Source organism: Zingiber officinale, chromosome 11A (genome assembly GCF_018446385.1).
Source record: "Zingiber officinale cultivar Zhangliang chromosome 11A, Zo_v1.1, whole genome shotgun sequence".
NCBI classification, from domain to species: domain Eukaryota; kingdom Viridiplantae; phylum Streptophyta; class Magnoliopsida; order Zingiberales; family Zingiberaceae; genus Zingiber; species Zingiber officinale.
This window is the reverse complement of record NC_056006.1, coordinates 87,139,197-87,283,375: the sequence shown is the minus strand read 5'-3', so window position 1 is coordinate 87,283,375 and position 144,179 is coordinate 87,139,197. Positions and strand designations below refer to the sequence as shown.

The 144,179-nt window shown below is 39.8% G+C and overlaps 5 protein-coding genes and 1 long non-coding RNA gene across 8 annotated transcripts; 3 read left to right on the top strand and 3 right to left on the bottom strand.

Annotated features, from left to right (window-relative positions):
- Positions 1-81,808: 81,808 nt before the first annotated feature.
- Positions 81,809-86,440, top strand: LOC122032326. 2 transcript variants are annotated; one of them, XM_042591606.1, is made up of 5 exons: positions 81,809-82,331; positions 82,419-82,757; positions 82,872-83,072; positions 85,660-85,875; positions 86,060-86,440. In XM_042591606.1, the coding sequence occupies exons 1-5, from the start codon at positions 81,990-81,992 to the stop codon at positions 86,381-86,383; spliced, it is 1,422 nt and encodes a 473-aa protein (XP_042447540.1). In that variant the 5' UTR covers positions 81,809-81,989; the 3' UTR covers positions 86,384-86,440. The 2 variants fall into 2 exon arrangements, with proteins under 2 accessions (XP_042447540.1, XP_042447539.1); XM_042591605.1 differs by having other exon boundaries at positions 82,857-83,072.
- On the bottom strand, positions 85,966-86,432 carry LOC122032327. Its single transcript, XR_006126041.1, has 2 exons — positions 86,310-86,432; positions 85,966-86,221 (listed from the first exon to the last, which is right to left on the bottom strand). It is a non-coding gene; the product is annotated as an uncharacterized LOC122032327 (long non-coding RNA).
- Positions 86,441-103,268: 16,828 nt separating the features above from the next.
- On the top strand, positions 103,269-108,114 carry LOC122031034 (F-box protein At1g55000-like). The gene is made up of 2 exons (XM_042590083.1): positions 103,269-103,700; positions 107,725-108,114. Exons 1-2 carry the CDS (start codon positions 103,269-103,271, stop codon positions 108,112-108,114), a joined length of 822 nt encoding a protein of 273 aa, XP_042446017.1.
- A 115-nt stretch (positions 108,115-108,229) lies between these two features.
- LOC122031035 (uncharacterized protein C24B11.05-like) lies at positions 108,230-109,794 on the bottom strand. The gene is made up of 8 exons (XM_042590084.1): positions 109,709-109,794; positions 109,570-109,635; positions 109,399-109,496; positions 109,267-109,304; positions 109,113-109,200; positions 108,821-109,033; positions 108,647-108,712; positions 108,230-108,573 (listed from the first exon to the last, which is right to left on the bottom strand). The coding sequence occupies exons 1-8, from the start codon at positions 109,749-109,751 to the stop codon at positions 108,409-108,411; spliced, it is 777 nt and encodes a 258-aa protein (XP_042446018.1). The 5' UTR covers positions 109,752-109,794; the 3' UTR covers positions 108,230-108,408.
- A 352-nt stretch (positions 109,795-110,146) lies between these two features.
- On the top strand, positions 110,147-121,284 carry LOC122031033 (F-box protein At4g02760-like). Its single transcript, XM_042590082.1, has 12 exons — positions 110,147-110,701; positions 111,253-111,428; positions 113,817-114,008; positions 114,089-114,199; positions 119,491-119,576; positions 119,650-119,771; positions 119,997-120,061; positions 120,188-120,260; positions 120,370-120,432; positions 120,541-120,605; positions 120,706-120,780; positions 120,880-121,284. Exons 1-12 carry the CDS (start codon positions 110,162-110,164, stop codon positions 121,046-121,048), a joined length of 1,737 nt encoding a protein of 578 aa, XP_042446016.1. The 5' UTR covers positions 110,147-110,161; the 3' UTR covers positions 121,049-121,284.
- Positions 121,285-124,346: 3,062 nt separating this feature from the next.
- LOC122032701 (SEC14 cytosolic factor-like) lies at positions 124,347-126,824 on the bottom strand. 2 transcript variants are annotated; one of them, XM_042592017.1, is made up of 7 exons: positions 126,583-126,824; positions 126,377-126,494; positions 126,199-126,287; positions 126,072-126,118; positions 125,913-126,001; positions 125,373-125,509; positions 124,347-125,300 (listed from the first exon to the last, which is right to left on the bottom strand). In XM_042592017.1, exons 1-7 carry the CDS (start codon positions 126,667-126,669, stop codon positions 124,542-124,544), a joined length of 1,326 nt encoding a protein of 441 aa, XP_042447951.1. In that variant the 5' UTR covers positions 126,670-126,824; the 3' UTR covers positions 124,347-124,541. The 2 variants fall into 2 exon arrangements, with proteins under 2 accessions (XP_042447951.1, XP_042447952.1); XM_042592018.1 differs by having other exon boundaries at positions 125,373-125,506.
- Positions 126,825-144,179: the final 17,355 nt, after the last annotated feature.

Below are 144,179 nucleotides of genomic sequence, written 5' to 3'. Positions count from 1 at the left end.
AGGTGCTTCCCAATTGTCTAGCTTCACTCACTAGGTCTTTCCTCCTGCCTAGCTTCACTCACTAGGTGCTTCCCAATTGCCTAGCTTCACTCACTAGGTCTTTCACCTGGCTTCACTCACCAGGATTTTCCTCCTGCCTAGCTTCACTCACTAGGACTTCCCAGTCAAGTATCCGGTCATCCTTGACCTACTTGACTCTTCTTCAATCAACCTTGCATTGTCAAACATTGAAACCCAAACCAAGACTCAAGCTTGGTCAACCAGGTCAACCTTGACCTGAGGGATGTTGCACCAACAATCTCTCCCTTTTTGATGTTTGACAATACCAACACTATCACTTACAATACCACATGTAAGTTAGGCTAATCCCATAGCCTAAACCTTTTTCATGCCACTAGGTAATGAATACATAAGTTAAGCCCTTCATTCTCCCCCTAAGAGGGCAAAGTCCCTCTAGGTAATGAAAGCCTAACTTACTCCCATTCACAGGTCCTTTCATTCTCCCCCTATTGGCACACATCAACCCATCTTTGGGCACACATCAACCCATGCCCCAATTTTGGGTACACATCAACAAATCCATTTATTGACGACTCTCCCCCTGAAGAGTTGCTCATCGTTGTTCACAACATCACTCGTTGTGATCAACACGATAATGAAGGTCCCATACCCTTCATTTATCCTTAACTTCTCCCTCAATGTAGACAAATACCCAACCTTGAGCATTTTCTAACCACTTGAGTTCCCACTTGAAATAATGAGGATATCCACTCCCCATTTCAAGTTCAAAAGCTCATACATGAGCATTTTCTTTAAAGAAGGTTAACCACCTTCCAAGGTTCATGAAAAATAATTTTTCATGTCTTTAAAGAGTCCCTCCCCCTAAAGACATGGTAGTAACTTCTGTCATTGCACCAACAATGACTTGGAATCCCTAAACCTTTAGGAAACCCAAATTTAGAAGTTTTGAGGTTCAAATACTCAAAATTTGAAACAAACCTCAACCTAAACTTCAATGAAGCCTTCCTTAACCAATCCATCCTTGTTTTCACATGAAAACACCCTTTGTATATATACAAATGTATTTTAAGGGTTTGGAATGGTTACCTAGACTCAAAGAGGTTCAAAGATGCTGCAATCAGGCCTTCCCAGCCAAAATCAGCAACTTGGATCGATTGGAGTTGGGTTCCAATCGATTGAACCTTTCTGAATCGATCCACTGATCGATTCAGACTACCTGGATCGATCGGCTGATCGATCCAGCGAGCTTCTGCTCGCGGGAGACTTGCCTTCTGAATCGATCCATGGATCGATTCAGGCACTCCAATCGATCCATGGATCGATCGGAGCTCTGATAGTTGCTGAAATTCCATTTCAGTCAACTTCAGAAACCCCTAGAAAATTCTACAAAAATCCAAAAATCATGAAATTTCGTGTAGACATTATTTAGGGCATACTTAATCATGGAAAAATAGTTTTCTATGAAAATACATCATATTTTCAAAGATTGACACAAGCTTGAAAACTTGCTAAAACTTTAGCGCTTTCTTCAGGTTTGTGTCTAACTATTCAATGGTGATTACTATCAAAAGATAGCCTTCACCATGGTTTTCCAAACGTATTTTTAAAAACATTTTCAAAACCAATATCCCATCATGTTCCTTGGGCATAATGCACATGACTTGTACATTAGCTTTCCCAATGATGGGAAAACACATAACTATGTGTTTTGATGAACCTAAAAACTCAAAAGAATGCACTAAATCAACATCTTGAGCTTTGTTCATCATTCTAACATCTCACTTGTATCTAATGTGCACTAAAACACATACAAGTCACCTTATAGTCTTTGTGAGATGTAGATTTTGGTTTTGCCCTAATCTAGGGATCATGCATATCTATCTAGGCATTTTAGAGATATTAGACATCCACCTAGGATGTCACTTGTTAATAAGTGTTGTTAAATGCCATTCGTCCTTAATTACAAGGAATTAAACTAATGCATGATAATGTTATGGCATACATCAAAATAAAATAACTTTCAAAAGAAAGATTCCTATAACTACATGATGTATGAATGTCATGACATGTGATGGGCAAACAATCATGGCAAGATTTAGCATAAATAAAATATACCTAGATTAACTATCTAAGTATCCTTAAAATCTTAGCTAAACTTACAACTTAAACCTAGATTGCCCTAAAGTGCTTCAAGAAAATGCCAAAACCTAAATTGGCATTTCTAATTCCCTTAATTAATGTATGCCAATTGAAAATAAGCATATCCTCAAATGTTGGCATATTTCATTTTTCCACAAGAGTAGCACCTTTAAATTAAGGCCCGGATCGCCTTAAATTTCCTAAGAACATATCAAAATCCCAACTTGGTAGTTCTTATGAATTTCCCAATATGTGCCATTTAAGATTAAAATCAATTCTTCCACCATTAGGCACATTTTACTCTTTCAAGGAGTAAATAATAATTCCATTTCATTTTCAAAGGTTAACAAAACCTTGAAAATGCTCCTTGAGTGTCAATTTCCTCAAAGTTGGGTTAACTACCCTTCTAATTGGAGTTGACACTCTCTAACCCATCTATGGGGTAGAGAAGATGCTCCTAGGAACCCAACACCTATTGGTGCTCCTTGGATGCTCTAGGTATTCACTAGGGATAACTTCCCTAGATACCTTCCTAGTGACCTTGTTTGGCTTCTTGGAAGCCTTGGTCACACTTTCTAGGTCAACTCTAGGGATAGCCTCCCTTGTGACCTTGTTTGTGACTTTCTTAAACTTCTTAGAAGTCTTAGTCACATTTGTTGCAAAAATACTCTTAGGGATAACTTCCCTTGTATTTTTGGCTTGACCACTAGACCTAGGGTTGGTTCCATAACTATATGGAACCCTATGGTAAGAGATTACATCCTTCTTAGCCTTTGGTTTGTATCCCAAACCCCTATGGCCATTAGATGACCTTTGTGCTCCTAGACCTAGGCTATGCTCATTTTGCCCTTTTAGGATATTTTTCATCCTTTTTAGGGTCTTTTCCATTTTATCAAGCCCTGACCTCAAGACTTGATTTTCTATCACTAAGTCCTTAGTTTTTGGTTTTCCATTAAATTTATGAGCATTTTTATTCTTGGGCTTGTATCTATTTTCCTTAGTGTTCTTGCCCAAATGTCTATCTACCTTCCTAACCTTAGGTTGAGTAGTCTTGGCATGTAGGGCCACATGCTTTTCCTTAATGCCCTCATGCTTTCTATTCTTATGGTAAATTGCATTAAAATGATAAAGATTTGAACTATCATGCTTTTTACCATAACGTAAAGGGGTAGGCTCAATAAATGTTACCTTCTTCTTTACCTTGGAGGCTCCCCCTTGACTAGTGCCTCCTTGAGCCTTGACCATCATCTTCCCCTTGGGGCATTGACTTCGGTAATGCCCTTTTTGTTGACACAAGAAGCACACAATGTGCTCCTTGCTCTTCTTTGTCCCGGGGGTGGTCTCCTTGAGCTTCTCCTTGTCCTTTTGTGTCACTTGACCCTTCTTCTTGGCCAAGTTGGGACACTTGCTCTTGTAGTGCCCACTTTCCCTACACTCAAAACATATTATATGATTTTTATTTTTAATTGAGGCATTCATACCTTCTTGTGTAGGGATGGCATTTGCTCCTCCATTTGATATTTCTTGAATTTTGGAGGTGGCACCATCTTCTTCTTCTTCACTTGACCTGGATGTGGAGGCCTCTTCTTGCTCCGGGTTCATTGATCTAAACTCCCCCTCAATCCTAGAGGTGGAGGCTTCATCATCTTGTACATGGAACAAGGAGTATGCTCCCTCCTTGTTCTCTTCATTGCACTCCCTTGAAGATGAAGCTTCTTCTTGGACTTCTTCTTCGGAGGTTGAGCATCTCTCAACCTTGGAGTCCTCCTCTTGGTCTTGCTCCAAAGAGTCACCCTCTCTGGATTCTTCTTGCTCTTGTACAGTGGAGGGGATCTCTTCATGAAGCTTGGCCAATTTACTCCATAATTCCTTTGCATCTTCAAATTCTCCAATTTTGCAAAGGATGGTGCTTGGCAATAAATTGACCAAAAGCTTGGTCACTTTGTCATTGGCCTCGCACCTTTGGACTTGCTCTTGACTCCACTTGCTCCTCTTGAGAACTTTGCCCTTTGAGTTTGTTGGAGTCTTGAAGCCTTCCATAAGAGCAAACCATTGCTCTATCTCCATCATAAGAAAATTTTCGATTCTTGATTTCCAAGAATCAAAGCTCGTGGAAGTGTATGGTGGAGCCACCCTCGTGTCGAATCCGAGCCCATCTCGGAATTCCATTGTAGAAGTTGAGCTTTTGAATTTCTTTGACTTTGACAATTTTGCTTCAACTTCTTCACCCTCTAGCTCTTCTTGTTATGCTTGACCCTTCCGGCGATGATTCCGGTGAAGAGCGGCCTCGCTCTGATACCACTTGTTAGGACCGAAAAGTAGAGGGGGGTGAATAGCTCTTCGCTTCGCTCGTTGCTCGGCGTTACTTGTTTCTTCAAGGATGCACAGCGGAAATACAAAGAAACAAATACAAATACGCTAACACTTGGATTTTACTTGGTATCCACCTCCAAGGGAGGTGACTAATCCAAGGATCCACACAACGCACGCACCCTCCACTAATGAAACTCTCCTTTATGGTAACTACCAAGGGCGGAGAAGCCCTACAAGACTCAATACAAGAAGAAGAAAGGCTAGTAAAGAAATACAAGCTTACAAGCTTACAATCTTACAATGAGTGCACAAACCCTAACCCTAGTTTCTTCTTCTTGCTTTGATCCGCCTCTTGACTTGGAAGAGCCTCCAAGAACCTTCAAGAACTGGCGATCTTGAGCTTGAGAAGAGTTGTGGAGGAGCTGGTGAAGATCTGAAATGAATCGGTGAAGAGATGCCGAAGGAATCGCACGCCAACAGCTATAAACGACGCCAACGGTCGAATCCCAATCTATTGGATTGCTCCCAATCGATCGGGGAGGCTTTGGATCGATCCACGGATCGATCCAGAGCGCCTCTGTGCTCTGGAAACATGCTTGGATCGATCCACGGATCGATCCAGCGCTTATCGCGCGAAGCAGCAGCGTCCCAATCGATCCACTGATCGATTGGGACCTCTAGATCGATCCACGGATCGATCCAGAGGGGTTCTGTTCGCGGGGACTCACCGGATCGATCGGCGGATCGATCCAAATCTTCTGGATCGATCCACTGATCGATCCAGATCACCGGATCGATCCACGGATCAATCCAAACTTGCCGGATCAATCCACGGATCAATCCAAATCCGGATCAATCCACGGATCAATCCAAACCTGGATCAATCCACGGATCAATCCAAACCGGATCGATCAACGGATCAATCCAAACCTTGGTTTTTGCCCAAAACCAAGTCCAAAGCCCCCTAAACCAACATCTAGTCAACCATGACTTGTTGGTACATAAGACCTAGCATCCGGTCACCCTTGACCAGCTAGGACTCTCTCACCAAGTGTCTGGTCAATCCCTTTGACCCACTTGGACTTTTCTCTTCTTGCCAAGTATCCGGTCAGTCCCTCTGACCTACTTGGACTTTTCTTTCTCGTGCCAAGTATCCGGTCAATCCCTTTGACCTACTTGGACTCTCACCAGATGTCTGATCAACCTTGACCCATCTGGATTTCTCTTGCCTGGCTTCACTCACCAGGACTTTTCCAATTGCCTAGCTTCACTCACTAGGTCTTTCACCTGACTTCACTCACCAGGATTTTCCTCCTGCCTAGCTTCACTCACTAGGTGCTTCCCAATTGCCTAGCTTCACTCACTAGGTCTTTCCTCCTGCCTAGCTTCACTCACTAGGTGCTTCCCAATTGCCTAGCTTCACTCACTAGGTCTTTCACCTGGCTTCACTCACCAGGATTTTCCTCCTGCCTAGCTTCACTCACTAGGACTTCCCAGTCAAGTATCCGGTCATCCTTGACCTACTTGACTCTTCTTCAATCAACCTTACATTGTCAAACATCGAAACCCAAACCAAGACTCAAGCTTGGTCAACCAGGTCAACCTTGACCTGAGGGATGTTGCACCAACAAAGTGCAGTGTGTTGCACTTGGCCTAATTTTTCTTGTACTCGATTCTCTCTTCCGGGAGTGCTGGTGTATTGTTGGTTGCTACTCGGAATATCGTACTGGTTCCACTGTACAAAAATTTTGTACAAGTCCTGATCCTTCCCTAACAACCTATTGTGTTATTTAGAAATTCAATTTGGAATCGCAAACGAAACTTAACATTATTGATTCTAAATTCAACTTATCTGTTCTTAGAGGTTTAGACTTGGATCACAAATGATTCTTAACATTATTAATCCAAATCCACCCATGTTACAATTTTGATTAAATATTCATTTCAGAGATCAACTTCCAGGTTAAAGATGGTGAGGCACTAGGCCTTCTTGGTTATGGGAGCATCCACCATTTCCTAGACAAAGTCTTTCAACGAAATTCAATATTTAATCTCCTTATAGTAACCCTAGGTTTAATCACTAAGAACAATCGAATCACAAGATCGAAAAAACAAAAGAAACACAAAATCAAATTATAAATTCGAAACCTAGAATCGTTAGTCTCTTGTGTTTGGTATTTCAAAATCCATATAAAGGAAACTAGTATGATGTGAAATAAGACAACTAGTTATACCTTTCTTTGTAGCTTATAGATATCACGATCTTCTAGTGTATTCATTTTCTTATCTTGGACGTCGAGTGTGCGACGATCTACCAAGACGAGACTCCACCAAAACCTTCTTCTTCCTACCAAGTTTCGGCCACTAATAATATCCTAAAGATGAAGAACTTCGGCCACCAACCAAGCTCCAAGGGATACTTAGAAACAATGCCTCATATCTCTCCTTCTTCCTCTAACAAGATCCGGCCACCTTGAACTCCTTGAGATGAGATGCTGCCGGCCACCAAGGAAGAAGAATAGGAGGAAGAAGAGGGTCAGCCACCATCAAGGAAGAGAGGAGAGGAATAATAGATGTGTTGTCTCATGAGGCACCTCTACCCTCTCTTTTATATTCCTTGATCTTAGCAAATAAGAAAAGTTTTAATCATAATTAAAACTTCCTTATATTCCTTGCCAATGTCTAAGAAGGAAAATTTAATTAAAAAACTTCCTTATAAACCTTTAATGGTCGACCCCTACCTAGTCCTCTAAACAAGGAAAGTTTTGTTGGTTGCTACTCAGAAAACCTAGTGGTTCCACTGTACAAAAATTTTGTACAAAAGTCTGAACCTTTTCCTAGCTACCATGTGTTCTTTTAAATTAAATTTTGGATCGCTTGTAGAACTTAACACGTTTGATCCAAAACTTAATCTATTTATTCTTTTAGGTTTTGACTTGGATCTCCTGCGGAACTTAACACGTTTGATCCAAATCACCTAAGTTATTAATTCCATTAAATATTAATTTCCAAAATTGGTTCCCAGTACTGACGTGGCGAGACACATGGCCTTCTTGGATATGAGAGCAACCACCACCGACTAGACAAAACCTTTTAAGGAAAGCTAATATTTAATTTCCTAAAATAACTTTAGGTCAACCGAAAAGAACAATCAAATCACAAGGAAAAGAAAAAAAAAGAACACTATATCGAAAACAAATTCGAAACACTAGAATCGTATGCCTCTTGTATTTAGTATTATTTCCAAAAATAACTAGTATGATGCGGAAAGAAAAATTACTAGTTATACCTTTTAGAAAGACCTCTTGATCTTCTACCGTATTCCTCTTCTAACCTCGGACGTTGTGTGGGCAACGATCTTCCGAGATGAGAACCACCTAGGCACCTTCTTCATTCTTCCTTCAAGTTTCGGCCAAGCACAAGAACTTCCAAAGGATGAAGAATTTTCCACCAACCAAGCTCCAAGGGATGCATGCTTTCTCTCCTTCTTCTCCTTCCTTGATCCGGCCACATCCTCCAAGCTCCAAGAGATGATAGATTTCGGCCACAACAAGAGGAGAGAAGAGAAAGGGAAGGGCCGGCCACCACACCAAGGAAAAGAGGGAGAAAAATAGAATAGAGTCCTTAGCCTTGAAGCCTCCTCTACCCCCTCTTTTATAATCCTTGGTCTTGACAAATAAGAAAAATTTAATAAAAACTTCCTTAAATCTTTTGTCATTGAAAAGAAAAATTTATTTAATTAAAACAATTTTCTCTTTTCAAATTTCAATGGCCGGCCATAACAAATAATATCTCCAAGCAAATAAAATTTTAAACACTAATTAAAACTTCATTATTTGCTTCCGGAAAATTATAAAAATTTCTCCAATAATTTTTATCCCTTCATGATTGATTTATAAAAAGGAAATTTAATAAATTAAAATCTTTCTTTTAAACATGTGGATAAAAAGAAAGTTATCTCTATAAATTAAAATCTCTTTTAATCTACAAATAAGGAAAAATATCAAATCTTTTCTTAATCTTTTGTAGAAACTTATAAAAGAGAATATTTAATTTTAAACTCTCTTTTAAATCATGAACATGATTAAAAAGGAAAGTTTTCTTAAAATTTAAAATCCTCCTTTAATCAACAAATAAGGAAAGATTTCAAATTTTAAACTCTCTTTTAAACATGTAGATGATTTAAAAATAAGGAAAGTTTTTACCAAAAATTAAAACCATCCTTTTAAACTACAAATAAGGAAAGAGATTAATCTCTTCTCTTAATCTTTTGTAGAAAGTTATAAAAGGAAATTTTTAATTTTTAAACTCTCTTTTAAAATCATGATATCTACATAAGAAATAATTTTAATAAAAATCTTTTTTAATATTCTAGTGGCCGGCCACCTAAGCTTGGGACCCAAGCTTTGGCCGGCCACCTACATGGCTCATCCACTTGGTCTTGGCCGGCCCTAGCTTGGGTTCCAAGCTAGCTTGGCCGACCCCATTGGATGGGTAAGAAGGTGGGTATAAATCTCTATATACTAGAGGCTACGATAGGGATAGAGAGAAGGAATTGGTTTTGGTCTCCCGATAAAATTAAGCATCCCGTGCTCGCCCCGAACACACAACTTAATTTTATCAATAATAATTCATTCCACTAGAGAACTATTATTGAACTACCGCACCAATCCCAAATTACATTTTGGGCTCCTTCTTACATGAGTGTGTTAGTCTCCCTGTGTTTAAGATAACAAATGCCCACTAATTAAGTAAGTTACTGACAACTCACTTAATTAATATCTAGCTCCAAGAGTAGTACCACTCAACTTCATCGTCATGTCAGACTAAGTCCACCTGCAGGGTTTAACATGACAATCCTTATGAGCTCCTCTTGGGGACATTCTCAACCTAGATTACTAGGATACAGTTTCCTTCTATAATCAACAACACACACTATAAGTGATATCATTTCCCAACTTATCGGGCTTATTGATTCATCGAACTAAATCTCACCCATTGATAAATTAAAGAAATAAATATCAAATATATGTGCTTGCTATTATATTAGGATTAAGAGCACACACTTATATAATAACTGAGGTCTTTGTTCCTTTATAAAGTCAGTATAAAAGAAACGACCTCTAATGGTCCTACTCAATACACTCTTAGTATACTAGTGTAATTATATAGTTAAGATAAACTAACAACTAATTACACTACGACCTTCCAATGGTTTGTTCCTTTCCATCATGGTCGTGAGCTACTGTTTATAATTTATAAGGTACTGATAACATGATCTTCTGTGTGTGACACCACACACCATGTTATCTACAATATAAATTAATTGAACAACTACATTTATCATAAATGTAGACATTTGACCAATGTAATTCTTATTTCTAGATAAATGTTTTATACCAAAAAGCTAGGCTTTTAGTATACATTCTAATAATCTCCCACTTATACTAAAAGACTAAGCTGCCATATCTGCTGCCATACATCTGATTCCCATGCCTTTTAAAAAGCTCTTGCCTTAAGGACCTTAGGTTATCATCTGATGCAATCTAGGTGGCAACAACTTCTCCTCATTTATACGATTTCTCGTATTGGGTGGTACTTGCGCTCTATTGTGTTTACTTGCCTTATAGACTTATGGTTTTTTCGAGTTTGCTACTGCACCAACATTATTACAATAAATTGTAATAATCTTTGGACAAACCAGAAATCATATCTAAGTCTATCTTGAGGTTATTGAGTCATTCAGCTTTTATGGCTACCTCAGAGGCTTGCCATATACTAAGCTTCTATGGTGGAGTCCAGAAAAACACCTATGCTTATCACTCTTCCATAGTTATGACTTTACCTCCTAAAGTAAACACAAAACCCCGAGGTTGACTTATTATTGTCCCTATCCGATTGGAAGTCAAAATCCATGCAACCCACAGGAACCAAATTAATTGCCTTGTAAGGTAGCATATAATTTCTAGTGTCTCTAAGGTACTTTTAATATATGCTTTACTGCAGTCCAATGTCCTTGTCTAGGGTTACTTTGATATCTGCTAACTATGCTCTTGGCAAAACAAATTTCTGATCTCGTGCATAGCATACATTAGGTTGTCTAACTGCCGAAGCATAAATAACTACCTACATGTCCTCAATCTCCTTTGATGTCATCGGAGACATCTCTTTAGATAAAGACACTCCATGCTTAAAAGGTAAGAAACCTTTCTAGGAGTTTTGCATGCTAAAAACGAGCAAGGATTTTTTCGATGTATTAAGCTTGGGATAAGTAATATATATATATATATATATTTTGCGATCCCTTATTACTTTGATCTCAAAAATATATACATTCTCCCAAGTCCTTTATATCGAATTATTTGGACAACCATACCCTTACTTCTGACAACATTTTAATAGTGTTTCCAACTACCAAAAATGTTATCTACGTATAGTACAAGAAACACCACCACGTTTCCATTACACCTTTTGTATACACAAGACTTATCCATTTACTCAATAAATCCATAGGTCTGGATTACTTTGATAAACTGGATGTTCTAAGACCTTGTAGCTTTGCCTCAGTCCATAGACTGATTGAGCTTGCACACAAGATGCTCTTAGCCATTTACAATGAACCCTTCTGGTTGCTTTATATGGATGTTTTCTTCAAGACTTCCATTAAGGAATGCTGTCTTAACATCCACTTGCCAAATAGATAAAAGAATCCGGATAGACTTAAGTATGACTACCAGTGAAAAAGTTTTCTTTTTCATCTAGCCTTGCTTTTGAAAGTTTCTACCTTCCTGTCTATCCCTCTTTTCCTATTATAGACCTTTTTACACCCAAAGGGTTTTACACCATTTGGTGTTTCTACAAGCTTCCAGATTTTATTAGAATACATATATTCTAATTCTGTTATTCATTACTCTTTGCCAAGATGTTGCATCTTTATCTTGGAGTGCTTCGTCATATGTCCGGAGATCAGGTTCATGTCCTCCAGGGATCGAGTCCAAAAACTCTCCCAAAACATGAATCCTTTTAGGTTGCCTAACAACCCTCCCACTACGACAAGGCACTTTCTGCAATTGTGTATCATTTGTGATACGTGTTGCAGTTTCCTTGTGGTATCTCATCTTGTACAGTTGGTACTAGATTAGACATGTCTTTTATTATTTCCTTAAGAATAAATTTTTCTTATGGGCACGAGGTTTATTACATAGTCATTTTCTAAAAATCGATCATTGATGCTAACAATGACCTTCTGATTTTAAAGACTATAAACCTACTTTCATTTCTCTAGGATAACCCACAAACAAGTGAATTCCTATCCAACTTATCATTGTCTCTCTTCAGCATATGTGCTGGACTACCCGAATCCGAATATGCTTCGAAATAGGCTTACGCCTATTCAGCAATTCTATATGAGTAGAGAGTTCTGTCTTTGGAAGGTACTATATTCACTTCCGTTTCCAGAGTATATCCTTAAAATGATTTTGGTAATATTCTAAATAACTCATCAATCTACTTATTTCCATAAGAGTCCTATACCTTCCTTTTTCTACATCATTCTGTTGGGGTGTACCAGGTGCAGTTAGTTGGGATTGAATTCCTACTTCTGATAAGTGACTATTAAATTCTCCCAAGAGGTACTTGCCACTACGATCTTACCATAGTGACTTTTACTTTAACATTTCTCCGCATCAGCCTTGTACTCTTTGAACTAATCAAAGTACTTAGTCTTGTGGTACATTAAGTAAATTTATTTGTATCTTAAATAGTTGTCTATAAAATAGACGAAATATTCAATACTACCTCTTGTCTGGATAGTCATAGGATCACACAAATCAGAATGAACCAATTTCAACATATCTTTGACTCATACCCCTTAGACTTAAAAGCTTCTTGGTTATTTTTCCTTCCAAGTAAGACTCGCAGGTTGGAAAGATTTCCACTACTAATGAACCCAAAAGTTCATCAGCTACCAATGAATCCTACTCAAGTTAATATAACCTAGCCTTAGATGCCAAAGATATAATTGGTTCGTTTCCGAAGGTTACTTTCTCTTAAAGTTAGAAGATGTGTTACTAATTTCCATTTGTTGCATCATGAGAGTTATTGGATTTATAAATTGCCAACCAACGTACCAGAACAGATAACTTCTCTCTTTTTCTTAATAACAACTTTGTTATTAAAAGAGACAGAATATCAAGTTCTTTGAATAGTTTAGAAACTGAAAACTAGTTCTTTCTAAACTTGGTGCGTAAAGACAATTACTCAAAAATTCATGTTTTATTCTTATCAAAAGATAAACATCTCCCACTGCAACAGCTACCATTTTTACAGTAGTACCCATGTGGACGGTGTTTTAATTTTCATTTAGTTGTCGGGTTTCCTGGAACCCTGCAATGAATTGCTGTAATACCCAAAAAATTCTCAAAATTATATTAGAAATATTCTATGATTTTTCTGGAATTTTAGGATATTTTTACAGAATTTTTAGAGTAGCAGAAGTAGCAAAAATAAATAGAATCGTAAAATAGCCTACGTGGGAATTGAACCCGAGACCTATTGGGTCCTACGACTTAAGGTGAACTCTAGTAACCAGGAGAACCCAACAGGGCCGTGCTGAAAGAAAGGGGAATCAATTATATTTATATTTAAGTTAGGTGAATTACCCACTTAATATAAATAGGGCAATTAAGAGAGGAGTTATTTATTTTTATTCGTAACTTTTCCTCTCCCAAAACCCTTGCACGCCGCCCCTTCTCCTTTCTCTTATTCTTCACGGCGCACCAAGCCCCAAGGGCTAGGTTTCCGTCCCGAAGGCTACAAGGACACCTTCCGGCGATAATTCCGGCACGAGGGCGTTCCTCTCCGCGAGAAGAACACATAGACGCAAGAGGATCGTCGAGGGAATCGTCTCCACCGGGAAATTAGTGACTAGATTCGTAAGAAAACTAGCGCAGGAGGTAAGAAACCCCTCACCTGCAGTATAAGTAGTTTCTTATCCGTTTTTATGCTTCGTTTGTTAGTATACAGACTTTAGGCACATAGGGTGTGCATTAGCACACACCAAATGCTTGATAGTATGTTCAGCACATTTAAAATGCAACTTAGGCATTTTAATGGCTTAGCTAAATGCAATAGAAGCATTTATTCAGTATATTTAGTTTTAGTACAGCTTATATAGGACTACGATACATGGGTGGGCTCCCATAGTCGCCTTTAGGTTCAGATAACCTAGCTCTAGGTTCAGATAACCTAGAAATAGCAATATAAGTAAAAATTCAGCTATAATCAGTATTTTATTTTAGCAATGGCACTGTACTGGATTAGATATCCATTGGGTTGGGCTCCCACAGTCGCCCCTAGGTTTAGATAACCTAGTAAACCCTACTAAATTCGGGACTTGCAAACCCGGGTCTAGTTGGGGATGCGCGCATAGTAAGTACAGTTGTCGGGCCCATCAGCAGCATGATTATGTATTTTTATCTAGTATGATAATAGTTTTCAAATTCACGATCAGTTAGGTGATTATATTTTAAATCAGTTCTAGCTCAGCTATAGTTTAGCTCATTATGTTTCAGTTTAGTCCTTTCTTATTGACATTTCAGTTATAGCCATGATTAGCTTTTGGTTTCTATGTTTTGCATGATAGTATGCCATGTTTTACTATGTTCAGCACAGATTTCAAATAGCATGTTTTAAAAGCATAAATTACATCGTATGTATGTTTTGTGAGGTAGATGGTTTCTTACTAAGCGTAAAGCTTACAGATACTTCTTTTCCTTATACTGCAGATAAAAGGTAAAGGAAAGATGGACTAGCGGAGGCTGGAGGACAATGCAACGACGATGTGTGTGTGGAAAAGGAGTTTGGAATGAAGATCTTAGGGATTTAGCAAGTCTAACTATTAGAACCTTGTTACTTTTCGTTTTCGCATTTTAGTTGCTTGAAAGTCATGAACTAGTGAAATATGCACCATGCCATGTTTAGAATGCTAGTTAATTGTTGTTAGAATGCATTTCAGTTAGTTTAGAGTTGGTATGTGAGATTTCTGCCCGAACCAGGGCTGAAATCAGGTTCTGTTATGAAATCAGAAATCCCGATCGATCAGCCGATCGATTGGAGGCTTCTCGATCGATCAGCTGATCGATTGGGCAGTTCGTACCGCGAACAGTAAGCTCCTGGATCGATCAGCCGATCGATCCGGATGCCTTCTGTCACAAACAAAAAGCCCTGGGATCGATTGGCCAGTCTGGATCGATCAGCCGATCGATCCAGAATATTGCCCCGAGCACAGTAGCGTGCTGAATCGATCACTGGATCGATCCAACCTAAGTTTCGTATACAGTAGCCGCCTGGATCGATCAATGGATCGATCAAGCCACCCCAATCGATTCGTGGATCGATTGGGAGGCCTGATATTAGCTAGAAACCCTTAGTTAAGTTCCTTGACCATAAGGAGAGGTAATAATGACATGAATAGTTTAGATTACACCTCTTAGCACAGGTAGAATAGAGAAAAGATAATAGTTTAGCCAAGTTTTAATTGGTTCAGCTTCCGCATCTAGATTTAACAATGGTCAAGGATATAGCTTAGCACAGCATATTGTGACGCCCGGCCTCACGGCCTAGTTAGTAGGAGGCGGGTCGTTACAGAGTGGTATCAGAGCAGTTTCCATACTTCCTTCACACACATCAGCATTGAACCTGCAACTTCCAAGTAAGAATATCTCTCACTTTGTATGTTATTGCTTCCATGTTTGTAGATAACCAAAGTATGCTTATTTGTGATAGTAACTAACATGATAGTGTTAGCTATGTGAACGTGATAATAATAGAGTGGTATCAGAGCAGTTTCCATACTTCCTTCACACACATCAGCATTGAACCTGCAGCTTCCAAGTAAGAATACCTCTCACTTTGTATGTTATTGCTTCCATGTTTGTAGATAACCAAAGTATGCTTATCTGTGATAGTAACTAACATGATAGTGTTAGCTATGTGAACGCGTTAATTTAGTTATGTATGACCTTTGTTCCTTTAGAAATGGCACGAGGACGCCCAGTTAGAAGGACACCAGCTACTGAGCCCCAGCACGAGGCAGGCAGTTCAGTGCCTCCCCCAGGCTAGCTGAACAGCAACAGGAGATAGCCACCTTAAAGGCTAATCAACAGAATACTCCCACAGTCACCCCGGAACCAAACTTAGCAACGCCAATAGTCTTAGAGCTTCCACCAGTCCAGCCTACAGCACCAGTAGCCCCAGCAACAGAGGCAAGAAGAGAAGCCAATCTGATCCAATGGCAGAGAGTCAAGCTAGGGAATTTCTCAGGCACCAGTGAACCATGGGATGCTCAAGCCTGGTTCAAAACACTGGAGAGTACGATGGAGCTTCTGGACTGGCCAGAACATGAGAAGGTGAAGTGCGCCTCCTTCTTCTTGACAGGAGATGCACGCATGTGGTGGGAGAGAATTAGAGCGAAGCGCCTAGTAAACTAGATAACATGGGCTGACTTCGAGAAAGAATTCTTCGAGGAGTTCTTTCACATGAGGGTCACAAACCGCCACTACGATGAGTTCACTGAGTTTCGCCAGGGCAACCTTTCAGTGGAGGAAGCCGTGAAGAAATTCAACAGATTGGCTCGTCTATGCCCTGAACTAGTCAGCACAGAAAAAGAATGAATCCGGTTGATGCTCAAGATGCTGAGGCCGGAAATATCAATGAACGTGGCTGGCGGTGTTCATAGGTCGCAAACCACCGAAGAACTAGTCAGCAGTGCTCTGACCACCGAGCACTACCAGAATAATATCAAGTAGCAGAAGCAAGTCCTCTCAGAGTCCAAAGGGCAAGGAGGCTCAGGTACTCAGAAACAACAGGGCCACAGCCCTAACTGGAAAGGGAACTCCAGCAACAAGCGCAAACTAGGGAGTTACCCAAAGGGAGGACCAGCCAGCAAACAGCCTAGTTATCCCAAATGTGCTACTTGTGGAAAATTTTACCCAGGAGTTTGTCGCAAGGGCGCACGAGGATGCTTTGAATGTGGACAAGAAGGGCATATGACTAAGCAATGCCCGAACAAGACAAGTCTTCCTCAACCACAGCCGATACAGTATGGAGGCCAGCCAGCATAGCTACATCAGATGCAGGCCGTTTTAGATGGTCCACACATCAGCCAGGGCAGACTAAAAGCCCCTCCAGCTACGACCAATGAGAGGATCTACTCACTCACCAGAGAGGACGTAGCAAATGCCTCGACAGTTGTTTCAGGTCAGATTAGTATTTTACAGCAAAGTACAACTGTCTTATTCGATACCGGGGCAACCCATTCTTACATATCCAGGGCATTTGCCGAGAAATTAGCGATACCTCCAGAGGTACTTAGTAGTCAGTTTCTGACGACGTTACCTTCAGGAGAAATTATGGCATCCACGCACTGGCTCAGAGTAGTGCCAGTCATTATAGCAGACAGAGAAATCTTTTGTGATCTGATAGTGCTAGATATGACTGATTATGAAGTCATCTTTGGAATGGACTTCCTGATTAGATACGGTGCCTCTATAGAGTACCGTAAACAGAAAGTCGTTTTCCAACCTGAAGCAGAAGCGCAGTTCGAGTTCATCGGAGAACCCAAGAGAAAGGCCAAGAAGTTTCTCTCAGCTATGAAGGCACAGAGATTAATGGATTCAGGATGTATGGGATTTTTAGCACACGTAGTCAGTACCAGTCAGGACAAGGACCAACAATTAGCAGAGGTCCGAATCGTATGTGACTACCCAGCAGTCTTCCCTGAAGAGTTACCAGGCTTAGCACCAGACAGGGAGATTGAATTCGAGGTAGAGCTCATTCCCGGTACCAATCCTATTTCCAAAGCACCCTACCGCATGGCTCCAGCAGAACTAAAGGAACTTCATGAGAAATTACAGGAACTGCTTGACAAAGGCTTCATACGCCCTAGTCACTCACCATGGGGAGCACCTGTATTGTTCGTGAAGAAGAAGGACGGGAGCATGCGCCTGTGTATAGATTACCGGGCACTGAATCAAGTCACAATCAAGAACAGGTATCCTCTTCCCAGAATAGATGACCTGTTCGACCAGCTAAAGGGAGCAGCAGTGTTCTCTAAAATAGACCTCAGATCAGGTTATCATAAGGTGAAAGTTAAAGAGGGGGATATACCCAAGACAGCATTCAGGACCAGATACGGACATTACGAGTTCGTAGTCATGCCCTTTGGCGTGACAAATGCTCCAGCTACTTTCATGGACCTCATGAACAGGGTGTTCAGGGAATACTTAGATAAGTTCGTCATCGTATTCATCGATGACATCCTTATCTATTCAGGAACTCAGGAAGAACACGCAAAGCACCTGAAAATAGTATTGCAGACCCTTCAGCAGAACCAGCTGTATGCCAAGTTCATGAAATGTGAAGTTTGGTTAGATCAGGTGTCCTTTCTGGGTCACATCATCTCAAAGGATGGTATCATGGTAGATCCCAGTAAGATAGAAGCTATGAGTAACTGGAAAAGACCCAAGAATGCTAGTGAGATCAGAAGCTTTCTGGGATTAGCAGGTTATTACAGAAAATTCGTAGAGGACTTCTCCAGGATAGCCTCCCCACCGACAGCTCTCACCAGGAAGAACAGAAAATTTCAGTGGACAGAGGACTGCGAGAACAGCTTCAGCGAGTTGAAAAGAAGACTGACCAGTGCACCCATTCTTGCTCTACCAGAGAACACAGACAGCTTTGACATTTATAGTGATGCCTCTAAATTGGGACTAGGAGCAGTACTGATGCAAGATGGCAAGGTAATCGCCTACGCCTCCAGACAACTCAAGGATTATGAGAGGAATTACCCCACTCACAACCTTGAGCTTGCAGCAGTGATGTTCGCTCTCAAAATTTGGAGACACTACTTGTATGGAGCTCAGTGCAGAGTGTATACAGATCATCAGAGTCTGAAGTATTTCTTCACCCAGAAGGATCTGAATATGCGACAGCGCAGATGGCTAGAGCTGGTCAAAGACTACGATATAGACATCCTCTACCACCCAGGGAAAGCCAATAGTGTAGCAGACGCACTTAGCAGAAAGTCCAGTGCTACCTTACTATCCCTAGCAGCCATGTCACCGCCCCTACAGAAGGAGATCACAGATCTCGGTCTCGAACTCATAGTTGGGCAGCTCTCTACTATGACATTAGAGTCTACCTTGCTTGGGGACATTCAGACAGCTCAGGAACAGGATCCTGAAATTCAAAAAATCAAGCAAGGGATAGCAGAATCAAAAAGTAGAGAATTCAGAGTGTCCGATAGTGGGGTATTGTACTTTGGTGACAGATTATGTGTTCCAGATCAGGAGGAACTACGGAGAAAGATTTTAGATGAGGCTCACAAAACTCCCTATGCGATGCATCCTGACTCCACCAAGATGTACCAGGACTTGAAGAAACATTTTTGGTGGTCTGGGATGAAGAGAGACATCGCTAGATATGTCAGCACCTGTCTAACCTGTCAGAGGGTCAAGGCAGAACACCAGAGACCAGGAGGAGTTTTGCAGCCTATTCAGATTCCATAATGGAAGTGGGAAGACATTTCTATGGATTTCATAGTGGGATTACCCAGAACCACGAATGGTTTTGATATCATCTGGGTAATAGTCGACAGGTTGACTAAATCAGCCCACTTCTTAGCTATCAGGATATCCTACTCCATGGAGCAGCTAACACAGTTGTATCTCAAGGAGGTCGTTAGATTACATGGAGTCCCACGAACCATTATTTCAGACAGGGACAGTAGGTTCACATCACACTTCTGGGAGTGTGTACAGTCAACTTTGGGCACTAAGTTAAAGTTTAGCACAGCCTTCCATCCTCAGACAGATGGTCAGACAGAGCGAGTAAATCAGGTACTCGAAGATATGCTCCGAGCATGTGCCCTAGATTTCAAAGGAAGTTGGTGCAAATATTTGAGTTTAGCAGAATTTGCATACAACAACAACTATCAGGCCACTATCGGCATGACACCTTACGAGGCTCTCTACGGGCGGAGGTGTAGATCTCCAATCTGCTGGTATGAGAGTGGTGAACAGAAAGAACTAGAACTTCAGACAGATCTAGTAGCAGACACCACAACAGCTATACAGTAGATCCGCCAGAGGATAGAGACAGCTCAGAGCCGCCAGAAAAGCTATGCTGATACACGGCGTAGACCGTTAGAGTTCTCAGTTGGGGATTCAGTGTTCCTCATAGTAGCTCCCATGAAGGGAGTAATGCGTTTTGGGAAGAAGGGCAAACTAAGTCCCAGATATGTGGGACCACACCCTATCACTAGAAGAGTTGGTAAGGTAGCATATGAGCTAGAGCTACCACAGGAGATGTCAGCCATCCATAATGTATTTCATGTCTCTATGCTGAAGAAGCATATCCCAGATGCCACCCAGGTGATTGAGCCCCAGTCTGTACCGGTCCGCGAAGACCTCAGCTATGATAGTCGGCCTATTCAGATAATAGACCAAGCAGTTAAGAAATTACGGAACAAGGAAGTACCATTAGTGAAAGTCATTTGGCAAAATCACATAACAGAAGAGGCAACATGGGAGACAAAAGCTAGTATGAGAAAGAAGTACCCAGAGTTGTTCTAAGTTCGAGGACGAACTTTTTATAAGGTATGGGGGATTGTAACGCCCGAAAAATTCTCAAAATTATATTAGAAATATTCTATGATTTTTTTGGAATTTTAGGATATTTTTACAGAATTTTTAGAGTAGCAGAAGTAGCAAAAATAAATAGAATCGTAAAATAGCCTACGCGGGAATTGAACCCGAGACCTATTGGGTCCTACGACTTAAGGTGAACTCTAGTAACCAGGAGAACCCAGCAGGGCCGTGCTGAAAGAAAGGGGAATCAATTATATTTATATTTAAGTTGGGCGAATTACCCACTTAATATAAATAGGGCAATTAAGAGAGGAGTTATTTATTTTTATTCGTAACTTTTCCTCTCCCAAAACCCTTGCACGCCGCCCCTTCTCCTTTCTCTTCTTCTTCACGGCGCACCAAGCCCCAAGGGCTAGTTTTCCATCCCGAAGGCTACAAGGACACCTTTCGGCGACAATTCTGGCATGAGGGAGTTCCTTTCCGCAAGAAGAACACATAGACGCAAGAGGATCATCGAGGGAATCGTCTCCACCGGGAAATTAGCGACTAGATTCGTAAGAAAACTAGCGCAGGAGGTAAGAAACCCCTCACCTGCAATATAAGTAGCTTTTTATCCGTTTTTATGCTTCGTTTGTTAGTATACAGACTTTAGGCACATAGGGTGTGCATTAGCACACACCAAATGCTTGATAGTATGTTCAGCACATTTAAAATGCAACTTAGGCATTTTAATGGCTTAGCTAAATGCAATAGAAGCATTTATTCAGTATATTTAGTTTTAGTACAGCTTATATGGGACTACGATACATGGGTGGGCTCCCATAGTCGCCTTTAGGTTCAGATAACCTAGCTCTAGGTTCAGATAACCTAGAAATAGCAATATAAGTAAAAATTCAGCTATAATCAGTATTTTATTTTAGCAATGGCACTGTACTGGATTAGATATCCATTGGGTTGGGCTCCCACAGTCGCCCCTAGGTTTAGATAACCTAGTAAACCCTACTAAATTCGGGACTTGCAAACCCGGGTCTAGTTGGGGATGCGCGCATAGTAAGTACAGTTGTCGGGCCCATCAGCAGCATGATTATGTATTTTTATCTAGTATGATAATAGTTTTCAAATTCACGATCAGTTAGGTGATTATATTTTAAATCAGTTCTAGCTCAGCTATAGTTTAGCTCATTATGTTTCAGTTTAGTCCTTTCTTATTGACATTTCAGTTATAGCCATGATTAGCTTTTGGTTTCTATGTTTTGCATGATAGTATGCCATGTTTTACTATGTTCAGCACAGATTTCAAATAGCATGTTTTAAAAGCATAAATTGCATCGTATGTATGTTTTGTGAGGTAGATGGTTTCTTACTAAGCGTAAAGCTTACAGATACTTCTTTTCCTTATACTGCAGATAAAAGGTAAAGGAAAGATGGACTAGCGGAGGCTGGAGGACAATGCAACGACGATGTGTGTGTGGAAAAGGAGTTTGGAATGAAGATCTTAGGGATTTAGCAAGTCTAACTATTAGAACCTTGTTACTTTTCGTTTTCGCATTTTAGTTGCTTGAAAGTCATGAACTAGTGAAATATGCACCATGCCATGTTTAGAATGCTAGTTAATTGTTGTTAGAATGCATTTCAGTTAGTTTAGAGTTGGTATGTGAGATTTCTGCCCGAACCAGGGCTGAAATCAGGTTCTGTTATGAAATCAGAAATCCCGATCGATCAGCCGATCGATTGGAGGCTTCTCGATCGATCAGCTGATCGATTGGGCAGTTCGTACCGCGAACAGTAAGCTCCTGGATCGATCAGCCGATCGATCCGGATGCCTTCTGTCGCGAACAGAAAGCCCTGGGATCGATCACTGGATCGATTGGCCAGTCTGGATCGATCAGCCGATCGATCCAGAATATTGCCCCGAGCACAGTAGCGTGCTGAATCGATCACTGGATCGATCCAACCTAAGTTCCATATATAGTAGCTGCCTGGATCGATCAATGGATCGATCAAGCCACCCCAATCCCCAATCAATCCGTGGATCGATTGGGAGGCCTGATATTAGCTAGAAACCCTTAGTTAAGTTCCTTGACCATAAGGGGAGGTAATAATGACATAAATAGTTTAGATTACACCCCTTAGCACAGGTAGAATAGAGAAAAGATAATAGTTTAGACAAGTTTTAATTAGTTCAGCTTCCGCATCTAGATTTAACAATAGTCAAGGATATAGCTTAGCACAGCATATTGTGACGGCCGGCCTCACAGCCTAGTCAGTATGAGGCGGGTCGTTACAATTGCGGACATGATTAATGGCATCTGTATCTATACTCCAGGTTCTGGTAGATAACACCACTAAACATGTTTCAACTAATGAATTAAATACACCTATATTGTTCTTAATTCTAAGAAGACAGTCTACCTTAATGTCCAAGTCCTATTTCTAATCATTACAATTGGGACTACTAAATCTTTTCTATAGTATGACTACTAGGGGATTGACAAACATTTTAAATCCTAAGAATCACAAAAATATTTGGTCAAGATCAACTCCTTAAAATCCCCATGAATTTTGTATGCCACGATAGTGTGAACGTATACAAAATCAAAGAGGAGATTTTATTCATTAATTTTATTATCTCGTCAATTTTACTTTATGATGAATAAAATTAATAATTGATCTGTCTTTAATCAAATATTTGGTTAAAACTTTTTGAATTTAAAATAACATTGATTCCTCAAACAATATTATTTAAATTCACCAACACCTCAAACACCGTGAATTTTGCATGCCACGATAGTGTGGACGTATACAAAATTAAACATTTATAAGAAGAGGGGTTTACCCATTAATTACCTTGTCAATAAATCTTTATGACAAATAAAATTACCTCAAACACCGTGAATTTTGTATGTCACGATAGTGTGGACGTATACAAAATCAAACATTCGTAAGAGGGGTTTTTAATTTTATTATCTTGTCAACCTATTTATTTGACAAATTAATAGTTGGTTTTCTTCGATCACACAAATAATAGCAGTGACTCCGATGGGGAGGATACTATTAGACGTGCCTAAGTGTATACCATTACTTGACACTAAGTCCATTAATAAGATTATGCCCCTTCCGATGGGAAAGATTACACGCTCTTAATTAACTTCCTATAGTCTTCCAAAATGGAAGTTTAATCTAGTGATCTGCAAACAAGCTCATCCGATATGGAAGAAGGCACTCAGAGCCAACGCGCAAACTTGTTACATCACTTATAAACCAGTAATGGAGACCGTGGAATTTATTTAAAATAAATCTCTCTCCCACTTAGTTATTTAAAGTGAGGAATTTTGACTATGCTAGTCTACCTAACATGTATACTAACAAGCACACACAACACAGCATAAAAAGCAATAAATAGAAAAACTAATTTTCAACTATTATGGCTTTTATCTATTGCTGTCCTCCGTGTGTCGCCAACCCTAGCTGCTGCCATCTTTGGCCACCGCCACCGGGTCTAGTTGTCGCATCCATCTTGCTCCTTGTTCTGCTGCGCCTCTGGTCCTCAAAAAAGGTTCCACGCCTTGCAAGATTCGATCCGCAACATAAATAGAATTTTATATTTTTCGATCCTATATTCCTCGAAGGAATGTACATGTAAACTAGGTCAAAAAATAAAATCCTAATAAAACTAAATACAGCTCCTACTGTATTTTGTAATACAATCATGCACACACAATAAATGCCCTTGACATATCCAAGGGTCCAATCACACACATAATAACTATAAGCCATAATATTTGGATCCTGCATCCACAAAGTTAGCACATCCTACTATTATCCTGCCTAAATTATGTATGACATGTGCATAATTAAACTAATACCAAATACACAGAGGCAAAACCCTAGCTCTGATACCAATTGTTGGTTGCTACTCGGAAAACCTAGTGGTTCCACTGTACAAAAATTTTGTACAAAGGTCTGAACCTTTTCCTCGCTACCATATGTTCTTTTAAATTAAATTTTGGATCGCCTGTGGAACTTAACACGTTTGATCCAAAACTTAATCTATTTGTTCTTTTAGGTTTTGACTTGGATCTCCTGCGGAACTTAACACGTTTGATCCAAATCACCTAAGTTATTAATTCCATTAAATATTAATTTCCAAAATTGGTTCCCAGTATTGACGTGGCGAGACACATGACCTTCTTGGATATGGGAGCAACCACCACCGACTAGACAAAACCTTTTAAGGAAAGCTAATATTTAATTTCCTAACATAACTTTAGGTCAACCGAAAAGAACAATCAAATCACAAGGAAAAGAAAAAAAAAGAACACTATATCGAAAACAAATTCGAAACACTAGAATCGTATGCCTCTTGTATTTAGTATTATTTTCAAAAATAACTAGTATGATGCGGAAAGAAAAAATTACTAGTTATACCTTTTAGAAAGACCTCTTGATCTTCTACCGTATCTCTCTTCTAACCTCGGACGTTGTGTGGGCAACGATCTTCCGAGATGAGAACCACCTAGGCACCTTCTTCCTTCTTCCTTCAAGTTTCGGCCAAGCACAAGAACTTCCAAAGGATGAAGAATTTTCCACCAACCAAGCTCCAAGGGATGCATGCTTTTTTCTCTCCTTCTTCTCCTTCCTTGATCCGGCCACATCCTCCAAGCTCCAAGAGATGATAGATTTCGGCCACAACAAGAGGAGAGAAGAGAAAGGGAAGGGCCAGCCACCACACCAAGGAAAAGAGGGAGAAAAATAGAATAGAGTCCTTAGCCTTGAAGCCTCCTCTACTCCCTCTTTATAATCCTTGGTCTTGGCAAATAAGGAAAATTTAATAAAAACTTCCTTAATTCTTTTGTCATTGAAAAGGAAAATTTATTTAATTAAAACAATTTTCTCTTTTCAAATTTCAATGGCCGGCCATAACAAATAATATCTCCAAGCAAATAAAATTTTAAACACTAATTAAAACTTCCTTATTTGCTTCCGGAAAATTATAAAAATTTCTCCAATAATTTTTATCCCTTCATGATTGGTTTATAAAAAGGAAATTTAATAAATTAAAATCTTTCTTTTAAACATGTGGATAAAAAGAAAGTTATCTCTATAAATTAAAATCTCTTTTAATCTATAAATAAGGAAAAATATCAAATCTTTTCTTAATCTTTTGTAGAAACTTATAAAAGAGAATATTTAATTTTAAACTCTCTTTTAAATCATGAACATGATTAAAAAGGAAAGTTTTCTTAAAATTTAAAATCCTCCTTTAATCAACAAATAAGGAAAGATTTCAAATTTTAAACTCTCTTTTAAACATGTAGATGATTTACAAATAAGGAAAGTTTTTACCAAAAATTAAAGTCATCCTTTTAAACTACAAATAAGGAAAGAGATTAATCTTTTCTCTTAATCTTTTGTAGAAAGTTATAAAAGGAAATTTTTAATTTTTAAACTCTCTTTTAAAATCATGATATCCACATAAGAAATAATTTTAATAAAAATCCTTTTTAATATTCTAGTGGCCGGCCACCTAAGCTTGGGACCCAAGCTTTGGCCGGCCACCTATATGGCTCATCCACTTGGTCTTGGCCGGCCCTAGCTTGGGTTCCAAGCTAGCTTGGCCAGCCCCATTGGATGGGTAAGAGGTGGGTATGCGGTGGGTATAAATCTCTATATACTAGAGGCTACGATAGGGACCGAGAGAAGAAATTGGTTTTGGTCTCCCAATAAAATTAAGCATCCCGTGCTCGCCCCGAACACACAACTTAATTTTATCAATAATAATTCATTCCACTAGAGAACTATTATTGAACTACCGCACCAATCCTAAATTACATTTTGGGCTCCTTCTTATCATGAGTGTGTTAGTCTCCCTGTGTTTAAGATAACAAATGTCCACTAATTAAGTAAGTTACTGACAACTCACTTAATTAATATCTAGCTCCAAGAGTAGTACCACTCAACTTCATCGTCATGTCGGACTAAGTCCACCTGCAGGGTTTAACATGACAATCCTTAAGAGCTCCTCTTGGGGACATTCTCAACCTAGATTACTAGGACACAGTTTCCTTCTATAATCAACAACACACACTATAAGTGATATCATTTCCCAACTTATCGGGCTTATTGATTCATCGAACTAAATCTCACCCATTGATAAATTAAAAAAATAAATATCAAATATATGTGCTTGTTATTATATTAGGATTAAGAGCACACACTTCCATAATAACTGAGGTCTTTGTTCCTTTATAAAGTCAGTATAAAAGAAACAACCTCTAATGGTCCTACTCAATACACTCTTAGTGTACTAGTGTAATTATATAGTTAAGATAAACTAACACCTAATTACACTACGACCTTCCAATGGTTTGTTCCTTTCCATCATGGTCGTGAGCTACTGTTTATAATTTATAAGGTACTGATAACATGATCTTCTGTGTGTGACACCACACACCATGTTATGTACAATATAAATTAATTGAACAACTACATTTATCACAAATGTAGACATTTGACCAATGTAATTCTTATTTCTAGATAAATGTTTTATACCAAAAAGCTAGGCTTTTAGTATACATTCTAACAAGTTTTAAACAAAAATTAAAACTTCCGTAATTGTTTCCGGTAAGAAATTTTAATTAAAAAATTCCTTTCTTTAAATCCCTTCATGGTTGGTTATAAAAGGAAAGTTTTATAAATTAAAATCTCTCTTTTAAAACATGTGGATGGTTAAAAAATGACAGTTTTATCAAAAATTAAAATCTTTCTTTAAACCACAAATAACGAAAGATATCAAACCTTTCTCTTAATCCTTTGTAGAAAGCTACAAAAGAAAGATTTATAATTTTAAACTCTCTTTTAAAACCATGGCTTCCACATAAGGAAAGATTTAAAATTTATCAAAAAATTAAAATCTTCCTTTTAACTATAAATAAGGAAAGATATCAAACCTTTTTCTTAATCCTTTGTAGAAAGCTATAAAAGGAAAGATTTAAAACTCTCTTTCAATGTGAATGTGGCCAGCCACCCTTGCTTGGGCTCCAAGCTAGGGTCGGCCACAACTTAAACCCATCTAACTTTGGTTTGGCCAGCCTTAGCTTGGGCTCCAAGCTTGGCTTGGCCGGCCACCTTAAGGTGGGTAAGAAGTTGGGTTTGACGAATATAAGAATTTATAAATAAGAGGCTACAATAGGGACCGAGAGGAGGAATTGGTTTTGGTCTCCCGATGAGCTTGAGCTTCCCATGTTCGCCCCGAACACCCAACTCAAGTTCATCAATAATATCTCATTCCACTAAAGAGTTATTATTATACTACTGCACCAATCTCATATTACTATATGAGCTCCTTCTTATCATGAGTGTGATCATGTCACAATGCTAAAGACAAACATTAATTGGTCACAAAGACCGATTAAGTCATATAGACTATTTGACGATCAAGTCACGAAGACCAGAGCAAAATTAATTAGTCAGAAAGATCAAATAAGTCACATAGACTTTATGATGATCAAGTCACGAAGACCAAAGCATAAATTAATTAGTCACAAAGATCATATAAGAATATCGATTCCATACATTAGAGAAAATGGTTCATGCGACAGCAAGCATACTGAGCATTTATTGCTAAGAAGATTGTTATACCTTACATAACTGCTCTTTAAAACAAATCAGAGACATCAATGACTTGCCTTTACCCTAGATTAAATTATTTACATCAATAAGAACATTTCTAATCCCTCATAATGACTATTATGTCAAGAGCATGTTCAACATCTCCAATCAAACAAATTATTCACAATTACATTTTATGTACTAAACTAAAAATGTAATTGGCACTAGTGAATAAATGTCATAGATGTAAATCAATCTTAATCTTCCTTTTTACCTAGAATCTATTCATTCTAATCAGTTGTTTTCCTAGTTATGCTCCATAGACCGAAACATCCATAGCCAATAGGAAGTATACTAAAGTAGCAGACACTAATTAGAACTTCAAGTAGATAGCTAAATAGTCACTTAGGATAAGATTGAGATTAACTTATAATCTCAAGGGTCTCACATAGCAGAGAAGCAGAGATCCATTCTCCTACTACCCTTCTTGTCGCTATAGCACATGTGGTATGAATCACATGCTACGATGTTATTCTCTTTACTTGCATGTTTTTCCCCAAATTTAACATCATACAGATCTCGATCTAGACATACCTAATGTCTAATCCTAAATTCAACACATGAATTCCAATCTGGCCTTAAGCAGATTCAGTAAATGGTGGGTGCATTTACTCTGATCATTACATAAATGATCTCATCTTGACACAATTATCAAGGCGACCTTAACTTATGGGTATATCTCTATTTATAGCTACATAAACTATCCCATAAGCAATGGTCTTACCTCTATTCGTACTTAACAAATAGAGATGATTGTCCATGTGAGTGGACCAATCTCAATCTACCAACATGCTTATCGAGACTTTTATTTGAATGTAACAAAGACATATACACTGAATATATCATGACATTTTTCATTTATCAAAATGTACTTTATAATAAGTTACATTCTTCGAAGTCCCAAAGACTTCACATGTTCATGAAATGACTCTTTAGTCAATGACTTAGTAAAATGATCAGCAAGCATATTTCGTGTAGAGATGCACTCAAGAATTATCTTTTTCTTGTCAACAATATTCCTTACAAAATTATACTTAATTTTAATATGCTTGTCTTTGCTGTGATATTTAAGATCTTTGGAAAAAGCTATTGTAGCTTGACTGTCACAGTACACTGTAATAGGACTCCCACTTTCCTCAGCAATCTTCATATGCTTCAGGAACCTTCTTAGCCAGACAACCTCTTGCATAGTCGCTGCACAAGCCACATACTCAGCTTCCATTGTTGACAAGGCTACACAAGCCTGCTTTTTTCTATTCCATGAGATGACACCACATTCAGCAAGATATAGCCAGATGTGAATTTTCTATCATTTAGGTCCCCTGCCCAATCTGCATTTGTGTAGCCACTTAGGCTCATATCTAATCCTTGGAAACAGAGGTAATAATCTGTTGTTCCTTTGAGATATTTGAATATCCTCTTCACCTCTTTCTAGTGTCTCAATCCTGGGTTTGACTAGAAATGACTAACTAAGCCAAAAACATAGCTTATATTAGGGTGAGTACACAACATAGTGTACATTAAACTACCAATAGCACTGGCATATGATTTTTTCTTCATTTCGGCTATTTTCTCAAGAGTCTTGGGATACATACTTTTGCTCAAGACAGTACCTCTCGTTATAGATGTCTGTTCAACGTTGTAATCTAACATATTGAAGTGTTGTAGCATCTTAGTGATATAAGCTTCTTGAGACAAACCCAAAAGCCTTTTTGATCGATCTCTAATGATCTTCACTCCTAAGATGTACTCTACTTCTCCCATATCCATTATGTCAAATTGTGATGAAAGCCAAGATTTGACTTCTATCACACACTTTATGTCACTTTCAGCTATTAGCATATCATCAACATATAATGATAAAATGACAAACTTTCCTTTTTCTTTTCTTAGGTAAACACAATGATCCTCATTGATCATTTCAAAACCATAAGACAAAATAACTTCATTAAATCTTATATTCCATTGTCTTGATTCTTGCTTTAACCCATATATAGACTTCTTAAATCTACATAATCTATTCTCTTGACCTTCAACGACAGAACCTTCTGGTTGTACCATATAGATTTCTTCGTCAAGATTACAATTAAGAAAAGTCATTTTTACATCCATCTGATGTAATTCCATGTCAAATTATGCTACTATAGCTAGGATGACACGTATTGACACAAACTTTACAACTGGGGAGAATGTCTCTTCAAAGTCAATATCCTCTATTTGGGTATATCCTTTTGCAACTAATCGAGCTTGTATCTGTTGGAACCCCAAGGTGTTTTGATGTGATCAAACAAGTTAAGTTAGGTCATGCGTTGTCTAACCCTTGTGTCTAAGTGTGCAGGAGCTTAGGAACACAGGAAGTCAAGCGGAAGATGCGTCTAACGAGAAGGACGACACGGGGAGAGAGCCGACGGGCTCGGTGTGTCCGAGGGACGAGGTGACCGCGGAATAGTACACCGGTGGACTAGAAGAACGTGCGCGACGTTCGAGGGACGAGAAACCGGGAAGGAAGGCTGCTCGAGGAAAAAGCCGGAACTTGGGTTCGGGTGAGCCCTATTCCGGATAGCCGAGATCACCCAAGCTAGCGGAGCCGGAGTGAACAAGACCCGGACCAAGACGAGCTGAACCAGAGACGAAAAAGTCAACGCTGTTGACTTTGGGCTCTGGGGCGCCCGGAGCCCTCTGGGGCGCCCGGAACCCTTTCGGGCACCCGGGCCTGGATTTTGACCAAGATCACGTCAAACGCGATCTGATCGTTGGGGGATAAAATTTTATCACCCCCAGGGCGCCCGGAACCCATTCGGGGCGCCCCGACCAGTGCTATAAATATAGCACTAGTTTGCACAGATCATTCATCTCACTTGTAATTCATTTTTCTCTATGCTTTATTTTCTTTTGTACTGTCAACGCTGTAAGAGGCTACTCCTCCCAGAGGAGAATCAGATAGAGCGTCATCTTTGCCTTGGATTAGCAATCCTCTGATTGCAAACCAAGTAAACCCTCTGCGTCTGTTTTAGATTCTGTTTATTTAGTCTCTATTTCTTTTTAATTACAAGTTTCTTAAATTAGTTGAATATCCAAGAAAAGTTTTGTATTTATTCTTGTAGGGCAATTCACCCGTCCCCTCTTGCCGGCCTCCAAAGGGACCTACAAGTGGTATCAGAGCAAGGCGCTTCAGGAGGACTAATCGCCGATCGAAGCAACAAGATGGCCGGACCAAGCAACGTTTCACCAAAATTCGAGGGGGACTTCGCAGACTAGAAGCGACATATGGAGGTATTCCTAAGAACTGATTTCAAAATTTGGTTTATTATGAAATATGATTTTGTAGCTCCGATGAATCAAGATGGAGAAGAAAAAGAAGAGAGCCATTGGACAAAGAAGGAGCAAAATGAGTCTGTAGCAAACAGTCGTGCGGAATACCACCTGCTGAGCGTGTTGCCACCTCAAGAGGTCAACCGCATTGGAAGCTATTCATCTGCCAAAGAACTCTGGGAGAAATTCCTAGAACTCCATGAAGGCACGTCCGAAGCGAAGCTCGCTAGAAGAGACATCCTCCGGAACAAGCTAATGAACATCCGATTGGAAAAAGGTGAGAAGGTAGCTAGTCTACACGCAAAGGTAAAAGAACTGATTACTGGTCTCGAGAACCTCGGAGAAACGGTAACAAATCGGGAAACAATACGCTACGCGCTCAACACGTTTCCCAGAACTTCAGAATTGACATCAATCGTCGACGCCTACTACATTTCGAAAGACCTGGAGGTAAGTAGTTTGGAAGAACTATTCTCCACTCTTGAATTGCATGAAACTAGGTGTGCAGGAACAAAGGAATCAAGCCAGATGATTGTGCTAAATGCAACCAAAAGGGATGAACCCGAGTCAGACTCAGAGGATAATCAGGAAGCATAGATGGTAAGAAACTTTAAAAAGTTTTTTAGAGCTAATAAATTTAAAGAAATGCAGAATAAAAAGAATCCAAGAAATAGAAGAAGGATGCGTTGCTAGAAGACTGCCCAGAACTAAAGAAGGACAAAATGAAGACACCCAAGAAACACAAGAACCTAAAAGCCACCTGGGACGACACTTCATCATCTGAGTCCGAGATTCAAGAATATGCCTGGATAGCATTGATGGCAAGCTACAAAGGACAAAGTACATCAGAACCCAGCATCGATGAAGGGGGAGCGACCTCAGATGGAAGTAGCGAAGCAGGGGGAGATTCAGGCTTCAAGTCTGATATGGTAAGTGAGGTACGCCTCTTACCCCCTGATGAACTTTACTTTGGTATTAAGGCAATGGCTAAATCCATGTATAAATTAGAAAATAAAAATACCAAATTAAAAAATGAAATTCTATAAACAAAAAGAATTTTGGCAAAATCATGTCTTATAGAGGATTTTGAAAATTTGAAAATTGAAAATGAAAAACTAAAAGAAGAAATAAAAAGATTGAAAAAATCTAATGGTTCAAATATTTCTACTTTTAAAAATTATAGAGGTTTAAATTGGTATTATAGATTTCATCAAAGTCAAATTAGAAATATATCAAAAGTTTATGTACCTAGGAAATACTTGGTTAATCCTGTAGGTAGGAACCTCTATTGGGTTCCAAAAACCTGTTTAATTTAAAATTAAAATTAGACTTAGCATTTTCAACAAGGAAATTAAACAACCAATTTCATTATGAGGCTTTGTCTAAGGAAGTGGTTGTTGCTCCAATAACCAAGAAGGCCTAGTGCCTTGCTACGGCCTGGAATCCAAGTATCGAAATGAAAAGTTTAATTGACTAACTGAAAAAGTATTAATTTAAATTACTTAATGCTTTAAAAGAGTTATTCAATTTGTGTTAGAAAATATTTAAATTTTTTTTTAACTTGACTTAGAAATTTTTTTAAAATTACCTTAGAAATTGTTTATGAAAGTTAACTTAGAATATATTTTTTTTGCCTTAAGATTTTTTTAAAAAAAAAATTGACTAAGAAATTTTTATGATAATATTGCCTTAGAAATATTTTACTTAAATTTTTTCTTCGAAAGAAAAATTCTGAAGAGTGTCTTTACTTAGACATTTTAAAAATATTTTACACTTAATTTTTTTTTAAATTTACCTTAGACTTGTTTATAACCCCAATTTTTATGTGATCAAAGGGGGAGAAGTATGTTAAGTCTAGAGGGAGGTAATATAATTTTTTAATTGAAAAATATTTAGACTTATTTGCAACTTAATTACAAATTAACTATTTTTATTACATCTGTTTTACCCTAACTTAACTTGGGTTGCTCACATCAAAAAGGGGGAGATTGTTGAAACCCCAAGGTGTTTTGATGTGATCGAACAAGTTAAGTTAGGTCCTGCGTTGTCTAACCCTTGTGTCTAAGTGTGCAGAAGCTTAGGAACACAGGAAGTCGAGCGGAAGACGCGGCTAACGAGAAGGAAAGCACGGGGAGAGAGCCGACGGGCTCGGTGCATCCGAGGGACGAGGTGATGCGGAAGAGTACACCGGTGGACGAGAAGAATGTGCACGACGTTCGAGGGACGAGAAACCGGGAAGGAAGGCTGCTCGAGGAAAAGGCCGGAACTTGGGTTCGGGTGAGCCCTATTCCGGATGGCCGAGATCACCCAAGCTAGCGGAGCCGGAGCGAACAAGACTCGGACCGAGACGAGCTGAACCAGAGACGAAAAAGTCAACGTTGTTGACTTTGGGCTCCGGGGCGCCCGGAGCAGTCCGGGGCGTCCGGAGCCCTCTGGGGCGCCCGGAACCCTTCCGGGCGCCCGGACCTGGATTTTGACCAAGATCGCGTCAAACGTGATCTGGTCGTTGGGGGATAAAATTTTATCACCCCCAGGGCGCCCGGAACTCATTCAGGGCGCCCGGAACTCATACGGGGCGCCCTGACCAGTGTTATAAATATAGCACTGGTTTGTACAGATCATTCATCTCACTTGTAATTCATTTTTCTCTGTGCTTTATTTTCTTTTGTACTGTCAACGTTGTAAGAGGCTACTCCGCCCAGAGGAGAATCAGATAGAGCACCATCTTTGCCTTGGATTAGCAATCCTCTGATTGCAAACCAAGTAAACCCTCTGCGTCTATTTTAGATTCTGTTTATTTAGTCTCTATTTCTTTTTAATTACAAGTTTCTTAAATTAGTTGAATATCCGAGAAAGGTTTTGTGTTTATTCTTGTAGGGTAATTTACCCCTCCCCTCTTGTCGACCTCCAAAGGGACCTACAGTATCTATTAATCGATCCATCTTCTTTCCTCTTTATTTTGATAATATACCTATTCCCAATAGCCCTTCGACCCAGAGGAAGATCGACTAAATCCCAAACTTAATTATTTCTCATTGACTCCATTTCTTCATCCATTGTAACTTTCCATTCTTTTCTAACTCAATTATTCGAGGTTCCTCATTATCAACTAGGAGAATCATCAATGCCTCATTCTCAATATCAAACCTTCTCTGAGGAAAAATCTGACAACTACTTCTTCATAGGTTAGACTGTTGAGAAATTGACTCATTCAAGGGTAAATTACTCCCACTAGGTTGACTAGATTCAGGCATCTCCTGATTTGTTGATAAAGGAACATAGTCCTCCTCCTCTATCTCATATAGAGGAATTATCTTATCAACTTCATCTCATGTTGGGAACTCAGTTTCAAGAAAAGCAGCATCTCTTGACTCTATTTTAGAGATGATTCCATCTTGTCGCTCACCAATAAAAATATAACCCTTAAAAGTCTCAGAATACCTTATAAAGATACATTTCTTACCTTTGGTCCTAATTTTTCATGTTCATGAGTCTTATCATGAATGTAGGCAGCTGACCCCCAAGGTCTCAAATTACTTAAATCCAGCTTTCTGTCTGTCCAACGTTCATATGGAGTAGATGGAACTAACTTTGAAGGTACTTTGTTAAGTATATAGGCTGCAACTAATAATGCATCTCCCCAATAAGAGATTGGCAAATTAGCCTGCATCATTATAGACCTAACCATTTCAAGAAGAGACATATTTCTTCTTTCAGCAATCCTATTTTGTTGTGGAGTTCCAGGGATAGTTAGTTGTCTAATAATCCCTTTCTCATTACACATTGTCTTGAAATGATCAAACAAATATTCACCTCCATGGTTAGTGCACAAGGTTTTAACCTTACATTCTAATTGATTCTCAACTTCGTTCAAGTAACGAATGAAGCAATCTAATGCTTAAGATTTGTGAGAAATCAAATACATATGATCAAAACGTGTGAAGTCATCAATAAATGTAATGAAATAAGAACTCTCATTTCTAACCTTCATATTCATTGGACCACAAATATCTGAATGAATTAATTGTAATGATGATTTAACCCTAATAGCCTTACCAAATGGTTTCCTAGTCGTCTTTCCAGCAAGACAATGCTCACATATAGACAAGTTAATCTTAGCATGAGTGCCTTAAAGGCTCTCCTTAGCTAATCTATTCATTCGTTCTTGTCCCATATTCCCTAATCTAGCATGCCAAATTTCATCATTAACATCAGCATTACTAGTAAGAGTAATGTTTGAAAAACAACCATCATTATTATTTGGTTCTATATCAAGAACCATAAAACTATTTGTTACATAACCATGCCCAATTAATATAGAGTTAATTCAAAGTTCCACACAACGGCTATAAAAATTTACACAATAACCTAAATCAAGAAGACAAATGATGAAAATCATATTTCGTCGAATCTCAGGAGCATACAGGACATCATGTAAAAATAAGGTACGCCCACCACGTAGGTTGAGCTTGCAAGTGCCAATTCCTTTGACTTTAATTCTTACATTGTTTCCTAAATATATCCATTTGTTATTAGCTAGTACCTGACGATACCCTACATATGTAGCTCAATCATGTGCTACGTGGTTTGTTGCTCCTAAATCTACAATTCACAAAAGATAAGAATTAGCTAACAACACTGTACTTGCAACATAATGCTCATGGAAAGAAGATAAAAATGGATATACCTTTTTAGGCTCGATACAATCTCGAGCAAAATGGCCCTTCTTGCCATAGTTATAGCAAGTCAACTTGCTCTTAGGTCTTTGTCTATATTTCATTCCTTTCTTCTTGATTTGGTTTTAACAACAACAACACTAGCCTCCTTTCCTTTTCCCTTTCCTTTCTTAAACTATTTTTTCTTATTCTTGGAACCAGAATCTTCAGCTATAAAAGCTTGACCAGAAATCTTTGCGGATTCAATCCTCTCCGCCTCAAGTTCTACATGGCGTGAGACATCAATGAAAGTCTTGATACTCTCACTGTGGATCAGATTCTGTTTCATCATTTCTCAAGAATTAGGAAGGGAACGGATAACTGGCTGAACTTGTTGTTCATCGGTCAACGCATGACCAATAGTATTAAGCTCTCGAATCATGTTATCCATCTCCCTGAGATGTTGAGCCATGGTAACATTCGAGCATTTTTTACAGCTATCAAACTTGATAGTTAGCTGACGATGTTTACTCAGACTTACTCCACTGTACTTCTCTCTAAGGGCTACCCAAACAGCATGAGCCGATGGTAATGACTCATACTCAAATACCAAGTCATCCACCACTGAACTAATCAATATTCCCTTAGCAATGGAGTCCTTTCTTTTCCATGCCTTAAAGGCATCAAGGTCACGTTTGTGTTGTGTTGTAGAACCATCAATCGGTTCCTCCATGAATTGATTTATAACCTCTTGAACTTCTTGTTCCTCAAGAACATATTGTATCTTGAGGTGTCAGATTTTATAGTTATCCCCATATAATTTCTCTCCCTTATTGAGTTCAACTATGATATTTTTAGTTGTCATAATCTACATAAATAAACACATTATTTATTATTTCAATATAATTCATATGTATGCAATTAATTATTGACTCAGTGTCAATTAGAATTAGTTTATAAAATCAAGTTATAACTTTGTTTCCACTTATCATTTGTATGTTCTAATCTAATCAACATTGATCAATTATATAACACACATCCTATCTAATGAACGAATCATTTAATATGAACAAATTTTATATATATATATATATATATATATATATATATATATATATGAGCTAATCATATTATTGAATATGAATAAATCATGAAATGAACTAATCATTTTCATATGAACTAATCATATATGTACGAACTAATCATTTTATTGAACATGAATGAATCATGAAATGAAATAATCATTTTCACATGAACTAATCATGGGCAAATTAGTTAACACATAACATAACTATTTTTATACCATAATTCTATTCGTACTTAATGACAGAAATTATTACATGACTCAAAAACTAAATGGGCTAATATTGTTTGTACATAATGATAGTAAACAGAACACTAATAAATTAGATAGGCCAATACCGCTCCCACTAGGACAAAACTAGTGCAGTGACCAACATTACCTCTATTAACCTGGACTCATTTGGGATAATTTCTGATGGGGTAGCTTCAGGATTCTCCATCAGATCCATTTCTGGCATCGAACATTTCCTGGTCCTCTTTAGACTCTTCAGGCTCTTCTTCACCCATATAGTGAAGTAGTTCCTCAAACAGTTCTGAATATGTGACGCACCCTTCATGACGTCCCCATACATAGTCTGCTATTACCCTAGGATCCTCTGGCAATGAATGCATCAATGCCCAGATCCTATAACTGTCCAAGATTGGAAACTCTTCTTGCTCAAGTTTCCAAAATAGTCTATCAAGCCTTCTAACATGTCTGTCGACTCCATAAGCAGACTTATACTCTATCTCCTGAATCTCCTCCCGGAGTTGGTTTCACCACATTTCACGATGAGTCAATGTGGTAATCATCCGTGCCATTTGAAAAATTGAATTTAAATAAGTCAGTATAAAACCGACTAACCAATATGAAACCAGTTTAATTCAATTTATACAGATATAGAACCATAATTATAAATCAAGAAAAATAAATCTTCTCGATTTTTAGGAGTTTAAGTCGACTGACTGATTGGATCGATCGATCAGGAATCCGAATCCTAAGCTTAGTCTATTGTCCTCATTAGAACTAATCTAATTGGACAAAGATTTCTGACATATGTTCTGTTATTATTTTAATCTAAGCCCATTTAAGTCAATTCAGACTTATTGATCAAACTTAGGTCTATTTGTTCAATCCAATGCCCATTGGATTAAGTCTAATCCATTAGAACAAATCTAATCTTTTTGATCAAATATGATACAATAGAACTAATCTAGTTATATTCGATCATCCCAACTTATGTAATCAAAATCACCCCAATTAATTCAATAATAAATCGAACTGGTTAAACCAATAAATGATTTGATCCAAATCTATGTATCATTGAATAAAACTGGTCTACTTAAATCAACTAATGATTTAAACCAGACTTGGGTTTGATTGAACAAGTTGGTCTAGTTCAATTTTCAAATTGAACCATAAATTAATTAAATATATATTTATTAATTAATAATATATTTCTATATGTATTTAATTAATTAATAAATATATTTAATTAAATTTTAAACAAGCATTGCATGTAAAACCTTTGTTTTTTTACTATGCTTCGCCAACAACACTTCATTGTTCATCTCGTTTTTTTTTCTTTTGAATCGATTAAGATTCAATTGAATCGATTAAGATTCAATTGAATCGATTGATTAATCGATTAAAATGAATTTAGTCGATTGATAAATCGATTGAGTACATGAATTACTGTGCTGTGAATTTAATCGATTCAATTTTCTTATCAATCGATTCAACTAAATGAATCAATTGAGTAATCGATTAAAACAGGGAAAAAAACTATGCCATCAAATAGCACTGTTCATCTTCTATCTCGCGACAAATGCAAGGCTTCCCTCGGTCGACTTTCACCGGTATTTAAACACGGTCACTGATGCTCCTCTACCGCGACTCTATGCCACCAAGGACTACACAATTTCCTTGTAGTCGAGTGGAAATCACGACTTTGAGATGCTGATTCTTGCATAGATCGAGTGAAATCACAACATCGCGATTTCTCAGTTCCGCGCATTGAAATTCATGCTTTCAAAAATGCTTTGATACCATTGTTGTCTTTTTGATAGCATGAATCAAACACAAAATAAAAACGGTAACAACTCACAGTGATCTCCCAAGAAGAAATCGAAGAAGATGCTGTTGGATGTCGAGTTTCACGAGGTAAATCTCTTTCCTCTCGGATGTTCTCCTGTGCTCACCGTTGCTTCTGCTGTGCACACTGATCACCATCGCACACACATTTTTCCCGATTGCTCTTGGACGCCAATATTAATAGGAAGCAAGCATCGGTTACAAATCGATGCTTTGATGGCTTCCAATGGAGGAAGATGAAGGTGAATGGACACCCCTTCATCTTCTTAACGTTGCAACTGATGCAACGTCCAACACAAAGGGCAACAGTTGTTGAGTCATGTCTCATAAAATCTCCAAGTAGAATGGTATGTGTCCACCAATTGTCTATTCAAGGGGCGGATAGGGAACCAAGGGCGTCAGTAGTTGAAAGCATCTTCACGTAAGATGACTTGTGTTTGCCAATTATCCATCTGAGGGCAGTTAGGGAACTAAAGAGCGACAGCTATTGAGTTATGTTTGTGAGAATCTATACATAGTATGTCATTGATCCTGTCCCGAATCTGAGTCAGATGAAGGTTGGATGAGATGTTGCTGGTGTTGACGGAAGGGTGACTAGGACACCGTTCTCGTATGCGCCTACAAGAATGGACCCCCACGTGGTGCTGATGAATGACGATGACTGCACCGGTGGTACTTGAACTCTGCGCACACTCAAACAAGCACACGAGATGTTAGAGGCCAGAAATCAGGGAAAAAGTCTCCGGAGCAAGCCCTTCGACGCTCAAGTCAAGTACTTTTTCCCCAGAAGAATAGTGTACGAAGGAGAAAGAAAAGTAGAAGGCAAGTGTGAATGCACGAGAGATATATAGAGAGAGAGAGACTGAGAGAGAGAAGAGGAAGAGCAGAGGTGGCGCTGAATGGTGGGCAGCGTATAAGGAAGGCGACATGAGGAGGAGGAGGGGAGTCGTGACCGCTTGTGTGTGCTACGGAGAAGATGATGCTGACGCATGAGATGGCGTCAGTGTGAGGGCAAGGGGCTGCCGGCATCGGACTTGGCCGATGTTGGAGGCAACGAAGGCAACCACCCTGTGCATCTTCCTCCTAGCAGCGGAAGCAACCTGCAACCCCCCCCCCCCCTAACGTGATGAATAGTGGCCTATAAAACCCAAAACCTTCCACATGTGAAAAGACCAAATTGCCCTTCTCTTTTCCCTAAATTCTTATAAGCCCTCTAGATATATCCACATCACAAGCCTCCCCTTCAAGTCTAGTCGTGCGTATGCCGAGCAAGCGATCAATTGAATGTCATTCAGGATACCAAGTGATATCGAGAAGACGGTCGGATGGGGCTGAGCAAGCGGCTGAGCAAATGCAAACCGGGTGATTATAAGAATGTTGAGCGAGCGGCTAAGCGGTACAAGCGAGCAACCGAGCTGACGTTGATCGAGCAATAGTAAATCGCAACCTGACAATAGAGAGAATAATAGACAAGCAGAGTCAGGAGCGTGGTCGAGAAAAATGTCGATTGAGTGACAGTAAATCATGACCCGCCAATGGAGAGAATGCTGGATGAGTGAAATGATGACAAGCGAGCAAAGACATGAACGTGACCGAGAAAAATACCGACCGAGCAATAGAGAGAATAATAGACGAGCAGAGCCAGGAGCACGACCAAGAAAAATGTCGATCGAGTGACAGTAAATCGCAACCGGGCAATAGAGAGAATGCTAGACGAGTGAAACAATGACAAGCAAGCAAAGCCATGAGCGTGACGGAGAAAAATACCGACCGAGCGATAGGAAATCACAACTGGGTGATCGGAAAAATGCAAACCGGGCAATAAGGAGAATGCCGAGTGGGTGGAACGACGATGAGCAAGTGATGTCGAGGGCGCGACCAAGAAAATGTCGATCGAGCGACAAGAAATCGCGACCGGGTGACCGGAAAAAAGCCAACTAGGCAATAAGGAGAATGCCGAGCGGGTGGAACGATGACGAGCAAACGATGTTGAGGGCGCGACCAAGAAAATGTCGATCGAGCAATAGGAAATCACGACTGAGAAAATGTTGGATCGAAAGCGCTAGAGGGGGGGGTGAATAGCGCTCGTGGCTTTTACAATCAATTTCGTAAAAATATCGAGTTATAACGCAGCGGAAATAGTAAAATGCACAAACACATAGAAGACTCGAGAAGTTACTTCGTTCGTAGCCTATCTCGACTCCTACTCGAAGGCCCGCGGTCGCTGACCGCTTTCGGTGGGCAACAACTATGGTTCGTAAAAACTATTACAAACTAAGTACAATTCAAAGCAGTAAATAAAAATTATACTGACAACAAAAGACTAAATCTGAAGCTCCGGGTTGTCGACGTCGAGTTGAGGCTTTGTCAGAACATCTTGTTGGCAACAGTTTGCAGAAAGATTGCTTGTGTGAAGTTGTTGAGAGCTGCTGTTCGAGGTCCCCTTATAAACAGTGTTGGAGGCGCCTCCAAGCCTGTCCGAGGTGCCTCCAGGCCGCTGAGTCGTACGGGTGGATCAGCACAAACCTGGTCACATCTCATCCCTCTGAAGGCGCCTCCAAGCTGCTCCAAGGCGCCTCCAACGCCTGGTCCAAGGCGCCTCCAGCTTCCTCCGAGGCGCCTCTAACTCTTCTGGACAGCTGGCTTTGGCTAACACCCGAGGCGCCTCCAAGCCCCATGGAGGCGCCTCGGACACTGTTCATCCGAGGTTAAAGATGCTCCTTTGTTCCTGCAAATTGTGTTAGTCCCAAACATAAACCCTGCAAAACAAAGTTAGCACATGGATAATATTATAAATAAACTTGACAGTTGTCGGACTGGCTGGGTCTGACTGGCTGGGTCTGACTTCGGATTTCCAACCGGAAACCCTAGGTCGACCCGACGCCTACTATTCCCTCTACGGGGAGCGCGCCCTCACCTACTCCACTCAGGAGATTTACTTGTTTCCAGTGCGGTCCTCCAGACCGACTGGACTTTTGCTCAGCGTTCGGAGCTTCCGGACTTTCTGCTGGACTTCCGCTTCCCGGCTGGTCCAGTCTTTCACCTAGTTCGCGACATCAGGACTTTCCACCTAGGGTTACCCCCCCTAAGACTTTTTGCCTGAAGCTCTCGACCTGCCAAGACTTTCCGCATAGGGTTACCACCCCCTAGGGTTTTCACCTGCCTAACAGCAGCTAGGACTTTCCTGAAACACTCAATCAAGTGCATTAGATCATAAAACAACTTAACTTTGAATTCCTTTTCCATTATCAAAACAACGGTCGATCGTCAGATGCTTCCCGCACCAACAATCTTCCCCTTTTTAATTATGGCAACTGAAATTCAAAGCTAAGCAAAATAGATACAAAAAGTTTAAGTAAGGAAGCTTAATAGATTTTAATTGCATGCATGGTTAAGCTAAATACTTAAACTTTATCAGACTCCCCCTTAATGAAGGCATTCTTAGAAAATTTTGTTAAACTTTAAACTTTCTTTTGAATTTCCCTACTCTCCCTCTTTGTCATTCATCAAAAACTAAGCATGTTTGAAGAAAAAAATTGAAAAAATCTTAGATTTTTAGGAGAGAGAAAAAAAATCTGAACTTTCTAAAAGTAACTTTTCTTGTAAATCAACTTCACTAAGTTAAAACAGTTTGAGCTCGTAGTTTGGTTTTCAAAAAAGGTAAATTTTGCTGGACAAAGAGTTTTCTTTTGTAGTATTGAAAAAAAAAATTCAAGCAATTTTGAACCATTAGGCTTTTAATAAGAGACAAAGGTAACTCTTGGTTTTGTATAATATTCTTTAGCTAAGTGAAACCAAGGCTTAAGTAGCAATTTTTCTTTCAAAAAGCTAAAAAGTTGACTTTGAAAAGTATTTAGTTAAATTTTCAAAATGAAATATTAGTTTAAAAAAACTTAGCCTGAATAAAGAAAAAGAACATGATTCGAAAGTTTTGAAAACTTAGCTTAAAGTTTTTTTAAAAAATAATTAATTCAAGGTTTTTGAGGGCAAGGGAGGAGCTTTTAATCCTTAATGTCCAAGCATGAGTTGGGTTAGATTGATTATTAATTAGTTAATTTCGCTTTAAGTAAGGTATCAGAGCCCTAATGCCAACAAAAATGGTTTAAAAATCAAGCACTTGGGTTCGCGGCCACATGTCTAACCAGTTAGCTACTAGCTGATTACCTAGAGGGCAATAGCTTTCACTTGGTTAGTCAAGTAAAGTCGATAGATCCAGTTAGATTTGACTAGTGCTGGAAGACTTGACTTGATTGCTGTTAACTAGGTGTTTAACGCCCAGACTCATATTGATGCATAGATATAAGCATTCTTGAGTCCAGGCTGTACCCTATGCATCTCACGCCATTTTATGTTTTTCAAACACAAGTAAGGTAAGCTTAAGTGTTTGTGAGATGCTCTGGCTGAATTCTAGGGGAGCAAGATTTCTAGGATAGAGCCTAAGCTAATTCCATATTTTTGAAAGTCTAGTAAAATTAGAATTTTAAAAACAATATTTTCCTATAATTTTTAAAACATGAGATGATTTTGTAAGCTGTACGAAGCTGATTTGAAAATCAGAAACTATTCTACCCAACACATTCTTATTTGCCTTCTAAGTGCACTGAACTCAAGTTCAGGTAAGGGTTTAGTGAAAATGTCAGCTAGGTTTGACTTGGACTCAACATAGCTGAGTACAATTTCACCCTTAGCCACATGATCTCTTACAAAGTGGTGTTTTACTTCTATATATTTGGTCTTGGAGTGATGAATTGGGGTTTTGGTTAAGTTAATTGAACTTATATTGTCAATTAAAATTTTTGTATTCTAGCTGATAATCTTTTAGTGTATGCATCATCCACAAAAGTTGGGAGGCACATTCTCCTAATGCTATGTATTCAGCTTCAATAGTGGATAGAGCAACACAGTGTTGCTTTCTACTTGACCAACTTACTAGACACTGACCTAGAATTTAGCAGCTCCCACTTTTGCTTTTTCTATTTAACTTGCACCCGACATAGTCTGAATCAGAGTATCCAACAAGGTCAAGGGTACAAGTTCAAGGGTACCAAAGTCCTACATTTAGGGTGCCCTTAATGTACCTAAGTATCTTTTTAACATATGTTAGGTGTGACTCTTTTACACAAGATTGGTATCTCGCACACATACCTACTGCAAACAGGATATCGGGCCGACTTGCAGTTAGTGTTAGTTAGAGCCCTAGAGCCAATCATTTGATGATTGTATGGACTCATTGTATCATATTCTTGTATATTAATAAAGGCATTTGTTTGGTTATTATACTTATTTGTATTAGTGCCAAATAGACTAAGTATAATAGCGTCCTTGAGTAGAAGGTTCATACCTATATCAATCGATTAGTTGAATCGATAGTGAGATGATATAGGGAACACTACTCTAAATCATTCTTAGTCGAGTATTAATATTCAGGGACAATGTCAATGCAATAAGACTAGCATGTAGGTCAGCTCGATGACTTGATCTCACAAGTCATGGATATAGAGATATCAAGCTGACATATGGGTATACATTGGAGAATGTATACTGAATGACCCGCCATGAGAAAGTATCATGGATCGTTATATGAGTGTCATATACTTTCTCAGGTGGCTATTAGCATGACTATTAGTCCTTAGACCTGAAGTCACCATGGATCCCTACATAAGGAGTTATGTACTTTGGTTTCGTCAAACGTCACCCGTAACTGGGTGGACCATAAAGGCGATTACTGGGTATATAACGAATTATGTAGAGGGATGTGAGTGATGTAGATGGGATCTATCTCTCCCATATGACGGGAGCGACATCGGTATTCTTGATAGAGTGAGACCACTAAGTGCATGGCCATGCCCAAATGAGTCAACATTAGACGTTGAGCTCATTTGATCGAGTGAGTCTACTTGGAGTTCAAGATTTAGATTGATTAGAGGATGACACGGTCTATGCCTCATATTGATCAATCTAGATGTCTAAGATAGAAGGACACTTGTCATATATTGTGAGGAGTCACAATTAATAGTCACAAGGTGATGTTGGATCTCGACATTCTTGTAACTTGGGTAGTAATGATGTGTTGCTAGATACCACTCATTACTTATGCTCCTAAATGGGTTTAGGGCATTGCCAACGTTACAAGAACCTATAGGGTCACACACTAAGGACAATTAGATGAAGATTTGGTTCATACGATGAACCAAGATGATTAGATTCATTTGATGAATCAAATTAGATTAAGAGTAATCCAAATTGGGCTAATTGAGTTAGACTCAAATTGATTCATGTATTTAATGAGTCTAATTTAGATTATGACTCATTAGATCAATTTAATTTAATGAATTAGATTCATTATATTAAGTTGGCTTGAATCAAATGGTTTGATTAGATCAACCATGAGAGAGATTGAGTCAAGTTTGGCTTGACTAGAGAGGAAGAGGAAGAGTCAAGTTTGACTTGACTCTTTGCCACATCATGAGTGAGGTGGCAAGATGTGGACCAATAGTGTTGTTCCACATCATCTTGCTTTGCCACCTCATGGAGGTTACAAGCCTCCATTGCATTTAATGTGGGTTGGCCATATTAAATGAGTGGAGGTTACTCCTTTGCCACATCATTGTGAGGTGGCAAGATGTGGACCAATGGCAATGGTCCACATCTTCATGATGTGCCACATCATAGGAGTTACACAACACCTCTTAATGGCCTCCACTTAATTGTAATTAAGTGGAAATGGGGTTACACAACAAAGTGTGGCCGGCCACTTTAGAGGTGGGAATGAAAATTCATTTTTCATTCAACTCCTCATTTACTCCTTCTTCTTCCTTGGGTTCTCTCCTTGCTCTCCCTCCTCTTCCTTGCCGTGACCTATCAAGGTGTTAGCACACCTTTGTTTAGGTTTTCTCCATCAAGAATTGTTCGTGTGGATACTTCTAGAGGACCGACGCTTGACGGTCTAGAGATCCGGCAACTCCTTGGACGAGCGGGAACGCGAAAGGGCACGCTTCAAGGTATATTCTTAACACATAGATCTAGGAGTAGATCTAAAAGGTTTTTCAAACTCGTACTCGTAAGTTTTCGTTCGGTTTTCCTTGCACGGATCCTACGGCTTTGGGTGATTCGGGGTTTCCGCGACGCGAAAAGCGGTTTTCGCGGCCCGAAAAACCCAACAATGGTATCAGAGCCACGTGCAAGGCTTGTACGAGTTTAATTTTTGGTTTTATGAAAACTAAAGTTTCTGTAATTTTCTGTAAAATTATGATTTTATAGTTTTTATGGGTAATTTTTCCGTAGAAGCGAAGCACAAGTGTCTCGGCACTTGTAGGCTTCGTCTACCGGAAAGATTTTTCCAAAGCGGCTTCGTTTTGCCCCAAATTCGTTTGGGACAGTGGGCTTGGGTGCCATTAGATCACAAAGGAGCAACTCACGATGGTTAGATCGTGGGTAGGGTACTGCCCCTAACCCCGCAAGGGGATTTGCTCCGCGGTTGCACCCGAAATCGCTAAAAACGAACCCGCCGGGAAGATTTTTCCGAAACGGCAATGTCTCGGCCCAAATCGTTTTGGGACAGCGGGTTTAGGCGCTGTTGGATCGCAAAGGAACCCTCGCGATGGTTAGATCGCGGGTAGGGGCGCTGCCCTTGGGCCCCGCAAGGGGATCCGTTTCGCGATTGCGCCCGAAACCGCTAAACGGGACCGCCGGGAAATTTTACTCGTAAAAATTGTAAAAAAATTAATTTTAAAATTATAGAAAATTATAAAAATATATAATTTTGAATTATATATAAATTTTTGTGATAGTCATGGCCCAAAAACCCAATATGATTGATTGTGTTGTAATTCATAATACGGCCTGCGTGCCGTTATGTGTTTGCGCGTGTTGTATGTTTTTATTTATTCGCGACCTGCACGTCGTGCCTTCTCTTATATTCTTGTTGTAAATTAGATTTAGACTCGAATGTAACTCGAGTTTCAAATTGTAATGTACAAATTGGAGCGGTGGAGGGTCCACACGAGACGGAGTTCCGAGGCGGGCACGAGCAACACAAGGTGGTCAAAGAGAGGAGCTTGGAGAAGCTGTTGACCCTAGGTTGACCATTCGATCTTCTCATTGGCTTGAGAAGATCGTAGTAGGGCCATGACTAAATCACAAATAGATTAATTAGTTAATTGCTTATGTATATGATGCATGTTTAATAAGTAATTAATTAATTAGTGTCTTACGATTAGATTAGATCTAAGTCGTGCACATGATGCACCCTTGCGATTAGATTATATCTAAGTCGTGCACAAGATGCATCCTTTTCGATTAGATTAGATCTTGATCGAACCAACTCTAATGCCTAACCGTGCCGTGATACCTATCACTACCTCGATCACATGTATTGTTGAATCTGCCAAAACAGAGTAATACATATTATCTTGGTAGGGTACGGAGGGACAATCTTGGTCCCACCTATCAACGCATGGGTGAATACAAACTCAATTAGATTGAGTATTCCTAGTTGCTCGGTTAGATCGAGTCAACTATAGGCATTCTTCCAACGGTTGGAAAAGATAGGTCAAAATCACATCTATATTAACTCTCGGGCGTATTAGCCAAAGCTAACTCGAGTTTTAATATAAATGCGGATATTGATTTTATAAACAAGAGTTGCATAGAGATGTAATTGGTAATCGTTACCTACCGATCATACTAAGCCTTGGGCGTATTAGCCAAAGCTAACTCAAGGGTTAGTATGATGTGGATCTTGTCCCACAAGAATTATAGTATTCAGTGTGAGCATCATTTAGTTAAAGGCCTAATTAAATGATTTTAAAAGAATATGATATTTATTTCTGCAAATTTTCTGTTGTAGATAACCATGACGTCGAACACGAATTCCTTCTCCCTGCGATCTGTCCTTGAGAAGGACAAGCTCAACGGAGCGAATTTCCTGGACTGGTACAGGAACTTGAGAATAGTTTTCACCGTAAACGTACATTCTGGAGCAGCCCATTCCAGAGGCTCCTCCTGCCACTGCCACGCGAGCTGACCGGGATGCTTACAAGAAGCATCAAGATGACGCATTAGATGTGTCCTGTCTTATGCTCGCAACCATGAACTCTGAGCTTCAGAAGCAACATGAGTTGATGAGCGCTTACGATATGGTTGAACATCTTTGTCACCTATATCAAGGACAAGCAAGGCACTGGAAGAGGAACTCCAAAGAATACCTAGAAGATCTTACGAAGAAGAGAAATAAGATTTCTACTTCAGGTATACATGTTATAGAAGTCAACCTCTCTATTTCTTCATCGTGGGTATTAGATACCGGATGTGCTTCGCACATTTGTACTAATGTACAAGCGCTGAGAAATAGCAGGGCATTGACGAAGGGTGAGATAGACCTATGAGTAGGCAATGGAGCATGAGTTGCTGCTATTGCTGTAGGAACTTATCATCTATCTCTTCCCTCTGGGTTTGTACTAGAATTAGATGATTGTTGTTATGTGCCTGCCTTGACTAAGAACATAATTTCAGTTTCTTGTTTGGACAAGAAAGGATTCTCGTTTATAATAAAGAACAAATGTTGTTCTGTCTATTTAAACGATATGTTCTATTGTAGTGCACCTCTAATAAACGGACTCTATATTCTAGACCTTGAGAGCCCTATCTATAACATAAATACCAAGAGGTTCAAATCGAACGATATGAACCACACTATCTCTGGCACTGTCGCTTAGGTCATATAAATGACAAGCGCTTATCCCAGCTCCATAAGGATGGTTTGTTGGACTCATTTGATTTTGAATCATATGAGATATGCGAGTCATGCCTACGAGGCAAGATGACCAAGACTCCCTTTAGTGGGCACAACGAGAGAGCGACTGATTTGTTAGGACTCATACATAGTGATGTATGTGGTCCTTTCAATGTCGCTGCTAGAGGCGGTTATAGATACTTCATCACATTTACTGATGACTTCAGTAGATATGGTTATGTGTACTTGATGACACATAAGTCTGAATCGTTTGAAAAGTTCAAAGAATTCAAGAATGAAGTACAGAACCAGCTTGGCAAGAGTATTAAAATACTTCGATCAGATCGAGGTGGTGAATACTTAAGCCATGAGTTCCGTGACTACTTAGCTGAGTGTGGGATTTTATCTCAACTCACTCCTCCTGGAACACCACAGTGGAATGGTGTATCCGAAAGGAGGAATCGTACCTTATTAGATATGGTACGATCTATGATGAGTCACACAGATCTTCCGACATATCTATGGGGATATGCTCTAGACACGGCAGCTTTCATTCTCAACCGAGTTCCATCCAAGGCCGTGATAAAGACACCATATAAGATATGGACTGGGAGAGATGCTCAGGTGTCTTTCATGAGGATTTGGGGCTGTGAGGCTTACGTACGACGTCAAGTCTCAGACAAATTAGGACCCAAATCCGACAAGTGCTATTTCATCGGATATCCCAAGGAAACTAAGGGATATTACTTCTACATTCCCAGTCAGCACAAGGTAGTTGTGGCAAAGACTGGGGTCTTTCTAGAAAGGGACTTTGTTTCTAGAAAGACTAGTGGGAGCACATTCGATCTTGAAGAAGTTCAAGATGTGAATACTAGCACTGAAGCCTCGATGGAAGTTGAACTGGAACCACAAAGTGTTGTGGATAATGTTCCACAAGGAGTTGAGGAACAACAATCAGTTCAAGTAGACATACCTCTTCGCAGATCTGATAGGGTACGTCGTCAGCCTGAGAGATACTCATTTCTCTTGTCTGATCATGATGACATTGTGCTCATAGAGGATGAGCCTACCACCTATCAAGAAGCTGTGATGAGACCAGATTCCGAGAAATGGCTAGAAGCCATGAGATCCGAAATGGAATCCATGTACACCAACCAAGTATGGACTTTGGTTGATCCACCTGAAGGGGTAAAACCCATTGGGTGCAAATGGGTCTTTAAGAGAAAGACTGACATGGATGGACTTATCTATAAGGGTCGCTTGGTAGCTAAAGGTTTCAAGCAGATTCATGGTATTGACTATGATGAAACCTTTTCTCCAGTAGCGATGTTTAAGTCCATTTGGATCATGCTTGCTATTGCAGCCTACCATGACTATGAGATATGGCAGATGGATGTCAAAATCGCGTTTCTGAATGGAAACCTACTCGAGGATGTGTACATGACACAACCTGAGGGTTTTGTCAATCCACAGCATACTAGCAGAGTATGCAAGCTGCATAGGTCCATTTATGGACTAAAGCAAGCTTCTCGAAGCTGGAATCTTCGATTCAATGATGCAATCAAACAGTTTGGTTTCATCAAGAACGAAGATGAACCTTGTGTCTACAAGAAGGTTGTAGGAGACATAGTTGTCTTCCTCATATTGTATGTGGATGACATACTACTCATTGGGAAGGACATCCTTATGCTTCAGTCTGTCAAGACCTGGCTAGGGAGTTGCTTCTCAATGAAGGACTTAGGTGAGGCATCCCGCATTCTAGGGATACAGATCTATAGAGATAGATCTAAGAGATTGCTTGGCCTAAGTCAGAGTACATACATTGACAAGGTACTCCTTCGGTTTTCCATGCAGAACTCCAAGAAGGGATTTCTGCCGATGTCACATGGTGTGAGTCTTTCGAAGACTCAAGGTCCCTCTTCTAGAGAGGAGAGAGACCGCATGGATCAGATCCCTTATGCCTCAGCCATAGGATCGATCATGTACGCCATGCTATGTACTCGACCTGATGTCTCGTATGCTTTGAGCATGACGAGCAGATACCAGTCAGATCCAGGTGAAAGTCACTGGATAGCGGTCAAGAATATTCTTAAGTACTTAAGAAGGACTAAAGAATATTTCTTGATATATGGAGGCAATGATGAGCTAGCTGTAAAGGGTTACAGTGATGCTAGCTTCCAGACCGACTAGGATGACTATAGATCGCAGTCGGGTTTCGTGTTTTGCCTTAATGGTTGTGCTATGAGCTGGAAGAGTTCAAAGCAGGACACAGTAGCTGATTCTACGACAGAGGCCGAGTATATTGCTGCATCAGAGGCAGCAAAGGAGGCAGTTTGGATCCGCAAGTTCATCACTGAACTTGGGGTGGTTCCTAGCATCGCTGACCCAGTTGAGCTCTATTGTGATAACAATGGAGCTATAGCACAGGCGAAGGAACCTCGCTCACACCAGCGGACCAAGCACATACTACGACGCTTCCATCTCATTTGAGAGATTATCGATAGAGGAGATGTGAAGATTTGCAGAGTACCTACAGAGGCTAACATCGCAGATCCCTTGACCAAGGCTTTGGCACAGAGGAAGCATGATGGTCACACTAGGCCATTAGGCCTTAGAGCCTATACTGATTAGCACTAGTGCTAGTGGGAGATTGTTAGTTAGAGCCCTAGAGCCAATCATTTGATGATTGTATGGACTCATTGTATCATATTCTTGTATATTAATAAAGGCATTTGTTTGGTTATTATACTTATTTGTATTAGTGCCAAATAGACTAAGTATAATAGCGTCCTTGAGTAGAAGGTTCATACCTATATCAATCGATTAGTTGAATTGATAGTGAGATGATATAGGGAACACTACTCTAAATCATTCCTAGTCGAGTATTAACATTCAGGAACAATGTTAATACAATAAGACTAGCATGTAGGTCAGCTCGATGACTTGATCTCACAAGTCATGGATATAGAGATATCAAGCTGACACATGGGTATACATTGGAGAATGTATACTGAATGACCCGCCATGAGAAAGTATCATGGATCGTTATATGAGTGTCATATACTTTCTCATGTGGCTATTAGTATGACTATTAGTCCTTAGACCTGAAGTCACCATGGATCCCTACATAAGGAATTATGTACTTTGGTTTCGTCAAACGTCACCCGTAACTGGGTGGACCATAAAGGCGATTACTGGGTATATAACGAATTATGTAGAGGGATGTGAGTGACGTAGATGGGATCTATCCCTCCCATATGACGGGAGCGACATCGGTATTCTTGATAGAGTGAGACCACTAAGTGCATGACCATGCCCAAATGAGTCAACATTAGACGTTGAGCTCATTTGATCGAGTGAGTCTACTTGGAGTTCAAGATTTAGATTGATTAGAGGATGACACGGTCTATGCCTCATATTGATCAATCTAGATGTCTAGGATAGAAGGACACTTGTCATATATTGTGAGGAGTCACAATTAATAGTCACAAGGTGATGTTGGATCTCGACATTCTTGTAACTTGGGTAGTAATGATGTGTTGCTAGATACCGCTCATTACTTATGCTCCTAAATGGGTTTAGGGCATTGCCAACGTTACAAGAACCTATAGGGTCACACACTAAGGACAATTAGATGAAGATTTGGTTCATACGATGAACCAAGATGATTAGATTCATTTGATGAATCAAATTGGATTAAGAGTAATCCAAATTGGGCTAATTGAGTTAGACTCAAATTGATTCATGTATTTAATGAGTCTAATTTAGATTATGACTCATTAGATCAATTTAATTTAATGAATTAGATTCATTATATTAAGTTGGCTTGAATCAAATGGTTTGATTAGATCAACCATGAGAGAGATTGAGTCAAGTTTGACTTGACTAGAGAGGAAGAGGAAGAGTCAAGTTTGACTTGACTCTTTGCCACATCATGAGTGAGGTGGCAAGATGTGGACCAATAGTGTTGTTCCACATCATCTTGCTTTGCCACCTCATGGAGGTTACAAGCCTCCATTGCATTTAATGTGGGTTGGCCACATTAAATGAGTGGAGGTTACTCCTTTGCCACATCATTGTGAGGTGGCAAGATGTGGACCAATGGCAATGGTCCACATCTTCATGATGTGCCACATCATAGGAGTTACACAACACCTCTTAATGGCCTCCACTTAATTGTAATTAAGTGGAAATGGGGTTACACAACAAAGTGTGGCCGGCCACTTTAGAGGTGGGAATGAAAATTCATTTTTCATTCAACTCCTCATTTACTCCTTCTTCTTCCTTGGGTTCTCTCCTTGCTCTCCCTCCTCTTCCTTGCCGTGACCTATCAAGGTGCTAGCACACCTTTGTTTAGGTTTTCTCCATCAAGAATTGTTCGTGTGGATACTTCTAGAGGACCGACGCTTGACGGTCTAGAGATCCGGCAACTCCTTGGACGAGCGGGAATGCGAAAGGGCACGCTTCAAGGTATATTCTTAACACATAGATCTAGGAGTAGATCTAAAAGGTTTTTCAAACTCGTACTCGTAAGTTTTCAAAATTTTTCCTTGCACGGATCCTACGGCTTTGGGTGATTCGGGGTTTCCGCGACGCGAAAAGCGGTTTTTGCGGCCCGAAAAACCCAACAGTTAGGTAGAGTAGACTACCTATTATACTTCTATAGTACTTTGGGTCTACAGGTTTTCCATCTGGGTCAGAATCAATGTTACTATTTGTTGTCATTGGAGTATTTATAATTTTTGAGTTTTCCATGCTAAATTTTTTAATTAGTTCTTTGACATATTTGGTTTGGTAAATGTAGATTCCATCTTTGGTTTGTTTAATTTGTAAGCCTAAGAAAAAATTGAGTTCTCCCACCAAATTCATATCAAATTCGTTTTCCATTAAATTAACAAATTCTTTTAACAGTTTGGTGTTTGTTGAGCCAAAAATTATATCGTCAACATAGATTTGGGCAATAAAAATGTCTTTTTCTATGGTTTTGACGAATAGAGTTTGGTCTATTTGACCTTGGTTAAAACCCTTGGATATTAGATAATTAGATAAGCATTCATACCATGCCCTAGGTGCTTGTTTTAGTCCATATAAGGCCTTTTTTAATCTAAATACATGGGTTGGATGATCTAAGTCCTCAAAACCTGGGGGTTGACCTACATATACCTCTTCTTTAATAAATCCATTCAAAAAGGCTGACTTGACATCCATTTGGTATAATCTAAATCCTTTATGTGCTACATAAGCCAGCAGCATTCTAATGGATTCGAGTCTAGCTATTGGTGCATAGGTTTCATCATAATCTAAACCTTCAAACTGACTGAAACCTTTGGCTACTAGTCTGGCCTTGTTTCTAATAATTTCACCCTGATCATCCAATTTGTTCCTAAATACCCATTTGGTGTCAATTATGGACTTATCTATAGGTTTAGGTACAAGTTCCCAGACTTGATTTCTTTCGAATTATGCTAGTTCTTCGTGCATAGCAATGATCCAGTCTGGGTCAGGTAGGGCTTCTTCTATAGTCTTAGGCTCAATCTTTGAAATAAGGGCAATCTGACTCAGGTTTCTATACGAGGATCTAGTTCTAACTCCTAAGTTTGGGTCACCCAAAATTTAGTCAGGTGGGTGAGAAGTACCTATTCTTGTTGGTCTTATATTTGTGTTAGGAGTTAGTTCCTCTGGTTTACTAGTTTTAAGTTGAATTTCATCGTCTTCTATAATTCTTGGGTTAATGTCTATATTTTGATCTATATTTAGTAGATTATTTTCGTCATCAAATATTACATTAGTTGTTTCTTCGATTTTTAGGGTATTTTGATTATAGACTCTATAGGTCCTACTGATTGTAGAGTACCCTAAAAAGATTCCTTGGTTTGATTTGAGTGTAAATTTTCCTAAGTAGTCTTTAGTGTTTAAGATATGAACTTTACATCCAAATACTTTTAAGTAGTTTAAGTTGAGAATTTTATTATAATAAATTTCATATGGGGTTTTATTATAAAGTTTGTTAATTAGAATTCGATTTTGAATATAGTTTGCCGTACTTATTGCTTGAGCCCAAAATTGATGATTTAGGTTATATTCATTTAGCATAGTTTTAGCGGCTTCTTTAAGGTTCTATTTTTTCATTCTACTAGCTCGTTCTGTTGGGGGATTCTAGGGCATAAAAATTCATGTTTGTATCCGTTGGTTTTACAAAATTGGATAAATCTATGATTTTCAAATCCCCCCCCCCCCATGATCACTTCTAATCCTTTTAATTTTAGTATATTTTTCATTTTTTGTTAATCTACAAAAATTACTAAAGACTTCAAAAGTTTCATCTTTTGTTTTTAGAAATTTTACCCAGGTGAACCTGGAGTAGTCATCAATTATAACTAAGCAATACTGGTTCTTGCTTAGTGACTTGGCTCCATGTGAATCAAATAGATCTAGGTGAAGGAGCTCAAGTAAGGAGTTGGTTCGTTCTAGATTGGTTGACTTGTGGGTTGACTTGGTTTGTTTTCCTTGTTGACAGGGATGACAAATTATATTTTCTAGATTTCTTAATTTGGGCAATCCTCTGACTAAGCCGTTTTGACTCATTTTCGAAATGAGTCTAATATGTGTGTGACCCAGTCTTTTGTGCCACAAGTTGGTTTTCTCTTGTTGTGTCAAGAGACACTTTATTGAGGGTAGGTCAATTGTATAGATGTTATTTTTCCTAAGTCCTTTAAGTCTGATTTTGGGGTTGTCAACGTTTTCAATTAAGCATCCAGCATCATTAAAGGTAACTAGGTATCCACTGTCACATAAATGGCTAATACTCAATAGATTGAAATTAAAATTTTCAACTAATAGAACCTTTTGAATGATAAAATTGGAGTTAAGTTCGATATTACCTTTTCCGATTACCTTAAGTTTACCGTCATTGCCGAACGCAACTGACACTAGGTTCTTCAGTTTGAGCTTAGTGAACTTCAACTTATTTCCAGTCATATGTCTGGAGCATCCACTATCTATCATCCATTGATCCAATTCCTACACATAAAGTAGTTGATTTGGATTTAGTGGATTCAAAGATAGTTTGATTGAAATAAGCTCTCTATTTTTTCATTTCACTTGTACTAGGTTTTCAATAGTTATTAGGTTAGTTAATTTGAAAAATACTTTAAGTTGATACAAATTTATTATAATTATTAAGTTGATAGGTTAATTGACAAACAGGTTAATTAAGTAAGAAAAATGATTTTAAGTTAATTAAGTTTTGAAAAATAATTTTAAGTTAATTAAGTTTTGAAAAAATAATTTTAAGTTAAAATAATTTTAAGTTAATTAAGTTTTGAAAAATAATTTTAAGTTAATTAAGTTTTGAGAAAATAATTTTAAGTTAAAATAATTTTGAAAAAGTAATTTAAGTTAATTAAGTTTTGAAAAATAATTTTAAGTTAATTAAGTTTTGAAAAAATAATTTTAAGTTGATTAATTTGAAAAAATAATTTGAATTAATTAATTTGAAAAATAATTTAAGTTAATTAATTTTTAAAAAATAATTTTAAGTTAATTAAGTTTTTGAAAAACGATTTTAAGTTAATTAAGTTTTGAAAAATAATTTTAAGTTAATTAAGTTTTTGAAAAAATAATTTTAAGTTAATTAATTATGAATTTAATTTTGAATTAATTTTAATTATGAATTTAATTTTGAATTAATTTTGAATTTAATTTTGAATTAATTTTTAATTATTCTTAGTCATCTCACCCGATCTAAATTTTCAATCAGGTAATCCTATAATTGTTGTGAGATGAATTGAGGTTCAATTTTAGGGTTTAGTTTAACTTTGTGTTAGATTCAGGTTTAGCTTTGGGTTCAACAAGTAAGCGTTCTTTGGATAAACTTCTGGGCTATGGTGAGTCACAAGGACATCATTAAAGTAATCATGCCTTCGAGGTTTTCCAAATAGTCCTACCCATTGAACTTAATACAAAACCTTGGTCTAATTGGTTAGGATCCATAAAGGGTAGCTTCGGTCAGTTCCACTTAGCCAAATGCACCAGGTCGAAGCCATATCTTCCTTGACATGCGATGACTAAGTTTCCCCAACGTACTATCATCCAATACTTCACCAGTACCGTGAGTCAAGTTAAACCTAGCCCATTTTAATCTAACCTTAATTACCCGGTCGGGTAATCTACTCTTGTTTACCCTTATCGGGTGGATTAATTTCGGATGTGCCAGCTATTCTGGAGCCTTCCCTAAATTGGACTTAATTTGATTTGATTTGATTTGATTTAATTTAGATTTTAATTTTAATTTAACTTAATTTAATTTAATTTGAATTAAATTTAAATTTAATTTAATTTGAATTAAATTTAAATTTAATTTAATTTGAATTTAATTTAATTTTGATTATTTTTCTTTTAGCTCCCCCTGGATCATAGCCTCGATACGGTTTATCGAGGTAATGTATTTGATCCTTAGAGACCCAATATTGTCCAAGTCCAACTTGATTGATCAAGTTGGACTTGAGAAACTATGCTTGGACCATTTTTCTATTTGTTCTTTGTATAAGTGATAAATATGATTTATATTTATTTTTGGATTTGAATCCTAGTCCAATTCTATTGTAAATTTCCCTTTGGGTTCCAAGAAGTATGTCAAGGTTCTAGGAACCCATAGAGAATCGTTCTAATGTTTTCTCCAAATCCTTGACCTGAGTTTTCAGGCTGGAATTCTCTTCCTCAAGTTTTTGGACTTGAGTGGAGTTTCTAGTCTGAACTGGTTCAGTCAAAGATTTGGAATTAGTCACTTCTTTAAGGATAGATACTTCCTTTAGAAGTGACTTAATTCTAAGATTAGACTTAGCTAATTTTCGTAACAAATAATTAACTAGGTTGTTAAGTCGAGGGATACTTACAGAGGGATCGGGCCCTTCGGAAACGGATACGGATCCGTGGCTTCTTTCCGATTCTGCTTCTGACTCGCTCTCGCTCTCGGACACATCGATCTGGTCTCGGGCCATCAGGGCAAGAAGGCTCGTCTGTTCGAGCTCGTCGGCGGTATCCTCTTCTGAAGATTCTTCAAAGGTTGTTTTTAGTACCTTCTTCCTTCTTTGCTTCTTTGCGTCCTTCTGATTAGGGCAATTGGCCTTGATATGCCCCTTCTGGTTGCATCCGTAGTAGGTCACCTCAAACTTGACCTTCGAGCTCGGTTGACCTTCCTTTGATTGCACTGCCTTCTTTAGATCTTTCTTATTGAAGCCCTTCTATTTCTTATGGAGCCTCTTTACCAAGTTCACGAGTTCGGCTATTAGTTTGTCGTCTTCATCGTCTGAGTCTGGTTCTGGCTCCGAATCTTGCTCGATTTTCCTTCGTGATCTTGGTTCGCGTGTTCTACTAGTACCTGCAAGCAAAGCTACACCTTTCTCGGGTGGCTGTGTATTAGTCTGTTCATGAAGTTCAAATTCAGAAAATAACTCCTCTAATCTAATTGAAGATAAATTTTTGGAGACTTTGTAGGCATCTACCATTGATGCCCACAATATGCTCCTCGGAAAGGCATTAAGAGCGTACCTTATGATGTCCCTGTTCTCAATCTTTTGCCCGATCGCGTGGAGAGAGTTTAGTATGTCTTGTATACGAGCGTGAAGTTGGCTGGCCGTCTCGTCTTCTTGCATTTTCAAATTATATAATTTATTAAACAAGAGATCTCCCTTACTTACCTTAGTGTCGGAGTTGCCCTCGTGGAGTTCGATCAGCTTCTCCCAAAGCTCTTTTGCGCTGGAGAATGATCCAACTCTGTTGAGTTCCTCCTTGGTCAGTCCGCACTGGAGGGTGCATGTTGCTCTGGCATCAGCTTCCATCTTTTTGATTAGGGTTGGTTCCCATTTTTTGCAGGGTGTTGGCTTGCCATCTTCGTCGGATGGCAGTTGTAGTCCGGTCTTGATGATCATCCATGTGTCGAACTAGGTCTTAAGGAAGGTTTCCATTCGCCCCTTCCAATATCCAAAGTCTTCTCCGGAGAAAATTGGGGGGCGAACAGTGCTAAAATCTTCTTGTTGGGCCATTTGTAATATGCAACAACAAAAAAAATAAAAATATTCCAAGACTAGGTCTTGGATTAGTAGTGCGGGAAATAGAGTTAAGGATTTGCGAACTCGAGTGGTGTTGCACCAGTCTTGAGCAAAATCCGATTCAAAAAATTAATTAGAATATAGCTATTAAGCTAATTCTAATTGACACCGTAAAAACTGAAAATACCACGAAAAAAATTACGTGATTGGTGGTTACACCAAATCAACGTGACCCCGCTCTGATACTAATTGTTGGATCGAAAGCGCTAGAGGGGGGGTGAATAGCGCTCGTGGCTTTCACAATCAATTTCATAAAAATATCGAGTTATAACGCAGTGGAAATAGTAAATGCACAAACACACAGAAGACTCGAGAAGTTACTTCGTTCGGAGCCTATCTTGACTCCTACTCGAAAGCCCGCGGTCGCTGACCGCTTTCGGTGGGCAACAACTATAGTTCGTAAAAATTATTACAAACTAAGTACAATTCAAAGTAATAAATAAAAATTATACCAACAATAAAAGACTAAATCTGAAGCTCCGGGTTGTCGGCGTTGAGTTGAGGATTTGTTGGAACGTCTCGTTGGCAGCAGGTTGCAGAAAGATTGCTTGTGCGAAGTTGTTGAGAGCTGCTGTTTGAGGTCCCCTTATAAACAGTGATGGAGGCGCCTCCAAGCCTGTCTGAGGCGCCTCCAGGCCGACGAGTCGTACGAGTGGATCAGCGCAAACCTGGTCGCATCTCATCCCTCTGAAGGCGCCTCCAAGCTACTCCAAGGCACCTCCAACGCCTAGTCCAAGGTGCCTCCAGCTTCCTCCGAGGCGCCTCCAACTCTTCTAGACAGCTGGCTTCGGCTAACACCCGAGGCGCCTCCAAGCCCCATGGAGGCGCCTCAGACACTGTTCATCCGAGGTTAAAGATGCTCCTTTGTTCCTGCAAATTGTGTTAGTCCCAAACACAAACCCTGCAAAACAAAGTTAGCACATGGATAATATTATAAATAAACTTGACAGTCGTCGGACTATCCGGGTCTGACTTCGGATTTCCAACCGGAAATCCTAGGTCGACCCAACCCCTACTGTTCCCTCTACGGGGAACGCGCCCTCACCTACTCCACTCAGGATATTTACCTGTTGCCAGTGCGATCCTTCAGACCGACTGGACTTTTGCTCAGCGTTCGGAGCTTTCGGACTTTTTGCTGGACTTCCGCTTCACGGCTGGTCCAGTCTTTCACCTGGTTCACGACACCAGGACTTTCCACCTAGGGTTACCCCCTAGGACTTTTTGCCTGAAGCTTTCGACCCGCTAAGACTTTCCGCATTGGGTTACCGCCCCCTATGACCTAGGGTTACCACCCCCTAGGGTTTTTACCTGCCTAACCGCAGCTAGGACTTTCCTGAAACACTCAATCAAGTGCATTAGATCAGAAAACAAGTTAACTTTGAATTCCTTTGCCATTATCAAAACAACGGTCGATCGTCGGATGCTTCCCACACCAACAGAAAATGTCGACCGAGTAACAATAAACTATGACCGGGCAATCGAAAATTACCGACCAGGAAATAGGGAGAATGTCATGCGAGTCAAAAGAGGATGGGTGATCAGTATCAAGCACGCGTATGAGAAAATGTCGACTGAGCGACAGTAACCATGACCAGACAACTGAAAAATATCAATCGGGCAATAGAGAGAGAATGTTGAGCGGGTCGAAAGACGATGGGCGAGTGGTGTCGAGCGCACGACCGAGAAAAATGTCGATCGAGCGATAGTAATTGTGACCGGGTGACTAAAAAATGTCGACTGGGCAATAGGGAGAATCCGAGTGGGTGGAACGACGACGAGCAAGCGATGTTGAGGGCACGACCAAGAAAATGCTGACCGAGCGACAGTAAATCATGATCGAGCAATCGAACAATGCCAACCGGACAATCAAACAATGTCGACCGGGCAATAGGGGAATGTCGAGCGGGTCAAAAGATGACGAGCAAGGGGTTTTGAGGGCGCGACCGAAAAAATATCAACCAAGTGACAGTAAATCGTAACCGAGCAATAGAGAGAATGATGGACGAGTAAAGCCGTGAGTGCGACCGAGAAAAATACCGACCAGGCGACATAGATAATGCCGATCGGGTGGAATGAGAATGGACGAGCAATGTCGAGGGCATGATCGAGAGACAATAAATCCTGATCAGGCGACCAAAAAGTATCGACCGAGTTATCGAGAATGCCGAGTGGGCACCAAGCCTATGCACTGGATAAACACGGAGCCAATGAGACCAAATGAGAATGGGAGCAGAGCCCGTAGATAGAGTGTGAATGGGAGTAAAGGCTCTATGAGCCAAGTCGGGCGTGGATCTTGAAGAGATCGAAAGGCCCAACATCGATGCACCGAGTGAGCGCGAAGCCTATTGAAGGTGAATGCAGAAGGGGGCAAAGACGAGGATCCGCTTGGGCGCGAAGCTCGTTAGCAGAGTGAGTGAGATGCGAGTGTCAAGCAATGTGACGAGTGAGATCAGTGCTGACGGAGCGACAATAAATCACAACCAAGCAATAGAGAGAATAATAGACGAGCAGAGCAGGTAGCACGACCGAGAAAATGCCAACTGAGTGATAATAGCTCACAACCGAGCAACAGCGATGAGCGAAACGTGAATGGTGAGTACCAGACAGAGTGATGGGTGAAGTAAGTGTGATGAGTGCCGGACAGAGCGGCGAGTGAGCAGTGAGTGCCGACCGAGCAACAATAGTGAGCGAAAATGAGAATGGAGAGTGTCGGGCGAAGCAAGTATGATGAGTGTCGGGCAGAGCGGCGAGTGAGCAGTGAGTGTCGACCGAGCAATAGCGGTGAACAAAAATGTGAATGGTGAGTGTCGAGCAGAGCGACGGGTGAAGCAAGTGTGATGAGTGTCGGGTAGAGTGACGAGTGAGTAGTGAGTACCGATCAAGCAACAGCGGTGAACGAAAACGCGAATGGAGAGTGTTGGGCAGAGCGACGGGTGAAGCAAGTGTGATGAGTGTCAGGCAGAGCGGCGAGTGAGGCGAGCCCCTAACTAGGGAGTAACCCGATAGACTAGTAGTTGAGCATGAGAGCCTGACTGGGAGGTCGTTGGTCGTGAGAGCATGCTCACTTATAACTCGCACTGGGGTGAGAGTTTGGAGGTGTGAGAACATGCTCACTTATAACTCGTACTGTGGCGAGAGTCTGGAGGCGTGAGAGCATGCTCAGTTATAACATGCACTGGGGCGAGAGTCTGGAGGCATGAGAACATGCTCACTTATAACTCGCGCTGGGATGAGAATCTGGAGCCCGATCGAGAGATCGTTGGTTGCGAGAGCATGCTCGCTTATAACTCGCACTAGGGCGAGAGTCTGGAGCTCGATCGGGAGGTCATTGGTTGCAAGAGCGTGCTTGCTTATAACTCACGCTGGGGCGAGAGTCTGGAGCCTGATCGGGAGGTCGTTGGTGATACTCCGGTCCGAGACCAGTGGACGATACTCCGGTCCGAGACCAGTGGTGATACTTCGATCTGAGATCGGTGGCAATACTCTGGTTTGAGACCAGTGGCGATACTCTGGTCCGAGACCGGTGACGATACTCCGGTCCGAGATCGGTGGCGATACTCCAGTCTGAGACCAGTGGCGATACTCCGATCTGAGACTGGTGGCGATACTCTGGCCCAACACTAGTGAAAACCACTCGACCCCGAATGGGGGAGATAAGGGATCCGGTAGGCTGGTCCGAGACCAGTGAAGATCGCTCGACCCGAATGGGGGAGATAAGGGATCCGATAGGCTGGTCCGAGATCAGTGAAGACCACTCGACCCCGAACAGGAGAGGTTAAGCCCTGAAGTCCATAGAAGCAGAGCCTATAGCAATATGAGGAAGCAGAGCCTTTGTCATACCCGATCACAAAGTGGTGTCGATCGTCCGAGGATCTATCTCGGTCCCTTAACTCCCGAATACCTATTGAACGAGGGGAGAAGATAATAATCTGAACTCTGATCGTCAAAGGGAGTAAAACCCATGGTAATATAAGGGAGTAGAGTCCATAGCAATAGAAGGAAGCAGAGTACCATGGGTGAAGGGAGCAGAGCCTGTAGATATAAGAGGATGTAAAACAGGTGGAGGATACAAAGCATATAGTAGTAATAGAGTGTAGTGCCTATAGTAGTAAGAGGATGCAGAGTCCTATGGTGAAGGGTGCAGAGCTGATAACACACCTGATCGGGGAGCTAGGCCCCTAGTCCTTGATTGGAGAGTAAGGCCCCTAGTCTGTAATTAAAGAGTGATGCCCCTAGATCCTAATCGGGAAGTTGTACTGTGAGTCACTGATCGGGAAGCTGTGTCCCTAGTGTTTGATCGGGGAGTTGGGCCCCTAATGTATGATCGAGGAGCTGGGCCCCTAGTGTTCGATCAAAGATTGAAGGCCCTAGTTTTTTATCAAGGAACTAGGATCTTACTCTCTTATCAGGAAGTTATAGCAAATCCTATAACTGTAAAAAGGGAGCAGAGCCCGTAACGTACCTAATCGAGAAGTCGTGCCAACCAACTGAGGGTTTGTCTCGGTCCCTTGACTCCCAAATACCCGTGGAGTCAGGAAAAAATATAATGGAAAACTAACCTGTCGGCCAACTGAGCTCCAACTCAATCCCTCGACTTTCGAATACCCGTGGAGTGAGGGTAGAAGATAATATGTTCGTCAGGATCCTCCGAGACTGTGATAATGGCAAAGAACCTCCTGATGTTGTCCATCTTCACGTTCCAGAACACTTGGAGAAGTTCCACAGACGATGCCAAATTGATCCTATCCAGAATCTGAGTCAGATGAAGGCTGGATGAACTGTTGCTGTGTTGACGGAGGGGCGACTGGGACACCGTTCTCGTATGCGCCTACAAGAATGGACCCCCACGTGGTGCTGACGAATGGCGATGACTGTATTGGTAGTAATTGAACTCTGCGCACACTCAGACAAGCACACGGGATGTTAGAGGTCAGAAATCAGGGAAAAGTCCTCGGAGCAGGTCCTCCGACGCTCAAGTCAAGTACTTTTCTCCCTTAAGAATAGTGTAAGAAAGAGAAAGAAAAGTAGAGGCAAGTGTGAATGTGCGAGAGAGATAGAGAGAGAGAAGAGGAAGCGCAGAGGTGGCGCTGAATGGTTGGCTGCGTGAGGAAGGTGGCATGAGGAGGAGGGGAATGGCGGCCATGTGTGTGTGCGCTGCGGAGAAGACGACACCGACGCATGAGATGACGTCGGTGTGCGTGAGGCGACGACATGAGGGCAAGGGGCTGCCGACATTGGACTTGGCCGACGTCGGAGGCAACGAAGGCAGCCACCCTGTGCATCTTCCTCCTGACGGCGGAAGCAACCCCCCCCCCCCCCTCGTGATGAATAGTGTCTTATAAAATTCCAAAACTCTCCGCATGTGAAAAGATTAAATTACCCCTCATCTTTTTTTAATTTCCTCTAAATCCTCTATATATATATATATATATATATATATATATATATATATATATATATATATATATATATATATATATATATATATATATATCCACATCAGTCATATTGTTGGAGGTTGATGTCGAATGCCAGATTGACTAATTTCGAGTTAGTGATCTCTATAGTCCAAATGGGTCACCGTTGGATAAACGTTGAATGCTCGAGGACGTTGGATCCACGGGGAAGCTGAGTGCTCAGGGACGCTAAGAGTACTCAAGGTCACAAGGCCGGCCTCCGTCATCCGGCCGTTTAGGAAATAATCCGAGTACCTCTGTGACGCATGCATTATCGGACTTCACTATGCTTGATCTTGATGACTCGCCAAGTTTCCCAATGTTTTCAGAATGATTTGACTTCGCTCCATTTAATATTGTCTCCTTGGAGTTTTCTCAAAAACAAATTACTAATGGGTCAGACGTACGCTGAGCACAATGCATGGCTATGGAACCAATTACAGCCATTCACGCAGTGTCGTCTCAATCATCGAGCCTCTGGGTCCACAAGGCCGGCCTCCATCTCCCGGCCAGACGCAGCAAATGAAAACGCTCATGCACCAGCTGTTCGAAATTAATGAAGCTGCTGCACGTTGCTGTAGCCTGCGAGAGAAGACAAGCGAGTGCGACGTCGAAGAGAACACGGGCATGGCCACTGCTCTGCCGCATGCAGCTTCTGCAGCAATGCTTGAGGCACGTGTTACATACAATCCAAGATATATATATCGCACTGCCTGGCCTGCCACTGCAAGATTCAAATTCATTAGGCCTTTTCTATATTGGACCAAACCTCAATTTGTTTTGGGGTTTTCTAGCCAGAATTTTTGGACTTATTGTTTTTCTTGTTCGATGAGTGAAAGGAATAAATGGTAGGTGTGTCGCTTCAGTAAAACATCACAATTTTTGTCTTCTAGAGGACCATTCTAACGTGGTGTCTAGATGCTAATGCTAAATTGCTTTTCAAAGACGATATATTATGTCTGGATAAAGTACCACCATTTAATCACCGGTATATTTCAAATTTAAATTTTGAACGTGAATGTCCGTTTTAATAATAATAATAATAATAATAATAATAAATCTCTTGCAGTACGAACAACGATTTCCACGTACAACCCGACAAAAATGCACTGGAATAGTCAATTTTTTAGGGATGAATTTTAATGCGAGTGTCGAATCATCTGCTAGATTTTGTGGCGTTGACCAACGTTGTCTGATTCATAATTGGCATATTATATATAAACAGTGCCGCGCATGGTCCAACGAACAGGACGGGATTAGTTTCCAGCCTATCATCAGTAGACTGTTTGTTCATGTATAAATTTTACATTGGGCTCGTATGTAAAGTTGAAAACGGTCTTTTTTTTTTTTTTTTTTTTTTTTTTTGTATTTTATTGTTTGTAACCTTAAGCTTTTATCAAATGATTACTCAAGAGCCCTCATATTCGTATTAAGATTGATCCGGTCTGAAATTGAGGAAGATGAGGTGCTAGATAGATAATGTTGTTGTTGACCTTGAAAAGATTATGAGCTAGAAAGGAGTCGCACCGAGCAATCCTTTCTTTACATACCACAAAGAGAACAAATGAAAATATTAGAGCGAGAATCAGAGGGTCTCTGGTGCAGGTATTCCGACACTCAAGTCAGAACTGTCACAAAAATAGAGAAAAAGATGAACAGTAGAACATTAAAGTAGATATGTGTGTGTGTGCGCACGTAGTAAAGGGATAGAAATCTCATTTCTTTAAAAAAAAAACTGTTTTCGTCTAATAAGAGATAGAAATCTCATTTCTTCTTTATCCAAGTGTCTGACCTTGTGTCTTGTCCGACCAGCTGGCAAGCGGATCTTTCTCCCCTTCTTGAGTTAGGAAACTATCGCCATAATCCTACATTTGTATCCACTTCTGAGAAACTGGCTGGTTTACAGTTCAACATCTCTCAGCTGCTGCTGCTGCAGGAGGATCTCCTCTATATATGTTTAGACTAAGTCTAATTTGAACCATACCTCCCATCTCATTGAGTAAGAATGGTTAACTTAGTTTTTATATTATCGCTAATTGAAATCTTTTTTATTTTGTACAGTGAAGTTCATATTCAAGGCGCTAGCTTTTAAGGTCATAAGAGAGGAAGATGTCAAGTTAGATCGAAGAGGCCAAACCCTTTTGGCCGAGCGGGAAGATTAGCTCGTCATCCTCTTTGGAGAGGTCTCTAACAGTCGAGTAGGCGAGACTGGCACGACAATGAGTGTGGAGGAAATTCCCTCCCTTGCATCCAAAACAACACTGACGGTTAGGCACAAGAGATGCTACATGGGCACCAACAAGCAATCAACTTCTAAGAGGACGCGAGCCAGGGAAGACACTTTGCCCCTGTCTTCCGAGCAGGCACCCCTGGTCCTACCCGCTCACAGTCCAATCCAAGGGGAGATGGTTTCCTAGCCTAGCGAGTCCCTTATGGCTCCAACTCCTCGAGCATCTTCCCCTCCTCCGACCATCTAGCCTATGGGAGCTTCCTCTGAGCCTGATCTTCCCCACAAGTCGAAGAGTCACTACCAATTTTTGGCTTCCTTCAACGTGCCATCTGCTCAAGGGTAGCCTCACCTTTGGATCCACCTCCAACCTATGGGCGGATACAACTGAAGGGTTTGTTGACAGATACCTAGAAGGGAGCGATGACCTGAATGGAAGGCCTCATCGTCCTAGGGATGACAGATGAGTTTACTCTAGACATAACCATGGTAAGCTTCTGTTGGCTTATCCTTTTAACTGAAACACTGCTAATAATGTTTCTTTTTAGTTTTGGGGAGTTGGGATGAACATATCATGAGCCTTGGTGGATCTGGCCCATGAGAAGGAGGTGCTTAAGAGGCGGATAACATAATTAGAATCATTTCAGCCCTCTACCCAAATCCCCGACATGGTTGCATAACAGGGGGATTAAACGTAAGCTAAAGTGCTGAGTGAGCTGGAAAGGGAGACTCAGGAATTGGTGAGGGCTGAGGTGGTCAAAGCATAGAAATTAGATGCCTCCCTGAAAAAAAGTGAGGCCAAGCTTTGGTCTAAAATGGCAAGGACGACTCGGGTGGTATTTGATTTAGATGAGAAGATCAATGAAGCTAAGGGTCTCTCAGACAAGCTAAAGGAGCTAGAATTTTCTCATGTCTTGGAGCTGGCTGCGAAAGATGGTGAGCTACTGGTCAAGGTTTGTTGGTGTTTGATCAACAGAAAGGTATGGATGCTTAGAAAGCAGAACTGGAGTCCATGCAGACTGAGCTAGAGGCCACGAGGTCAAAATTGATAAACTCTAAGTCTGAGCAAGCGGGACTATATCCGAGCTGGCAGCATCCAAGACCTAGCTAGCAGATTACAAGGCAGAGGAAGATGAACGTTTTGAAGCCAAGAGATTGGCTTACCTACAATCCCATGATTTCTGCCTATAACTCGTCCCCTGTATTAACAAGGCATTCCTTAATGGGGCATAAGGAGTCATTAAGCAACTGTGGGAGGTCGGTTACTTAGCATCTGAACCCCCCAATCCGCTTCCTAAACCAATATAATCTTTTGGACGAGCTCCCGTAGATGTCATCCTCAACTTTAAGTAGTACTCCTTGGCTCACTCAACCTTGTATTCTGACCTTAATAAGCTTATATTTTGGCCCTAATGCGGGCAGCAAACTCCCTTGAGCATGTACTTAAGTTGATTGAATTTTATCAACTCCCCTCTTATATCATTATCTCTTTATGCTACTATTTTTCTAAGTCTTTATGAGCACTTGTGTGTCTGTGCGGAGGAATGACCTAGCCTTGTTCCTTTATGTGTCGGGCGAATAATAAAATCGGGTCTACTCTCGCGAGTGCGGTGCACCATGAACAAACTGTAGTTTGTTGGATCGAGAAGCGCTAGAGGGGGGGTGAATAACGCTCGTGGCTATTTCGTTCGATTATTGGAAAACTATCAGAGTAATTAAAACGCAGTGGAATAAAATAAATAAACACAGAGACACAAAGGGATTTACTTCGTTCGGAGCCTAAGGCGACTCCTACTCGAAGGCCCGCGATCCTTGATCGCTTTCCGTGGGCAACAACTATAAGCTCGAAGAATATTACAAACTTAGAACAATTTGCTAATTAAAGAAATACAATACCGACGATAGAATCTAAGGAAATAGAAGTATCGGGTCGTCGAGTCGAGTTGAAGCTTTCTCGGGATGTCGCGTTTAGCAGCCAATTGAAGCACGATCACTTGTAAATCAGATGTTTTAAGGTGCTGCTCGAAACCCCCTTATAAAGGGTGTCCAAGGCGCCTTGGAAGCCTCCGAAGGCACCTCCATAGCTCCGAGTCCACCGTGTAGATGAGCGCTGACAGTTCTGTGCTTATCACCTTGAAGGCGCCTTCATAGGTCTTCAAGGCGCCTCCAAAGCCAACCGAGGCGCCTTCAGCCCTGCTTCGCGGACAGGTCAGCTTTTGCACCCGAGGCGCCTCCAAGCCCCATAGAGGCGCCTCGGACACTGTTCATCTGAGGGAAAACATCATTATTTTGTACCTGCAAGACATGTTAGTTCCAAACAATATCCTGCAACACAAAGTTAGCATAAAACAACAGTATGAATATGATAAAGAACATTATGACAGTCTCCGGACTGTCCGGGTCTGACTTCAGATTTTCGTCCGGAAACCCTAGGTCAACCCGACGCCTACTGTTCCCTCTACGAGGAGCGCATCCTCACCTACTCCACTTAGGAGATTTACCTGTTGCCAGTGCGATCCTCCAGATCGACTGGACTTTTGATCAGCACTCGACGCTTCCGGACTTTCTGCTGGACATCCGCTTCCCGGCTAGTCCAGTCTTTCACCTGGTTCGCGACACCAGGACTTTCCACCTAGGGTTACCACCCTCTAGGACTTTTGCCTGAAGCCATCGACCTGCTAAGACTTTCCGCATAAGGTTGCCACCCCCTATGACCTAGGGTTACCGCCCCCTAGGGTTTTCCCTTTGCCTAACCGCAGCTAAGACTTTTCTCCACCTAGGGTTACCGCCCCCTAGGACCTAGGTTACCACCCCCTAGGGTTTTCACCTGCCTAACCGCAGTTAGGACTTTCCTAAAACACTCATTCAACATGTTAGATAACAACACGACTTAACTTTGAACCCTTTGCCATTATCAAAACTTGGGTTCTATCGTCGGATGCTTCCCGCACCAACATAGTTTTCATAAGTGCTTAGCGAATATCGAGTTGTAATGCCAAGCAACGAATAAACACTGTCGCTTGGGCGATAAGTCTAGTTATGAAGCCGTTGATAAAGTGGACGACCGTGTCGGGCTAAGAAACTAACCGGTGTACATCCGATCGAATTGAGATTGCATATTGGGAACTATGCCCAGAGCTCCATCGGGCTCTGAAGATGATTGAATTTATACTGGGAGTCATGCTCATAAAAGGTGGGGAGTGGAGCCCCCAAAGATCGGACCGGCGGTAGGATCGATCGACACTGGGGCTAACCGACTATATACACTCTGACTTTAACTACCACATCATCTTGACTTTAACTGCTAAGGTCTGGCTGATGCTAGGGCCGATCAGATTTAGATGACCGTCAGACGCTATAACCGAGAGAGATTTTTAGTGATACGTGTGTTGGAAGCTTTAAGATAATGATTTGCTTGTTACATCCATCATAAAGACACTTTTTCTACTATTGTCACGTGTCTATCAATTTCATTTTTCCAAACGTGATAGCTAGTGCTCAACTTTTTGTGCAGTTCACAGTCTCTTTCTCTTCTGACCAGACGACTATTATATTGGCCCGCCTTTTTTTTCCAAACAATCAAACAGTCCATTTTAAAGAGGTTTGTAGGGTTTCTCTTTAAAAAGCCCTAGCGATTGCCTTTCATCCTTATTACATTCATCTTCTTTCATGACACCAGCTGATATTTCATTCCTATAAGTCCCTGTAGACCCCTTCTTTCTTTTCGCCCCTTCGATCTTACCTCCTGAGTTTCATCATGAATATTCCTAGCATGTGGCGAACTTAGATTACCTCATATTTTAATGAGGTAGATTTGGACTATGTTCGCTTTACTTATGGAGTTTTTGATTTCCTGTACATAATTATGTCCAATGATCAGGATCGTCCCCATCTTCCCCCATCAGTTATGTGACCTTTTTTTAAAGATCAAGTCCTAGCTGGACTTCGCTTCCCCATTCTAAGCTTCTCCTCTGAAGTGTGTCGGTATTTTTGCATCACTCTTCAACAATTAGTTCCAAACTCCATTCACCTTCTATGCGGAGTCATAATTTTATTTCGCTTGTGTAAAATCCCTTTGACTCTCTTAATATTCCAATACTTCTACTACCCCAAACAACTGGCTGACATAGTTTTTCATTTCCAATTCACCTTCTTTGTGGTGTCGTAATTTTATTTCACTTGTGTGAAATCCCTTTGGCTCTCCGAATATTCCAATACTTCTACTATCCCAAACAACTGGTTGACAGAGTTTTTCATCTCCAATTCACCTTCTATATGGTGTCATAATTTTATTTCACTTGTGTGAAATCCCTTTGACTCTTTGAATATTTCAATACTTCTACTACTATAAACAACTGCCTGACAGAGTTTTTCATTTCCAAACCTATCTAAAGACTACGCCATTTGATAGAATATCTTATCATAGCAAGGAATGGAAGAATAAATATTTCTTTATTCAAATTTCTACACTAGTGCCTTGGCCAACCATGTGGCAATCGAATCTCCTAGCGGTGCCTGAGCTGGGTGACTTTCATATGGAGTTGATGTTTATTGAAGCTTCAAAATGACTGGATGACCTAAAATTTGACATTCCTGGAATACTATAGGAGGGGCTTCTTTATATTTTCGGACTGAATCCAATTCGGACGGAGCTGTAATTTTCTCTTAGTAAGGAACTTCAACTCAATTTCCATTATATCTCTAACTGAAAATGTCTTCTTTTCTTTTTGCAGTGGAGACTTTGTCTAAGGCTTTAGTGTTAGAGAGCTTACAAATGGATAAGGTTGAGTTGAATCAGCAGGGGAAGGCCATCCTGGCCAAGCAGGAGGGTTCACTATCTAGTTGTTCTCAAGCGCCAGAAGCAACCTCTAAGTCCCCAATTAGGTTACAGTGCAAGAGAAGTCGAATGAACTCCCAAGCTCCCAACGAACAGGCTGGGACAGAGCGAACAACCATCGCCCCTACTTCCTTTGTTCTAGGAAAACCCCAATTGAGACTGTATGCCCTGCTTCAGAAGGGCCACTTCCTTCGGGGTCGACCAGGCCGATGCCTACACTATCGCCATCCCTGTGCTTGTCCCGGCTAGCTGACACACCCCCGGGTGTCTCTTCTTCAAGGCTCGGTACATCTCATGGGTACGAGTTACAGTTTTCTTTTTCTTTTGATGTGCCATCTAAAGAAGGGATATGTTTCGATCATCGGCCCCACCTTCGGGATGGTAAAATTAAAATGGTTATTGCCATATGTCTAGATGAATTCAATGGGATGTACGGGGAACCACTTTGTATCTAATCGTGTGGATAGCTTCGCTCATGAGGCCATCACAGTAAGTTCTTAGTTTTCTTCGCTTCCCTTTAGTAAGATTTTCGACCTTATTTGTCTTAGTTTTTTGCTAGCGGGCTAAATCTAAGTCAAATGGCGATGAACTTGGATTGGGCCAATAAGATCCTGATGGACCATGTGGAGGAACTAGAATCTCCCTCAGCTTCTGCCTCAATTCCAAAGGTAAATAGACTGCGGCTGGAGGTGAATTAGAAACCCAAGTAGAGTTGTTATCTCAAATGGAAACCTCCCTCGATGAAGCTTAGTAGATGGTGGATAGTCAACAAGCAGCAAAAATGAAACTAGAAAACATGTTGCAAACCAGTGATGCTAATTTCCGAGCGGAAACTACAGTGAAGGCCAAAGCATTATCCAATATGGTATGAAAGACTGTTATGCTGGAGGAACTATAGGTTTCTCATGCTTCGGAGTCAATCGAGAAAGCTAAAGAGTTAATGGCCAAGGATCTGCTGATATTGGACCAACAAAGGAACTTGGGCGCACAGGAGAGCAAGCTGGATTCTCTACAAGTCGAGATGGAATCTTCCAAATCTGAGCTAATGGTTTCTTGGTTCGAGCTAGTAGCCTACAAGACAGGAGAGGATAAGCGTTCAAGGCCATGCGAGAAGTATACCTCCAATCTCGCGAGTTTGGCTTACATCTCAGCTGACATACTATAAAGATGCTTTCATATAGAGCCGAAGGAGCAGCCAAGAAGTTTCACAAGGTGGGATATTTATCAGTTGATCTACCTGAGTGAATCTTAGATTGCTAGCGGATTATAGATGAGCTTTCGGCCAACCTCTTCTCCAAATTTATGTAATAGTTGTTGGGTTTTTCGGGCCGCGAAAACCGTGTTTTCGCGTCGCGGAAACCCCGAAAGCCCCAAAGCCAACGGATCCGTGCAAAGAAAAATTTCAAAAAACTACGAATACGAGTTTCTACCGAGATCTACTCCTAGATCTACATGAAAAGGGTTATACCTTTGAAGCGAAGCCCTTCGCGTTCCCGCTCGTCCAAGGTACGTCGGATCTCGAGATTGTCAACGTAGACAATCCTCTAGAAGTATCCACACGAACAAGATGTGTTCTCTAACACTCAAGGATGGAGAAGAGAGCACCACAAGTGTGCTAGCACTTTCTAGGACTCTCGGGTAGGATTTAAAAAGGGAGAAAGGAGAGAAAGTAAAAGGAATCTCATACACTCCTCTAGGTACCCTCCTTTGTGACCTTCACTCCACCCTATTCTCTTGGAACTCAACTCACTCACCTTCACCTTGCTTGGAATCCACGGCAACAGTAGCAAAGGAGGAAGAGAGCTAAGGAGGAAGAAGCATTCAACACCACCAAATCAATGCCACAAAATGAAACTTATTTTTCTTTTATGTGGCCGGCCACACATGGGTAACTCCCCATTTAATGTGGCCGGCCACATTAAATGGAGGATTGTAACCTCTTGATCTCCCTTGATGATGTGGAGATGATGTGGCAAGGCTAGTCATGCCATGTAGGATGAGTCAACCTTCATTATGTGGCAATACATCAAGTCTAACTTGATGTTTCAACTTCCATTTGGTCAAGTCAAAATTGACCAATTCTCTTCCTTGTTGAGTTAAATCCAACCTTTGATTCAAGTCAATTTTAATTTAATGAATCTCAATTCATTAATATAAATTGACTCAATGAATCAAATTTAAATTAGACTCATTCAACAATTGAATCTAATTGAGTCTAACTCAATAAGTCTAATTTGAATTAATCCGAATCCAATCTTTAGTGCATCATATGAACCTAATCCAATTGGTTCATCATATGAACCTAATCTCCATCCACTTGTTCTTTGTGTGTGACCCAATAGGTTCTTGTAACGTTGGTAATGTTTCTAAACTCCTTTAGAAACATAAGCAATGAGCGGTATCTAGCAATACATCATTGCTACCCAAGTTACAAGAATGTTGAGATCCAATATCACCTTGTGACTACTAATTGTGACTCCTCACAAAATATGACAAGTGTCCTTCTATCCTAGACATCTAGATTGATCAATGTGAGGCATAGACCATGTCATCCTCTGACCAATCTAAATCTTGAACTCCAAGTAGACTCACTAAATCAAATGATCTCAATATCTCATATTGACTCATTTGGGCATGGCCATGCACTTCGTGGTCTCACTCTATCAAGAATACCGATGTCTCTCCCGTCATATAGGAGGGATAGATCCCATCTACATCACTCATATCCCACCGCATAATTTGTTACATACCCAGTAATCGCCTTTATGGTCCACCCAGTTACGGGTGACGTTTGACGAAACCAAAGTACATAACTCCTTATGTAGGGAACCATGGTGACTTCAGGTCTAAGGACTAGTAGTCATACTAATAGCCACATGAGAAAGTATATGACACTCATATAACGATCCATGATACTTTTTCATAGCGGGTCATTCAGTATACATTCTTTAATGCATACCCATGTGTCAACTTGATATCTCTATATCCATGACTTGTAAGATCAAGTCATCGAGTTGACCTACATGCTAGTCTTATTGCATTAACATTGTCCCTGAATGTTAATACTCGACTAGGAATGATTAAGAGTAGTGTTCCCTATATCATCTCACTATCGATTCAACCAATCGATTAATATAGGTAAGAACCTTCTACTCAAGGACGTTATTATACTTAGTTTATTTGGCACCAATACAAGTAAGTATAATAACCAAAAACCAAATGCCTTTATTTATATAGAATATGATACAACAAGTCCAAAATACAATCATCAAATGATTGGCTCTAGGGCTCTAGTTAACAATAGTAACCTTTGAACTCAAAGCCCTTTGCAGGCAAAAAACTTTAAATATTTAATATTTGCAAGTGTTGTGTCTCTTGCTTTTGATTGTTTTTTATGGTTTTCATGGTCGTTTGAACATCCCACTCCCTGAGTGCAATGTGCCATAGGTGACAAGTTTTTGGATGCCACATGCTCGGCTTTAAGCATCAAGTGAACGGCAAGTTCGAGCGATCGAGGATTCGGGCTAAATGTCAGGCGAGCGACTATATACGAGTGTCGAATGGGCAGTAGTGAACAATGCCGAACGAGAGACAATCTACGAGGAATGCTGATCAAGTAGCAATTTGCGAGTACTGGTTAGATGGGAGTCATACCCAAGTAAATTGATGTTGGGAGCCAGTCCCAATGGTAACCCGTAGTTGTGGCTAGAATTTGGGACTTAGACGCGTGAGCGAGCATGCTTATAACTCGATCAGACGACACATGAGTTTGAGACTTAGGCGCGTGAGTAAACACGTTTATAACTCGGTCGGGTGATGTGAGAGTCTTGAATTTAGGATACAAGAGCATGCTCATTTATAACTCGGCGAGGTAGCACTAGAGTCTGGAACTTGGAGTGTGATAGCATGTTTGCTTATAATTTGTCCGAGCAGGACGAGAGTCTGGAACTTGATGGGCGAGAGCATACTCACTTATAACTCGGCCGGATGTTACTAGAGTCTGGAACTTGGGGCGGGAGAGCATGCTTGTTTATAACTCAACCGAGCGACACGAGAGTCTGGAACTTGAAGTGTGAGAGCATGCTCTCTTATAACTCAATCGAGTGACATGAGAGTTTGGGACTTGAGGCGCGAGAGCATGCCCACTTATAACTTAACCAGGCGTCATGAGAGTTTTGAACTTAGGGTGTGAGAGTATGCTCGCTTATAACTCGATCGAGCGGCTTGAGAGTCTGGAAGTTAGGGCATAAGAGCATGTCCACTTATAACTCAGTCGTGCGACACGAGAGTCTGAAACTTAGGGTGCGCGAGCATGCTCACCTATAATTCGGCCAGCCAACAGTAGAGTCTGGAATTTAGGGAGCGAGTGCATGCTCGCTTATAACTCGATTGGGTGACACGAGAGTTTGGAACTTGGGGTGCGAGAGCATGCTTGCTTATAACTCGATAGGGTAACACGAGAGTCTGGGACTTGGGGCACAAGAGCATGCTTTCTTATAACTCAGCCGAGTGGCACGAGAGTTTGGAACTTGAGGCACGAGAGTATGATCAATTATAACTCGACTGGGTAGCACGAGAGTCTAGAACTTGGGGCGCGAGAACATGTTCGATTATAACTCGACAGGGCAACACGAGAGTCTTGAACTTGGGGCACGAAAGCATGCTCACTTATAACTCGGTCGGGTGGCACGAGAGTCTGGAATTTATGGCTCATGAGCTAAGTTCGCCTATAATTTCATTAAATGTGCATATGCAACAGTATATAAAAATACATTACAGGTGTACTTCTCAAGTTTGTTAAGGCTGCAAATGATTTGCACTGCACGCCCGATCCAAATTCCTTTTTTCTGCATCTTGTAGTAATAGAAGCCTGAGGCAATCCTCTGCCCCATCTTATACAATCGGATCGTGCGGTAGAGGACCCCCGACTGCTGCTTGTTGTTGCTGCACTAACTTCAGCACTTGGACAATTATTAGCAGCTCCAAATCTTCTTGCGACAAATTAATTGTAGTGAATCATGCAGTCTCCTCCTGTTGGAGTGTATACTGAAAGCCTAAGCTTTTGTAAACATTTATTTTGAATAAAGAATCACATTTGGTCAAATGATCTACTTTTGTTTGTAGTTGTTCAATTAATTTATATTGTAGATAACATAGTATGTGATGTCACATGTAGAAGATGATGTTATCAGTACCTTATAAATTATAAACAGTAGCTCACGACCAAAATGGAAAGGAACAAACCATTGGAAGGTCGTAGTGTAATTAGGAATTAGTTTATCTTAACTATATAATTACACTAGTACACTTAGAGTGTATTGAGTAGGACCATTAGAGGTAGTTTCTTTTATACTGACTTTATAAAGAAACAAAGACCTCAGTTATTATGGAAGTGTGTGTTCTTAATCCTAATATAATAACAAGTACATGTATTTAATATTTATTTCTTTAATTTATCAAAGGGTGAGATTTAGTTCGATGAATCAATAAACTCGATAAGTTGGGAAATGATATCACTTATAGTGTGTGTTGTTGATTATAGAAGGAAGCTGTGTCCTAGAGATACTAGGTTGATAATGTCCCCAAGAGGAGCTCATAAGGATTGTCATGTTAAACCCTGCAGGTGGACTTAGTCCGACATGATGATAAAGTTGAGTGGTACTACTCTTGGACTAAGACATTAATTAAATGAGTTGTCAGTAACTCACTTAATTAGTGGACATTCGATATCTTAAACACAGGGAGACTAACACACTCATAATAAGAAGGAGCCCAAAAATGTAATTTGGGATTGGTGCGGTAGTTCAATAATAGTTCTCTAGTGGAATGAATTATTATTGATAAAATTAAGTTGTGTGTTCGGGGCGAACACGGGATGCTTAATTTTATCGGGAGACCAAAACCAATTCTTCCTCTCGGTCCCTATCGTAGCCTCTTATTTATAGAGTACTATACCCACCTATACCCACCTTCATACCCATGATAAAGGGGCTGGCCAAGCTAGCTTGTGGTTCAAGCTAGGGCCGGCCAAGCCTTGATTCATGGGTGGCCGACCCTAGCTTGAACCCAAGCTTAGGTGGCCGGCCCCCATTAAATTAAAAAGAATTTTAATTTTTAATTTTTATTATGTGAAAGATATAATTTATTAAAGAGAATTAAAATTAAAATATCTCTCTTAAAAAAGATCTACAAAAGATTAAAGAAAGAGATTAGATCTCTTTCCTTATTTGTAGATTGGAAAGATATTTTATTTTTTCTCTTTGAAAATTATTCACATGTTGAAAAATTAAAATTATAGAAATTTCTTTTTATCAACCATGAAGGGATTTTAAAGGGAAATTTTTAAAATTTCTAAAGACAAATAAGGAAGTTTTAATTGTTGATTTAAAATTATCTTATTTGCTCTATATGAGGTGGCCGACCACATACAATTAATTAGGAAATTTTATTTAATTTTTCTTAATTAATTGTTGTCAAGGAAAGTTAAGGAAATTTTATTATAAATAAATTTCCTTATTTGCCAAAGCCAAGGAATATAAAAGAAGGGGTTGGGGTGCCTTCATGGGTTACAACTTCTATTATTTTCTCCCTCTTTTCCTTGGTGTTGTGGTCGGCCATCCTCCCTCCCTCTCTTCCTCTTTGTGGTGGCCGAAACCTATCTCTTGCTTGGAGCTCTTGTGGTGGCCGGATACTACTTGGAGAAGAAGAAGAAGAAGAAGGAGAGAAAGCTTGCATCCCTTGGAGCTTGGTTGGTGTTATTCTTCATCCTTGGTGAAGCTTTTGTTTTGGCTGAACCTAGCAAGGAGGAGAAGAAGGTGCTTAGGTGGTTTCTCATCTTGGAAGATCGTTGCCCACACAACGTCCGAGGTTAGAAGAGGAATACGGTAGAAGATCAAGAGGTTTTTCTAAAAGGTATAACTAGTATTTTTTCTTTCCGCATCATACTAGTTATTTTTGGAAATAATACCAAATACAAGAGGCTTACGATTCTAGTATTTCGAATTTATTTTCGATGTAGTGTTCTTATGTTTTCTTCTTTACCTTGTGATTTGATTGTTCCTTTCGGTTAACCTAAAGTTATTTTAGGAAATTAAATATTAGCTTTCCTTAAAAGGTATTGTCTAGTCGGTGGTGGTTGTTCCCATATCCAAGAAGGTCATGTGCCTCGCCACGTCAGTACTGTGAACCAATTATGGAAATTAATATTTAATGGAATTAATAACTTAGGTGATTCGGATCGAACGTGTTAAGTTCCGCAGGAGATCAAGTCTAAACCTAAAAGAACAAATAGATTAAGTTTTGGATCAAACGTGTTAAGTTCCGCAGGCGATCCAAAATTTAATTTAAAAGAACACATGGTAGCTAGGAAAAAGGTTCAGACCTTTGTACAAAATTTTTGTACAGTGGAACCTCTAGGTTTTCCGAGTAGCAACCAACACCTCCATCTCTGAGTTTCAGATTCAGGCGAAACTTCCTACAAACGGTGCCAAATTTGATTATGTCTGAAATTGGAAAGATAGAACATTGAGCAGGTGGCTCTACTGCTGACCGTGAAAAGACTCTGAGTTGGAGATGACATTGAGCAATCCTTTCTGCATACACAATAGAGAGAGCAAATAGAAACGTTAGAGTAAGAACTAGGGAGGGGGTCCTTAGCGTAGACACTTCGACGCTGAAGTCAGAATCGTCACAAAAATAGAGAAGAAGATGAGCAGTAGAACAATAAAGTATATATGTGTGTGCACGTAGTAAAGTATACCTGACCAACGGAGAGCACCCCTTTTATATTGACCCTCATAACCTCCACAATAATGAGGCATAGTAAAATCTCTAGTGTCAGAATATGTCGAGTAAAGGAAAAGGTATGACCACCCTCAGAGGAAGGTTCCATTGTGTGCATATGTCGGGGTAGTGGAATATTCCCTAACGAGTAACATGTTGGAACAATTGGTGTGACCCTAAATTTTGATGTTTGGGCAAATGTATAAGTTAGGTTATTATTTTATTTGATATGCACTATTAAGTATGCAGGTGACAGATGCAAAGGAAAGTCCAAATGTGTTTTGACAATGGCAAAGTCCAAGTATAGAGGCTTGGCGGTGTAAGTCCAAGTGTGTAGTCTTGGCAACGTAAGTCCAAGTATGACTTGGCAAGGATGAAGTCCCGGAGGTTAGGAGACTCTTGGCAAAGGAAAATCCGACAACAAAGACAAGACCGAAGGAATCTCTTGAAGGCAAGGTGTGAAGGATGGGGAAGCATTCGAGAGACGCAGGGCTAATGGAGAAGGCTAGAAGGCAAGATTAAGGTTGTGCGGAGTAGGATGAGTGCATGAATGATTTTACTCGGGGTTAAACCCCTAAGTTAGTGTTTACTAGTTGACTGATATATGTCTCAGTCGACTGGTGGTTGAGAACCAGCAACTCGGAAGGATGCAAAATTTGTGGTTACAGAGTTACTAGTTGATTGCTAAAGTTACCAGTTGACTGTTAAAGTTAGCAGTTGTCTAGTAGTGAACAGAATGCTTCTATTCGCTTAGCCCATGAAGACCAGTCGACTGGGAAGTATGACAGTCAACTGGTATTGAGCCGTTAAGATGTAAGGGTTGATTTTCTACAGAGGTCAGTTAACTGATGACTTTACCAGTCGACTGGTAGTGGAAAAATAACTTGGATGTTTTCCCTTAAATTTTATATAATGAATCTTGGGAGAGCTAGCTTGGGTGACAAAATTAGACGTGGTTAACCTCTAATTAGAGTACCCAAGCTTTCGTTGATCCAAGTGTTCATAGTCAAGATTGTGACGAGGTTTCTCTACCGAGGAGTCATTCACTAGTCGGAGTTTACCGGAGATTGCTCTACAGATAGATTGAGGGATCATCCATCTTACGTACACGCTATGGAGTAGGAGCATCATATTCGAACCACATTAAACAAACGTGTTAGGTTTTGGCCTTCTTGTCTTTATTATCTTTTAGATTAGGTTTCTATTTTGTTGTTTGTATTTCCACTGCGCTAACAACTATAGGAAAGCGAATGAAGTAGGTGATCGGCTATTCAGCTCCCTCTAGCCAGTGTCAAAGGTCTCAACATAGTGTCAAAGGTCTCAACATAACCGTTATTTTTTAACAGGTTATTATAATTCTCTAACACTGCTGTCTTCTAGGGGAAATCTGACCGACCCTATAGCCAACCGGTTGTATGTTGGAAGATTTGCATATGAGAAGTAGGTAGCTAAGTCTTAAAGGTCCGACCGGCTCTAGGTCTGACTCGCTGTATATAGGAGACTTGCTTTTGAAGAGTGGGGAGCTAAGTCTTGAAGGTCCGACCAGCTCTGGGGCCGACTATCTATATGTTGAGAGATCTACATAGGAGAAGTGGAGAGTTGAGTTCCGAAGCTCAAACCGACTTTGATACCAACCGATTGTATGCTGAGAAACTTGCTATTGAAAATTGGGGAACAAGTCCCGAAAGGTTTGATCGGCTCTGGGGCTGGCCAGTTGTATATTGAGAGAATTGTACAGGAGAAGTGGAGAGCTAAGTCCCGAAGGTCTGACCTGCTTTGGTGCCAACTAGTTGTATGCTAAGAGACTTGTACAAGAGAAATGAGGAGCAAAGTCCCGAAGTTTTAACCGACGCTGGTGCCGACCAGCTATATATTAAGAGACTTGCCCTTGAAGAATGAAGAGCTAAGTCCCAGAGATAAATGATCTATCCAACTACGCACACTCTGACAATCATCATATTTTGACTTTGACTTTAACTTTAACAGTCACCTCTTCGTTATTTTGACGATTATATTATCACTACATTATTTTCGAAGTCATCCAGAACACGCCGTATCAAAGATAATACCAATTAAATTTGTAATATGACAATTATTCAGTAGTACGAGCTAATTATATACACTCTTGAAAAAAATAATTAGAATCATTATTAATTAAGTACGAGATAATTATAATCACTGTCCAATAAAACATCCGGTGATGTTATCTCAGACGAAGGACCAGAGACAATCCATGGACTTTTGCATGCCTAATAGAGGGCCCACCTAGAGCGGGGCCCAGTCAGTAATGGCCGGAGCATTTGGCTCGCCTCGCCCTGCCCGCGTGAGCCGTGACAAAATTGAACCGACCCACACCACCCGGCTCCCCCAATTAATTTGGACCAATAAATTTCCCGTCGAGTTCGACGTGACCCGCACACGCCTCTCGTGCGGAGCCGCTGATTCACTCAATACCACGGGACCGAGCCGAACCGAAAACGGACGAACCGCGCTCTTTTCCCTGCCTTTCCCCGTGCATGGAATGATCGCGACGTCTATGAAGCCCCAGGTTCTCTTACATTTTTGCCCCTACGAATGCTTTTTGTCTTCTTTCTGCAGGTTTGGAGGCTTTGTGTTCCTCATCATTGGCTCATCGACGTCCCATGATTTGAGTAGGGGCAGGGGGGTGTTTCGGTCATTTCATGGTGTGGATGTGAGAGAGAGGTCCATTTCAAATCAAGTCCGACCCCTCTTTGCCTTTCCCGATAGCGGAAAACGAGGCACTGCTCTGCCGTGCTTCACGTCGCTGCTTCCGGCGACGCCTTTCTGCCGCCGTCGCCAGTTGCTCCGCCTCCGTAACTCCACTTTCGCGTCCGCTTCCACTCTCGCACCTTTGTTTAAAGTGGAATAGAAAGCGGCCACGCATTGGTCGAGGAGGAGGTGGGGAGAGAATGGCGGCGAGGAACCGGCCGCGGGCGATCCTCAACCTGCCTCGGCTGGCGAGGCGGTCTCGAGCAGCGGCGACGATGAATCCGCTATTGGACCGAAAACTCGTGGATCTTCTCGAGGGCCGCGATCGTCAAGCTCAGACCCCTCGGACGCCGACGGTGACTCCTCCAGGAGAGAGAGGAGGGGACTCGGGCGGAGACGAGAGGTGGCGGTTCCAGGCGGAGATGCTTCGCGCCGAATGCAAATTCTTGAGGATGGAGCGCGAGGTGGAGCTGCGAAAACTGGAGCGGAATCGAGCCCGGATGGAGGACACATTGAGATCCGCAATGGACGCCTTGGTATTGGTATGCCCTGTGAGATTGAATTTTAAAAAATTCGTCGCATTTTGTAAGTCTTGATCTTTGAGTTTGAAAACGATGACGACGGGTTAGGGGAGGAAGAAGATTGATTGCAGCGAGAGCGTAGAGGCGGCATTGGATGCGAGCATCGAGGAGCTGGAGGAAAGGTTACAGGTGCTCAGATTGGGTAACGTCGGGTGCGGGAGGAGGAACAGAGGAAGCTCAAGAGGAATGCATCCTATGAGTAGTGGCAGGCGAAACTTCGATCGGCAAGCATCGGTGCTTAGGCGGCGGCTGGAGAAAATGGATGACGACCTCAGCGTGAAGGACATTCAAGAGATTTCTGTACCAGATTCAAGGAAGAAAGCTGCACAATCAGAGCGAATTGAAGCAGCGGAGTCTTCTAGTCACGGTAGCCAGTTTCCCGACGAGGTAATAATTGATATTTGTTTGCTTCGCAAAAAAAAAAAAAAAAGGAAAATATTTTCTCCCTTTCCAATTATTGAAGATGTTCTCATCGATTGAGTAAAGATGGAGATGCTGCAGAGAAAGATGGACGGACTGTCCAGGGGGATGTCAGAGAGGATCGAGGAATGTAGCCATTTCCTCTCTGCCAACGATGGTAGTATCATTACCAGCAACAACCAAGGCGAGAGGAGTGACCTACAACAAATTGGGTGCGCTACAGCAATAAAGCAAGAACGGTTCCTTCAAATCCAGAAGCTGCCGCCGGCGCCGGATAAACTGGTGAGCAACTAAGATTAATTCAAATTAGATGTTCTTTTGTTAAGTGCGTTGCTTCATCATTTGCTAAAAACACAATTATTCTTGTGTCACTTAGCACGCAGATGATTGACATGTTAGCAACGATCACACCATTCACCTCTCTAGTTTTTCAGTTAGGACTTTATCTTGATTGTTAGTGACTAGCTAGTCAACAAAGAATACGTATCAATGAATGAGATCTGAATCCAATCAAATTGGATTGCTAAAAAGGTCCTCCATAGGATTTGAGTTCTGTTTCAAATGGAGATGCTATGCATAGCTAGCTCGACTTGTTAGGCACCTTCATGGCAAGGCATCTTGTGATGATTCCTATGTTCATGCTCATGGTAGTCTCGTGGTTTCGATTCAAGCTTAAGACAAGTACCCAGTGGGTTATTCAGAACTAATGAAGTGACATCTGGTTGAAGGTGTTAGCTAACTTCATAAGTCATACAAATTTAAGCTGGAAATGGTAAAAATATAGGAAACTTAGACGCGCTCTGTCAAGTAAGACAGATTCATACAATCCGAGGCAGGAACGCCAAAAGGATTAGAATAAAACTTACTTGTGCTGAGCCACTAATGCTTATCTTTAGCTCTACGGTGGCAAAGGACGAATACGTTCGCCCCTAGCATCCCCATCAATCCGTCTCAGAGTCAACACGGAGGAGGTAAATCACGAACGGCTACTAGTCTTTGGAATAGTGATTAACACATAAGGGAGGTATTTATCTCGGCTTTACCGAGATTCGAACTCTAAATCTCATAATGACAACACCTCATACGCTAATCATTAGACTCATCCGAAGGGATGTAGCTATTTTACCATTAAATAAGCGTCTAGAGAATGCGAAGTTATTTCTTTCAAGTTTCAAGTCATATGACACCTGGTAAATAAATACTTTTTTCTACATTTAGATATCCTTTTTGAAAAATGAACCTACCTAACTTTTCTTTTCATCGACTGAATGTGGATGCACTTTCAATATCTGTGATCTTGAAAGTTTGATATATGCTATGCAAATTAATGCACCTTAATTTGTCTTCTTTTGGATGCACCACTAACTTTGGCTGAGCCGATGTTGCAATACCTAGTGAAACCCATAGTGTTAGACTAGAGACACCCTGTATCCTTTCTACAATTAGCTATCTCCTGAAGCAGATACTTTAATTCGAACTATCCATATGATAGTTAATTCATTTTGCTCTATTTTTATATAAGTTAAACAAGGAGAGACTCTCTCTCTCTTGCACTAGTCAATCCAAGACATCTGAGCTACTGCTAACTTAAACCTTAATGGTGTATACATATATATCACTTTATTGAAACCATGAACTTGAATTATGAGCTAGTAGTTCAAGCTCAAAACCGCTTCAGATAATAGCTTTCTTTTGTGATCAGTTACTCATTTTGTATATTGGTCAGACCTCTACATTTTGACCGTTGGAGGTCAGATGTATGACAACAGCCACATGAGAATTCCAGTTTTGTGCATACAAAGGGAAACCTACCCTTTGAAATCAAATCTTTAAATAAAGGATACTAATTGAAGTTTTATGACAATGTTTTCTGCTTTGAAAAGAGAAGTTGGGCATGTCTTGCTGTTATTAGTCTAGTTCTAGGCCCTTTCGATATTATTTCTTAATCACGTATGCTCCATTACTTGTTTGGAAAGTTAATTAAATGTAGGAGAATTAAACCACGGATTGACTGCAACTCAAGTTTATTTTATTTTAATTTTGTTTTTGGTGGGAACTTAAAACAGCAATTTCATGAAGAGAGAGAGAAAAAAGGATCTGCCGGTTTCTCAGTCTCACAAAAATTCTTCGTAGTCTTGGTTTGCTTAGCACTTCCCACCGTACTTAATATTCGAGATGCTTTTCTCTTTGTTTGAGCAATTCTCGCTTGGTATTCTACAGCCTGATAAATACTAGTCCCTTAACCGAATAGCCACAGGTACAAAGTAACTGGTTTTCTGATACCTCTTGTAGTTGAATGCACTCTAATCTATCGTCCTGATGGTTTACAAACCATCATGAGCATCTTTTGATCCCCTTACCTACCTTAAATGATTTGATCCCAAGTGCTACTTGGCGCTTCTTTTTCAACTTTTTAAAAGTTGGTCTTAATTGCTCTCTGGGACCTGCTCCAACCTCCTTCCTGTGGATTGAACAACTCTGGCCATTTCCTTTACTTGCGCCCTTTTTATTTAATGAAAAGGAGAGGTTTATGGAGACTTCGTTGAAACATTTACTTGGTGAAGTTTCAAGTGCATATCTGCTATTACCATCTTGTTTGGCAGTGAAAAAACATTGGAGATCAAACTGTCCGCATAACCGTGATAAGATAATGTTTCCTGCTGCTAAATTCCTGTTTGGCAGTTTTAGCAGATATTGCTATAATTTGGAACTCTTGCTGTCCATGAAAAATTGAAGTAAACTTGTTTCAGGTTGATGCATCCTGTGAATGACTCGTTTGTGTTATGAGGCCTATCTGTTTAGTAGCTTGGTTGATGAGCTTTATGGTTAGCTTATATATTTTCGATAGTTAATATTAAAACCATTACAGAAGGAGGAGAAGATGGGGTTGCTAAGCTGCTGTAATTGCAAGGAGTTGGTGAGCCATATAATGCAGCAGGTTAGGGCCGAGTCTGAGCAGTGGACTGAGATGCAAGAAATGTTGGATCAAGTTAGGGTAGAGATGGAAGAGCTCAAATCTTCTAGAGACCATTGGCAGCGACGTGCCATTTCTTCTGAGGTCAATTTCCACTCTCAGCAGGCACATGTAAGTTCATGTTGGAAATCTCCATTAGTTTTATTGAAAAAACATAACAAGGTCTATCTAAAAATAAGCAAAGAATAACAACAGAGAATCTTTGAGAAAGTAGCATAGTTCTTTGATAATTGCATGTTTAACTTAATTCTTGGAATGGTTAGTCTGTAACATCTGTAAATCTTCTCTGTTCCAGAAGCTTGAGTGGAAGCAAAAGGCGAGATCTTCAGAACGCAAGGTAGTTGAGCTACAGAAAGTAGTTAAAGAGCTTCAGAAAGAGCTCCAACCGTTGAGAACCAAGCTCCTCAATGCTCCCCCTTCATCCCCTACGCACTCAGAGTTCCAGCTGGAAGATCCACTAAGGATAGCTCAAAACCAACAGACTAAATCACTCAACACATGTAAAGAGAAGGAGAAGCATATCCTTGTGTGTCACATGAACTCACAGAACCATCGAAGCCGGCGCACGCCATTGAGAGATATCAACAACATTTCTCCGAGACCAAGACATCGAGTATGAAGTTCACAGTTATGTCATGAGGACAACAAAGGACTCATCTGCAGAATGATCTGCAATGCTTGAAACAATGATGATTTGTTGAGTTGTGAGTTAATCAGAAGTTGCTTATCTGAGAACAGGTTAAGCACGCCTGAGTTGTCTCTCCTTGTGAAGCTTATTATTAGGATGGCATAAATTCTGTATTAGCGTTATTTTAGTTTGGAATACCATTAAAAACACATTAGAAATACATTATGAAAAATTATGAGTTCATAAGATGAAAAATATTTTTATTGGTACAATGTATTTTCAATAGAGTTCAAAAATAAATTTATGAGAGCTTGGATCATACCATTATGAAGATATATGAATTCAAAGTTCAAATCTTAGGGAGTGAACCCTTAGAATATAAAAAGTCCAAGAAAATCAAGGATGATCGAATGCTTGGTAGAAATTAGGCCTTAAATATAGAAGGGTGATAAATAATTTATTCATTTCACTTATTTCAGAAGAAGAAAAGGAAAAAAAACATAGAGATTAATTTCAAGTATTAAGTTTCACAAATAAGATATGAAGATTGACTTCATAATTGGAATTGCAAAAAACGATTTCTTTTTATCCAAAAGGAGATCTACAAAAAAATTATGGAAAACATCAACGTATGCTGATCGGTCTAGAACAGGTTAAGATTGGTTCAAAAACAAATCCTAGGGGAGTGAACCCCTGGGTGGTGAAAAGTTCAAGCAAGTCAAAGGTAATTGGATGTTTGATGGTAATTAGGCCCGGAATAGGTCAAGCGCGAGCTCAAAAATAATTTCATGAGTACTCAGACCCAAAGTAAATAATATAATATCATTATAGAGATATGTAAATTTTTTAGTCCTAAAAAGTAGTATCAGAACCATGGTCGCTTGATAGCAAAAATCAGATCAATTAACATAAAGAAGTTTTCTACTTTTTACCGAAATCAGTATGGGGATCAAAACTCACAAAAAAAAAAATCTTTGATTGCTATAAAACTTTACATGGTGAAGGAAATCGATCTGGGGATCAAAACTCACAAAAATTGGATATTAGAGATGGAAACATTTTATGAGTTTTTGCGAAAATTGGTATGGAGAGCCTCAGGTCGACCAGTGAAAGATTTTGGTGTTGAGGCACCCCATATGGATAATACATATTCTAGTTGATCAAGTCTAATTTTAATTATTTTGTTTTGAAGCAAAGATATCCACGGAGGTTTGTTCATCCTATTCAGATATTCACAACCAAGAGATATTGGATTCTCTTTCGAATATGCCCTGATATGAGAAGGAAGGCTGGCTCACAATCAAATAGGACCAAAAGGAGAAGGATGGCTCACAATCGGTCACTTGATAACAAAAATCGGAGCAATTGGAGATAGATAAATTTTCTAATTTTTACGAAAATCAGTATGAGAATCAAAACTCACAAAAAAAAATCTCTAATTGCTATGAAACTTTGCATGTTGAAGGAACTTGATCTAGGGATCAAAACTCACAAAAATCAGAGCAATTAGAGATAGAAATTTTTTTAAAGTTTTTGTGGAAATCAGTATGGGGAGTCTTAGGTCGACTGGAGAAAGATTTTGGTGTTGCGACTCCCTATATGGGTAATGCATATTCCAGCTAATTGAGTCTAATTCTAATTGTTTTGTTCTGAAGCAAAGATATCACTGAGGCTGGTTCATCCTATTCAGATATTCATGACCAAGAGGTACTAGATTCTCTTTCGGATAGGCCCTGAAAGGAGAAGGAAGGCTGGAATGCTAATAGACGTCTATATATTCTCTAATTCACCCGCCTTGATTTGTTTTGAAAATGTTCAGCGCCAAAGTCAGTGAATGGGTAAATCGTCAATCCCTAAAATGAACTATGTAATGTATTTTATCTATTGGGGTATAGGTACTGGTGAAATCTTAAGATTTTGAGTCTACTAAGATATTGAAAGTCTAAGTTTATTGATATACCGAGACTCTGAGTTTGTTAAGATATCAAAACTTTGAGTCTATTGAGATATTGAGAACTTAAGTATGCTAAAATACTGAAACTTTGAGTCTGCTGAGATACTAATATTGGACCGGTTAAGTTGGCTGGAGAGGGTTGAGTCACCTAAAACACTAAAATAAACTCCTTTCTCATCTTTCGACTCAGATTAGCAAAGCAATTAAAATAAAAATAACAACTTAAAGAAAATAAGTAAAAGGCCCATAATTACTTGATTACTGTTAGAGTATATACTAAAAGTCTAGCTTTTTGTAAACATTTATTTTGAAATAAAAGAATCACATTGGTCAAATGTCTACATTTATATGCTAAGTGTAGTTGTTCAATTAATTTATATTATAAATAACATGGTGTGTGGTGTCACACACAGAAGATCATGTTATTAGTTCTTTATAAATTATAAACAGTTGCTCACGACTAAGATGGATAGGAACAAACCATTGGAATAGTCGTAGTGTAATTTGGTATTGGTTTATCTTGACTATAAAATTACACTAGTAATATTATTTATAGTGTGTGTTGTTGATTATAGAAGGGAACTGTGTCCTAGGAATCTAGGTTGATGATGTCCCCAAGAGGAGCGCATAAGGATTGTTATGTAAATCCTGTAGGTGGACTTAGTCTGACATGACGATAAGGTTGAGTGGTACTACTCTTGGAGCTAGATATTAATTAAGTGAGTTATCAGTAACTCATTTAATTAGTGGACATTCTGTATCTTAAATATAGGGAGATTAACACACTCATGATAAGAAGGATCCCATATAGTAATATGAAATTGGTGCGGTAGTTCAATAATAACTTTTTAGTGGTATGAGTTATTATTGATGAACTCGAGTTGGGTGTTCGGGGCGAACATGGGAAGCTCAAGTTCATCGGGAGACCAAAACCAATACCTCCTCTCGGTCTCTGTCGTAGCCTCTTATTTATAAAGTCTTATACCCACCCATACCCATCTTCTTACACATCCTAAGATGGCCGGCCAAGCCAAGCTTGGAGCCCAAGCAAGGGTCGGCCAAGATAAGGCTTGGATGGGTTGAAGTGTGGTCGGCCTAGCTTGAACCCAAGCTTAGGTGGCCGACCATAATAAAATTAAAAGGATTTTATTTTTTTTTAAATCTTTCCTTATGTGGAAGTCATGATTTAAAAGAGAATTTTAAAATTAAATCTTTCCTTTTTTAGTTTCTACAAAAGATTAAGAAAAAAGTTTGATATATTTCTTTATTTGTAGATTAAAAGAAAGATTTTAATTTTGGAGAAAACTTTCCTTATTGTAATCATCCACATGTTTTAATAAAGAGATTTTAATTTATAAAAGTTTCCTTTTATAACCAAGGAATTTTTGAAGAGAAATTTTTATTTTAAAAATTTCCGGAAACAAATTAGGAAGTTTTAATTTTGTGTTTAAAACTTTCCTTATTTAGAGGAAATGGTGGTGGCCGACCATTAATAGAAGAAAAGTAATTTTTTTTATCAATTAAATTTTCCTTTCAATGGCAAGGAAAATAAGGAAGTTTATTAAAACTTTCCTTATTTGCCAAGACCAAGGAATATAAAAGAGAGGATAGAGGTGCCTCACCTCACAACAACAATATATTTTCTATTATTCCTCTCTTCCTTGGTGGTGGCCGGCCCTCTCTTCTTCCTCTTCCCCTATTCTTCTTCTTAAGTGGTCGGCGACATTATCTTCTTGGAGAGATCTTGGTGGCCGGATTTTGCTTGGAGAAAAAGAAGAGATAGGAGGCATTATTTCCTAACATCCCTTGGAGCTTGGTTGGTGACAAAAGTTCTTCATCTCTAGAAGACTCTTGGTGGCCGAAACTTGCAAGAAGAAGAAGGAAGCTTAGGTGGATTCTCGTCTAGAAGATTCTAAACAGGATCCATGTTCGAAGAACATGTTGATAATTGTGACTTAATAAAGTACATATTAAAAGTATTTTCAAAAATAATATTTTGGGCATCGACGGTGGTTGATTATAAAATGTCAAAAGGATTCCAAGTAAATTAAGAGTGACTGAATGCTTAGTAGAAATTAGATTCAGAGCAGGTTAATGGTGAGTCCAAAAATAACTTTATGAGAATTTAGATTTAAAGTGAATAATATCATACTATTATAGAGATATATAAATTCTTTTAGTTTTAATAAGTGGTATCAAAGGCATGATTCAGATCGAGTCATTTAGGTTGAATTTATAAGATGAAATATATCTATATTGGTATGAAACTTTTTGTATAAAGCTTAAAAATAAATTTATGAAGGTTTAAACCCAAAGTGAATAATATTATATTATTGTAAATATATGTGAATTCATAGTCCAAATCTTAGGGAGTGAATCCTGAGAGTGAAAAGTCTAAGTAAATCAAGGGTAATTGGTTGCTTGGTGGAAATTAGGTTTGAAGCAGGTCAAGGGTAGATGGTTGGGCGGAAATCAAGCTCAAAACAGATCAAAAGTGAGTCCAAAAATAAATTTACGAAGACTCAGATCTAAAGTGGACAATATTATATCATTATGGATATATATGAATTATTTTAATAAGTGGTATCAGAGATATGATCTAGATTGAAGCATATGAGTGGAATAGTGACATTGGATGAAAGAGATGTGGACTCTCAAACTCGTGAATTCTAAGTGAAAAGTTCATACAAGTCAAAGAGTTTGGCAAAAATTTTGAGGAGTAATCTCTAGGTGATAAAAAGTAAGTAAATTAAAAGTGATGAGATATTTGAAGGGACTTAGAAAATATGTTAATAATTCATGAACCCTTTCTAATATAATCCAAAAATAAATTAACAAGAATTTAAGTTCAAAATCGATAATATCGTAACATTAATGTTACGGAGATATATAAATTCTTTTCATATGTCTAATCGAATTTGGCCAAACTTGTTTAACACTGATTTAACAGCACAAATTTGCTATGACTTTCAAATGAAATTAAATGATTTAATAGCACTGATTTAATTGCAAAATTGGTTGGGAGGTGCCTTTCAAAAAAAAAAAACTATTTTTTAAATTTAATAATTCTGAAAAAGGTCTTCGTTAGATTCTAAGCTTAATTAATTAAATATTTGACTACAAATATAATTATAACTAACGAAGGAGAAGTAATTATATAGTTTTTAATGTAGAAAATGTTGAGAATTAAATTTTATTTTAAGATAATAAAAGTTGTTGATAAAAGTTTATGAATATAGAATGATAAGGTGATAATTATTGATGAGAGTTTGTGATAGGATAGAATTTGATGAGGTGTCATTATAAGGATAAGATAGAATTAAAAAAAAAATCTAGATTATTAGTGTTCATCCAATAAACCTATGTACATTTTTCATGAATGAAGATAAGTGGAGTATTTTGTTTTTATTCTCCTTCTCTTCCACATAAAGATTTTCCTCCTCTTCTACAATTTTTCTTCTCCCATAATTTTTTTAAAACAAAATTGTATCAGAGCCATGTTGATGTTTCCTATCTCTCGTCTTGCTGATTTGAAATATGACAATTAGAGTATCCAAATGAGTATTTTACTGGAGAGTGAAGGCTTGTGGGATATTGTTGAAAGAGGCTATAAAGCGCCTCAAGAAGGAGTCAACCAAACGGAGGCACAAAGGACGACAATGGCGGAACAAAAGAGAAAAGATAAGAAAGCTCTTTTCTTTATCTATAAAGCTCTTGATGAAGCTATTTTTGAGAAAGTTGCCAAAGATACAACTTCCAAAAAGGCATAGGAGATCTTACAAGTAGCATACAAAGGTGATGAAAGAGCAAAAGTATTCGCCTTTAAATCCTGAGAGAGGAATTTGAATCGTTGGAGATGAAAGAGTCTAAAAGTATATCAGACTACTTTACAAGGGTATTAGTTATTGTTAACCAATTGAGAAGAAATGGCGATGACATTGAAGATAGTCGCGTCGTAGAGAAAATTCTATGATCGTTGGAGCTAAGGTATGACTATGTAGTTGCGACCATAGAAGAATCAAAAGATGTGAGAGAAATGAAGGTGCAAGAACTATTAAACTCTCTACAAGCTCATGAAGCAAGAATACAAAGAAGATGGAGAGAGCCTATGGAGTAGGCTCTACAAACCAAGCTCACGATTATTGACTAGAAAGAAGAGTCAAAGACTGAAGGTTCGTAAGAAAACGGCGATATCCGTGGTGACTTCCGTGGACGTGGCCGAGGTAGAGGCCGTGGCAGGGGCTTTGCTAAGGTCGAGGAAGAAGTAAAGACAACAATCAAGGTAGAGACCAAAGGTGTGACAAAAGAAATGTAAGATGTTATACTTGCAACAAATTTAGACATTATGCATCGGAATGCCGCTTTAACAATGTGCAAGGGAATGCTAATTACACATCAAAAGAAGACAATGACAATGATGTAGTTTCGCTAGCAAGAAAGGATGAAGATTCCACAAACAAGAATTTGTGGTACTTAGACTCCGGGGCAAGCAATCATATGTGCGGGCATAAAGATATGTTTGCTGAGTTGGATGAAATGGTGAATGGACAAGTCTCGTTTGGAGATGCGTCCAAAATCCAAGTAAGAGGCGTTGGTAAGATTCTTATCAAACTTAGATGGAGCTCACACATACATCACTAATGTTTATTATGTGCCCGACATGAAAACTAATATTATTAGTCTTGGACAATTGCTTGAGAAATGTTTTAATATGCAACTAAAAGATGGTAGTTTTCGTTTGAGAAAGCAAAACAAACTTATTGCTCATATTCCTGTGTTTAAAAATAGGATGTTTTCTCTCGATATTAAGCATGTTACTACAAAATGTTTAAGTGCAGACATAAAGAATAGTACATGGCTATGACACATGAGGTACGGACATGTGAACTTCATAGCTCTAAAGCTTCTCTCAAGCAAAGGAATGATGAATGATCTTCCTCATATTAATACCCAAGATGATATTTGTGAAGGGTGTGTTCTGTTAGGACCAAAAGTAGCTAGAGGGGGGGTGAATAGCTCATCGCGTTCGCTCGGTGCTCGTTCCTTCAAAGATGTGCAGCGGAAATACAAAGAAACAATCACACAACGCTAACACGGTTGGTTTACTTGGTATCCACCTCACAAGAGATGACTAATCCAAGGATCCACACCAACACACACACCCTCCTCTATGAATAACACTCCTTTATGGTAACTACCAAAGGCGGAGAAGCCCTACAACCCTCTCAATACAAGAAGAAGAAAGGGAAATACAAGATAAGCAAAAGCTTACAAGATATGCAATAAAAACCTTAACCCTAACTTCTTCCTCTTGCAATAGATCCGCCTCTTGACTTGGAGAACTTCCAAGATCCTTTAAGAACTGGTGATCTCGAGCTTGGAGAGAGCTGTGGAGGAGCTGGTGAAGATCTGAGTTGAATCGGTGAAGAGATGCTGAAGGAATTGCACGTCAACAGCTATAAACGACGCCAACGGTCGAATCCCAATCGATTGGATTGCTCCCAATCGATCGGGGAGGCTTTGGATCGATCCACGGATCGATTGAGGCCTCTGGACAAAATGCAGATCGATCCACGGATCGATCCGGCGCTTATCGCGCGACGGCGTCCCAATCGATCCAGCGATCGATTGGGACCTGGATCGATCCACGGATCGATCCGGAGGGCGAGGACTCACCGGATCGATCGGCGGATCGATCCGGATCTTCTGGATCGATCCATCGATCCGAACTCTGATCGATCCACGGATCAATCCAAACCTGCTGAATCAATCCACGGATCAATCCAAACCTGCTGGATCAATCCACGGATCAATCCAAACCTTGGTTTTTGTCCAAAACCAAGTCTAAAGCCCCCTAAACCAACATCTAGTCAACCATGACTTGTTGGTACATAAGACCTAGCATCCGGTCACCCTTGACCGGCTAGGACTCTCTCACCAAGTGTCTGGTCAATCTCTTTGACCCACTTGGACTTTTCTCTTCTTGCCAAGTATCCGGTCAGTCCCTCTGACCTACTTGGACTTTTCTTTCTCGTGCCAAGTATCCGGTCAATCCCTTTAACCTACTTGGACTCTCACCAGATGTCTGGTCAACCTTGACCCATTTGGATTTCTCTTGCCTGGCTTCACTCACCAGGACTTTCCCAATTGCCTAGCTTCACTCACTAGGTCTTTCACCTGGCTTCACTCACCAGGATTTTCCTCCTGCCTAGCTTCACTCACTTGGACTTCCCAGTCAAGTATCCGGTCATCTTTGACCTACTTGACTCTTCTTCAATCAACCTTACATTGTCAAACATCGAAACTCAAACCAAGACTCAAGCTTGGTCAACCAGGTCAACCTTGACCTGAGGGATGTTGCACCAACAATCTCCCCCTTTTTGATGTTTGACAATACCAACACTATCACTTACAATACCACATGTAAGTTAGGCTAATCCCATAGCTTAAACCTTCTTCATGCCACTAGGTAATGAATACATAAGTTAAGCCCTTCATTCTCCCCCTAAGAGGGCAAACTCCCTCTAGGTAATGAAAGCCTAACTTACTCCCTTTCATTCTCCCCCTATGACACACATTAAACCATCTTTGAGCACACATCAACCCGTGCCTCAATTTTGGGCACTCTTCAACAAATGCCCCATTGTTGAAAACTCTCCCCCTGAAGAGTTGTCCATCGTTGTTCACAACTTCACTCGTTGTGACCAACACGATAATGAAGGTCCCATACCCTTCATTAACCTTAACCCTACATTCTCCCCCAATGTAGGCAAATGCCCATCCTTGAGCATTATCCACTTGAAGCCACTTGAACAATGAGGATATCCACTCCCCATTAAAGTTCAAACGCTCAACCTTGAGCATGTTCTTAACGGAAGGTTAACCACCTTCCAAGGTTCATGAAAAATAATTTTTATGTCTTTAAAGAGTCCCTCCCCCTAAAGACATGGTGGTAACTTCTGTCATTGCACCAACAATGACTTGGAATCCCCAAAACTTTAGGAAACCCAAATTTAGAAGTTTTAAGGTTCAAATATTCAAAATTTGAAACAAACCTCAACCTAAACTTCAACTTAGCCTTCCTTAACCAATCCATCCTTGTTTTCCACACGAAAACACCCTTTTTATGTATACAAATGTATGTTCAGGGGTTTAGAATGGTTACCTAGACTAAAATAGGTTTAGAGTGCTGAAATCAGGCATTCCCAGCCAAAATCAGCAACTTGGATCGATTGGAGTTGGGTTCCAATCGATTGAACCTTTCTGAATCGATCCACTGATCGATTCAGACTTCCTGGATCGATCGGCTGATCGATCCAGCGAGCTTCTACTCGCGGGAGACTTGCCTTCTGAATCGATCCACGGATCGATTCAGGCACTCCAATCGATCCATGGATCGATCGGAGCTCTGATAGTAGCTGAATTTCAAAATCAGCCAACTTCAGAAACCCCTAGAAAATTCTACAAAAATCCAAAAATCATGAAATTTCGTGTAGGCATTATTTAGGGCATATACTATCAAGGAAAAATAGTTTTCTATGAAAATACTTCATATTTTCAAAAATTGACACAAACTTGAGAACTTGCAAAAACTTTAGTGTTTTCTTCAAGTTTGTGTCTAACTATTCAATGGTGATTACTATCAAAAGATAGCCTTCACCAAGGTTTTCCAAAATTATTTTAAAAACATTTTCAAAACTAATATCCCACCATGTTCCTTGGGCTTAATGCACATGACTTGTACATTAGCTTTCCCAATGATGAGAAAACACATAACTATGTGTTTTGATGAACTTAAAACTCAAGGAAATGCACTAACTCAGCATGTTGAGTTTTGTTCGTCTTCCTAACATCTCACTTGTATCTATTGTGCATAAAACACATACAAGTCATCTTATAGGTCTTTGTGAGATGTTAATTTTGGTTTTGCTCTAACCTAGGGTTCATGCATATTTATCTAGTCATCTTGTGGATATTGACCATCCACCTAGGATGTCATTTGGTATGCCACTTGATGATAACTGCCATTTGTCCTTAATTTTAAGGAAATAACATAATGCATGATAATGTTATGACATACATCAAAAAGAAATAATTTTCAGAAGAAAATTTCCTATAACTACATGATGTATGTATGTCATGACATGTTATTTTTGAGTTTTTCATAATAAGTCATGAATGCACAAATAAAACATGATGTCATGGCATATAATGGGCAACCAAACATGGCAAGATTTTGCATAATTAAAATATACCTAGATTATCTATCTAAATATCCTTAACCCTTAGCTAATCCTAAAGCATAAACCCTAGATTGCCCAATTTCCTTAGGAAAATGTCAAAACCCAACTTGACATTTCTTTAATCTCTTGATTTGTTTATGCCACTTAAAAATTAAGCATATCCTCAAATGTTGGCATATTCCATTTTTCCTTAAGAGTAAAAACGTAAATCAAGGCCCAGATTGCCTTAAATTTCTAAGAGAATACCAAAATCCCAACTTGGTATTTCTCTAGGTTCTCTCAATTTATGCCATTTAAGATAAAATTAATTTTTCCACCATTTGGCACATTTTACTCTTCCAAAGAGTAAATGATAATTCCATTTCATTTTCAAAGGTTAACAAAAACCTTGAAAATGCTCCTTGAGTGTCAATTTCTTCAAAGTTAGGTTAACTACCCTTCTTCTTAGAGTTGACACTCTCTAACCCATCTATGGGGTAGAGAAGATGCTCCTAGGAACCCAACACCTATTGGTGCTCCTTGGATGCTCTAGGTACTCACTAGGGATAACTTCCCTAGATACCTTCCTAATGACCTTGTTGGGCTTCTTAGAAGCCTTGGTCACATTTTCTAGGTCAACTCTAGGGATAGCCTCCCTTGTGACCTTGTTAGTGACTTTCTTAGACTTCTTAGAAGTCTTAGTCACATTTTTCGCAAAAATACTCTTAGGGATAACTTCCCTAGTATTCTTGTCTTGACCACTGGACCTAGGGTTTGTTCCATAACTATATGGAACTCTATGGTACGAGGGCACATCCTTCTTAGCCTTTGGTTTGTATCCCAACCCTCTATGGCCATTGGATGGCTTTGATTTTCCTAGCCCTAGGTATTTCTCATTTTGCCCTTGTAGGATATTTTCCATCCTCTTTAGGGTCTTTTCCATTTTATCAAGTCTTGACCTCAAGACTTGATTTTCTATCATTAAATCCTTAGGTTTTGGTCCATGAGCATTTTTGTTCTTGGGCATGTATCTATTATCCTTAGTGTTCCCGCCCAAGTGTCTATTTACCTTCCTAACCTTAGGTTGGGTAGTTTTGGCATGTAGGGCCACATGCTTTTCCTTAAAGCCCTCATGCTTTCTATTCTTATGGTAAATTACATTAAAATGATAAAAATTAGAAATATCATGCTTTTTATCATAATGTAAAGGAGTAGGCTCAATAAATGTTACCTTCTTCTTTACCTTGGAGGCTCCCCCTTGACTAATGCCTCCTTGAGCCTTGACCATCTTCTTCCCATTGAGGCATTGACTCCGGTAATACCTCTTTTGATTGCAAGAGAAGCATATGATATGCTCCTTGCTCTTCTTTGTTCCGGGAATGGTCTCCTTTGGCTTCACCTTGCCCTTTTGTGCCACTTGGCCCTTCTTCTTGGCCAAGTTGGGACACTTGCTCTTGTAGTGTCCATTTTCCCTACACTCAAAACATATTATATGATTTTTATTTTTAATTGAAACATTTATACCTTTGTGTGTAGGGGTGACATCTTTTCCTTTGGATCCGGAGGTAGAAGCTTCCTCTTGATCGGACCTTGATTCTCCTCCATTTGGATTTTCTTGACTTGTAGAGGTAGTTGCTTCTTCCTCCTCTTCTTCTCTCGACCCGGATGTAGAAGCTTCTCCTTCTTCTTGATCCGGCGTCACCAAGGATTGCTCCCCCTCAATCCTAGAGGTGGAGGCTTCATCATCTTGAATATGAAACAAGGAGTATGCTCCCTCCTTGTTCCCTCCGGTGCATTCCCTTGAGGATGAAGCTTCTTGGATTTCCTCTTCTTCGGAGGTTGAGCATCTCTCAACCTCGGAGTCCTCCTCTTGGTCTTGCTCCAAAGAGTCACCCTCTCTGGATTCTTTTTGCTCTTGTACAGTGGAGGGGATCTCTTCATGAAGCTTGGCCAATTTGCTCCATAGTTCCTTTGCATCTTCAAATTCTCCAATTTTGCAAAGGATGGTGCTTGGTAATAAGTTGACCAAGAGCTTGGTCACTTTGTCATTGGCCTCGCACCTTTGGACTTGCTCTTGGCTCCACTTGCTCCTCTTGAAAACTTTGCCCTTTGAATTTCTTGGAGCCTCGAAGCCTTCCATTAGAGCAAACCATTGCTCTATCTCCATCATAAGGAAATTTTTGATTCTTGATTTCCAAGAATCAAAACTCATGGAAGTGTATGGTGGAGCCACCCTTGTGTCAAATCCAAGTCCATCTTGGAATTGCATCTTGAAGTTGAGCTTGATAAAGTCTTGAACTTGAAGAATTTGCTCCAACTTCTTCACCCTCTAGCTTTTCTTGTTATACTTGACCCTTCCGGCGATGATTCCGGTGAAGAGCGGCCTCGTTCTGATACCACTTGTTAGGACCAAAAGTAGCTAGAGGGGGGTGAATAGCTCGTCGCGTTCGCTCGGTGCTCGTTCCTTCAAAGATGTGCAGTGGAAATACAAAGAAACAATCACACAACGCTAACACGGTTGGTTTACTTGGTATCCACCTCACAAGAGATGACTAATCCAAGGATCTACACCAACACACACACCCTCCTCTATGAATAACACTCCTTTATGGTAACTACCAAAGGCAGAAAAGCCCTACAACCCTCTCAATACAAGAAGAAGAAAGGGAAATACAAGATAAGCAAAAGCTTACAAGATATGCAATAAAAACCTTAACCCTAACTTCTTCCTCTTGCAATAGATCCGCCTCTTGACTTGGAGAACTTCCAAGATCCTTCAAGAACTGGTGATCTCGAGCTTGGAGAGAGCTGTGGAGGAGCTGGTGAAGATCTGAGTTGAATCGGTGAAGAGATGCTGAAGGAATTGCACGTCAGCAGCATCATGCGCAGCGGTCGAATCCCAATCGATTGGATTGCTCCCAATCGATCGGGAGGCTTTGGATCGATCCACGGATCGATTGAGCCCTCTGGATAAAATGCGGATCGATCCACGGATCGATCCGGCGCTTATCGCGCCGGCGTCCCAATCGATCCAGCGATCGATTAGGACCTCTGGATCGATCCACGGATCGATCCAGAGGGTTCGCGAGGACTCACCGGATCGATCGGCGGATCGATCCGGATCTTCTGGATCGATCAGCGATCCAGATCTGCTGGATCGATCCACAGATCAATCCAAACCTGCTGGATCAATCCACGGATCAATCCAAACCTGCTGGATCAATCCACGGATCAATCCAAACCTTGATTTTTGTCCAAAACCAAGTCTAAAGCCCCCTAAACCAACATCTAGTCAACCATGACTTGTTGGTACATAAGACCTAGCATCCGGTCACCCTTGACCAGCTAGGACTCTCTCACAAAGTGTCTGGTCAATCCCTTTGACCCAACTGGACTTTTCTCTTCTTGCCAAGTATCCGGTCAGTCCCTCTGACCTACTTGGACTTTTCTTCCTCGTGCCAAGTATCCGGTCAATCCCTTTAACCTACTTGGACTCTCACCAGATGTCTGGTCAACCTTGACCCATTTGGATTTCTCTTGCCTGGCTTCACTCACCAGGACTTTCCCAATTGCCTAGCTTCACTCACTAGGTCTTTCACCTGGCTTCACTCACCAGGATTTTCCTCCTGCCTAGCTTCACTCACTAGGACTTCCCAGTCAAGTATCCGGTCATCTTTGACCTACTTGACTCTTCTTCAATCAACCTTACATTGTCAAACATTGAAACTCAAACCAAGACTCAAGCTTGGTCAACCAGGTCAACCTTGACCTGAGGGATGTTGCACCAACATGTTCTTGGCAAACACCCAAGAGTAAGTTTTCCGAATGAATCACACAATCGAGCTAAGAAGCCTCTTGAACTCATTCATACAGACATATGTGGGGCCAATCACTCCGACCTCCTTTTGAGGTTGTCGATATTTTTTAACCTTTATTGATGATTTCAGTAGAAAAATTTGGGTCTATCTTTTGATGAATAAAGACGATGCTTTTGAGAAGTTGAAGGAATTCAAAGGATTAGTAGAAAATAAATTTGGCTATACTATCAAGGCAATGCGGTTAGTTCGTGGTGGTGAATTTACCTTAAAAGAATTTGAAAAATTTTGCAAAAATTATGGCATCTGGAGATCTTTAACCGCACATTATTCCCCTCAACAAAATGGAGTTGCTGAAAGGAAGAACCGAACTATTCTTGACATGGTTCGAAGTATGCTAAAAACAAAAGAAGTGCCTAAAGAATTTTGGACCGAAGCCATAAACTGTGCGGTGTATTTGCTAAATAGATCTCCTACAAGGAATCTAGAAGGAATTACACCTCAAGAAGCATTTCTTAATGACTATGAAGAAGTATTAACAAAAGGCCGATATTGGCTATGAAGAAGTATTTGCTCCCGTTGCTCGAATGGAGACTATAAGGTTGATAATCTCTTTAGCCGCTCAATTAAAGTGACAAATATTTCAGTTTGATGTCAAATTGACATTTCTTAATGGCTACTTAGAAGAAGAAGTTTATGTTGAACAATCGACTGGCTACATCAAGAGGGGGCAAGAAAGAAAGGTGTTGAAATTGAAAAAAGCTCTCTATGGCTTGAAGCAAGCACTGAGAACATGAAATTCAAATATTGATGCATACTTCAAAGAAAATGACTTTATGCAATGCCCTTATGAGCATGCTCTTTATGTAAGAGCAGATAATGATAACATCTTATTGGTATCATTATATGTAGATGATCTAATCTTGACAGGAAGTTCACCTCAAATGATAAAACTTTTTAAGGAAGCTATGACAAAAGCATTTGATATGATCGATATAGGACTTATGTCCTACTTTATCTGATTAGAGGTGAAACAAGGAGTTGATGACATATTTATGACTCAAGAACAATAAGTAAAGGAGGCCCTCAAGAGATTTAGAATGGATGATTGTAATCCAATTAACACACCGGTGGACTGTGAAACAAAATTATCCAAGAGTGATGAAGGAAAGACGGTTGATGCCACACGTTTCAAAAGTTTGGTAGGAAGCTTACGGTACCTAACTTGCACTCGACCGGATATATTATATGGAGTCGGTCTTGTAAGTAGGTTGATGGAGGAGCCTAAAGAGACTCATTGGAAGGTGGCAAAGCGAATCCTTCGTTATATCCGAGGTACTCTGAATCACAGACTATTTTATTCTCACTCTAACAATTCTCAACTTGTTGGATATCCGTATAGTGATTGGGGTGGAGACTGTGATGACCGGAGAAGCACTTCCGACTTTGCATTCTTCGTTGGGGATATGATATTTTCTTAGATGTAAAAAAAATAACCTATTGTTACTCTTTCCACTTGTGAAGCAGAGTACATTGCGGTATCATCATGTGTTAGTCATGCTATATGGCTAAGAAGCTTGCTAAAGGAGATAAAATTTGAACAAAATGAAGTGACTCAAATTTGCATTGATAACAAATCGCCAATTGCATTGGGGAAGAATCCTGTATATCATCAAAGAAGTAAGCGTATTGATGTTTGTTTTCATTCTATTCGTGAACATGTGAAAAACAAAGATGTGGAACTAGTCTATATGAAGACTAAAGATCAAGTTGCTGACATCTTTACAAAGTCACTCAAATTTGAAGACTTCATCAAAATGCGATATTTGCTTGGAGTCAAAATCAAGTTTAAGAGGGGGTGTTGAGAATTAAATTTTATTTTAGAGATAAAAGTTTATAAAGATAGAATGATGAGGTGACAATTATTGATGAAAGTTTGTGATATGATAGAATTCGATTAGATGTCATGATAAGGATAAGAGTCTCGTGGAGATAGAATTTAAAAAAAATATAGATTATTAGTACTTATCCGATAAACCCTTTTTCATGAATAAAGTAAATGAAGTATTTTATTTTTATTATCCTCCTCTTTCACATAAAGTTTCTCCGGAATGAGTAGGGGTGTAATCGAGCCGAGCCGAGCCGAACTCTTGAATGTTTGAGCTTGACTCGTTTATAATCGAGCCGAGCTCGAGCTTTATTTAACGAAAATATTCATGGCTCACGAGCTTATTTGAGCTTTTATCGAGCCTAAACGAGCTTAATAAATATAAATCATAAATTTAAATATTCATTAAAAACTAAATCATATATTTAGAGAAAATTATAATAATATTATTAAAATTTATAATTTTATTCTAATAAATAAATTTAATATATTTGTCTATATTTTTCATAAGTAGAGTGTAAAATCTATAAATTTAATATCAAAACTATTATTTTTTTTATTTAAAAGTTGCTTAATGAGCTTAACGAATGTGTTCACGAGCTAACGAGCCGAATATTGCGAAGCTTGAACTTGATTTGTTTATTTTAACGAGCCTCATTAAACGAGCTCAAACGAGCTTTTATCGAATCGAGCTTTGAATAGCTTTCGAGCGGCTTGATTCATTTACACCCCTAGAAATAAGATCTCTGAATCATCTTTCTTGGTCCGCTCTTGGACCAAGAAAGGTGAATTAATAAGAGGTAATGACTCTCACATTAACAAATAAGAGTCATTATCTCCCATTAATACAAACGCTGGACCATATCCCTTCCGAGATTCTCCACCTCTTCCGCAATTTTTCTCGTACAATTTTTTTTTTAACAGAAAAACCCAACCGCAAGTCTAAAATCTGTCAGTCGTTCAGCTAACTCTTCTCGTAGGTTGGACTTCGACGGCCATGGGCTGCTGCGGAGACGATGACGGCGACCTTCTTGATCAACTTGTTCCGCCGGAGTCCGACACCCATACGTCTTTCGATCACAATTCCTCTCCTTCAGCCTCCTCTTTCGCCGAGGAGGTGGTGATCTCACCCATGAACTCCAACTTCGCCGCCCTCGTCTCCAAGGACCTCCTCCGGGCGATCCTCGAGCTCCTGCCGCCGCAAGATCTCGCTCGGTCGGCTTGCGTTTGCCGGTTGTGGCGCGCCGTGGCATCGGAGCGGGAGATGCGGGAGAAGGCATTCAGGTCGCCCTGGAAGGTGCGTCGGGTCCTCGGCGATCCGTCGTCCGCTCTCTTCTGGGGCCATTCCCGCCTCGACCGCTTCGCCATCTCCCACCGCCTCCGTCGGGGCGATACCGTTGCGGGACTCGCCCTCAGGTACTCTGTCCAGGTACTGTCTTCCTTGGGCGTTACTGTTGTCTTTGAGTAGAGAATTCTAGGTATCATCTTCACTGCATGAAATTGGCAGGGAAATTTCGTCCTTGTTTGGGTAGTGACGATAACCGTCTTTGGAGGTTGGAAAGAGCTGCGTTTTTTCCTTGCGATCGATGAATATATGATAAACGTCTTACTGTCTCCTTACTTGGTCTCAAACTCTCGTCTTTGCCCTTCAATTGGCGAATGCCATAACTCAACTTGGAAGCAAATATCTTGTAGAAGAAACTTCAAAAGATTTTGTACATAGAAGAGACACTTGAAGTGGATGATCCATATCTAAAGTTCTACTAGCGGTTTTAACCAGAAATTAGGATATGATTCTAAGAAATGTATTTGGGTAATTTGAGACATTATTGAAAATACTTAGATTCATAATAGTTAAAAAAAAAAAAAAGAAAGATCCGTATCTTCCATACTGAGGTACATGCTTGGGAAATCATTATTGGTGAAACATGCGGGTCATTCTCTAGGAAACAGGAATGCCTATGTTGTGATTAACACTGTTGCAATCTCTGTGAGAGAGAAAGGCCTAAGTTGAGTTCAACACTATAATTGTTTCTGGCTCAAGTTGAGACAGATTACAATATCGTTAGATTTCCTTAGAATTGCCTGCATGTCATTTGGGTAAATAAGTTGGATTTTTGTTCAGATAAACTCATATACTACGCCTGATCCTGTCTGGAAGCTGAGAAAACGAACCTGCCGGTGTGACGTGTCTGGAAGGTTGACCGCATCCCCATGACCCGGTCGATGATCTGTCCTCTACGTTGACCAGATCGTCAGAAGTCCTCCTCCGGTCAACTGTACCTGTATCCAGCGACCGGGTCGCCCCCGGTCTCTGGTACCTCGGTGCTCGAGGCGAATCCCACAGACATATAAATAACCGCATAATAATATAGCATAATTAACTGAATGCAGAAAAGGTACGAGAACGTACCCTGGCCCAGGGGGGCGCCCTCGGATGGATGGATGAGCTGGTCGAGCTAATGATCAAGTCGTCGTGGTCTCGGATCCGAAAAGCGACATGTAGGCCGAGACATAATGGCTCGTAGGCCGATACGCGGCACGCAGGCCGGATAACACAGATAGCTCGTAATCATAAGAGAGATGCACAGAGTAAAACCCAACGACTCAATGGCCGAAACAACCTCAGCTCGATGGCCGAACCCAATCTCGGCGCGATGGCCGGAATAACCCAAATAGTATTGAGCTGCGGCTATCTGGAAGGTGACGATATCCACTGAAGACAGCGGCAGTAGATGCGAGAGGGGGAGGCTGCGGCTGTGGCCGCGGGAAAAGGCAGCGGTGGCTGCCGGCGGCGGCTGTGGCCGCGGGGGAAGGCAGCGGTGGCTGCCGGCGGCGGCTGTGGCCGCGGGGGAAGGCAGCGGTGGCTGCCGGCGGAGGTGCGGCTTCGTCGGCGCCGGCGGCTTCGTCGGCGCCGGCGAAGAGCTGGAGAAGGAGAAAAAATCTCCTTGATGGCTGGCGGCGGCCCAAAATCACGAAACCCCCCTTTTTCTCTCTGCTGGCGGCGGCCTCTTCTTTCTCTCCCTCCTCTCTACCGCCGCCTCCCCCCCTCCTCTCAAACCCGAGCCTTTTTTTTCCTTTCAAAACCCTAGCTTCCCCCTAAAAGACCTAAATGCCCCTCTACTTTCTCCTATCTCCTTTTCTGCCCCTTACACAACCGGATCAACGCCCAAGATAGGAACATGCCCAAAAAAATTCAGCTGATAACAATAATACCTGTCAAAATGCACAAGAGGAGAAGGAAAAAATAGTCTTTTGATGTTCATCTACATCATTCTGATACATTTTGTCTGTCTTTGTGCATTATTTCATTCCAAAAGTCATTGTTGAGTTTTTAATGTATAAAACACTTATATGTAATTTTAGAGTAGTAATAAGTAATGATTCAGGACTGGATCCAACCCTGTGCATCATCACGAGCATTATTAAGACTAGGGGATTGGAGGTGGTAGATGAGCTTCTTTGGGAAAATCATAGTTCCAATTCTGTGTGACAGGTTTTGCTATTTTGTTGTATGCAAACTCAAATCGACTCAAATAAGTTATAACCGGATCATGTACAAAGGTGAAAGATTACCTCTTGACATCAATACAATTCAACTAATGGAATCAGTGGCTAAATGATTGAACCAAGCCTCTCGCTGAAGTAGTGCAACATGTATTTGTCTTCCAACAAAACAAGCCAACCTGCTCATGGCATAAGCACAAAGACTTTAGTTTATGACTCCACTCCCACAAATTGTGCACTTATTGGCCTTTGTGGCTTATCATGAATATGACTCCACCCTCATAAAATTATGCACTTATTGGCCTTTGTGGCTTATCATGGGCATGACTCCACTCACATAAATTGTGCACTTATTGGCCTTTGTGGCTTATCATGAGCATGACTCTGCATCCATAAAATTATGCACTTATTGGCCTTTGTGGCTTATCATGAGCATGACTTCGTTCATAAAATTATGCACTTATTGGCCTTTGTAGCTTATCATGAGCATGATTCTGCTGCTCCCATAAAATCATGCACTTACTGGAATTACACACAAACCTTACTTAAGGAAGCACTATGTGCCTTCTATCACCATGAAAGGCTGGCTGAGAAGACAATGAAGCGTAAACACAGAAGTTCATATTATTGAAAGAAAAATATTGCAACACACTACCATTGTGCAAGGTGTTCAAAGGTGGTCTTCAAAGGTAGAATATGTGCAATTTCAGTTTGAGAATGCAGTTTTGGACGAGTTTCATATTTTAACAATAACACACTCATACGTGAAACACTACCAGAATAAGCTTTTATCATATGGAACTTTATGCCAATTGAGTCACAGGAATCTGACATATTTTAAGTGAGTTTATGTGCCATATGAACTGAAGAGCAAAAAATGAATGAGCTTGGTTCAAAATAATATATACAAGTGAAACTACCTCCACTTTAGATGATGTGCCTAAGATTCTCAAAGGTAAAGTAGGCACTCCGTGATAAGTAATGAGGAATATATGTGTACAGATGGTAATTCCTTCTAGATGATAGTGGAACAACTAATATTTATCAAGATTATAACTAGTGACGCTAGTTTGTGGTTTGAAAAAGAGAGAAACTGTGACATAGTAATTTTACTCTTTTCTCATCTTAAACAATTTAGCAAATTTTTAATTCTAATTAGTTAATTCAGTTTGTATTATTACTTCCTAGTTTCATTGTTAGGCGTTAAGTTCACATTAACTATCATCAATTTTGTACCTTCATGTGGCAAATTCTTTTCTTCGCTGATTTTGAGATTCCCCTCTATTTGGCTTTTAATACTTGTGTATATGTATTATATAAAATTTATCATTTTTTTCTTTTTCTATGATAGATTTGATTTAATTTCTAGTATATTGGGATTAATTTTTTATTTCCTAATGGATTAAATTCACTTTTAGTTGGTTATATTTTTTAGCATTTTCTTTCAGATTTTCATAATTGTATCAAATCAAACTGAATTGTAATGGACTAATGGTTATTTTCATTACTTATACATATATATAAGAGCCATATCGTTTTGTATATGAATTGTAATGTACCGTATGATACGAATCATGAATCGTTTGATTATAACAACTATTATGAATTTCCTTTCGTAGTTTGGCCATTTCCAATCTGCCAAACTTCTTTGCATGAAAGTCTGAATTAATTAAATTCAAGTCGAAACCAGTTAGAAGATTTTCAGTCAGCTTGGGAGGATTGGTTTTAGATTCCAGTTATAATTTTAGTCAGCTTGCACAAATTTGTTTTCATTCCTCAATAGCGGATGGCTGAAAGGTATAAAATTACTGCAATGCTAGTGTTTGATTTCCTACTATTACTCACTGGTATCCTCTTCATAAAACTCGTCATGATATACTTGAACAATCTGATATTTAACAAGTTCCTCTGGGTTGGCCAATGAGATTGATAAATCTACTGCGTAGGTTATGGGCATCAAGCGGTTAAACAATATGATGAGTGACCATGGTATCTACTCAAGGGAGAGGCTACTGATCCCTGTTGTCAAACCAGAGCTGCTTCTTAATAGCACATGCTACGTTGAATTTGACGAACAGGCAAAAAGAGAAGTCGCAGTACTGTACCTGGAAGGTGGCCCAGATGAGAAAACAAACAATCTGACAAACAGGGCGGCATTCACTGAAAGAGGTAAAAGAAAAATACTCAACTCCTTACGACGCAGCATGCAAGTAGATGTGGAAACAGCGGAATTCTACCTTTCTTTTTCAAATGGTGATCCAAGGGCTGCCATGATGCACTTCAGCGAGGATCTTAGGTGGGAGCGCCAGAAGAGGGAACATTACTTATTCTCGTGAACAGGAATCAGAGTCTAAGCCTGGTTGTTTTATGAGTCTAGTTTGTCAGGGTGATTGTTCCTAACTTGGCAATTGTTTCTAGGAGTCGGTCGCTCTATTATCAATTCGTAAGTGCTGGATCCAAGTCATGCATCACTAATCAGACAATAATTATTCACTATACAACGTCGCAATTTGATGCTACATCCCGTCAGCAATGCATTATTTGATAGACATACGACACAGCAGCGACAGGATGCCTCTCGTTTTATGCAAGCAATCAAATGCGAGGCGAGTAGATAGTGGAGAGATAAACTAAGCCCCGATGGGAGTCGTGGGCCTCATGGATTCCAATTCTAATTCGCTTCTTGTCGTAGTGGTACCATCCTGCTTCTTCCAGATTTCTGGTATCATCTGCTTCAGCTCGGCGATGCTACCCAACAGGTAATCTACTGCCTGTGTCTTCACCCGCTTTCCGACCTTAATTTGATGGATCATTGATGTTAGTCATCATTTATTTATGTAAATGTAATTCCAGAGATATAGATGCTACCAAGGCTGTTCGAAGATCCAGAGCCTTCCCTGCATCGATGTTCCTCTCGCTGTCGTCCAGAAATAGCTGACAGAAACAGGATGGTGACGGTTTTGTTACGAATTCTAAGGTGCCAAGTAAATTCCCATGGAAAAAGAGGGAAGGCTTAAATTAGCGCAAGCTTGCTGTTTTTACCGTGCGACGGGGAGCGACGCCGGCGAGCCGCACGGCCATCTCCATGGCGGCCGCGGAGGGCTTGAGGATCACCGGCGACTTCGAACACCTGGTCGCGTCCTCGAATAGGTGCGGGTTCATCGTCTCGAAACAAATGATGCGTTGGAAGCAGTCCTCGATGCCCAATCTCTGCAGCACCCTCGTCGCGTGACGCCGGTCCGAGTTCGTGAACAGCTGCGTGCGCCACCAGAAAGAACAATCAATACCCACAATTTTGCCCTGATTATTACGAATTATAAAGTCGAGCACGCACGATCTTGCGCTGGGGAACGCTGAGGAGAAGCTCTCGCAGCGTCGCGTCAGGCTCGATGAGGTCGTAGGGCAATCTCCCATGAACGTAGCTGAAGCCACTCAACGAATTAAGTCGACAAAGACGAGAATCAAGCAAAATATATTTAGCTCCTCACCTGTGATACTCGTCGGGGTGAACGTCATAACCTTGAGCCTGAAATAATTTGAGAAAAACGAAAATGATTAATTAATTAATTAATCAGAATAATTGGTTTCATCGAAGAAGGTTTGGAGGGCATGTCCAATACTACGAGGCCTGCAAGGGAGCTGCCATGGGATTGGAAGAGCTCAGCACGGAGGGACGAGGCTTCCTCTGCTGATATCCCACATTTGCTAGCGAGGAACTCTGAGAATTAAAAAGATTTATTGAATGGATCAGTTGGATGAAAGGGAAAATTTTGATCGTGGCGGTGCAGTACCTTCTATGTTGTTTCTGCAAGCTCGTCCAATTCCAATCGCCGGAGAGTATAAAGTGTCATCAAGGTCTGTTAAGAAACAAATATTAGAAACATGGCGTGTGTTGCAAATGGAGGAGAATTGAGACGACGAGAGTTTTACCGAAGAGAAGGCAATTGAAGGGGGTTGCGTAGTCGAAGTCCATAACTCGAGAAGGAAGAAAAAGCTAAAGGGCAATAACAGAGGAGGGAAAGGCAGAGGCAAGCTCGATACTTATAGGCATCTTGGCGTGAAGACTGATGGCATCGAAATCGACAGGTTGGATTAAAAAAATATTAGGTGATGATAAGACGTTGGTTCGACTCGATTACCTGTCTCGATCCGTCCACCTCCCGCATTGCTGGATTGGGTCATCGGTGTCTATCAAATTGGGGCACGCAGGAAACGTGTCGAAGCGTCGAAGAAGGATTGACACAGCGTTTGCACAATTAAAAATCAGTTTTTTAGCCCAAGTTGGAAGTCATATTACTTACTATATAACCTCATGAACGTTAAAGAGAATATATATATTAATTTTAAATATATATTTACAAAAAAAAAAACTGAGATAAAAAAATGTTTACAAATGAAAGGGCTATAGGCCGGCCCGTGGTGCTAACGTTTGCCGTAGTAGATCGAGATCAGTTTCGTCCCGTTTCAACCCGTGCGACGGGACGCAGTTCGCCCGCCGGTGCGACTGAAGCGTGGGCGAGCGAGAGCTCTTCCACGATCTCCCGGATCCCTAACCTGGATGCCGGCCCCTACTCCGTCTTCCGCGCCGCCGTGATGGAACCCCTCGTCCCCAAGCGGCGACTGTGCCCCTCCGCCGTGTATCCTACCGCCTCCGCGAGCCCTCCTAGGGCTCGTCCAGTCGTCGTCGCAACGGATCACATCCTCGAGAAGCTTCTCGCCCTCCCCGATCCCTTCGTATCCCTTGAGGTCTCCCTCGAACGCCTCCTCGATTCGAGGCTTCTAGAGGTGGAGAAGGATCAGCTTGTCGATGGCGCCATGGAGGCCGGATCGGCCCTCCTTGAGGCTGCCAGGAGGTCAGCCCGCCGGCGCGCGTCTATGCACAACTGTTCTTCATGGCCTCTCGCCTCCGATCTCACTATCAAAGTAAATCACGTCGCTCTTCGCTTCAGTCTGTCTACTTGTCTTTCTTGGCGCTGTAATAAACCTTTGTCTCGCTATATGGCTATATCGTGTGAATCTTCAAAAATCACATATTAGATCGATTTTGATAAATCAAAGGGAAAACTAGCGATGATGTGCTTGGACAATGTTTTTGAACGACGATATCTGGACTTTACCATCTGTGACAGAATTCAATTGCTTCTTCATAGTGCTGAATCTGTTTTTTATTTTCTGCAGAATTGCACGCTAATTTTCTTTTAGTTGGTTGATTCTTTATTTCTTTTTTTCTCCCTTATACAATCCTACTATATTCCTAGATTATTTGTCTGGTTAATGCGTTCCCTATTTTTTTATTGGTTCTTTGTTTATCAGCTCTATGACCTATTATTCTCTTCTGTATTTAAATTTTGATATGGTCAGAATAGATTATTTGAGTCTGCAATTGCCTTGTTTATGTTCATTTTTCCCCTTGAGTGTTTGATAGAACAACACTGCAGTGTAATTCAAACATTATCGTCTTGTGATGCTTGAAGGTATTCTCCAAGCTAGATACCCAAAGTCTTTGCCATGCTGCAGCTACTTGTTCAATGTTCAACAAGTGTGCAACAGACCCAATGTGCTATGAGAATATTGACCTGACAGCTGAAGTGCCAAAGGTTAATAATACTGTTGTCTCCAAAATGATACAGCATGCTGGAAAAAACCTTCAGTAAGACTCTACATTCCTTTAATCAAAATTCATTCATTTAACTTTTTTTATCATAGCATTCTTGTATACGCTTTGTGGTCTATATTGTTTTCATTACTTTGATGTGATTCATATACTAAGTCTTCTAACTTGACCGCATGCCATACTGTTAAAAAAGATTGAGTTTTACTGTCCAGAACTGGTTGCCATTTTTGATTGTTAATGGCGTAATTCATTACTCTGATAAATTTACTTTACTACAATCATGAGAGTTCAGAACACTCTAGGCTTTTTTTTTTCTCTGGCATTGCCTTGATGATTTCATTGTTTCTTAACAGGTAATTCTATCTACTTTCTTTAGCAAAAGTAGGATAGGGATCATTTCCTGTTAGAAATGCAAAAGAAGATGGCTTATCATTTTTGTCCAATTATAGAATTTATGGCATCTGCAACACCTAGTTTTGATTTTATACACTCACCTCACTAAGAGACTGAGAGTGCAAGCAGCGTGCTTCTGCACCAGTTTAGCTACTAATTACTATTTAAGAGAAAAAGAATAGATTTAGATGAAATACATATCCTAAACTTGAATCTACATCCATATGTGGGATACATATTTGAGACATTTTTTTTTTCAGTTATTATGGGATCCACTAATTTTACAACTTTTAAAATTTCAAAACAAAGACCTATTTCCTCGATTGTAATTTCCAAAACTTTCAGGTGCATCATCAAGTAATCTCATGGAATTGTGAATGGTGTACTAAATGTTATTCTGAATCTATAATGTATTCAGAATCTTGAAATTGATAGCTTTACTATAGGAACAAACCTACCTTACAAAGACTACTTTTGAAGGTATCATCTCAGTAGTAATAACTATTAGTGGGTATTTGAAATTGTGTTTTGATTTATAAAAGGGTAATATACTGTGTTGAGGGTAGATTTAATTAAAGATTACTTAAGTGAAGGAGTTACACTATAGGACTCTATGAAAGAGTGATTGAGGAGAGAACATGCTCTATTGTGCATGTTATTTCAGAGAGTGCTAATCAAGGAGAGTCTAGTGACAACAAAGTCTAAACATGATGGAGGCAATCATTGGATACCGAAATATTTGAATGAACTTAAAACTGTATGTGTACGACGAAATTTCTGCAGTACTAAATGAAAATTTTATTAGGACATTTATGCATTGAACCGTTTTTAAATAACCTGAAAGATTGATGACAATATTATTAATACCTTGAAAATTTAGTGGTTATTGGAAATGTGATTTTGAGTTTTTGTGATGGTTAGTTCCTCTTTTCATGGAAGAAATTTTTGTTAGATTGAGAACATCATTTGGAGTTCTGGGAAAATCTAGAAAAAGATAAATAAAAAAAAATAAAAGAACTAGTCTAGCATATGTATATATGAGTGTTGAGATGAATATGTAAAAGTACTAGGTGGGATAGAATTAAAAATTATATATTTTATCATCCATGAAGGCTAGGCATACTAGGTAAGAATCTATGAATCTTATGATGAAATATAATAATGTGGTATGATTATGTTCTATGATGATGTGTATTCTATAATTTATAAATTTGACATGTTCTAAATTAATGAGATTAATGTAAACAAGGGTAGAGAGATGTCATGGAGATTTAATTTGGTTGAAGAAATAATAATTTTGGATTATAACAAAAGATATAACCTTATTTTGAGTGCCAAGTTGGATAGGATTATGTGTTACTGAAATAATTGGCACTTGCTGCTTGTTGTTGTTGCAGAATTGTTTTTTCTCGTCATTGCTTTCTATTTAATTTTTTTATGAGTCATACTGATATTCATCAATTCCTCATCTCAGGGTTTCCTTTGCAGGTCCTTCTAGAAAAATTACATTTTCCTTTCCTCTTTTTGATTAATTGAATCATCTTGCTCCCATTTTCTCACAATCAATCATTTATTGAGAATGTTGATATATTAATGTTTTTGCTCACTTGATTGTGTAAAATATACTTGGTTTATTGATACTGTTAAACTTTCATAGTCTGTGGTTCATTCTTTTGTTTCATTTCTATGATTTTCCTTCATCTCTCTCTTGTCTATGAATGCCATCCTCTACTTCATATTATTTTCTTTGTTTTTGTGATGGTCAGCTAAAGATACTATGGTATTTGTATATGTCAGAAAGCTAATGTAGAAAGAATTCTATCATTGTGTTATTTAGCCGAAAGTTTTATTGCAGCTTCTGTTATTTCACATTTCAAGTATGTGAACTTGCTAAATGCTAACATTGATCATGATATACCTTTTAATTTTTTATGCAATCAATTCAATGTTCGCATCTTCATTAGTCTCTTGCTGCAAATATGGAATCTTGGACTTCAAATACTGTCTAACTATTCGGGTCTATAATATTAGATCACTTAAGCTTGGAATTCGCTCCAATCCTGCTTCAACAACAGAATTTAGACCGCTCTCCTATTCCACAATACATCCCATGGAAGCATCTGGTCTTTCCTGGAGTCAAAAGAGGCCGAGGCAAGGAAGGGAGACATCTCTTCTCACAAGGTCTTGCCTTCTGGCTTTAAGTGTGGATGGTAGTGCTGCAGGGTAATGAATGACTTGTCTAAAGGTTTTTAGTTTCTTGCTTTCTATGTTTCTCTCATTGAATTGCTATTTTTCATTTCAAGGACTCTCTTAAGGAGGCTACACTTGTACAACATTGATAAAATGGATACCTCTGCACTTTGCACAGCTTTGTCAGCCTGTCAGTTTCTACTTGACGTTGAAGTTGTTGGCCTGTAAGTATAGCCATCTTAGCTAAGTTAAAAAACTGCAGTTTAACTATGTTGCATGTTAACTTAGTTCTACAATTTATTTGCTCTATCAAACAAAAACTATGTTACCTTTTATTTTTTGGTGGTCAGAGAATAACCAGAACTTTCGATTCTAAGACAATGGTTTCAAGTATTGGTCAGCTGGTATTGTAATCGACCAAGATTAGAAGAATTTTTTTCCATGATTCACACTTCAGTTTCTTGTGACAAGCATGAGAATGGGATGAGTGGAAGAACCAATGGACAATACTGACTGAGATAGGAACAGGAACTTCTCCTGCCATCCTTTGATTTCATTTGTTCATTCATAGAGAGGAGATGAAACATTAAGAAAAAGAGGGGAGGGAAAGAGGAGATGCACCTATGGGAGCACTGGTAGAAGCAAAGAGTGACACTAAGGCAGAAATTGAGATATATCTATAATGTGTCTATACCCTGTTCAATTCCATTTGTCAATCCACGTCCAACTTTGAGTGGTTAGCTGACATATTTATGAACATGTAGAAAAATCATTTTCAATTATCAGATGTCCTGATATTATTATTTAGATGAATATTGGAAAATTGTGGGATTAATCTCAGTAGAAAGCTACAAGAATAAATGCTTCTATGTGATGCTGATGCTGGACGGGATAGTAATTATCCCATGGGTTGAAGAGAGAGAGAGAGAGGAATTGTGGAGGAAACAAGATGAAAAATCAACAAACAAAGAGAAACCATCATCTCTAGGTTTTACTAAAAAAAGAATTTATTCAATAATCAAAAGATAATCTCTAACATCAACTAAACATATGCTTATATAGACCCAAAAGCCTAAGATGCAAAAGAGGAAAAAAAATTTAATAGACTTGATCCAAAAAATCCTAAACGGATCCAAAAAATCCTAAACGGATTCAAAATCCTAAAAATGCAAAAGATTGAAATAACTCGAAACAAAGATAAAATCTTCGGAACCACCTGCATTAGTCGCCAGATTGAAAAGAACTCGCCCTCGAGTTTAAAGTAGTATCATGTGGTAACTCATGAGGAAGATCATCTTCATCAAGAACTTTCGTAGCAATGTCAGCAAAAAGATCATATGTAACCTTTAACAAAACTTCGGTTAGCACACGTTTTATCTCCTGGTTTACTGCTGCTGATCGAACAGCTTCAGCTCCAACCTCGTCATCATCTTCGTCTTCAGTAGATTTGGTTGAATCAGCACTCTTGTTGTCAATTTGATCACTTGTCCTGTACAATTTATCATCATCCCCCAGATAGAATTGTGAGAATTCCCACTTTGATGACCGGCATAAGTACTTGCAATCGATGACTTATTTTTTATGATTTCTTCTCGAAGACAATTAGGTACTGCAGTTTTTTTTTGGATGTCCAGAAAGATTAAAATTGGCACTTGCATCAGCAGACGTTATTGTTGCATGATCAAGAGATGTCCCTGTGACTAAACCAAAAGGAGGACTAGTAGGTGGCATACTAGGCCGAAAATCAGGCCCCATCAACCTTCCATAGACTGGTGGTGGTTGTGGCCCTAAGGTGGGGTGGGAACAAAAGGATGATCCAAGGGTGCTACTGATTCTGAAATGGAAACTTGGGGAAGAACTGCTGGAGCAGCTGGAGGAGCCCAAGCATGAGCAGGCATAGTAATCACATCATGATCCATCATTCCCATAGACTCAGATGGAATAGGAACATAACTAATTTTTGAATGGGATTCAAGGTCCAAGAGAGGCCTAGATTCAAAATCAAGAGGCACGTTGCTCGGATTAGTTGCATAGTTAGCAGACTGTCCACCATGGGTCAAATCAGACTCTGATCAACTGCTACATTTGGATCGGTAAATGCTGGTGGTGGATGAACAAAGCCTTCTTGTGTGGATAACACAGGCAGATGTATCTTACTGACAGTGTTTCTGTTACCTGGGATAGAAGAATAACTAGAAGGTACCTCCTGCTCAAAAATGGATGGTGTAGGCCCAACATTTTCCCCAGGCGAAGTATGATCCTTCCGCTGGGCAGCAGCTTCTTCTCCAGTAGTGGAATGGATATGCATGTTTTCTACATAAACTGAACCAGAGGCCAATGAAGCAGAGAGATATGCATGATCCACTTGTTTCTGTTGTTTCATTGTAAAATGGGGTGGTTGTTGGTTAGTGGACTGAGAAAGCAAAGATTGTTGAGCATCTGTAGGGGGGCCCACTGTGGCTTGATATTGATCACGATAAGTCTGACTATGCACTTCTGTTCTTCCCTCAGGCACAATTTGAGGATTTCTATGATGAATATCTGTCCCTGATTTGGCAATTGCCCATGCTTTTGCTCGAGCAGCCCAGTCATCCACAGCATTATATGTTAGGCAATATTCATTGTTTTCTTCAATTGATGGATCAAAAGCCTTAGTTTCGAGGTAGCCACTCATGAAGTCAGTATTCAGAGGTTTCTCAGTCACCTTGAGGCGAGGTGACTGCCTACTGCACCAATTTCTTTGATACCTTTCATCTTCTGGTCCTTTACATCCATAGATTGAAAACCCACAGGTTTAGAATCTTCCTCTATTTCAAGAGACTTCTTCTCTGCACTGTCCTATGATATGGCGAAACCTAATCATCCCTAGAACAAAGTTTGAGTGTAACCAAAGAGAAGAAAGTGACTTTTCATCTTCTCCCAATCCATGATCTTGGCCTTGCCTTGTCAATTTCATGAGCATCGCAATTGATCCGACCATGCCGATGCTCGACCCTTGAGTTTGATGGCAACCAGTTTAACTTTCACACGATCAAACACTTCCTTGTAATAAAGAATTCTCTTCACTTTGTTAATCCAATCAACAAATTCCTTCAATCCGAAAATCGAAGTCTATATGATGCTCCTCTCAACCATGGCATTTTCAAAATTGAGCACGATTGTGATATGGGTTTTTGAAAGCAGAACTATAAAAGATCTCACAATCTTCAAAATCCCGTGACGCCAGACACTAGGTTAATTTTATGACTTGCCTTAATAAATTCTTAATCCTCATGCTACGATCACGATGTAGGGCTTCCTCATTCGGAACCTATCCATTATGACCGTGACCGCAACGACTTGCCATTGAAACTGATGAATTTTTTTGAAGCAGATGTTGAGGCTCTAATACCAACTGACGCCAAGACAAAATAGCGATTATCTTGCGAGTTTAAGAGAGAGAGGAATTGTGGAGGAAACAAGACGAGAGATCAACAAACAAAGAAAAACCACCGTCTCTAGGTTTTACCCAAAAAAGGAATTTATTCAATAATCAAAAGATAATTTCTAACATCAACTAAACAGATGCTTATATAGATCCAAAATTCTAAGATACAAAAGAAACGAAAAAAATCCTAATATAAAAGAAAAAATCTTAATAGACTCAAAATCCAAAAAATTCTAAATAGACTCAAAATCTTAAAAATGCTAAAGACTAAAATAACTCTAAAAAAAGATAAAAATCTTCGGAGCCATCAGATTCACAACACACATTTTAGTATGAAGCATGTAGAATCTTTAGTCAAGAAATTTGCTAGATCTTTTTAACTTGTTGCCTCAAAATTTCAATCCAATTAATTTACAATTGTTAGAAACCTTATATTTGGAATTAAACTATCCAAGTGGAAGGAGATTACAAGAAATAAAAATCGAAACCATTCAATTTAATCTTGGAATGCTCTAAAGTAAACTGATGTCTGTCAAGTGTAAGTGTCAGTGGAAAATACAACATGCAATGATACTTTAAAGCTTGCGCAAGACTATTCTAAAGACAAGAACTACTTTAATTTCTATCTCTTGTATTACAAGGAGGTAGCTTGTAGTCATTGTCCTTGTTTAGCAGCTCAGTATTGTTTGTAGTGTACGAATTTCCTTTGTTTTTTTTCAAATCTTGTGATTGCTTGGTCCTATTAATTAGATTTTATATGAATTATTTTATTTTATTTTATTTTTTCACTAAAGTTCTTCTGCAATACCTATAATTCAGTTGGTTTGCAGTGATACCTTATGCATATCATATGGGCAAGATATCTAATGATCCAATTTAGATGGAAAAAAACAATTTCAGTTGCTTTGACTGAGCCAATGTTGGCTCTGTTTTAATTAAGTTGTTGACACTATCTATCTTGCTGCTAGCGCTAGAGTACTAGAGCAGTCAAACTGCAAGGAGTATGCGGCATGCGGTTCAAAATTAACAGAGATCTGATAGAACTTGATGTAGCCAGAGAATGAACAATCTCACGGGGAAAAATTAACAATTCATACTTAGAAACTTCGAATGAAAACTCACAAAGAAGAAATTTTATTATGCAAAGTTGATAAACATGAGCGAACTGAGGTTCTTTTAAAGAGTCCAAGCCCCCAAAAAATTGGAAATAAATAAGAATGTACACATATGATCTCTCACAGTTCATAATAGATGATTAGGATCTTCTCAAGACTTTCTATTTGGCCATCACTTGTGTATAATATGATTTAATTTGCTTTATTTTAAGTTCTAGCTGGGCATAAGCTTTATAACTTTTAATAGTAATTCTTCAGTTCAATCTTCTGGCGTATATCTAAAACATGTCATTTTGTTAGATATACGACTACACATGTCAGGGGCAATATCTTTTGTGATTTTATTGGAAAACAGTCCTTGCATTTTGTTTATTTTGATAATTTTTTCATACCAATCATCTCAGACAGACTATATTTATCTATCTACACATACTTGTCCCCTTTCCTTGATAGAACATTTTTATTCTATTACCTTTCAAATTGATCTTTTGTGTTTAATTGTAAATCATATTCATTGCATTTGCTTGTACAATTTACCAATACTATAATAAAACAATTCAAACTTCTACTAAATAATAGGATGAGCCTCTGGAACTATGAAAATGGACTTCCTAGTTCAAGATACTGCATATTTCACTGCATGTCATTTTAGATACCCTAGGAAATTGTGCATGCAACATAAACCAACTTAAAATTTATCTACCATCAATAAATATAGGTATGTCTATTATGTTGTATGAGATATCCACTGTATTGGACCCTTGTATGCCTATCTTTAGAGTTGAAGATTTGTTGCTTATTTTTTTTTTCTCATGATTTAAGCTTGTAGCCCTATGCTACATCTCAGCTTCCCTTCAAGCTGATATGTTGTCCTATTGAAAAGTGTCATCATTGGCATAGTTGGAGGAAAAAAATGTTAACTTTTATTTTTTTTGTTGCTGGAATGAGGTTCTTAACTTGTATATGTTGACAGACACGTTGAACTCAGAAGAACATTGGATGCTGTTGGCGCCAATTGTCATCATTTGGAGCGCTTGATCTTTGAGTCCTCTGATTCTGGTGTGCTACTATTTTTTTTCCTGCGCCCTTTTCATGTTCTCTTCAAGCTATTTGTCATTTTGGCCTTGTACAGGGAGGGATGATAGCTTGAATTCTTCAACCTGCATTGAAATGGTAAACGGCTGTCCCAATTTGATGTCACTTGCCCTGAGAGGGTTTAAGCTGCATGATCACAAAATCCGCATACTGATTAAGGTTGTTACTTTCTCCTTTTCCATAAATTTGTTTGACTTCTGCTTTTTAAAAATTTATCTGGATACTTTACCTTAACGTTTGTAAACAAAAGTTTATAGTTGAAAAAGCCCAACCTATTCCTCCCATTGATTTGCCTAGTTAAATATGTTTATTTGGAATGCAAGATTAACAAATTATGGTATCATATGCTGGAAAATAAACGTCCCTATTCTTTTGCTTCTGCAGGGATTTCATCACCTCAAAATTGTTGATTTTTCAACATCTTATGCAATTACAGGGACTTTCTTAAGGTTTATTTCTGTTTTTATGATTCAGAAGTTCAACATCTTATGCAATTACAGGGATTTTTCAACTAATCTTCTTTTTTGTTCTCAATCTTTGTCTTTTTTGAGCATCTGATAACTTCAGTTTTTCAGGAACTTTGGCAGTGGTACAAATGCTTGTCCACTGGAGGTCTTGATCTTACACGACTGTTTGCATCTTAAAGAAGTAAAAAATCTTAGAATACTAAATATCTCATTCCCTCTAGCCAATTTTCATCTTGTCATTGGAATTGCGTTTGATGTATTTGGGTGCTTTTTATCAATGTTTTGTTTAGGTTGAAGTGTCACAGGCGCTATCAGCGATGCTTGCTGGTGACTTCAAATTCCTGAGATACTTGGTAGGTTAATGAAGTATAAATTAGCTTTTCAATAGATGGGAACAACGTTCCTGTGACTAAATTCAACCATTTCATAAGCTGACCACTGATTTTGATTGGCCCAAGCAGGATATTTCAAACAAAGATGGTCTGTCTGCTGAGAATGATTGGAACTATAGATGTTATAATCCGTGGTAAGAGAGTTTGGCTGATGTTTCTTCTTAATACTTTTAGCTTTTTTGTGAAGTGAATTTCTTATTTGTTATTATTCTTAATTCTTATTTCATTTTGCAGTAAGACGCTGATCTCACATGTTCAGAAACAAAGGCCCGAGATATGTTTGTTAGCCAAGTTTCCCCCTGAAGGAAGGTCTGTCTATTTACCCATGCATTAAACTGCTATATACTTTTAATATTGGCGTCCAAAGAAATAATTATTGAAATCTATCTTAAATTGTGCCCTTTGTAGCTTGATGGATATCTTTGGCGACAGTGAATTAAGCAGTGGCACAAGTTTTGGTCCTTATTTCACGGATTCTTCTGAAAATAGCTATAGCAGTGATCAAGGTAGTGGGAATGAGGACGTCCCAGATCTAAATTTCCCATTTGATTTGGACCATGAGTTGGAGTTTGTGTAGCGAAACAGCAGATGGATTTTTAATACACTCTAATGCAGCATCAGACATCCAAAGAGGTACTAGTCTGCTTCCACTGACCTACCCCAGGATTAGCAACTCACTAGGGATATGCACTAAATAGAGAACAAGCATTAGCTCCGTAACCTAGAAGTTTTGCAATCATTATCATGCTGATGGCTTGTATTATCTTGTTCTTATGATGGTTATGTTATAAATGCAATCATTAGTTATATGCACCAAGGAAAGAACGAAACTTACTATATATATATATATATATATATATATATTGAAAAGAAATACATCATAGTTATTTTGAACAAATTATATGGATGATAGTGAAGTCCCAGATTGTTTTTTAGCATCCATCGCAGATTGATTACATAGTGTTACTAATCCATGAAATGATTTACTTTTATCATCCTCCGAGTTTTCTTGATTGCACAGGCCTTAATCTACTAGCTTTAGGAATTTGTTGAGCCTGCTAATACAGTTCAGCTGATATGTTGATCTCTAGCATGTTTGTTGTGTCAATGTTGAGAATCTATCTCCTTTCTCACCTCAAGTTGGTGATTGTTAATCGGCAAGTGTCAATTTTCATGACTACATGAAGTTTGGAAATGGTCCAAAATCACCAATGGATATGTTAGAAAATGTGTCCTTCGATTACCGAGGTTTGCTACCTCTTTAAAATGGCGGAACTGTAGGATCGGTGCAGTCGAGAGATGGGGTGAATTTCGATCGTTCATTTTGGTCGTTTTTTCATTTGTTCTATCAAAGTCATTAGTAGTAGTGGAATATAAAATAAAGCCAGGAAGAAAGACACAAGATTTTTCTTGGTCTAACTCTCAAGATCAGTACATCCAAGGTTTATGCACTCAGTGTGAGTCTACTAGTGTTCTCTTTCTTGGATGATTTTTGGAAACGGAAAAATCTATCTTACAGTTTGAGTGGAAGTTAAATAATATAATAGAAAATACACAATTTGTAAATAAAATAAACTTGTAGTCGCGGTATGAAAACTCTTGAGTGTCACGCATCCCTCTTAGATCTTCCCTGGTTGTACAAGCAGAGTTTTGGCGGTTCATCTTCGAGCATAGATAGTCTGATAAGTGGAGAATTGATGATATAAAGCTTTTGTTCGCAACATTTTATAAAAAATCCATTCTAGGTGCTTGGCCTTTTGGACACCCCTTAGTTGAGTTCAATGTTGTAAATGACGATAGGTGATGGCGGTGCGGTTAATGACTGCCTATCACCTTAGCTGCTTAGGCAGTGTCTAAGCAGTGCCCAGGTGGTTAATTTTTTTTTACTATTTTTATACATAAGTAAATAATATATTAATTAAACTTAAGTCTATTTAAATTATCTCAATCATGATTAAGATTATTAATATAAAGTTTTGATTAAATCCTAAGTTAAAAAAAATTATTCTATTCGGCGATTAACTTTTGTGTTTCAGAGTTGGACGCGTCGTCGAAGCTCGACGACAAGTCCGGACTCGTCGCCTGAGACGACGATGAGTCTTGATTCGTTGCTTGAGTCTGAATCAGAAACGGTTTACCGCTACCTAAACACAAGGCGGTGCAGTTCAAGGTGGTATGGTCGAAGTCCGCCTCTCACCTAGGCAGCATCTAGGCTGTCGCCTCAACTGCCATTTAGAACACTGGCTGAATCTATCTAGATCCAAAATAGTCATGACATTAACCTACTTCGTTCACATCTTGGTCTGTGTGTCTAGAACCTTTCTGGGTGCTTAGATATTATACCACGTCATGAGTCGATCCTCTTGGGCTGAATCGGGATTATCCAAGCTCCTGAAAGCTATAGGGGCTCTTGAACCATCTAGGTGCCTAGAACAAATGAAGGCCTAGAATAGATGAACGCTCCTCGACCGGCTAAGTGCCTAAAATAAATCGAGGATCCTTGGCCATCCAGGCACCGGCAGTTTGCCCAAGCCACTTTGTTGCATGTTTTGCGTCACTTTGCTTTCCAATCTTTACTTCCCGCTCCTGGTTTTTGCAAGACAAATATACAACAACAAACATGCAACTTAAGCCTTATTTGTAGTCTATCTGACCTAAGCCTTACCTTGCAAATCTAACCTACTAAGCTTACATTTTGCTTGGAGTCAGCTCCTCCCAGATTTTACCATGTAAGGTCTATTCCATAAGATTTTACCTTGCCAAGCCTTCAGTTTTCCTGACTTGCTTGGATTTTTTCTCAGTTTGATCTTGATCTTTGGGACTTTTCGCTAGATCTATGATCCTCGACCTATCTAGACTCCCCATCTAGTGTCTTCTATCCCAAGACTTTCCTCTTGATGTCCTCGATCTGAGATTTCCTGCATAATTTCTCCGACAAGGACTTCTTGTTCAGTTAGGGCTAATCACTTCTTATATACTTAACTTGCGGTTAGAACTTTTCCTTACTAGTTATCTAATCCTAACTAGATTTCTCTTTTCTAAATATTAAGACTTGTTTGGATTAATTCTTGCTAAACTGAAACATTGTCAAATATTGACATCTTGGAGACTGATTGAACCAATATGAACCACTTTCTAGTAGATGGAAGCTAAATGAGTTTGTCAATTACATTTTGGAGTTTCGGCTCCTAGATTTAACCAGGTCAACCAAAATCTGACCAATTTTGAACGGTTTTTTAGCCATCCGGATTGAACAGGCTGGGCTTCGTCCAGCTTTAACAAAATTGCAAAAATTTTGAGCGGGGAAATGATGCCATGCTTCACATAAAGCCGTTATTGTTTCTCTTTTTCCCTCTCACAAGAAAAGGGTGATTCGGAAATATTTCATAAGGTGAAACAAGTATAGATGACAAAGCCAAAGCTTCGGCTATTTAAATTGATGCCAACCTACTTTGAATCATGCTTTCGGCTTCTAAATCTTATCCCCTAGTTATTTAGCAGGGGACTGTAAGTTGAGCTCTTTCTTCGTGGTGCAAGGGGAAGGACGCTTTCAGCTTCTGAAAATTAAAAGACAGAAGTTTTGAATTAGCAGCCGCCTCAACGCACATGAGCAAGCTTATTAATTATTGACCAATTTACCGGATCACGGCACACCCATTTTAGTTTTTTTTACCGGGGATCTTCCCTAGTTGAAATCTTTTCCAATTTTTCCCCCCTCAATTTATCTTCTCCAACTCTGCGTTGACATACTTGTTCGCTGTCACTTTATCCTGTCCTACGAGTTATTTTTTCATATTTCATGAAACTAGTTTAAAGCAGAACCCCTTCGATTGGCTTCCCTTGTTTACCACGTCGACTACATGTTCTTCCTGGGATTTAAGGATCAATTATGCGCTGTATATTAACGACTGGAGATTAATTTTTTACATGGCAAAGAAACGGCAACTGGTTCTGATGATCATGTAGTGAATTACACCGGTGCAAAGGACGTTATGGTGGAGTCGTGGGTATAATTACTCTCGTCAGGGGAATTAAATAAAGAGAAAATTAAGTAAGAAGCAAATTTTAGTTCAATAGTTTAGCGTTTGCATCTTGAGGTGTTGGTGGTGGTGGATGTTAATGGCGTTGCGCCGCATTTGTTGTTGCTGTCGCTGCTTGAGGTGCGGGGAGATGATGGAGATGAGCCCGCCTAGCGGCGGCCGCATCTTCGCGCGGTACACCATCTCATCGTACGGCCGACGGTGGAACCCGAGGTAGGGCAGGAACGATTCCCTCTCCCTCTCCTCTCGGCTCTGCGCCGCGTGAGCCTCTTTGCGGAAGGAGAACAGCGCCGCCGGCGACTGCAAGAACGAAGGACGCCGCGTCCTCAGTTGCTGCTGCTGCTGTGGCGGCGGCGGCGGCGGCGGTTTAGGCTGCTTTGGCGGCGGGAATTTGCACGGGGTGGACGGTATGCTGCGCGGGGCGGGCGACCATGCGAAGCGCGGAGCGGATCGCGCTGCCGGGGAAGCGAAGGAGAAGGACCGAGCGTTGAGCGGGGACGCGCCGACGATGGAGGGGCTCGCGTTGGGCGCCGCGCGCGGAGTGGCCGTGCTGGTGGAGAGGTACCACGGCTTGAGGGAGTCAAGGTGAGAGACGGTGAAGGAGAAGCGCGAAGACTTGGAGACGCCGACCCTCGCGGAGGCCGTGGCGCCGGCGGCAGCCCGGTCGAACCGGAGCGACGCCGTCCTCGTCGGGTAAGACCCGAATACAGCATCCTCAAGCGAGTCGTCAAAGTCGAGGGACGAGACCGCCACCGTGACCGCGGACAGTTCCACAAATGGGCGAACACCCTGCGTCACTACTCATCAAAACCATAACAAAAGTTTCACCAAATAACACGGTAAGAACATCAACATTAATACCTTCCAGAGATAGGAGAAGAGGGAAGGAGCGTCGATGACGAAAGCCTTGTGAAGACGACATGGATAGTAGTCGTAGATGATCTTGAGAGTGCCCATGAGGAAGCTGAGGAAAGCCGACGCCGACCTGAAGAAGCCTGCAAATTTGTGTGTGTTTTTTTTTTAAATTTGAAATGTTGTTTTTAAAAAACAGAGAACATGGTGTACAGAATAGAACAAGAAGTAGTCTGTGCTCCTGTCTTCGCATAGAACAAACACGATTATATACGGTAAAGCTGGTCTAGTAATATAGTGATTAAGGTCAGTGCCTGGAGCTCGATGCTTAGGTTTTGTTTTGGTCGGGAGACAGCTCTCCGCAAGAACAGAGCATAGCAGAGCAGACAGCCCCAGTGGGCTCTTTTGACTTGCAACAGGGCAGAAACCAGTGGATACTTTTAATTAATCGCGAATTATCTTTTCCAAGGAGATGTTAATGCGTTATTCGTCGGTGATTAACAGTAAGTATGTTGGTAGAGCACCGATTACTGGAGTTTTTGAACGTACTTGCATCAAAAAGCACAACGAACTGGTCCACGAATCTGGACATGGATGAGATCGCCACTTCCAGCGTGAAGACCAGTAAGCGCACAAACCTGCAGGAAACATGCTATTAATAATGCACCCGAAAAGAAAACACAGAGTAGAATGAGGAATATGTCTCACAATTTCTGTGAGTGAGTTTTTGGATACTCCTGCTTGATGCGGAAAACCTGCAACACAGTGCCAATAATGGCGATCGATCAGTAGCGTGACCAGATAGAGTTTGAAGGAATGTATATCAGATGCTTACCACGACTGGCCTGGCTTCGTCGTCGTGACCTGCGACGTAAGCAAAACCACCGGCCAGTTCCTCAGAGAACTCGTCGGCTATCAAACGATCTGAGTCGAAGCATGCAGGCGCCTCATTTTTTGGACGATTTGAGAAAACAAACGAAAGAGATTTGTTGAAAATGGGAAAGAGAAGGAACCGGTTCCGACGCTCTCTCTCCAGCAAAGGGCGGCTCTCAGTTGTTTCGCCGCCTTCTTCGCGTTATCTCCCTTGGCTTTCAGGAATCGTTCGACGCAGGCGTCGTTGCAGTACTTCTCCTGCCAGTGCCACCCGAGCGACAAAATAAGAAAGAGCACGCAGTCGCTGCGAGCAGATGAAGAAAGAGGCGCGAGTGAGATTGAAAACCTGCTTCATTGTGAGAGGAACTTGCTTCTTTAAGATCTTGAGGACGGTCTCGATGCGCTCTCTCTCCTTGCCTTGTTTCTTCTCCATCCCGGACTGACTCGAACCGAGAACAGCAGAACGACAGCAACGCGACACTCACCACCTCTCTCAAGCTTTCATCAGAGAAGCCGAGAAAGCTGCAGCCAAGTGAGTGAGAGTCGTCGCGCGGCAGAGAGAGAGAGAGAGAGAGAGAGGGGCTGCGAGGCGAGGCAGATGGACGGAATTTATTAACCATCAGAACTGACGGAGGCCGTTACGTGACAGCCGGATCGCGGACGTCGCCGTTAATCGATCTCCACGGTCGTCCTTCGTCGAGTGGAGGATCGAAGGGCGGAGAGCGTTGGGCGGGCGTCGGCGTACCAAACTCGAGGTGGGTCCCTTCAGCGGTCCAAAAGCAAGTTGACGCGCCAGATCACGGATTCGATTGCTATTTAATTTTTTTCCAGCTCCTTCTGGTCGCCGCCGCGAACGATACCGAACGTTGAAATATTATTCACCTCGCACCTCCTCGCAGACGGCCGAAGTCAAAACTCGCTCAGAATCTTCAGTTAAAATACTAGGAAAAGTTGGAGGTCGTCCCCAACGCGACGAAGATTTAGTCAGTCCAGTAAAACCGTGAGAACAGCTTCATCTACGTTCCCAACGCTTCCCATGCAAAAAAAAGAGAAAAACCAGTCGGTGCTTGCTTGGACTGTAGCGGGCGTTTGCTTCTCTTGTAGGGTTCGCGATGGCGAGAGATTCTCTTCTCTGTGGCCGCGTAGAGTACTAACTCAAAACAAGTATATCGAGCTTTTGAATTGAGGCTTGCGATGGAAGGATTCTACTGCGTCAAAAGCATATATACAGGCAGGACTTCTTTTTTGTATTAATTCGAAACACCATCATAACCTTATCTATTATTCAAATTTCAAACGGCAGAGAAAGATCATTATGTTGATGGCACCCATTATACTTATTCTTTTTGGGACGAGCTCGAATGACAAGATTGGTTGGGTTAACCCAGCATCATCATGGCAGCCATCACCACGGGGCTCATCCTCATCATCATCGCCATCGCAATGCAAGGACCTTTACCAGGATTCACGAATCTTTTTGCAGAGGCAGCTAGCTGGTGGAGCATGAACGTGTTTGAGCAGGGCAGGGCAGAGCAGAGCAGAGTAGGTAATGGCTGTCCTGTGCTCTGCCCTGCGTTGCCTCTTTCCTCGTCTCATAAGACTAACAAGCTGATGTTAGTTGCGCACACATGGTTTCAGGCCTCGAGGATGAAAGTTGATGACACGGAGAGCAGACTTCGTCATCCCTCATTTGACTTCCAGCATGATCATCGATCATGTCTTTGACCATTTTGAGAAAATCTAGCATCGGCGCCAACGTTAATTAATTTCTACACAGAACTACAGATGCCTAATTTCAAACTAGACCGCGCTCCTGTCTCTTAATTAATTACTAATCTGGCAGCTGGGGAACAGATTAAAGTAATAACGTAGACTTTAAACCACTTCCTGATCTTCATAGTGTAGATTAATCATGGAGAACATGATTAAGCTCGAACTCTGCTCTTTAAGACATAATCAACTTTTGACTCTTTTGTGCTGTCCTATTATATTTTATACACCCCCAAAGTCTTTCAATTGTAAACTGCTCCACTGCCGACTTTGACCAAACATCTCCATGCTCCATCGAGAAAAGTATACAGAGGAGGACCATTTGCAGCGCGCGTCTGATATATTTATGATGGAAACGTAAGCAAAATAGTGATGGGATACTTTTTTTAATTACGTACGAATATTTTTTTTTCCAGAATTACAGTCACTGTCTGGGGAATATTCATTTGGGCGTCTGTTTATTTGATTTTCATAAAAACTTGTTGGTTTTGTGATCCATATGTAACCGTTACTGCCGATCTTACTTTGATAAAGCGAGAATAAAGAGCAGAGAGAATTTTTTTTTTTTTCAGTCCTTTTCCTGTAAACTTGGGAAAAGTAAAGAAATTGCAATGAAGTTCAATAACAATTTGTTTTTTTTTTCTTGACCTTTTAGTTAGAATTTAACTCAACATGAAATCAAACAACCATAGATTTGTATAAAATAACTTCTTTCTTTATATATCTCATATCGATACTGCTTGTAGAGCAAGAATTATTGGGTTTGAAAGACAGCCGTGTTGCACCAAAGGAAAAGAAAAGACAAAGCTGTGAAAGGATAAGTATTGAAGAATAATGGAGGCGTGGCTAAATACGGGCAATAAATGAATTTCAATATGCTAATTAAATGCTAGTAGACAAATCAGTGATGTCATCCTCATTTATGATTTTTTTTTATTGTTAAGGAGCTCAAATGCTCTGTCGGCATGAAAAAACAAATAGTCAGAGAAAAGGCTCATAGACTCTTCATGGGAGAATGATCACTTGATGGGAGAACAATCATGATCTCGTGCTTGCTCTTTCTTTTCTAGCACAATATTAATTGTTTTCTTCTTTAACCATGATTGATCATACTCAGAGGGTAATTGGCAGTTCATGCAATAGGAAAGTAGAGTTCACAGCCGTGGGGATTATATGTATATATATATTACTTATTCCAATTAATTACATGCATTAATCGAGTGGGCCTTGTGTATTTATTTGTCTAATTTACTTGTCTCTAGCACTTGTATCCTTCCACACGTGATTTGAGAACTCATCTTCTTGTCTCTTCCACCTCCCAAAGCTCAAGCATGGAACGCATTCTTCTGGCGTTATTAGGCACCTACAATTGTCTGCATGGTGCTGCTTTTCTTTAATTTTCTCCTGTAGATCGAATGAAATCTTTAGATATTCGTGATGAAGAATTGTATCTAGTCTCTTTCGTTGGAGATCTTGAAAAGTGTACAGGAATTTCATATTTTTTATATATCCTTACATCAGTGCTGCCATTCTCAGTCGAGGTGAGCTTTCTGACCTTGTACATGTCTTGTAGATTATGCAATCACTCAAGGGAGATTTCTGGTCCCATTTTTTTTGTCTGATATCAAGTATTTTTCATGTTCAATCAACTTGCTTGATTCCGAGCTTGAACACAGTAGATGAATAATGCTGGTGATCAGCAAGCTGCCAAATTGGCATTTCAAGGACTGTTCTGGGCTTTTATAACAATTTGCATCTTGAATATGATTTCCCACGAACAGATAATTAAGAGAATTGCAGCTGCATCACCAACAAAGGACAAATAGGCAGGACAATAAAGGATTTGTGCCATCATCAAATCTAGCAGGAAGGGCACTAGTTTTGTCCATCCCTGCCTGTGCTAAGTTGGGCACCAGTGGGAATTATTGCACTTGGCTCCCACTGGGGCTAGGCCTTTCTCAAAGCAGAGAGCCCACTGCGTGCTCTGTTGTGGGTACCCATTCCCATGAAAGAACCTGAAGGTTTTACTCTTTCAACCTGTTATCATTTCTGCTTGGATCGGCTTTCATCATTGTGCAGGAGGGCCTTGTTTAACATGACCAATTCTGTCGTTTGTCTGAGTCCCTTTCTTAATGTTGATCGCACATGCATACGATCTGTGCTGCTAAAGCATTCTTTATCATAAAACTCGAACACTTTTGCAGAATTTCAATCATCTGCAAGGATCTGAACTCACATATCTTACAGGTTTTCAGGCCAGTAGACTTTTTAATGCAATGTCCTCGAGACTTTTGTCTAAAAAATAGCCTTCCAAGCGAAGTCATTTCAACCTTTTCACCATGTGAAGCTTCGTTCAAGAGAATTCTTGAAAGTTTTTTTGTTTCTTTGGGGGCTTGCAGTCACATCAGTGGAAAACAAAGCACATTAACTGTAAATTGGCATATCTCAGTAATCTGAGTTCAGAAGTTCTGACATCTAAAATTGTCCTTTACACGTGATAATTAGCTCCAGTACTATCAATACAGAAAAGATTAGCATAAATGATCAAGATGAGCAAGATATACCCGTAAAATTTTCTTTTACAGATATCTTATTGATCAACTCATCTAGATATGAGCAAGGTATGCCCGTAAAATGCTGCCTTATTGATCAACTCATCTGATTCATTAATAGAAAAATTTAGTTAATTTGAGCAATACAACTATGGGACTGTATTTTGGGTAATCTTGACCTTCTTTTTTTTTTTTGGGTTCAAGTCGATAATTTCGACTTTTTTTTTATTTTGGATAAATTAACCATATTTCTGTTTGTTTATTTACACCAGACAAGATAATTTTGACTTTTTTTCCTTTAAATTTTTCTGAAAAAAATATTTAATAATATGGATAATTACGTAAACAATTAAATAGATATTTATCTAACATTCTAAAATCAAATAAAGAAATAAAAAAAATCATAATATATAAAAAATTCTTATATCATACAAAAAGTAAAGAAATCCTAAACAAAATATTCACAATTCTAAAACTTACTAAAATCCAAATAGAAATTATTAAAAATATCTTAGATACTAAAAAAAAAAAATAATAATCTTCAGATTCTCGTACATCCATTGTGTCTCAAATTAAAAAAATTTCAGATTCAAGTTTAAAATAGTGTTATCAGGATGCAGCCCCGGAGGAAGATCCTCTTGTACAAAATCAGCAAAATCTACTAGTAAATACTACACTTTTGATGATAAATCAGGGTCTATAATTATTACGTTGTTCTTGTAAGATAACAAAGCCTAAATTATATCTCCATTCTCCAACTCAACTAAAAACCATTTGAATTCTAGGTAGTTCTTGTTTTGTTGCCCCAGATAGAGTAACCGATACAGTGTCAGCTAATCCCTTTATTGTGGGCTTTGTAGCGGTTGTCTCAACATCTGCTTGGAACTCATATTCACCCTGCCCACTTCTTATAACAATTGTTTTACTGCAACTTCTTTACCATCGGGAAGAACTCCTCTATGTACGAAACCAAAACCACCTTGTCCCAAGAGATTTGCATCAGAAAAGTAATTTGTTGTCATAGACAATTCTTCATAATTAAAAGTGTTTTTGAAGAATCCAAGGGCAACACCAGGAGATGGTGGAGATAGTGGACTCTCATAAGGATAATTATTGGATACAGAACCTCCACTGCTATTTATCATAAGCGGTGGAGATATGGAGGAGGTAGTGGTCGAGGAGGAAGCTTTACAACGTGATCTGCTGGAGGAGCATTCTGTTGCCAATTTTCACCATAGCTATCACTTGAAAACATTTCCTCTTTTAAACTATAAGATGAAGGAGCATTAGGATTAGAAAGTTGAGACATATCCTTCGAATCTGTAACATTTTTTTATTTTGACCATCCCAGTTTTATCATCATCCTCCGAGTGCATGGACTGGATTCGAAGAAGAGGAGAGGGAGTATGGGCTCGAGTTTTTATTGCTATAGATGTCTTGCCTTCCTCTTTGATAAAAGAACTATGATGTTGATTGCTGTCCGAGAAAATGGCCTTCTAGGCTTCTATCATATGGATCATCTTCTTTAGGGTCTTTCACAACTTGAAGCGTGTTAGGTTGATTAACTTCTTTTGGATCAAATTTTTTTTCTAAATCATCTTCGAATCCGTGAATCCATCCAAGTCATCTTAGATGTCGAAATTATTATCCTCCATGACAAAATCTAATCATCTTTGGAACAATTTTTGAGTGTGCCCGAAAGAAAGAAAATGATCTTTCATCTGTTGAATATAATTATCCCTACTAGATGAATTTATTTGTAAGTTGCACATGTGAATACGATCTGAACTCTTTAAAATGATCTAACTTATGTCTAGTGGATTTCGGGTAATTGGATGTGTGTAGAAGCTATAATCCCACATCTATTATTATCTATTTGTTGATAATAGATATTCAATATATATATGGACTTATAGTCTCACATTTATAATTATCGATGGGTTGATAATAGATGTGCATTATATAATAGATTGGTCCTTAGAGGATTAGGGAATATTTGAGACGTCTCTTCGTTCCCCATTGACGAAGACGATTCGGCGTCGTCAACCCTAACTCTTCCGGAAGGCCAATAACAATTCCGCTGCATTCAGGTTTTTTGTAATTACAGTATTTACTTTCTTATGTCATGTTTTCAATGAAACGAAGATCATGTTCATATGTTCTTAATTTTCCTATTCGAATTCTTATTTTGATTTTCTAGAATTCATGTGGCTTAGTTTTTTACGAGAACTATCAATTGGTATATATATATATATATATATATATATATATATATATATATATATATAATTTATTTATTTATTTTTCTTTTGAAGCACTGTTCTTTCCCTTTTTCATTCACTTTAACGATATATATATATATATATATATATATATATATATATATATATATATATATATATATATGTTTATATATATATATATATATATATATACGACCACTTTGAACGATCGGTCGAAACATGCTTAACGTCAAGCGAGTTAAAGCAAGTGGAAACAAGTTGCGTCAAAACAAAAACATCTCCTCGCCGTGGTGCTCAACTCGTCCAAACAAAAACCCCTAGCAGTCTCTCCCTACGCCGCGCCTCTCTCCCCGCGATCCCTCCCTCGCCGTGCCTCTCTCCCCGTGATCCCTCCCTCGTCGCGACTCTCTCGCCGCGAACATCTCCTCGCCGTGGTGCTCAACTACCCAAACAAAAAACCCTAGCAACGGCCTCCCTCCCTCCCCGCGATCAGCCTGCTAGATCTCCCTCCCTCACTCGCCTCTCTTGCTAGAACCCTAGCTGCGGCCTCCCTCCCTCGTCGCGGCACTCTCATCGCGATCAGCCTGCGAGATCTCCCTCCCTCGCTCGTCTCTCTCGCTAGAACTCTAGCTACGACCTCCCTCCCACCTAAACACCACCTCTTTCACCGCGAGCAGCCCGCGAGAACCCTAGCTGCATCCTCTCTCATCGCGAGCAACCTGCGAGAACCCTAGCTCCTCTCTCCCCGCGCCTGGGTTCCTCGCCGCCATGAAGCCGACGAAGTCTCACAGGCGCCCTTCCATCCCTGCTCAATTGCCGGTGGAAACCAGGTAATTTTTGATTTCCCAAAAATTATGTTGAAGTTTTCCTTAACTTTTTTACTCTGATCCGAACAACTATGGTTTCATTAGCTGGTGTTTTCTGATTTGTCGTTCTCATTTTCCAAGTCATCTATTCTTTATTTCATCTCAATTCGTACATAAATTGATCGAAGTTAACTTCTGAATATTGTTCTCTTTGCATAATTCGGTCTTATTTGCAGAATATGCCTCTGCAAGGTATATGTAAACAAACATATATAGATGTTGAGATAATGATTATGCAACTTAAGTTTGTTGGAAACAATATCAAGTTTAGAGTTTAGTGTCTCTGTTAAGTTAATTGAAAAACTTAAGTTTGTTGTTTATTCTGAAATAAGATGTAGTATTTATTCATTTATTTATTTATCTATTATCTAATATAATGTGAGGGGCACAGAAATGGAAGAAAATAAAGGTGATGATCAGGACTTCATTCCCCAAGTTACAGATGATCGAAAGCCAAAAATTGGAATGGAATTCTCATCATTGGAGGATGCATATTCTTTCTATAACCAATATGCACGAGAAGCCGGATTTAGTTCAAGGAATAGTACGAGCAGAAAAAACAAGATGACAAATGAAGTGACATGGAAACAAATTGTCTGCTTTAAAGAAGGGCATACAGATCTAATGCGGAACAATAAACATCCAAACCCTAATCAACTAATAAGGGAAAGAACACGTGGCGCAGTTAGAACGGGTTGTAAGTCAAATATTGCATTTGTCAAGAAACAAACGGGGTCTAATTGGGTTGTGTGTAACTTCATAGATACCCATAATCATCCGCTCTCAACTCCATCAAAGGTGCATTTGCTACGCTCACATCGTAGTGTTTCGGTAGCTAAGAAAGCATTGACAAAACAATTTTCAGAAGCCAATGTACCAACTTGTCAACAAATACGTTTATTAGAGATAGAGTATGGAGGCCCTGAACGGGTATGTTGCACAGAAAAAGATATTAGAAACTTTGAGAGAAATCTTAGAGATGAACAAAAGGGTATTGATGCTGAAACATTGATTGAGTTTTTTTACATCTGAGCAAGAAAAAAATTCAGGTTTTTTCTTTGATTACGAGACTGATTCAGATAAAAAATTTAGTAGGTGCTTTTGGGCTGATCATGTATCAAGAAGGACATACAGTGTATTTGGTGATGCAGTGGTATTTGATACTACATATAACACCAACAGATATGGCTTGATTTTGGCACCATTTGTAGGAGTTAACCATCATCATCAGACAATTATTTTTGGTTGCGGGTTTCTTAGTGATGAAAAAACTGATTCTTTTGTTTGGTTGCTTACAAAGTTTTTAGAAGTCATGCCTAAAGGTGCACCAAACGTTATAATCATTGATCAAGATTCTGCTATGACAAAAGCTATTGCACAGTGTTTCCCTCAAACAGTGCATCGATATTGTTTGTGGTACATATTGAATAAATTCCCAGATAAATTAGACCCTTTGAATTTTCGAAACCACTATCACAGCATAAAGAATGTCATTACAAATTCTACAACAGCTGATGATTTTGAGAAATCATGGGAAGATACTATCAATTGTGCCAACTTAAAGAAAAATGATTGGTTAGCCTTGATGTATGAATTGTGACACAGATGGGTTCCAGTATATTTTAGTCATGTATTTTCTGCAGGAATGTCAAGTAGTCAAAGATCTGAAGGCTCACATGCATTTTTCAAGAAATATGTCTCAAGTAAGAACTCATTAATGGATTTTATCTCTCATTTTAATAGAGCACTGAGACACCAAAGACACAATGAGTTAGTTGCAGACCATATTGATATAAATGAGCATCCCAAGGTTAAGACAACCTGGCCAATGGAAACTCAAATGGTTAAGATATACACAAAAAAGAAATGGCTGGAGTTTCAAAGCAAAATGACGAGAGTCATAGTTATTATGTGCAACAGACATTTACAGGAGTTGCCTCAGCGGTTTACCATGTGATGAAATTTCAAAGTTCTTCTTCATTAAAATCAAGAGTGCTCACGCATGACAAACAAAGGGACTACATATCATGTAGCTGCACGAAATTTGAGTTCGAGGGCATTCCATGCAGACATATGTTAGCATTTTTTCGTATCAACCAAGTCTTTCTTTTGCCTGATACGTATATACTCAAACGATGGACACGAGATGCAAAAGTTGGATCAATATATGCTTTAGGGGAGCAAAATGTCATTGATGATCAAGATTCGGAAAGGTATTTGATGTTGAGGCACTCAAGGTTATCCTATAAAGCTTCAGTATTAGTTGATGATGCATCTTTGAGTAATGAGAGGACAACCTTCTTGGATGAACAATTTGATTATATCTATAATAAAACTCAAGAGATGTCCATTAGTACAACATGTAGTGATAGAAGTCAAAGAAAGAAATCCATTGATGAGGGCCTTGGTATTATTGATCCTTCTACAGTAAGAACTAAGGGATGTGGTAAAAGATTAAAATCATCAAAGGAGAAATCAACCTCAAATTCTAGGCTTTGTCATGGATGCGGACATCGAGGAGTGTCACATGACAAGCGTAACTATCCCAATTTGCATCAAGGGTATGTGTCGATTAAATTTACATTTTTATTATATTTTATTATATTTTGTATATAATAATGTCACAATTATCAGATCAATTGAAGATAATAATCATATCAGTCTTGACGACACATATGAACCTGATTTGGGATCTATAGCTGGTACTATCAAAGTTTTATTTTGTTAAATTATAGTGGTTTATTGTTTATTGAATAAATGAAATTAATAATTTGTCTTTATTATTGTAGGCTCTAACAACATGCACTTTTGATGATGGACAACTGTATCATTAGCTTACTGATGTTTTAGGTAACTTCTTGATGTTTTAGGAAACTTACTGATGAAATATCTATTATCATGCCTCTTGCTTCTTATTGATATCAATCAAGAGAATAAATAAGGTGATGTCAAGACTAGACTTTGGTTGAAATCCTAACTTGTTAGAAACCCTTGTTTGACCTTTTTAGTTCCCTGTGTTGTTTGTTACTTGTCTTGGATTTCTTATGCATGCTTGTCTAATGCACCACTTTATCAAGTTTAGAGATTTCAATATTAGAAATTTGGACGATTGATGCATTCTTCCTGTCAGGTTTATTATGTTTGCATGGATAAGTCTTGTCACTATGTTTTGATACAAATATTGTAGCATAACTTGGTTAAAGTTTGTTAGTAACTGTTTTTCATATATTATTATCAGAAACACGTGCACCAACATAAGTATCTGTTGCACTGTTTGATAGCATATATACCTATCACCTGATATTAGTTAGGGCATGTCGCATGCTCAGGAACTTTATATTCAGATATTGGGACACAAACAAGTATATTATGATATTAATTGTTCATGTGAAGAGAAAGATAATTGTTTTCTATTATATTATCATGTCTCTTGCTTTTTACTGATGAAACATTTAAGAAGAATAATCATTAGCTTCTTACTGATTTCAGGTCACTTGTTTTAACTTATCGTAGCATTTAATTAACAGAGGCAACACCAAGGATGACGTGGCTGTTAATCCTTTCTAGAACTCTTGGACTCAAGCCTATTGATTTAGAATGGATAGTTGTTCATGTATTTTCAGTTGTAGAATGTATGCGTGAAGAGAAAGATAATTGTTGTTGAATTATATTACTCAGAAGATAATTGTTTGCTTTTGCTACCATTTTTTTTTCTCATCGAACAAATTCAATTTGCTACCTGCTGTATTTTTCTATGTTAATCCTTATGGTTAATTCAATGTAGGATAACACATATGCACACATTGGTTGTGACTTGTCTTTTTGCAATAATTCCCAATTATCAATTCTTTCTAAGGTCCAGAATCTAAATAGAACATTGTGTGCAACTGTATATGAATAAAAAGGAGGTAATTAGAACCCTGTTTGTTCGAGCTATAGTTGAACCTGATTTTACTCCACTTGGTAAGTTTATCTTCTATACATTGTGTGCAACTGTATATGAATATGTTGTTTGTTCTTTTCACATTTGTGTGTGTGTGAAAGAGGATCCTTTTCCACATTTCTTTGTCCAGTGAAGATTATCAACTCAACTTGCACTATTGTCGAATCTGTGTAAGAAAAAAACGTTTATATGCCAACAACTTGTTCAGACATAATTCATTATAGTAGTACTGATTTACTTCCATAACATAACATATAGATCAAATGACAATAACAAGATACAAAGCAGTTTCTGTTGCTACGGCAGATGAAGAACATCTCCAGATATTATTGGTATTTGTTGTTGCCAAAGTTGTTTCACCAAAGCTGAGAAGGAATTGGACGAACTAGGTGATGAAGAGAAAACTAAAGGACAAAGGATTACTCTACTGTATTATTCATATAACAATTCATAGTAAAGCTAGCATTTGATTCTCTTCAGGATTGCAGCGGATTAACTACAAACCGCAAGTTTTTTCAAGTTCTCATTCACAATCAACATAAATTTATTTTCGAGCATCCAGTTTTGCATCAATTAACACATCAAAGCAAAATTGCAACCCATGTTTAGCAATGAAGCTTGGCCTTGTCATTGGAAATGCTGTTGCAAAACCTAGATGAAGCTATTCTCACCAGATACATCTTGATAACATCATTGATGAACTGAAGTCTCAGAGATGGGATAAATGTAAGAAAGACAGAAGGTTCAGCTCAGCATCTCTCGATAAACATCTACTACATTCTTCATTAAAATCAAGTTTTATCTTTTAGCGTGGAGGAAGATTAATTGGCAAAGCCATCTGCCCATTGAACAAGTTCGTTATTCTTTGTCAAGTGCTCCCTGCAACCTCAACTGCCCGTTGTCGCATCATCTCCATCACTGCTGCCCACCTTCTAGAATCAGATTGCTGCTGCAATCTTCTCAAGTGCTCTTTCAAATCCCTGGAGAGATTCAAAATGGTGTGTCATGCTGTCATGTAATGGAATGTTGGAAGTCTGCAGCACATAACCAGATGACAATTTGAAGTTGGCCTTCAAACTTTCATCACAACAATTTGCATGTTTAGGTTATACAAAAAATAACAATTTTGTAGTGTGTCTGCTTCTTTTGGAGTGGCATTTGCACATGATACTACAGGTTGCTTCTTTTGGAGTGCCATTTAGACAAATAAATCCAGAAAATAAGAGATAATCTATAGGTTGCTTTACAAGTTTGGCTATTATACACTTAGAGGTTTCAATGTTTAATCATATACCTGATTTCCCAGATTCAAGCAAGGATATCTTCCTAGAACGTCTCCAAGATCACAATTTGCTATCTATGAAACATTTTCGAGAACTTGATAATGCAATAACCACATCTCAAGGGAATAATATTACAATATTAAAAGCATCTAAAAGTGCTAAGAATTGTTACAATATTTTCGAGATTGGTGTTTTGATTCGCAGCAAGAACATTACTTAACACTAAATAACAAGATGAACTAACAAGACAATCAGGATTATAGCTAAGAGAATTAAGTTCACCATCACTGATATCCAAATGAATTTCGGTATTTGGATTATTCCCGGATTATGTCCATGAGAAGCATTGTGTTCACTTTCAATATTGCCAGATGAACTAGTATCGGTTGTCATCCACTTTTGTCATCCATGTTGCCTACAGCTTTAATACTGTCTTCCATGATTCTTGGTTGATCGAGAAATACACACCAATGTTCTTTTTCCGTAGTCTCTACATGTTACAGGTTGAAATCTTGTGTTTTCAATGCTTCTAAAACTTGATGATGCCATGAAATAACAACCTAATAATCAATTTTTCATTAATTAACATTCTACATAAAATAGCTTAAAACATGAACTATATTCCAGTAGTCATAAAACCAAAGAAGCGTGTAACTCACCAAGTACATCAGTGGATGGATCATCCAATAGTAGTTCATTATAACCTCTAAACTCTATACTTGATATTGTTTCCAACCAACTTAAGTTGCATGGTCATGATCTCAACATCTATATATGTTTGTTTTACATCAAGAAGTTAACAGTGATCAATTAATGTACAAATTTTAATGAAATAAATAATAGATACCTTGGAAAATGAGAACGACAAATCAGAAAAGATCAAGTTAATTCCCCCAAATTTACAGGTGTATGAGCATTTTTTTCCACAATTATGATCAAGTTAATTCCCCTAAATTTACAAGTTTTCTGGTAATTCCTATGCAGCAATTGAGGAATATCAATAAAATCCTCAAAATAGCACCTTAAGCTCAATCCTACAATACAGTGAGCAATTGTCATCTAATATTTTTCATTTTTGTATATCCGACAAAGAATTCATGATACCATTAATCAGGTACCAAGCAATTGTAGAAAATTAATAAGGGTTATCAAGAAAAGATCATCTAATGTAACCATAGTTCCACAACATAAGTACAAAAAAACAAGTTAAGGAAAGCTTTAGCATAATTTTTGGGAAATAAAAAATTACCTGGTTTCCACCGGCAACTGAGCAGGGATGGAAGGGTGCCTGTGAGACTTCGTCGACTTCGTGGCGGCGAGGAACCCAGGCGCGGAGAGAGAGGAGCTAGGGTTCTCGCAGGCTGCTCGCGGCGAGAGAGGCCGCAACTAGGGTTCTCGCGGGCTGCTCGCGGCGAGAGAGGCGGTGTTTAGGTGGGAGGGAGGCCGCAGCTAGAGTTCTAGCGAGAGAGACGAGCGAGGGAGGGAGATCTCGCAGGCGGATCGCGACGAGAGTGCCGCGACGAGGGAGGGAGGCCGCAGCTAGGGTTCTAGCGAGAGAGGCGAGCGAGGGAGGGAGATCTAGCAGGCTGATCGCGGGGAGGGAGGGAGGCCGCTGCTAGGGTTTTTTGTTTGGGTAGTTGAGCACCGCGGCGAGGAGATGTTCGCGGCGAGAGAGTCGCGACGAGGGAGGGATCGCGGGGAGAGAGGCACGACGAGGGAGGGATCGCGGGGAGAGAGGCGCGACGCAGGGAGAGAATGCTAGGGTTTTTTGTTTGGACGAGTTGAGCACCGCGGCGAGGAGATGTTTTTGTTTTGACGTGGCTTGTTTCCACTTGCTTTAACTCGCTTGATGTGGCGTCCAGGTAATCGTTGTTGGGGTTGCAAGGTTGCAAAAATAGTCCCATATTGAAAACACATGGAAAAGATCATGAGTTTATAAGAAAAAGATATCTCTATTGGCATGAGGCCTTTTGGGTAGAGCCCAAGAGCAAAACCATGAGGGCTTAGGCCCAAAGTGGACAATATCATGTCATTGTGGAGATATATAAATTCTTTTCGATCCTACAATTGGTATCAGAGCCCGGACTGCCAGAAGGTTTAACCGCCGACTGTGCACAAGAGCTATGGTCTGATTGAACCATGTGAGTACAATATTGACCTCGAACAAAGAAAGTGGGGGCTCCTATGTTCGGATCAAGAGGACCAGACACCAGGCAGGAAGTCCTAGTAGGTCGGGTGGACCGAGGGACAGGAAGTCCTAGTTGCGGCTAGGCAAGGAAGTCCTAGTAGGTCGGGTGGACCGAGGGGCAGGAAGTCCTAGTTGCGGCTAGGCAAGGAAGTCCTAGTAGGTCGGGTAGACCGAGGGGCAGGAAGTCCTGGTGGGTCGAGGATCGGACGTGGGAAGCCCATGGTCTTTTGTTTGAGGGGGGGATTGTTGGGGTTGCAAGGTTGCAAACATAGTCCCATATTGAAAACACATGGAAAAGATCATGGGTTTATAAGAAAAAGATATCTCTATTGGCATGAGGCCTTTTGGGTAGAGCCCAAGAGCAAAACCATGAGGGCTTAGACCCAAAGTGGACAATATCATGTCATTGTGGAGATATCTAAATTCTTTTCGATCCTACAATCGTTGCCGCACCAAAACCGCACCAAAACCGCACCGAAGCACCGTAGGCGAGAGGTGCTGTATATATATATATATATATATATATATATATATATATATATATATATATATAATACTATTTTAATTAAGTTTTTTATTTACAGTTTCATGAAGAAATCTTAAAAAAAACTTAATTAATTAAAAAATAATCTCAATCGATTAAAATTAAATTTAATCGATTAAAATTAATGTAGTCGCGAGTTTAAGGCGAGAAATTATTTAAGAAAAATTCTTAATCAATTTCTATCGATTTTGTTCGATGTTTTAGGCTTGGTAATCGATTGGTCGGCCAAACCAATCCATTAAACTATTGCTACATGGAAGATCAAGCCTTTCCTAGATTCCTATACAAAAGATTTACTAGGAAAACTTAATCTAGCATACAAAAAATAAATCGCGGAAAAATTTAAACTTTATTGCCAATGAAAACAACGAAATAGAAACTTGGCTCTAGTACCAATTGATAGTTCTCGTAAAAACCTAAGCCGCATGAATTCTAGACAATGAAAATAAGAATTCGAATAGGAAAACCAAGAACATATGAACATGGATCTTCGTTTCATTAAGAACATGACATAAGAAAGTAAATACTGTAATTACAAAGAACCTGAATATAGTGGAATTATCATTGTTCTTCATGTAGAGCTTGCTGATCCAACAATCTTGCGGAAGAAGGAAAAGAAGGTTGGCCTTTCGGAGGAGTTAGGGTTGACGACGCCGAATCCTCTTCGTCAATGGGGAACGAAGAGACGTCTCAAAGATTTCCTAATCCTCTGGGGACCAACCTATTATATAGTGTACATCTATTATTAGTCCATCGATAATTATAGATGTGGGACTATAAGTCCATATATATACTGAACATCTATTATCAGTAAATAGATGATAATAGATATGGGACTATAGGTTCTACATATATGAGATCCACATCCAATTACCCGAAACCCATTAGATATAAATTAGATCACTTTAAAGGGTTCAGATCGTATTCACGTGTGCAACTTACAAATAAGCTCGCCTAATAGGGATAATTATATCCAACATCATCTCCTCCCAATCCTTGATCTTAGTCTTATTTTTGTTAGTTTCGTGAGTGTACATCCACCATACTGATGCTAGACCTCTGAATTTAAAGGCAACCAATTTTACTTTCAACTAATCAAAAATTTCTTCATAATAGAAAGCCTTCTCCACTTTATTAATCCAATCAATGAAGTCCTCTAATAATAACGTACTAGAAAATACAAGCAGATTAATTTGAAAACTCAAGCCTCCATAATGCTCCTTCCTACTACAGTGTTCTAAGTATGTAGCAAGCTAGTGATAAGGGGTTTTGAATGTAGACTCAGATCCACAATTGTACGTAGATCTTATGATCAGGGGAGGATCTACCAAGGGGGCGGCATCAGCGGTCTCCCCCCCTTGCCGACGGAATAAAAAAAAAAGAATTCGGGGTCTCTTCACAGCTGTCGGAGAAAAAAACGAACAGAAAATGAAGAAACTTTCGTTTTTTTAATTTTGAGCAAAGTTTACATATATAAATTAGACTTCTTTTTTTATTTTCCTTTTTCTCTCTCCTCTGTTTTTTCTTTCTGCCACTCACGAAGAAAACATCTTTGCCTTTTTTTTTTCTTTTTGCCGAAGCCAACTTTCTGCCGCCGTGCCGCCGCTTATCTGCCAACTGCCGCTGTGCCATCGCGTTTCTGTCGTTGTGCCACCGCGACGTCGCCCACCTCCTGCCCGACCAGCGGCTCTTACCAGCCAGCAGGATCTCCAGGCCTCCGGCTAAACCCTGCCGCGGCGCCGCTCGACGCAACTCGCAAGGGAGCTGACAAACAAAGTCATAGAAATTGTCTGTCGCCACCGAGCATGCTATTGTGCCACCGCCACCTCCTAGGCTCCTAGCTACTGCTGGTCCCGGAGCAATGGAGTTCGCCTGCCGCCTGCCGGTCATACGCGTGATGCGCCGCCGCAGCTTCAGCCTTTAGGTAAGTGGGCTTTATTTTATTTTATTGTTTTATATTTTTTTTTATTGTTTCTTGATTACAATGACACAATTAACAATTAAAAATTTTGATTATTTAAATATTTAGTTGCTTTTATATATTTGATTATTGGATAATTGAAAATTTAGATTTTGTATATTTGATTGTTGGATAATTTATAATTTAGTTTTTGTATAAACTCCAAATATGTAATAAGATTGGTTTTTTTTTTTATTAGTTGTTAGTTAATTGTTGATCCGGTAGTAGGAATGGAGGACCCCACCCTGTGGAGTCAACGCCACGTAGAAGTCACAGTGGCAGTTGTCCATCCGGAGAGGGTCGGGTCCGACCGGATGATAGGGCCGGGTCCGACCGGGCGGCAGGCCGACCGTCCGGTGGAATCGAACGTCCCGATTGGACGATAGTCGGCTGATGGTTAAAAGGCACCCTGTCGAAATCAGGGTTCCGGCGCTCAGTGGAAAAGGTCGTGGTGCCGAGCGGACCTCACGCTCGGCCAAAGCCATAAGGTAACACTGCTAATAGTCTCCACAAAGTATATGATGGAAAATCTCCCCAAGTAAACCACCACATATGTCCGGCCGGATGTTGAGGTTGCTGTCCGTCCGGATGCCA

What these genes read in the sequence shown, in the direction of transcription:
- LOC122032326 (XM_042591605.1), top strand. Translation starts at nt 81,990, where the DNA reads ATGGCGGCGAGGAACCGGCCGCGGGCGATCCTCAACCTGCCTCGGCTG. An exon ending in GTAGCCAGTTTCCCGACGAG is followed by an intron (nt 82,758 to 82,856) that starts GTAATAATTGAT and finishes GATTGAGTAAAG; the next exon opens with ATGGAGATGCTGCAGAGAAA. An exon ending in TCCACTCTCAGCAGGCACAT is followed by an intron (nt 85,876 to 86,059) that starts GTAAGTTCATGT and finishes TCTCTGTTCCAG; the next exon opens with AAGCTTGAGTGGAAGCAAAA.
- LOC122031034 (XM_042590083.1), top strand. Translation starts at nt 103,269, where the DNA reads ATGGGCTGCTGCGGAGACGATGACGGCGACCTTCTTGATCAACTTGTT. An exon ending in CCCTCAGGTACTCTGTCCAG is followed by an intron (nt 103,701 to 107,724) that starts GTACTGTCTTCC and finishes TCTACTGCGTAG; the next exon opens with GTTATGGGCATCAAGCGGTT.
- LOC122031035 (XM_042590084.1), bottom strand. Translation starts at nt 109,751, where the DNA reads ATGGACTTCGACTACGCAACCCCCTTCAATTGCCTTCTCTTCG. An exon ending in CTTCAATTGCCTTCTCTTCG is followed by an intron (nt 109,636 to 109,708) that starts GTAAAACTCTCG and finishes GTTTCTTAACAG; the next exon opens with ACCTTGATGACACTTTATAC. An exon ending in GCGTTCCCCAGCGCAAGATC is followed by an intron (nt 109,034 to 109,112) that starts GTGCGTGCTCGA and finishes TGGCGCACGCAG; the next exon opens with CTGTTCACGAACTCGGACCG.
- LOC122031033 (XM_042590082.1), top strand. Translation starts at nt 110,162, where the DNA reads ATGTTTACAAATGAAAGGGCTATAGGCCGGCCCGTGGTGCTAACGTTT. An exon ending in GTGGATGGTAGTGCTGCAGG is followed by an intron (nt 114,009 to 114,088) that starts GTAATGAATGAC and finishes TTTCATTTCAAG; the next exon opens with GACTCTCTTAAGGAGGCTAC. An exon ending in ATTACAGGGACTTTCTTAAG is followed by an intron (nt 120,062 to 120,187) that starts GTTTATTTCTGT and finishes TCAGTTTTTCAG; the next exon opens with GAACTTTGGCAGTGGTACAA.
- LOC122032701 (XM_042592017.1), bottom strand. Translation starts at nt 126,669, where the DNA reads ATGGAGAAGAAACAAGGCAAGGAGAGAGAGCGCATCGAGACCGTCCTC. An exon ending in ACGAAGCCAGGCCAGTCGTG is followed by an intron (nt 126,119 to 126,198) that starts GTAAGCATCTGA and finishes ACTGTGTTGCAG; the next exon opens with GTTTTCCGCATCAAGCAGGA. An exon ending in TCTTCTCCTATCTCTGGAAG is followed by an intron (nt 125,301 to 125,372) that starts GTATTAATGTTG and finishes GTAGTGACGCAG; the next exon opens with GGTGTTCGCCCATTTGTGGA.